Below are 129203 nucleotides of genomic sequence, written 5' to 3'. Positions count from 1 at the left end.
GAACAGACTACTACCCGCTATAGCAGAAGGAATTCTACCTGAAAGTCAGTGTGGTTTCAGAGCCAACAGGAGTACCACAGACATGGTGTTTGTTCTCAGACAACTGCAAGAGAAGTGAAGGGAACAGAATAAAGGTCTCTATGCACCCTTTGTTGATCTCACCAAGGCTTTCGATACTGTGAGCAGAAAAGGTCTGTGGTAGATTTTGGAACGTTTAGGTTGTCCTCCCAGGTTCCTCAAAATGATCATCTCACTCCATGAGGATCAACATGGCCAAGTCAGATATGGCAGTGCACTTTCTGTGCCCTTTCTAATAACTAATGGTGTGAAACAAGGCTGTGTTCTAGCACCAACCCTATTCACAGTCTTTTCAGCATGATGCTCCAAAGTGTTCTTCTGAAGCACCTGAAGATTCTCAATTCTCAATTAAAAGCCATTATCTCAAATTCATAAGTGTGTGGAGAACCTGTCTGTCTGCCTGCAGTTCTGGTCCCCGAAACCAAGGGAAGCTTTGGAGAATGTGTAACAGGAAAGAATAAAAAATTACCACGTATTAGCAGTGGGAGTTAAGAGGAGAGGATGACAGGGTTAAGCTAACTAGTCTAGAAGAGGAAAAGTCTGAGAGTAAATTATATCAGTCTATAAATAGCTTTAAGGCAATAATAATATAAATGAAGGCAGGGAATTATTCACAATCTCGAAAGGTGATAGAATGGGAAATCAAATCTGGAACTTAAAGCAGAAAAATCTGTAATGGGACTTCCTAAACTACAGGAACATTCAAGCTTTGGAAGAGTTCTCAAGGGGAGAAGGCAGGCTATGATTCTGTAATAGGTTATCTAACACACCAACAGAAATTATTTACAACTGGAAATACTTCTAAACAGCCATTTTTAGTCCTGATATCTGTTTTTTTTGAGCATTTTCCTAATTTAAACACTGGCAGTATCTCGCCTTGGGACCTATCTGTACTGCTGGAGCAATGACTGCTGACCTCACTGTACTGACAGCTAGATTGTTTACACTGAAACCAGCTTCAAAAGACCTGTCATAGAGTGAAACTTCACTTCTAATGAAGCAGTTTCAAAATCCAAAGTTGGTGCAATGCAGTGGCATGTCTAGATGCTAAGTTAAACTTTATTATGAAAGAAGTAGCTTTGCTTTCACAGTTATTAGATGAGCTTCTCAGAGAGGTATTCTGCAACACTTGCAGTTCAAGCTGAAATAAAGTGCTGTAATTACTGCCATAGACAATTTATTGAAATAAAATATTTTCAGCTATGCTATTGAGCTTTTGAGAATGTGATAATAAATCTGGTACCTCAGTGTGATTAAATGAAAATATACCAAATAACCACAGGGAAATTACATGAGAAAATTACCTTCAGAAAAACATTTATTAGTGGTTTGTGATCTACATTTTCATTCTTAGGAATTGTATTTCTAATAGAGTTAAATTTGCAAAGATACCAATAGACTTTTAGTAATACTGACCCAAAATAACTGCAGTATGATTGCCATCTCAAAGCTTAGGTGTATTAATTGTATAGAAACATATTCCTTCCTCTTAAGAAATAATTTCAAGTGTAATTTTTTGTGTGTATGTGCTGTATTTATTGTTTCAATTTGTTGGCAGTAGAATTGTATTCACATTTAATGTCTTAATACTGGTCTATGTTTGGTATAATACAGCAAGAAATCACAGGCACGTGTTAGCTACATTTCTCCTCTGTTTAGGGGATCAGATTCCTTCCTGCTGAAAATAGGCACACATCTGCTTGGAAGTCCATGGTCTAGATCTCTTTACAGCTTCTTATATAAAATAAGGATCTGGTGTTTCCTTTCTCTTGTGTGTCTCCCACCACAGCAGCCTTACCAGCCTTGCTGGGGGTGCACCTGGTTTACAGTGCCTATGACAGAGGGTCTGGGTCCATAGGGAAGAGAGAAAGCAGGCAGGGGCTGGGCTTCTTTCCCAATTAAGGAGGAGATAAACCAGAAGCAACCCCACTGAAATCAGTGTACTACACTGAAATGGTGATAGAAATATAACAAGAAACTGTGATAGAAATAAAATGAGACAGTGTCTTTTCAGTTTTATGGGACCTATGAAATCCCAGCTGTACTGGCCACTGTTTGGGAGCTGGTTCTCCAGCTCTGATGTAGATAACTAGCTTGAGCTAAGAGAATCTCTCTTGCTCAGGGGATCTAATGACTGCAGCAAAGATTTAACTTGCCTGGTAGCTTAAAGATAAGGAAGGCTGAAGGCCACTTTGTCCCTGTTGTTGAGTGATTTCAGCTTTCTCCATGTTCTGCTTCATTATATTCCTTAAAAGATGCACTTGACCTTCCCAATGGCTTACTGGACTACTCAGCGTCAGTAATAGTTTGTCGGTGTTGCAAGCAACATTCAAAGCTGTAAGAAACTAACACAGAACTTTCTAGAATACTTATTACTGAATTTTTTGGTATGTTGGAACTCCAAGTGTAATGGAGGATCTGAGTATGGTGATTAATGAACCTCAGAGGTCAGAGTGGTGGGAGAGTTCATAAACTATTACAGTCTTGTAACTCACAGTATAAAATTCAATTGTTTGTGTCCATAAATGTCTCCAACACGTTGTGTGTCAGTGCAACGTCCTGGAACTTCAATCACCAATGTAAGAGAAAATTTATGGAGCGAACCTGTAAATAACTGTGTAAGTTCTCAAGCAGTGTTGCTGAGTTAATATGTTGTTAATATATAACTCTGTGTTATGAAGCAGTTAAGAACCTCACTTGCTGGCTACACTTAACATCAGGGGACACTTTGCTGTCACTGTATTGGAACAACAGTGGTAATTTTCATTTTTCTCTGCCCTTGTTATTCCTCTAAACACAAACCCAGATGGATTACACGACGGGCATGACTTTATTTTCTGCACTTTGTTATCTGAATGTGCTTTCAAATAAAGCAAGAGACTGGATCAATGCTGTTACCTGTAGTTTTGTCTCTGGGTTTTGATCACAAAGTTGTATGCTTTCACGTCAAGGCTGCTTTTGGTGCCATTTAAGTGCAAGTCATAACCTACATATGTCTGCAGTAAAATGCTTTGCCATGACTGAGGGTAGGGTTAGATTAGATACTAGGAAAAAATTCTTCACTAGGGTGAGACACTGGAACAGGTTTCCCAGAGAAGCTGTGGATGGCCTGGAAGTGTTCAAGACCAGGCTGGATGGGGCTTTGAGCAACCCGGTCTACTAAAAGTTGTCCCTGCCCATATTAGAGGGTTTGGAACTAGATGATCTTTAAAATCCTTTCCAACCCAAACTTTTCTATGATTCTACGACTTGTGTAGCTGCAAAAAAAATGTGTGAGGACCAATTCAGTGTAATGAGAAGCACCCAAGCCTCCACTTAAGGAGTTATTTGTAACCACTCTGATGAAAATTGTTGTCCAAATAAAGAACAAAATACTTTCTCTGCCTCTTTTCCCTTCTCCCCACCTGACTACAAAGACAACCGACAGCTCTGGCCAAGGGATCCTGCAAATCAAGGTTTGGTATTTCCCATGGTTTGGGCATCCTGGCTCAGTGGAGTGCTACCAGGACAGGTTTTAACATGCCCTTCCCTGAGAATGCATGAAAGTGAGATGGTCTCCTACTTACTAGTAGCTTTACCATGTTCTCCTTTGAGATGTCTGCAGAGAGTTGAAATCTGAGGAGAAGGGTTCATTTACCTGTCTCTGTTCATCAGACAACAGGTGCACAATGGAAAACCTTGCCAGGCAGTGCTGGCAGCAGGTACAGAGATATGGGTGGGTGGAGGCTCCTTGTCCCAGACTCATCGTGTCCCCTTCAGCAGTAACCTGTCCATAAATCTGGCCAGCCAAGGTTCAGAAACCACAGGAGATCATGTCAGTGCAAAACTGAATGCTGGGTGGAAATGACTGGATATGGCAGTGTTTCAATCCCATTTTAGTCTGTCCACACAGTGAGCTCAGCTAGAGTAAAAAAACATGGTTGCAGGAACTGTAAGCACAGGGACTGAGCTGGAAAATAGTGCCAGGCTGCTGTCAGAAGTCCTGGCACACCATGTCTGTGTTGTTCGTGCATAGCTCCAGCACCCTATCTCAGGGGAAATGGTGGAAGAGGAAGAGATCTGGTGAAGGGCAGCAAAACCCTGTTGAAAAAAACATGTTTTTCTGTACAATTAACATGCATTCTGTACAGTGGCAGGTTAAATGGACTCACCTTGTAAGAGGAGGAATCTGATGGGATATAGTATGGGCCATAAATAGCATGGAAAGGATGAAAGGAACAGATTTACAATTTCTTTATGGAACAGGAGTTGGAAGGCTCCAAGTGAAACGTCTCAGTGTAAAACATCAGGCATGAGGCACGGCAAAGGACATGCTTTGCTCTGGCAGCACATCATTAAGTGGTGGGGGAGCACTCATCTTAGAGTAGAATTTGTGCCACTGTCTGACTGCTCGGAGATGCTTCGTGATCACACAAAGGCAAAGGACAAAGTGACTTTTCTTTAGGAACCACAGGAGCCCTTCCCAGCAGGGTCTGGTCCCACAGAGGTGACATAAAGCATGTTACCTGAGAAAGCATTCAAGGAGTCCTGAACAGATTTGCTTTAATGGCCTCAGAGAGGGATGCTCCTCCCTACATCCTGTGGGTCCAGCAAAACAGAGCACTGAGCTTTGATTTCATTGATGCAGCTTTAGATCCAGGGACAGGTATTTCGAGCCATGGAAGAAGGTGTTCTGTCTTTCTTTGAAGGTCGTGCTTACAAATGGCTTAAAAATAGTTCTCTGAATCAGGTGTTGTTTCTATTAGCTTTCTTCAAAGCCAGAATAAAAAAGTTGATTTTTTTTTTGCCTTTCTTTCATAGCTGTTACTCTGATATCCTGAAAAAGAAACTGGCTTTTTAAAGCAAATTATGAGCAAATATTTATTTTTAGATCAGTAGGAAAACTAGGAGATCAGAGGGAGCACCATAACAGATGCACTCTCCATGGAGATTTGGAGATTAGTGAGGAGCTTTCTGCTTATGGTAAGCTTTTTCTGGAGCTGAAACTGAAAATAAAAGAAGAATTTAATCAGGATTTAAAAAAAGAAGAGATTCTGGTGCATCTAACACCTATATGCGGATGTTAAAACAACAAGAGTTTACAGTTACCAATGAAACAGGGGGTTGAATCCCAATATGAAATACTGGTTTCACTGTTGTATTAAACTAAGGCTTGTTCTTTATCTGATTTTGATTTTCAGGAATAAAATACTGTGAACCATGAGTACTTCTATGACGTGGGTCTGGAGAAACCCTAAATCTCACAGAGCCGGTGGTTTGGGTCACCCCATTTTGGCTGTAGCTGCAGTCGCCAAAGGTGCAGGGCTGTGGTATGTGGGAATCTGACTGGGCCAGAAATAGACTCATAAAATTGTTGTGTAACAAGAAAAGGAGTTTGTGTGAACCTATCTTTACATTTACTACCATTTTTCCATGGGTTCAGAATGTAGAAAGTATGGCGGTGTGGTGAAGGCAAGTTATCTTTTAGGTACCTGATGTTTAAAACAGATGGATATTCACCTTGTGGAAGGCAGTTCCCTTTTAGGATATTTCAGGATGGTCAACAAAAATTAAGTTTTGCATTAGATTTTTTTTTCCTCAATTCCTTCTCTTTATTTTTAATTGTCAAATAGAACAACAATGAAATCAGAAAGGGGAATGACTCAATTGGATAAAGCTTGAGTGGGTCACTCACTGATCTCGTTCCTCTGAAGAATTATCTTTTATATTTCGACTTTTCTAATTTTGATTTTGCGATGATGGGTAGGGACAACTTTTGATTCCAGCTCTACTGGCTAAAAATAACTTTTCAGAATTTTTTTTTCTTAAAATATGACTGTCAGTAGGAAAGCTGTGATGGACTTAAAGGCTGCATACTTCCAGTGGGAGTCAAATGTCAGACTTCAGTAAAATTCTGCGCTTTGCCTAAATACCTCACCTAAATGCCAAGTATAATAATGATGTTTTCCCCATTTTTTATTATGACTTATGAAAGCTTTACTCAGGATCCAGGATGAGGAGTAGTGTAGGGTGCACACAGAGCAAGTGGATGACGAAGGTTCAAGTGCCCCTTCCCTCTCATTGGGAAAAAGTATTTTAATCAGGGTCTACTTTATTTCAAAGAATCTTGGTCACATGCCTGTACAATTAATTTCTCTATTTTTCTCTGATCCAATTGCTATTTAACTGTTTAGCCAAAGTGAGCTGCCATTTTGAAGAGACTGAGAAGTAGAAATTGAGACTCATATCCATATCTTTCCAATAAATATTCTTATTTTCTCCTCATCAGACTAAAGATGACCTTCATGCAACAAGGGGTCTTGCCTGAGGAATTAAACTGTAACCTTGAAAACTCTACCACAAAACCAAACTTAAAGCTTTTTCATATGGATGTGAGGCTCAATTTCTACTTCTCTGAATGTTATCTTTGCTGAATTTACTCTCAGTGACCAGTATGTTAAACTACGAAATCAGTCTTTGTTGGATTTATTTCCTAGGACAGTTCTTCATTACCATGGTGAAAGAGAAGTCATTTAGCAAGGGATTAATTCATTTAAATAGAGATGAATCTTGCAATACTTAGAATTTCTCCTGGAATAATTGTGTGGGTTTTGAAATCCCTTAGTGGAGTGCCTGGAAAGTTGCTTAGGGTTTTGTATGATTCAATAACCACAGGATGTAGTTTTATGCCTTTCTCAAGAACCCACAAGAACTATGACTATATGAAGAAGAAAATCAGCAGAAAAAAATAAAGAATAAAAAAGAAGAAAAAAAGAAGAAAATGATACTCTAGCTGAAAGCAGTTTGCTGCTCTGTTCATGTGTACAGTAAGGTAGATCTGGTGATAATGAAAAAAAGAAATATTTTAAAGTAGTATTGATGATTATTGAAAGGAAGTGGAATAAATGCTAAAGACATCATGAATGACTCAGAGATAAAACAGCCAGCTTAAATAAGAGAGTTTGAAGCTGAAGCTTTGAAGTTTTCTGTTCCTTTTCCATTCTCATCCAATGCATAACCTTCTAGAGGTGTGAAATGCGCGCTGAGTTTTAGTCATGTGGAGTTTTGTGTAGAAATTATTAGACATTAGTGCTCTAGTGAATCATAGTTGTCTTTGAGCAGATAGCAAGTCACGTCACATTTGAAAAGAGAGTGAGAAAATGATGATGTCAGCTTCCTTGGAGTGTTGAATTGGACTTGAGGCTTAAAAGAGTGAAATGCAGTTGCTTATCCTCTGGTCATGTAAAGGTCTCCCTCTTCATGGCCTGGACTGAGGTACCCCACCTGCACCTTTTCTACTGATGTACCACTGCTGTGGCTTTGCATGAACAGAGAAACCTCAGAGTACAGGACATGTGATTATGAGCTTAACATTGGATGTACTTTGACTGAACTCTGCTGAGCAGAAGTAGAGGTATACCAAGCTGGCTTTACATCTGTTTTGCTCTTCCCTTGTGCATAGCTGGAAGAGTGGGGCAGTTTCATGGCATCGCAAACTCTTCCAAGGTCAAAATTACTCTCAAAGACAGGCAAGCAAAATTATCTGCAGCACAGTAATATTCTGGCTGTACTCCAACACCTCCATTTTTTCTTGTTGGCTGCCATTGTCTCCATCTCATCAGAGAACTACCTTTATTCCAAAGGCTCTCTCAGTTTCAGTGTCAATTTGACTTGCTTATGTTGCTAGATTGGGCCTTAGTCCATTGGCTGTGCTGTTAGGCAACTATGCAGCTTCCTATAACTCATTTCTCTTCCATCTGTATAAGGAGATTGGGTTGAGACGAACAACCCTCCAGGGATGCTGCTGGGATTGATACCAGAAAGGGCTGTATGGCACCAAGACATTCTATAGCAGAGTAAAAGTCATGTTGAGTATCATAAACTTCTCACACTTTTGGTGCCAGAGCCTGTGGCTTCCAGAGATTTGCTTCAGGATTTGGAGGAACAGAAGCAAGAAATCAGCCTTGCAGTGCTATTTACAAAAAAACTGTATCTCACCAAAGAATGACAGCAAGAGAAAGGTTTTCACCTGAATGGCTGAGTAGGAAGAGACATCATCAAGCAACAGGTTTGTTTCCACATAGGTAGGCATGTAGGGACCTATATTAAGCACTGTCACAGCCCATCTGGGAATATACCCTCAGTCTGCCACATTTATTGCTGTTAACATCAGTGACAGGGACATATTCAGGGATGCATTAAGCTCTGTTATTTGAAACATGGATACACCATTCTGTGGAAATACAATGGGCATGTAACTGGAGTTAAACCTTTTGAAGAAAAAGGGTTTAATGGACAGCTGAGGAATCACTCAGGTTTGGTGTGGGGAGTGCTTTCATTGAGATAAGAAGTCATAAATTCTTATAATCAAAACACTGCCTTTTCAGAAGGTTTTGCTTTGTTCTTCTCCATCTACACTTTCATTTTGCCTGTCTCTGGAAAATTCTCGCAGTCCTCATTTTTCGCAATATTTCATTCATTTTCTTATTCCCCGATCAGACACTAGCCAGGATAATGTTTTTATTACATTATAGTCTCATTTTTGAAATGTTGCTGTCAGCCTGGTTTTTCTAAATAGCTTATGTGCTTTACTTAAATATTGCAGGCCTGTTTGTGTCAGTAAGTAAATGCTGAAAGATATACCAATGGGAAAAAAATAATTCAGACAAATAAAAAGTGACAGTAGATATCTTATGAAGAGCTGTTTATTCCGGTTTCAATCTTGAAGGCTTCCAAAAAGAAAAAATAAATAGAAAGGGCAATTCATCTTTAAAGAGATCAGTTTATTATATTTGTTTACCTCCATGTAAAGTTCTTTTGCTTATTAAAGGATGACAACAGGATGAAAAGGAAGTTGTGGGGCAGCTAGGGAAGGACAAGGTTTTCTTCTCTTTCCGCATACCAAACAAGCCTGGTACTTCTATGAGATCAAGATCAGCAAAAGTTAGGAATAATGTGACACCTCTGACAGATCTATGTTAGTAAGAGGCTGCCTTGGCAAAGCAGTGTTTCTGGAAGAGAAAAATCTAGAGTCTCAAGCCTATGAAAAGGCTAAAGAATGGAAAGTTATTGTCCAGAGAAAAGTCCCTTTGTTAATCACAAATGGGTTTCTTTCCTTCTCTGCTGCTAACAGGGACCATGTGCATGCCGGTAGCAAAAGAAGCCTAAATAAACTTTGAGGAATACCGCAGTGAAGACTGTGTTCATTCAAACATTGACATTAAAGGTAATGCCAACTAAATGGGATCAAAAGATGAGTTGAAATACCTACCTTTAGTACGCATATGGCTACTAATGTTAGCCCCTCTAGGATGTTGCCCTACTTTTTCTAGAAATTTGGGGTAAAATCCAAATGAAGTGACACCAGTTCCCAGTGGATGTACCCAAGGTCACCCTAAACATGCCATTTCTGCTTTGGAAGGTTTTGCTGCAATACTCACAAAGCCAGCAGATGTCTCCAATGCTCTTGGGGCTGTGTATGAGCTCCTTCCAGAGTTGGATCCACTTTGATGGAGGAGACTGTGGGCACATGTCCTAGGCACAGCCAACCTTCATCAGCCACTCTGACCTGCCTCCTTTTCTGGTGTGGGGAGACACCAAGACTCACCAGCAGGTTAAACAGTGGCAGCTCATTACTTTAATACAGGATGGCAACAAGCAGTTTTTTCCAGGAGCAACTGTGTGTGAGCATTTTTCCTCCATCCTGGAACAAAGTCACTGTAATTACTGTTTTCTATTACTGAGTCTTGTGGATGTTTCAGAGGAGACTGCATTTGCAGTATACAAATAGAGAACATAAATAATAAATATAATAAATAATAAAAGCTAGGATAATCTGTTTTAAGTACTTCTCTTGATTAAGAGTTGAAACAAATCACGAAGGGAAGGGGTGGATTCCGTATTCCTTGATGTCTTTAGTTTAAACCTCTGTGCCTTTAAGGAAAATAGTTTAGTTTTAGGTGGTCCTGCAAGGGGGCAAGGAGTTGGGCTTGATGATCCTTATGGGTTTTTCCAATTCAATATTCTATGAACGTTCAGTTTAATGGCTACATATCTGGAAATTTGGGTCTATTATACAGGAGTAAAGTGGTGGAGCGCAATGGTAGTGACTCAGGCCAAAGTCCTGACTGTGATCCTCACCCTAACCTCATGAGCTTCTGCAAATGGGATGTTGAAGGACAGATGGAGACAGCTGACTGTCTCTTGGAAGGCAACTGACTGCAGTTTACACAAAGTGAGATGAATTTGGCACATGAGTTTTACCAAAAAACAGTTTCTCATTATGAGCTCAGTCTTTCTAAGCCACTCTTTCTTATTTTATTTTGATCAATTAGAGGTGCCAGAAGAATAGAAGGTCAAATCAAACAGTCCATTTGGTTCATCGAATTTCTCTTGCATGGCCTTTGGCAAAGAAAAACCCTGTGTTTTTTTTTCTAGAAATGGTATGAGCAAGTGAGAATATGGCTCTACTCTGTGGTGGTGATGTGATCTGGGAAGGTGACAGAGCACTGCCTGGGTATAGACATACTGCTTCTGCCCAAAAGTGTGTTGACAGGATATTGCACCTGAGGGAACAAGATTCCTTATGATATAAAGTCCCCTGTGCTTTATATTCAGCTTCTAAAATTCCAGAGGTAACCTTCAAGTGCCTTGTATGTGGGAATTTTTATATGGGGAAAACCTGGTTTTGCTATAGGGCATCAAGAAGGGAAACAATGGCTTTTAGATGCCTTTTGCTAGAAGAAATGAGAAAGCCTAAAGGTTTTGGAAACTGGGTGTTACAATTAGGAGCAGAAGAGGTTTGCTGCCTGTAACTCAGCATCTTGGAAAAAATTTTTAAAAACCCTAGAAATTAGTTAGTCAGGAAAAGCCTCTCAGAAACAGCAACAATAGAACTAGTGATACAAATAGAGAAATGTAATTAGCTGGAAAATACAAATGCATACAGATCAGGCCAGCTGAATGGAATATAACCTAGCATGCAGCAAGAATGAGATAAAGACGTTCCTGAGGCCACACACATTATTTTAGAGAGAAAGGGAGGCAGAGAATTTACCACAAAGCTTAAGATAAGACAAGGGAATAGCATTTTTCAAAGAATGAGTATGATGCTGCTTTTGCCTGTAGCAAATGCAACAAACTGAACGGAAAATAACCAAGGGTAAGATCTTGGATCCCCATTTTTCCTGATGTGTAATACCTGGTTCCTGAAACAAAAATGTTGATGGATAGACATTGTTCAAAATATTGGGGTTTTTTTCCCAGTTGTTTTCTGCCACTGAGCTTAATAAATCACTACTGTTCATCACCACTTCTTCTGTGCACAGTTCTTGGAATTAACCTGTTGATGTGACCATCCAACAGCCAATGTATCCATACAGCCTTCAGCTCCAGTTTTAGTCATATAGCAGTGGCAAATGTGCAGTTTGTCTAGAATGTCAGACTGCTGTAAATACTTATTTTTCAGTAATTCCCATTCTCACAAAGGATCTAAGCTTTCTGTCTAAAGCTGAATCCTGCAAAGCAACAACTGATCACAGAGGCCAAGCCTCCTTAACCTAAGACCTTACATTTAGCTTGAAGAAAACCTTGGGTGTGTAAGACATGGAGAGCAGGAACTATTTGTGGACTTCTTGAATCTATATTGAGTATCAGTCAAAAGGACTTCTAGCAGGCAGTTTGAATATCAACGCTTTACCTAATAATAATTGAGAAGTATAGTAAATGAGATAATCCTATGCTATAGCTGTATGATGTTGTAGCTGACACAGCTGTTGGACTGCCTTGCATGACAGGATGGGCAGGCAATTTCAGAGAAAGAGATTTGTCAGGTCTGAGATAAAAGTAGATAGAAACTGGAATATGGCAATACTGGCTTGGATGGAATGATAATTTAGGACTGAAAAAAAAACCCCAGCTCTTTGGTTTTGGTGGATTTTGGAAAGACAACTTGTAAAATCTTCTGAAATCAGTCCAATTTCTGGTGCCAGGTACTCATTGCATTGTCAGAGGAAGGTGAATGGTTTTCATCTGTAACTTCAAATTCCAGAAAATAGGTACTTTTTAACCTACGTATTTAGAATTAGAAAGGAAGACAGCCTCTGACTGAATTATGCTTTTAGTAAGAACCTGGCAAGGCCAACTAAAAAAGAAAAAGGAAAGAAAATAAAAGAACTAATTCTTTCAAGTCGCTGAACATCACTTTGTTTCCTTTTCCTTTGTGTTGATAGTATTCCCTTAAGAAATTCCCAGAGGGCATGTGACTTGAAGACACACAGTCTGCCTTTTTGTTACAAGCTAATATGTGGGATACACCCAGACTGACCCAGCAATGGGATAAAAGGAAATTTTCCATTCCATTACCCTTTATCCTGGCTCTCTAAAAGGTAGTACTGTTGACAATGTGCCAAGGGTAGCACATAATGAGCCTTATGGATCACAGTCATTGTTCCTTGGGGGTAAAGGCACAGTACAAAGGTTATTGTATATATTAACTACTTCAGTGATTCAGGTCTTAATTAGGCAGGAAAAGATCTTGAATGGTCGCTTGGATGTGTTTCTTTTCATATACATATTAAAGAGTTTACTGGTCCTTCACACACTGAAGATGCAGCCCAGGTGATAGAATCAGTTCTTCCCTCAGGAAAGAACTGAGGATGGAGCATCAATCTCAAAAGGAGCAAAGAGGAAAGCAGAGGAACACAGGAGCAGAACTTTACCATGGCCATCTCCAAAGGCGACTGTTGAAAATGAGTAAATAGCTGCATGTAGCCTGTACATTAACCCACACTGATACTTTAGTAGATTGTCTCTTCTGTTGATTGTGACATGAAGTAGATGACTTCTCTGGAATAGGCTTTGGAGCTCCATTTTCCTTACCTGCATGCCAACGGATTATCTGCAAGTCCTGAAAGGCACTGTATGTTCAGCATAATTTGGAATTAAATTCTATATTTAATATATTTCTTTGAATATATCATAGTTTATTGAGAGCAATATTGATATGAATGTTGATATGAATGTTGATATCAATGACCTTGATGCAATTAAAACTGGAACCTCAGAAATGTGATAGACTTTTCATGGCTTTTTCTAAATGAAGAGCTGGCCCCATATATTGAATCCCGTTTTTTTCATTATTTTTCATTTTTTCTAAAATAGAAAGCAACACTTACAAAAGCCTTTGTGCTTTTTTTTTTTTCCTTTAATAGCTATTAAAATTTTTCCATGGGAAATAAAAATAGAAAAAGCTTTGCCTAATAATGTAAAAATTATTTCTTGTTCCACACAAAGACTTATTGACATAGATATATATTTTATATATTTATGCAATGCCACATATAGGCATTGTGAATAATCACAGAAGACATGGAAGGAAAATAGCAGATTCTGGCATACAGTGCCCAATTTTTTGAGCAGGAAAGCTTCATCCGTACTAGAATTAAATAGTGTCAGGGCCCATTCTCTGCTGCAGAAGTCAACTGGCACAATCTGAACAGCTCTACAGACTTAAAAAGGGTATTAAAGCACAAAATCTACATAAACTGTGGAATAATTTAGTTTGGAAGAGGAAGATGACCTCTGCAGATCAGGTAATCCAAACCCACTCTCAAAGAGGGCTATCTTCAAGATCACTTGGGTTTCAGAGGGCAGTTCCATGCCCAGCTGAGTTTGAGTATCTCCAAAGATGGCAATTCCACAAGTCTTCTGAGCAACCTGTTTGTATATTTGACTACCCTTACAGTGAAATCATTTTTACCTTGTATCTCATAAAAATTTCCTTTGTAGTCTTTTGTGCCCCTTGTCACTTGTCCTCTCATTTTGCTCATCTGGAAAAAAATCTGGCTTTATCTGTATTCCCTAACCCAAATTATACTGTGGAAGTCTCCTATGAGATCTGCCATATGGCTTTCTTTTTAATAGCCTGAATAAACCCTGCTTCCTCAGCCTATCTGACTATGTTATGTACTTCTCCAGCCCCGACCATCTCAGTGACCTTTAACTGGAATCCCCCCAGTTTGGCAATGTCCTTATTGTACTGGGAGGGGAGGTATGTAATTGGACACTACAAGACAAAATTTGGACCAAATGCATCACATTTTTATTCCTTACTGTGTGTAGAAGCCTGAGCCCATCTTATTAAACCCACAGTTATATGTGCAGCCATGTAACTCTCAGGATACAAGTGGTTCAGGCAATGGACTACTACAGAGAAAAAAATGTGAAAATATTTAAATATTTTTCAGTCAGAGTTTGGGTCACTGCTGAATGTCAGCAAGTTTGATCCCTGGTTATGAAAGGTATGCAGAGTTTTTTCATGTGAACAGAAAACTTTTGAAATTTAGCTTGGGGATGATCTGTATGAAAACCAATAAGTAAATAAATAAAACAATAGGGACAAAAATAATAAAAATAATAAAAATGTAAACCCTATAGGTAAATAGGGAAAATTTGCTTTGGTTTATCACTTGTGCAGCTCTATATATCTGGGCACAAGGAAAATATTGCATTAGTGAATAAAAAAAGCAACAATCTAGAAAGAATATTAGTCTTTGCAGATAAAATAATATGGAATAAAAGGAAAATTGGCACCTAGATAAACAATAGAAACAAAGGAACGAAGGTGATAAGATAGATTCCTTCTTGATGTGGAGCCATTTTCAAGGTAGAATCATGGGTAAGGATACTCTCAGGGGACAAATGGTGTTTCTGCCCTAAATTCTTCTTTTTGTAAACACTTAGCATAAAATATTGTTGACTGATTTACCAGTCACCTTCACACTTCACTACTTGAGAACGTTTTGTTTGTGCTTAACAAAGGCAAAGAGCTCTCTGCAGTTTGGGCTGCCTGTTTTAAATGTAAATATGAAGACATATGTTTACTTTTAGTTTCGACCTTTCTTGGTGACTCCTGCAACTGATGAATCTGAAATGACAAGAGCCTTTCTTCCCAGCTGATATTTCTGCTGAAATTTTGGCTAATTGTAAAACATGAAGGAAAACAGAGGAGCTGGCTGTAAAATTGCTGTACTCAATAACCTCAGTATGGGCCATTGACGTCAAAACAGGATGATCAATTCCTGAAACAAAGATTTAAAGACCCACTAGAGAAGAATCGCAATTTTTAAGAGAGACGAAAGCTATTTCTTACTAACTCAGGACTGTTCTATATATACCAGTAGGAGAGTGCACATCTTGATTAGAAATTCATATCTATACATAATGTACAACAGAAAAATGCGGATTTTAGGATCCTTTGGAGATCCCAGAGAATTTAGTCATCACAGAAAGCTGTGCTGAGCAATCTCGTTGAACCAGTTTTTCATTTGCAACCCTTATTACTGAAGACAGAGTGATTTCGTGTGCTGACAACAAATACTCTACATCAATTTTTCCCTACATTTACTAATACTGACACTGGTAAATGCAGAATTCAGAGCTCTGTACGAGGAGAGGATCCCATTTTTGAAGAGTGTGCATTTCAATAAGTGTCTCAGCTGGAAGGGGAGTCTGGGCTGTGTTTCCCTGCTTAGCCCCTTGGCCTCGTGTCGAACGGAAATAGCAGATGCAGGATTGTAACCACTGCAAAATCCTTCCTCGCTTACCATGATGCAAAGTGACGAACTTATAAAACTTCAAATGGTTCAAATATGACCCTCTTTGGGTACTTTTCCCCACTGCGAAATAGACAAGATGGGAACCAGTTCACTTGACTTAGGGACCAACTCAGGGAATTCACCACACCGAATTTTGCATAGGGAAATCATCTCCATGTTCACAATCTTGCCTGGGTGTTTACATGTATGGAGCTACATAAGAGATTAACTTCAAATCAGTCATGGCACAGCTTCCTGAGAAGATAATTCATCCCACCTTTTGAGAACTGTTCCCCACAGACACAAGTTTTCAGCTACAGTTGCTCTTGAGATCCTAGTAAAAGTTCTCACCTTTATTCACAAATGTTCAAAGAAAATTGATGGGCTCTTTGCCAAACAGTGAGCTGTTTGAGGTGAAAGCAAAGGCAAGAACATGAAACAGGCAAAATAGGAAGTACCAAAGCTTAAATAGTATAAAAATGGCCTAAATATTTTAGAGCTGCTGTAATTATCTTATAGGTATTAATATGGAAAGGAGGTCAGGAAACTGATTTTCAGCATTACAGATGTTATAAACTGTGGTCTAGACAATATGTTTTGACCACTGCTTAGTGCTGCTATTACAGAGATAAGACTCTGTAGGTGTTCCAAAATGGGCTTAATGGACTATCTGTGTCTGCAAAAAGATGTCTTTTGCATGAGGCTGATGCTGAGTGTTTCAAAGATGAAGCAAACAAGAACAGAGAGGAAGGGAAAGTGAAACAAAAAAGAGAAAATGGGTTAACCTTCCTCTGAAAGGCCAAAAATACCAGTGTACCCAAGGCTTCTAAAATGAACAGGTACTTCTGAAAAATACATTTCTGTCTCAGGAGCCACAGGAGTGGCATGAGAACTTTCCACACCAGTGAAAGAAAAGAAAGGAATAGAAATTTGAGGGTTTTCTTTATTAAAGTGATCTCACTGAAAGGCTGAAGTTCTGACATGGGTTGTTAATGCCACAGCATTAAATATGCTTATAGGAGGAGACATAACGAGAGCATGCAGAGCAATGACTGATTTAAGGGTAGCAAAAGAGAAATCTACAGCACAAGGCCAACAAGAAATCAAGTAGTGGAAAATTTTACACCCTGGAATAGGATTTTTTTTTCAGATGATTTATGGTATGCGGAATTCCTGCTCTCAGCAGTACTATGTGGACCATAGTGACCTTCAAAGAGGGAGTGAGTGGATAGTGCAAGGATAACAAGAATGGCAAAAGAAATTTTAATAAATAAGAACATTGCATTTTTTAGGGGTTTTAAATCTTGTCTTCCAGACATTTAGTTCATACCTGGTGGGCATTCACTCCTTCTTAATGGTGTTAAGAAGTCCCTCCCATATAAAAAAGTGGTGGCATGTGGTGTTTTTGGCAAGACTTCTCAAGGAATTTCACCTCACTCATGGAAATCCAGAGTTTGGATTCGTCTCATCTCTGGTGGAGCAAAAATTGAAGCACAAACCTTGTCTTTGGTTTCTCTGGGTAGTCGGTGGAGAGCTAAGGATGGGATAATCTGCCACACATCAATGTGACAGTGATACAATCCCCTGGCACAGCTCTGCCCCCTTCAGAACATCAGGCACATGCATCAAAAAATGGATAGCCTGAATTTGAAATTAATGCCAGGTTAATCATTCAGAGAGATGGTCCTGTTGTGTGTTTTATCCACACACACTGGCAACTGCTTTCAGTCCAGGGAAGTGGGAATGGATGGGCACAGAGCAAGGAAATGTGTTGTCATGGCTCTTTGCAAATGCAGCAAACCACTTTATTTCACGACTGTCCCCCAAAGACAGAAAACACATGCACACTTATTTTCTTTATTTGACAAATCTTTAATTAGAAAATCAGTCTTTTCTTTATTATAAAATTTCACAGGCTGATAAATCTCAGTAGATTATATAGAGAATATTTTTTCATGAACCTAATATAAAAGTTAAAATAAATAACAGCATTCATCAGATTATTTCTCCCCCCTCCCACTATGTTACTTATTACAAAAAACCCTATAGTCATCAATTTTTGTTAAAAAATCATAAATGTATATTGCAGCCTTTTATGACTTGAAGGGATGATATTAATATTTGATGATTTATTAATAATTTTCTGTGACTCTGACTGGCAGGAGTGGAAAATGAAGCAGGCTTGGATCTAAATCCATACATGGAATTTTAATGTCCTAAACTCAGCAAAACAACAACTTGCAGGAGAGCACATAGAAAATTTGATGATTATAACACTGTCCTTTTAAAAAGAAAAATCCATTAGCATGAAAAGATTAAATTGATTACACAGTAAAGCTTGCAGTTTTACATACAGATTTTGCACTGGAGTGCTGCTAACATTGTGCTGGTGTGCTGTGCTGCCTATGAAGTGTGGGCATGCCTATGGATCAGGATGCTCCAGCTGAACACTCCATTCACATGGGACTGACACAAAGAGACTTTGACTAAAGTTGAAACACTCTAACCTGGATAGTTTTATAGAACTGCATTAAATGACCTGATCACTACTTAACTCAACCATGCACAGACATGCGAGGGTACTTAAAAAAGCCCAAAGTTTGTTTACAAAGCAGCTGCTCCCTGGAAAGAAGTGTACAAGCAGTGAAATGATATCTCATTTGAAACATGAATATACAGTATCTACATCGCCTTATGTTCCTCATTTAATTATGAACAGTTTATCACTCATATCTAATTAATAGAACAGAGCCTAAAGTCTGGGATTTTGTATTTATTTTGCATAGTCCATTTAATACCCGGTATTTTCTCTCTTGCATGATTAGTGTCTAGGAGAAACAGTTAAATAAATACACAGTCATTTACACAATGTCACAGTTTATTTAAAGCATTTTGAAGCTGAAATGATGAAAAGAGGACTGGGTAAATTACTTGGCAAACTGCACTTAATTTATTATTACACTGAACAAGTATATTGCACTGTCTAATATAGTCACTGTTAAATTACCAACTTTTAGATGCTGTCTAGATAATTTTCCTTGATTTCACTCCACTCCCCACCAAGTTAATAAACATACAGCTTTAAGTTTGGATTGTAATGGAAGCCCTACTGAAAATAGTTAGTTGTTGTCACTCCAAGGTTGGATCAGCAATGAAATAGCAATAATGCACCTCTTCTTGCTAGACCCTTCATTGCTGATTCCCCTGTAGGTATCCAGACCTCTTCTGAGGTACATTTGTCAAAACATCCTCAGATTGTTCTCTCAGCTTGTTCTGAAGCCCCCTGGTGCTCATAAAAATACTATTCTTGTTTCTAGGCTTCAGGCAGGTGTGAGGATGTGCCCTACCTGACCTTTGTAGTTTTCCTGTTATTCCCTGGGAATAAGTTTGCTAGATATTTGGCTGTACCCATTGTTCTCTCTGTTGGCTCTCATCCTCAGAGGAGATGTACTCTAAAAGAGATCCCTTCAGAATCACACTCACCTCACTGTACCTCTGCAATGTCATCTATGCATGAACTAGAGCATCTGATAGTCCATCTATGCATCAGCTAGAGCTCCCAAACTTCCTTACTCATCAGCAGAAAGAAGTAGGTACTTTTAGGGCACGATCCATTTCTCCTATTTTCTTCCACCTTTATTATGACACAGTAGGTTGCGTCCAGGAAATGCCTGCTTCTGTCTTTTGGCCACACATGGACTCTAGAAATGTCCTTATTTTGGTCAGGAAAATCTCAGGCTCTCGCGTTGGAGGCTTGTTTCATACTTATATCCTTGTGCTGAAAGTTTCAAAAGCAATCATCACTTACTTGTCTGCATTGATGCAGGTCAGACAAAGTTTAACTGCAGAAGCCAATGAGGTTGTTTAGCTCAAACATACTAAAAAGCCTGATTTAAATACTTTTCAGGAAACTGCTACCTTGAAATTGCACAGAGGCTCCTAACCACATGATTTGCTGGAGGATGGATTTCTCTTAGCTAAGAAAACAGTTGGATAGGACATTCTGTCAAGAAAATAGAATGAAATTATATCCTTTTCTTGTCAGTTAATCATCATTAAAAGAATCAACATTATGGTGTGCAGGTGGTTTGGCTGAACACATGGATACATTTCGAGCTCTTCCACATGTTTCAAAATGTTGAATATTTCATAACGAGAAGTACTGTGTACTTAAAAGGTGTAAAGACAAATCTTACATATTGAATCTTTTGTTTTTAATGAGACTGAAGTTTGGACTTAACTGAGCTGGTGCTCAATTTCAAACATGAAATTGAGTTTTGAGTTCAGAAGGTAACTTCATGTAATAAATGCAAACAGTCTCCCTTCCTATTTTATGTCCTGAAATTTAAAAACAACAAGGAAAGGTCAAAATAAAACAGCTCAAAAAGCATGGCATTATCTCCCCTTTGTCCTGAAAATACCATTATTAACTGAATGCCTCTTAGGAAAAATTTGGACTCAAAATATAAGATTGATGAAAGTGATATGACCCTGGGGATGGTTTTAACATTTGTCCTTGCATTACTGTTCAGTCTATCTACCTCTATATAAAAGGGTGAAGTCACTTATATTTCAGTCAAGTCATACCAATGATTTTGAAAATAGCCCACTCTTGTCCCTCTGCAGAGGTGATGCAAAAACCTGCTGCAGTCAAAGTGAGCATTTCCAATAGTTCCAGGAGACTGTGGAGGAATCCTCAGTGCAAGCAAGTGAAATGCAGAACGAGCAAAGTGGGAGCCTCTATCCAAAAGGACTCAAGTCTTAAAAGCTATCACGTAACTAATCCTCTCACAAGCTTTTGCAGGACTCAAAACGTTTGATGTTCATACAGTCATGGCATGAAACTGTGCAAAGAGCCTCACAAACAGCTGTTAGGCCAACACTAGACAAACTGCCCCTACAAGAGCAAAATCTAAAGGATTTTACTAAAATGTTGGACAATTTAATACTCAGTGGTAATTAATAACAGGAAATGCTGGAGCACAAAAACAGAAATTGAGGATTTTTCTGTTTGAATGGTGCAAGAGACATCACCCATTGCAATGCATGTGCTGAGAAAACAGAACTCTTTGCTGATTCATACAATATATTTTCATCCTCACAGAGCATGAACTAAACTCTGGGTCATGAGCTAGTAAAACTTATCATTTGATTACAAACAGCTCTTTAAATATATATATATATACACCTATAAAATAAATGAATCATTTATTTACATTTGGCAATAAAACATGAGGTTGCTCATCCATTATTTATCCCTGCAGCGGAAAACAAGAATAGGGATGCAAAATTTCACTGAAACTTTTCTTGCTTGTGCTGTACAACATTTTGTTCTGAAGTAAAATCCCTGGTGTCCCTCCTCCCTTAAATTTTGATCCAGAGAAATCAGCAAAACTTCTGCACAGATGGGAAAACACATGGCATTCCTTGCCCAGGCCTTAAAGCGGAGAAGAAATAGCATCTTGCTCCTTTATTTTTGCTATATTTTGTTGCCGTTGTTGTTGTTGAGCATAGTATAATTCCACCTGCCACAAGAGAAAACCTAAGGCAATTATGAAAGTAAGAAGGAGATGTGAGGGCTGAATCTCTGCTTGCTTTTTGGCACAATAAATCTATTGCAAATCTGTTAAATTTTACCGGCGCTGGAGCAATATCACATAGGTAGGATAGTGTGGGAAATTTCATAGGCAACTATTACCAGCATGCTTTCATTATTTCTTCTACCTAAATCTGTGTGTCTTTCTCCACCTCCCCTCCCCAGACCTGTAGCTGCCTTGGTGCAGTCTTTGGGTTCTTTTGTTTCAAGAGATCCTTGACAGCAGAGCCTGTGAGCTCTGCAGCACAACTAATGGTTCAGCACAAACTGCTTTCTTGTTCTTGGAAAATGCTACTTTATTAAAACTGGCTTTTCTTACAAATGGCATGAAAAGTTGGATTTTACTATTGATTTTGACTATTTAGTAATTATTATTATTAATTCTGTTCCTAAATCCTGAAATAGATGGATTTATAAATTATTCGTTTTGGTGTGTTTGAAATGGGATGAAGCATTTTAATATTTTTTGCCTCAAAATACTATGTTTTGGTTTGTTGAACTTACTCAAATTCTTTCAGTTCTTGTCCTTGGGATATTAAACTCTATTTCCCTGTCATGGCACATTGCCTCCTCTTAGGCCTTATTGTTTCAGTATCCTGACTGGCTCAAAGGTGAGCTACATCTCCCTCAATGTCAACAGAATTCCCCTGGGATTCAATGCTTCCATGACCCCCTTCTTAAGGGAAACTTATAGACCCCCCCCCCCCCTTGGACCCACATGAGATGTGCTATTTGGCTGTAGAGCCAGACCAATGCATGGTGGAGAAATAGACCTTTGTACAAAAGCTCTTCAAAATACTGAAAATTATCAGCAAATGGAGTTTAACTTTGAGCTGATGTTGAGGAGTCAGTTCACTGTGTGTTATTTGGGGAATCTTACCAGCTCTGCTTGTGATTAACAGCCTCAAGGGGAGCAGAAACTCCACTGTTGCCTTGAGAACTTGATAACAGCTCAACCAAGGAGTCTTCCCACCTGTGACCACTGTATTGTTTGGCATTTGTTTCAAATTTACACAGAGAAAACTTGATAGGATATGTTGTTGAGTGCAGTGTGATCATAGAAAGGCTTGGCTTGGGAGGCCCATGATGGTAAACCTACCATACATGAAAAACCTAACTCTCAGCACTTCTTTAAGCAAAGAATTGTCCTTGACCACTTGCAAATACACACACAAGGTGTTTACACACCTCTCTCAGGACAACAGGTATCCACACTGCTAGCAGATAAATAATTGTATCCTTCTATCCAGAAAGGGTACCAAAGCAAACCTGCTTTGTCCAGGAGAACCTTGTTTCAGAGTTAAGCAGAGTATTCACTTACTTACAGCCATGCAAAAGCTTTCACATGAAGCTAACACCATGGGCAATGTGCAAAAGCAGAGAGATGTGCACACTGAGGAGCACATGAATATCTTTCAAAGAGACATAATCCATGACAGGATGAAATAATTCAGTGTACTTAGCGCAACTCCTTACAACTCCTTCAAGAAGCTGCTCATGCAGATTAACACTAACAATTTCCTCTTATTCTCTTGCTATCTACTGTATCTCCCTTCACCTCCTCAATACACTTGTCACTGTATTATCTTGCATTTCACGCTTTATCACTGCTCTGGTTACATCAAGGAATTATGTTTCTAGGAATGTCAGTCTGTCAGCTACTAAGATGACATAAAAAGAAATTTCTGATATGCCCTTATCTAAAGCCTCAAATCTAATTCCTCACACACTCTAGAAATTTTGAATTCTTTTGTTCCTATTTTATTGTAGAGAAATTAATGGTACCTGGACATAATAATCCAAGAGCAATACATCACATCACAAATTTTCTCTCTGCCATTTCTGACAGCCTTGAGGATGCGTTTATTGTGGTGTAAAGTTTCCCAGATCCCTGTGGTCTGCACAGTTCACTCATTTTTCAAAGATTTTCATTTATAAGACTAATTATAAATGAGATGCCTGTAAAAATATATTCTTGATAGTGGCCTTTGGTGTAGAAATAGTTTGTCTCTTCTGCCTGCTTTATCTAATTAAAAAGTAAGATCCTATTTTGCTTTGCTCTACTTAAACTTTATCAAGATTTAGGTCGCAGGGAAAAGTTATTCTATTTCCTGGCTTACTCAGCTAAAATGTGTTCAGTGACTTGACAATTTTTGTTCTGCTCTTATTTACATGGTTTTCAGTTTCTGATAACAAGCATTCAGGTACAGTTGTTCCCAAAGTTCAAAACAGAAGCATAAACCATATTAGAGCACAGTTTTACACCAAATCCCAAATGCTGCAGTGAGTGAAATAAAATCCCCAGGTCCAGATGGTCTCCACTTTTATAATGACCTAAATGACAGTATGGATACTATTCGTTTCTCAGATAAGCAACTCTGTCATTTTAAATTGTAATCCAAAGATTATGGCTCAAGATGAGTGCTCTTAAATAATCAGTGAGATCTCTGAAACAATTCTCTATGACCTGAGACATGTCAGGACAGTTCAGACCACCTGCAGAACAGAGGGGAGAAGGGCAACCTGCTACCTCAATATTAAAAAAACTTTGTAGAGGTTCTCTGCTTCCTTCTCAACTATGTATGTCCCTTGCCTCTCCTCTACCTACATGCAACTTCCACAGAACTGTCTGGCACATTTCCCAAAGTATTTTCAATTTTAGCACTTAAACTGTGATTAAATAGGAATCAATTTTTGCTTGGATTTATCTTCCAGAACGCGGGCATTGTTTCTGAGGAGCTGATCATGCAAGTGGGTCAGCTCTATATAATGTGTCTCTGGATCTAAAGAACAGCACTGAGCTTTTCCTTTGTGTTGTCGAAGGTAGAGGGTTGAGATATCAAAAGGATTCTGGCAGGATTTAAAAATGCTTCTTTAAGTTGACTCTACCTGCATCAATAGTGGAACCTATACCTTACATTATTAAAAATGAATGACTTTTTAAAAGATTAATGCATTTTTAACTGGCTTTGCTTCCCATTTCTTTCTGCAATACACTTTTCAAAAGCAGTGAAAATTATTTGGTCTATTTCAAGGTTCTATTTCTAGTTTTATTTCTAGGCAAGTTCCCATTTTTTGAGTTCTCCCATTAACACTAGGATAACCAGGATATTCAACCACATCTAAGGATTTTTAAGTGCTTGATTAGATATCCTTTACTGGGTACAAAACTGATGAAAGTACAAGCTCTGACAAATGGGCTTCTTGAAGTTCTCAGTCTGGGGAGCTCCACTAACAAGGCAATCTCAAAGCTGCTGTACAGCCAGGCTTTTCAAAGCCTTTACAATGATAAAAGTACATTTCTGCTAGATTTTTAAAAAATCCTAAGCACTGAGCCTCAATGGGAGCCAAGCATCATCTTTAGGAATCTCTTAAAAATTCTACCTTGTTTCCTGACTTTTCTGAACATTGGCCACATTGGATCATTAGTTTTTATGGAGGTTGCTTATACTTTTGGCAATGTTTCAAGGGGGTTTCTGTTACACTGAAACCTCTATTTTGGTTCAACCACATCTATTTTTGCAAGCCGGCACATGAATCACATTTTTCAGGAACCAGCTGTCAAGGGACTTCTTGTTAGATTTTGAGCAGGAGGTCCCTTACAGTTCCGCAATCTTAAAAGAACTGTTCCTCTGGGAATTCCTCAGAAGAATTAAAAATAGAAACTTGGCTGATTGAGAACATGAGTGCAAATTTATGCTAAAGAGATGAGCTATTTATAACAGGTTGGCCAAAATGATATGGCAAAACTATTTAGAGACCTTCCTATATAATGTCCCAACGAAGTTTTAAGGAAAGAAGGACCATCAGTGTTTGAGTGTCAGGGGCTAAATAAAATGCCTGAAAAATGAGAGAATAATAACATACAGAAGTACACAAAATTCATATGCTACCAAGCTGTCAGTTGTTACCAATTACATTCTCTTTAAACTAAAGCTTTTCCATTATAGGGATGCCAGAAAAAAATGAGATCACCTTTATTTGTATTCCATCCATGTACAAATTGATATGGGGAGGAGTTTTAATGTTACAGTGAAGAAATGGATACCTTTTAATTTAGAAAGGTGTCTGTCATCTCAGTGGCTCAATATGGATGGGAAATACGTGCTAGTGTAACCACATTTTTATTATCATAGTTATAATCTTAATAATAATCTTAAAAATTTACACCAAAAGCTGAAACATTGTTGATAGCAGGAAAAAAGGATTTCAATGAATGACTAATTATTTTGCCTGGTGGATGTAGCACAGTACTTTCCAGATGCAACTCTTGTCTGAACTGCCTGTAAATATCAAACCTTGAATTTAGTTTCATTTGGAGCTCTTAGAGGTCAAGCCCTGCTCTCCATTGACTTAAAAGCCAAGGACAGTGGTGTGACTGAGCACAACGATCCCTGATTACAGCACATACCATCAGATCTTCTGTAAATGTTGCTTTAATTACCCCCAACCATATTTCAGAACTGCCATTAGGAAGAAATTCTTTACTGTGAGGCACTGGATGTTGCCTGGAGGAGTTGTGGATGCCCCATCCCTGGAAGTGTTCAAGGCAAAATTGAATGGCGCTCTGAGCAACCTGGTCTAGTGGAAGGTGTCCCTGCCCATGGCAGGGGTTTGGAACTGGATGATTCTTAAGTCTCTTCCAACCCAAACGATTCTATGACTCTATGATATACCTTGTGAGACAAGGAAAAAGAAGGCTGAGAAAGCAAAATGGAATATGCAGCTCAGATATGGTGCCAGAGAGTTGAAACAACATAAACATCTCCATCCGTCACAAGCCTGTGACATTATCCAGAGGGCATGGGGTCTATGTGGAAAGGGCGACGACTAATTTGGGGTGTTGGAACCTCTGTGCAGGAAGGACAGATAAGAAGCCTGTAGAACACACCAAGAAAGTGGAGATGTAAAAATAACCAAGATTACAACCAAGATTACAGCCAAAATGGAGCATAGATCTGAAAAATGCCTGTGGGAGATTTCTTGATTTGAATCAGGGGGAAAGAGGAGACTGTCTGTGAGCCAGAGAAGCTGCTTCCTCCTGTGTCTTTCACATGCCTCATAGGTGAAAGAGGAGGATGCTGAAGAAATAGCTGAGTTCTTTATTGATTTCTCCTGCCAACAGAAATGACTGCAATCTCCAAAATATGGATAATTGCCAGGAAGGGAAAGGAAAAAAAATTAAAGCCCTAAAAATAGATCAATTCCTTTCAATTTTTCTTTCTTTCTTTTTTTTTTTTTTTTGGCTCGAGTTAGACATTATAAATGTAGAATGGGAGTGAGTTTTCCCTTGCCTTCTGCTGTAGTGGATTTACTAATACTCTGGACTCCTTCAGGGATGCTCTCCTTTAAGATACGCTCTGAGAAAATGATTAGGACTGTGAACTTCCAGCCATTTGTTGAGAGATATTTGCAAGTACCTTTGAAAGAAAATGCTGCATGACTCTGAAATTATTCTGAAAATGCTGGAGCCTAGAGAGGCTTTCTAAAATACAGTTCTGTATTGCCACAGATGCACAGTTTATTGACTAGTCCTGAAAAGTAGATGCTTATTGGTATTTTTCAGGGACATTTTTCAAAACTGTTTCTGCTTAGCTGACATCATTACCTTCAAACAAAATGTTTATTCCTTAAGTAACATGAGTTTGAACTGACATAAGAAAGCATTGGCTTCCCAAAATCTCATTATGCTCTGGCCAAAAACTAGAGAAATCAGGTAAAATTTGCGCTGGTCCACACACAAACACTCAAGGGATTATATTTTGTCAGCTACTTAGTAGAGACTCTGCTCTGCACAAAACAATAGAACAGAGATGGAGAAATATGAGCCATATTTACCTTATCTGAAGATAGAATAAATACCAGTCTGAAGTATATGATCAGTCACAAGTCATAAGCTTCAAATTTATGGTCATAGTGACTCAATCATTATATTTGACACTATTTCCTCAGCAAAAAACCACGTTAGATAGAAATTTTCAAGTCTATCTGAAAATCTGGTAAAACAGGCTCCAGCACCACATGAGCACATCAACAAATTCTGATTTGTTCTGAATTATTGCCTTAATTTTATCATCTGTACCCAGAAGCATTTAATGTTCTAACAAGAAGCCAAGAAGAAGCAATGGCATGGTTATGATATGCTGCTTCTTTGCATTTCCAAATTTCATTTTTAACTTTGTAGCTTTTTTTCCTAAACCAAGAACAAAGCAAATCCCATTTGCAACTGGTCTTTATTCCTGCCTTAGAAGGAATTAAATACCCAGCTACTTACAGTTCAATAAACTCCTCAAATCCCGTGTGAACAAAATGAACAAAGCTCATAAACACACCCTTCTCTCTTACAGACGCCAGTGGGATGTGAGCCTGTGTTTGAAAGATATGGGTAAAAGTGGGAATGTTTGTGATTGCAAAACTATGCCTGGTTATAGATACCAGTGTTAGTTGTAGAGGATCTGAGTAAAGGGACTAGTTTGGTTTTGAAAGTGGCACAGCTGTGCTGGTGTATGTTACTCACAGGACAGCCTTGTTTCAATGCAGGAGTGATGAGCTCCAGCACAGAGCTGTGCTGACACAGCTCTGCATCTGTGCCTGCAAACTGCCTTGTCTTCTCATCATCACAGCACTACTCGGTGTAGAAAGACTCTCTGCAAGGCTATAGGTTTGCACAGGTTTTTAATCCAGTAAATCTACACACAGTAGGATGAGTCTAAGTAAACTCTGTTTACATTAATCAGTGGTGACTCTTCTACTTTATGCCTGATTTCGATATTTCTGGCTTTTTCAAACTTATGCCACAGGCCAAGTGTTTGCAGCTGGAATGATAAGCAGCAAACCCACGGCCACACAGCAAAGAGGGTGTTTTGGGACCTTGGTGACAAGTTTTGAACTGTTAAGAGTTATTCCTGGGAAGCATCATTGCTAGAAAGCCCCTGAGAACATCTGCAGGAGCCTTCACCTTCACAGAGTAGCAGGGAAAAGCTGTTGTCAGCTGTGATGTAGCATTGATTGCAAGAAACAATGACTGCATGATGAGACTGAGCTCCCCTACTCGCTCCTTCAACTCAAGGGGACTGAAGACTTTCCAGACCACATCAGTGATTAAGCTGTTAAAATGCCAGGGATTTGGAAATGGAGGAGCAATGATGAGAAGAATATGTTGCCTTGGCTTCTTCCTTCCAGCCCTTCAGGACTCCATATCTGGGATTTCTCTCAAATCATCATAGATGCTCAAGAAAGAGCATCTGTAGGATGAAAGCTAAGGTCTTGTGCCCTGGATCTTGAACTCAGTATTTTTATGTTCCTCTGGAATCAGCTGAATGTCTTCAGTTGAAGAGTAGGAGAGATTGAAATGGTTCTGAATGAAAATGCCCAATATCAGCACAATATCACACAGCGGATAAATTCCAGAACAGAGATGACCTCCCTGTCTATCATAGCTCAAGAAGCATTATGGGATTCCAATTTAATGTGATAAAATGTCATCACAAGCATGAAATTTAAAACCATCACTCGATGATTATAATTAGCCCATGGCAAACTGCTCTGAATACTAAAGCAACTATAAAAGGTGAAAATTGTCTTAATTAGCAAAGATGCAGAAAATGTGTGAGACTGAATCACGGCTGGGAAGGCTCCAATTAACCTGGCCCAGATTGAGATAATTAGGAGGGCAGCTCCAATTGTGTAAAGGATGAAAAAACTTCTAGTGTGGTATGAGGTCTTGTATTTTTCCATCCCTGGGTCCATTCTTCAGTGCTACCTTCAGGCACATCATCTGTTAACATAAAATTGTTTCCTGAACAGTCTGCTGAAAACCAGACCTATATCCAGCAAGCCCTGAGGATACTCTGCAACCTTTTTGAATATTAACTCTTTCAGTAAGTACAACCTGTGTAGCAAGATTTCTGCCTGGATACTACACAGACTTGTCCAAGCTCTTGTTCAATACTATTGTAAGGAAGTCTAGACCAAAAGGATTGGTAAAATTACTACCCCAGCCTAATAAAAAGCAAGAAACCATTTCTATCCGTGTAGTGGATTCTTTCGGACACATCATCGCACAGTGGGTCTCTGATCATTGCATTGTAGCTGAAAAACTCCTTAGCTTTGACCAATCTTACACCTAACAAATTCTGTGGCTGCTTCTCGTTGAAGAGTAAACGGTCTTTAAACTGTCAATGGTGGTTAAACTGTCAGTGGTCAAGGGAAGATTGTGTCACCTCCTTCAGACTCAGAGCACAGGGAATACTGTTCTGACCTGTCCTGCCCTACCAATCACGGTACAAACCCGGGGGCTGCAATGGGTGTGGGAGCCACAGCTTCATTTAGTTTTAGCAGTAGTAGCAAAGTTACTACTGATAACGAGGGCAACAGGGATTTCTGCACAAGCCAATCACTCAGGCACTTACTCAGCTTCTCAGAAATGTTTTGTTTGCATCCCATACTCTAAAACTCACATGTGTCTGTATGAGCTGCAGTCATATCACTACGTTACATGCTAGAAAAGGCATTAAGTAATCGTATTCCTTTAAAGGAGAAATACAGAAGTCATCAGCACAACAGCAGCATTCCCAAGTGAAATGTAAATTGCAGCTAGAAATTCAAAAGTGGCTGTGAATGAAATAGCAGAGTAAAATATGCTCAAACTTTTCCAATCTCTGATGCTTCTACAGACACCCACAATCAGCTAAAATACAGGTCAGTTCTTGTCAGATGATGAGTTCTTACAGCAGCAGCACCAGTAATATTTCTGAAACACTCCATTTGCTGTAAGAAATTGTGCCAAACCTTTGAGCTGAGGGACAAATACAGGCTGTTGTATGATATCATGAGCTTCAGTGCTGACAACCACCGTATAATTTCTCTGTGTGCTGCTATGAATGTTCCACCTGCTTTCCACACTATACATAACGGTAATGAACATGGACATGTTTTTGGCAGAACTAAAACTAAAATGTAAATCTGCATCTAAAAAGTTACTTAATTGAAACTCTTACTAACTGGTGACAGTTTAACTTTAGTAGGTACAAAATTGTGTATTTATGGGTTTTTTTCTATTTAAATCCATGCTACTTTTTATTTCTCACATTAAATTGATTTGTATTTACTATTAGTTTTTAAAAAACAACATGTAAAATTTACTGGATCTATATTATTATTATTATTATTTGAAAAGAACTGGCTAAAATTCTGGGATAAGAACTGCAGTTTTCAGTGTGAATTGAGCAAAGACCAGAAATAAACTCCTACAAAAGTCTAGAATACAGATTGGAACAACCGTGTTTATCACTGGAGGGCAGCACAAGTACCAATATAAGCTAAAATAGAAAAACCCCAGTATCTTCAACTAAGTGACTTTATCTGCCAGAACAGTAATTGCTGCTGCTTTATAGTGACCAGCTACAAACAAGAGATGCTGCAGCCAGCAGGTCAGACCTATCTCTGAAAGACACATTTGTCATTTATTTTCCTTTACTGTTAAAAATTCCCAGACCAAACCTGAGTTGGGAAGGAGAAAAACTTCCCATGGCCAGAGAGCTCTTGGAAGTGAAATTTGTTTCCAAAACTCATATTGAACTTTTCTCTAATTTTAATAGCAAGTATATTTGCAGAAGCCCTTAGCCATCATGTTATGGCTACTACCAAACTTGCACACGCTCCCAAGACTTTGGGATAACTTGCTCATAGCCAGATATAGATTACCATTTTCTAGGAGCTCATCAGGTTTAGGGCCTTACTGGTTGAAATAATTTCAGTTGCAACATACACAGAAAACTTTGTCAAACTTTTCTCTGTCCTTGGCAAGGAAGAGGAGAATTTAATTTCAGTTCTAGGCTACCTTTTTTCCCTCACAGCAATCTATGAAGTTTCAAATCTGCATCCCCCCTCATGAAAGTGAAACTAGCACAGAATCAACACAAGTAGAAATGGCAGCACCCAGCTCAGGCCAGGAGAAATAGAATCATAGAATCATAGAATGGTTTGGGTGGGAGGGACCCGAAAGATCATCTAGTTCCAACCCCCTCTGCCATGGGCAGGGTCACCTTCTACTAGACCACGTTGCTCCAAGCCCCATCCAGCCTGGCCTTAAACACTTCCAGGGATGAGGCATCCACAGCTTCTCTGGGCAACCTTGAAGCTGTTGGCACCAACTTTGGCACCAGTGCCTTACCACCCTCACAGGGAAGATTTTCTTCCTAATATCTAATTCAAAACTTTTGTCTTTCAAAGCCACTATATAGTGTTGATTTCTGGTTTCATGCAAAGCCAGAGCCTCTGAGACATCAGTGGCTCTCTGCTTCATTCACCTTGGCTGGTGTGAACTGTGTCTCCCAAGTAAGGCTATATAAGTAGCTATGATATAATCAAGGAAAATTCTTTTTCCCTTTCAAATAAATCTGCCAGAAGAAGAATGGAGAAGATTGTTTACTTTATACCAAGTTAGTTAAATGAAACAAAAAGAGAAAATGGAAGAGAAAGAAAGAAAGTCTGTCTTATGGCAATGTTAGTAAAGTAGTTTGTTAAACAGTTTCGATACAAAAGTCTTAAGCCAGACATAAAAATCTGTCCCCAGCAGGTAAGAAATTGTGCTTCATGGGCAGCTATATGATTCAGGCTGACTTATATCAGCTGAGATGTTTGTCTGTACATGTGGGAACTACTCTGGTAAGCTATAATTAGCTTGATTTCCATAAGAGCTGGATTCTCAACAGATTGGCAGGAGGGAATTTGACATGGTACCAGCACAGATATATTGCTACAGCTGAGTGTCTATTGTGTAGGCTGCAGCATCTGGTAGTCCTGAATTTCTAGGCAGAAACTTGGAAGATTGCTGTCGTATGAGTAGTGATTTGCAACATCCACCATGCAATTTTGATGACAAACCATATTTCAACTGAAGTAATTTCATGACTTCTTGCGATTCAGCTGAACATCCTCAGTATTATTTTACTAGAATGTGTCTTTTGCCCTTGTTATTACCCATGTTTGGCAATGGAGATATTTAGGAGCTCAAAGACACAATAGAGATATCCCTTTACCATGGGAGATGAAAACCTGTCTCTTTCACCAAGGGGAGTTTTTCATCAAAACCAGTAGAGGTAGTTTTCCAGCAGTGTCCTTTTCTTCAATGTCTTTTGGGGCCACTAGCTGGAAAACTCACCTGGGGAAATGGTAATTGATGGAAATGGAAAATAAGTGTACCTGTGGAAAATAACCTGACAAAGATGGACGGGCCTACATCCTGGATCAGGTGTTCTTTCCAGTATGACTGGCAAGGTTATATTCTGATCCTGCACCACACAGAATTGTAGAATGGTTCAGGTTGGAAGGGACCACTGGAGGACATCTAGTAAACCTCCATCAATCAGGATCCTTTAGAGCATGTTACTCAGGATCATGTCCAGACAGTTTTTGAATATCTCAAGAGAAGAAGATTCCAAAACCTCTCTGGGAAATCTGCTCCAGTGCTCAGTCACCCTCACAATAAATAAGTTCTTCCTCACATTCAGGTAGAACTTCCTGGTCTCTGTTTTCTGCCTGTTCTCACTTGAAAGGCAACCAAGTACACAGGAAAAGACAGAGTCTTAGTCCAGTACATTCTGTCTAGACAGGGTCCCACAGACCAGGACTTCAGGATAGAAGAGAGACTTCAAGGCAAACCCCAAAGTTTCCCATTTGCACTGGATAGACAAAATGTAAAATGCATGATTTAATATGTCCTTCTGAGCTCACTATTTACTCAAGGATCTGAGAGATGCTCATGCTGGTACCTGCACTGTCAAGGACAAGAGAAGTGGTTGCACAGAGGCAGGGGCAGATCTCCCAGCCATGGAGCAGCGCTGGGTTCAGCGTGGGCATGTGTCCTTGGCCTTCCCAGAGATGGTCAAGAAAACCTGGGAAAACTATGCCTCATGCCTTTGCACTGGAAGATCTTGAAATACCAACTCTGTCACTGTGGGAAGAGGAGCTGAGACCTGCCAGAGTTGTGAGGAGAGGGGAGAAGCCTGAAGGAGAAAGCAAGAGAAAACCTGGTGAGAAAGGATCTGTTGGCATCAGTGTTTGGCAAAGAATGGGACTGGATTATGTTCTAGGGAGACCATTATGTAGCCAGCTCTGTCTGGAAAACTGAAACATTTGCTTGCATGTAGCATAGCTTCAGGGCACCTGTAAATTGTCTATCTGCAGATAGTCTGTGAGGGGCCATATGCCAGCTCATGTTTGCCAATTCCCTGACTCTGACCCACTCTTCCCAAGTCCTGAAATGCCCTTCTCCTCCTGTGAGGAGGGAGGTGCCTGTTCCTGCTGCTGCCCAAGGTCTTAGTTTCACATTTTTTCTTTAAGGAACCTGTTCATTTCCTCTTAAACTAAGTGTAAGGGAACAGGAATCTGAAAAAAATGGTCCTGTAATATGGATTAATACTGAATATCTTTCTATTGAAGAAAGGGAAAATTCTAATATTTATGAGTAACATATTTTATTGAAGATTTCAGTCTTTAAAAGACATAAGTATTTGGTATAGAATTTCAAGCTCAGTAAAAGGCTGTATACAAATATGGTCATGGTAGAATCTTGAAAAATATTAACAGTTTCCAGCAACGAGGGAGCTTTACAAGGGAGGAAAATCAATATTGACTTATGGTGTTTATTTGTAGCATAGTAAAGTTGCCTACACCTGAGAAATCCCAGTAATTAAACATCTAATCTAAATTCATATAAAAAAAGGTTAAGCAAATTCTGCAACTTAAAGGGAGGTAGAAAAGCTGACCATTACTGGCTAAAAAAAAAAAAAAAAAAGTAATAAGCATTACATTAAAATAAAGTGCAAAAGGAAATAAATAACAGTTGGGAAAAAATGACCTGTATCTTCCCTACAGAATTTGCTGGATTCAGTCCTTTTCGTAGTGACTTTTAGCTGCCTACAGCTGCATTGTTTGTACTCCTCCAGTCATTCAGCTGCCCTCCCGGAGTCCTGATGACCCATCTTAACCCCCCAACAAAAAAAGTGAACAGTCAAACTGATTACTGCCCATCACCCCAAAATTACTTCTCAACATTTTCCCTGCAGTTACAACAAATGGAGATGCCTCGGAGGGATTAGTCTGACCCCATTTTATACAAGTGCTCTCAAGTGTATGAACTGGTTATCCCAGACTATTCACCAGCTCTGGTCGCTGCTGCCAGATGTGTGCAAGGGCCCTCATCCTAAAGTAAATCCTAAAGTAACTGTCTGAGCTCCATGAATTGTTCCAGATGTTTCTCTCCTTTGACTATAGCCTAGGAGAGGAGACCTCTAATATCTGATTTTTACATGTCCCTTTCCATCTGACCACGTGCTTCCCGAAAGTATTGGCTACAGGCATCCCAGGAGAAGACTTCTTTCATGAAAAGACACTGTTTGTCATGAGCCTCTTAAATGTTTATAGTGCCTGTGTATCTATTGAATTTATGTTCTCAGGCAAAGTTTTTTAAAAAGCATGGTTCTTGGAAAAAAGCAGAGATCAGTTCCACTGAGAACATTTATAAGGACATTGAGGAAATTTCTGGCTTAAGAGCTTCTATTTCCTTTTCAGATTAGAATATCGGTTTATCCCAGTCCTCAGACTGGCAAAGACTTATGGGCAAATCTTTATGTGCATCCTGATGGCTCCACTGAAGCCAATGGGATTATTCACAATGTTCATGGCTTGGCAGCTGCATCTGGTTTTGCAGGAGTGGGGACTTGATTTCTTTTCCTGGTGTACGTAAGCGTTCCTTAGCAGATGCAGCCCCAGGACACGTACAATTTGATTTCCACTTCTGCCCCATTTATGCCACAGTTCACATTTAATTTAATTAAAAAGCAACAGATGATGCCACAGCAAATTTTACACTGGGCACAAAGCCAGCTTTTGTGGTTTTTTTATTATATTTTTTTAATTGGCAAAGCCGAATTCAACTTCATCAATCAATTTTCCTCTCTTATCCATAAAAGAAGCATATCCAGCACTTCTCCAGAGTGTCACTTGTAAGAAATAATGAATTACATTAAATGAAAAGTTTCATTTTTTTCTTTTAGAAATGAGCTTTAACATCATAAAATACTGTATTCTCATTCTGAGTCAAATATCTTGCTATTTATTCCCAGGAAAAGTGCTCAGCAAGGCTTTGTTCTTGCCTGAGTGTTGTATGACTGTAACAAATCACTAAAATGTCCCTGAGATGTCTTACATCAGGGAAATTGAAACCCTGAAAAATATATGTGCTTGGCGCCGTTTTTCTATATATTGTGAAATTGTTACTATAATTGTAGGATTTAGTACGTTATGGGAAAAAGACCTTTTCTTTTAAAGCCTCTTTTTCTTCAAAGCTCCTATTTAACTTGAAGCACAGAGATAAGTGCATTCTTATTTAGTTCAGTATTTAAACACATGCTTAAATTTAACGATATCCCAGTCCGTGATACTGAAGAATTTGATTAAACTAAATCATTTACTTGAGTGCTTTGCCAGATGAAGATCTTCAGAAGTAAAATACCACCATGAATATGGGCTGCATTGCTGTCTAAAGTTATAACTTTGCGAGTGAATCAGGCAATGTCAGGATTGCTTTGCAGTCCCAAAGGAGGCTGATGTGGTCTGTCAATGTCCATACTATAAAACATTCCTGTGGTCTGAAAAATGAGCAACTGCAAACAAGTTGTCTGGTGGGAATGGTCCCTGGGCTGTGCCAGCACCCAGCCTGTGCCCAGGAATTGCTGGGGAGAGAGCTGGTTTTCTGGAGCAAAGCTGTGCTTGCTCTAGGTAATAATTTTAAAGATTAAATTCCAGTGTCATTTAATTAAATACCTGTGTCGTTACAAAACCTGGAATCACTTGGTCTTAAGAACATGTACCCTAAGTTCTGTGCTTCAACTAACTTTATCATGCCCAGGACTTAGATCATGTTTCAGTAGCAGAGTAGTTTACACTTGTGGCTCTCTGAGGTAGTGAGTAGAGGACAAATTCTTGTTCAGGGTAAGATACTGTCACTGCTTAGGCTTTCATAGCTAGATAAGCCTTCTCTGAAGTTCTCACACAGGCACAGTAACTGCAGTTAGGCTGATATGTTGGTCACTCTTTGCTTTCCCACCTCATGGTAAAATCAGAGCTGAATTTTACAAGAACCTCTTTCTACAGAGGCAAAATCACACATTCCACAAATCGTACATATTTAGTATTTGGGTCTGCTTTTTGGGAAGAAGGGTTTATGTTTGGACAGGAACATACTAACACCACTGCTATGCCAGATGCTGCAAAATCTCGACATGGAGTTGAAACCAATGGGATTTCCTCCAAGAGAATGTCTGCTTCTGGCAGACAGGATGTTTTTGTAGGTCAGGGATTATCTTCACTGTGGAATGTGTGAAAAACTTCAGTCCTCATTGATGAAAGGAAATAAGATCAGAGAAGTATCATGCCAGAATTGCAAGATGTTTCGGACTAATATTTCTCTATTCACGGAGACTTTTACTCTATTCAATTGACATCTCTATTCAAATTCTTATGTAAAAATTTATATCCGTGACTAAATCTAAAATATTTCATGTCCTATCCTCAAATGGCTTATTGAAAGAAAAGTGATGCTTTTTGTCCTTTACAGAGGAACTCAGTGAAATACCCAACATACAGATGGGAAACTGAGAAGCAGTTTTAGACTAGAGGCTGCCCCGCTGCCTTAGCTTGGGATATATTGGATATATCCCTTCTTCAGCAAAAGCTGCGCTAATCTATTTATGATTTTACTATGTAAGCAGGGTAGACTTTGATGTGTGCTCAGGAGAACTATACAGCTGATATTGTCCACACACTGGTGCCAGTAATGAGGAAAAGACCATTATCAATCCACATTAGGAATACTTCCTGGAGTATTCAGCAGCCTGATGCAGAGGGCTTGAAGTTAAGCAGGACACTGTTGAGGTACCAATCATTTTTCTCTAGTTAAGGCCATATCAGCATTTTCACCGGAACACTTGTTTCCAAGAGTATGTATAATTCAGGTTGGCAAATGTGCTCTGGACAGAAAATTGGCACAAAATGTTCCAAGCAGGGGCAATAATTTATTTTTGAGAGCATGAAGAAATGTCCATTTATTTTTGTTGCCGAGAGAGAAAAGCAGGGAAAAACTAGGCATTTCTATGATAAAAGTGTGCTGAAAAAAAAGAAATGCCTACAGTAAAAGAATCATAAGAAATAGAAGTTTATGAGATAAAAAATGGAAATTTAGGCTTAATTATTTTCTAAGTTTTCTTACAGACAGTTTTCTGTCTGAAGAAAGTATTTAGCTATTTGGGCACTGTTATAAATTAGTTAGTTCTGTACCACAGGCTGCACTTTAAAAGCATCCAGGCATCTTCCATTTATTTCAACAGAGTTATGCTCTCATAATTTTCAAATATAAATAGGGAAATTTTGAAGAGGTTGAGAGCACACAGAGAAGAATAAAGCACAAAATAAGTGAAGCTGCAAAGGGAAGATAGCCTTGGGGAGTGGGAAAGAAAAACTGGTTTTTTAAATGAGGAAGCAGGAAAAAATGAGAATAGTGTTGTGGACACCTTGATATGTCAGCGAGGAAACAAAGAGAACTAGGAAAGATGAAGTTCAGAACTGCTTCACATTTACTTGTTTTCAGCAGGGTTTTGATTGCCTGTCTGGGCTAGAAAGCCAAATCCCTGTGTTTGGCCTGAAAGCCAATAACCCACCTCAACCTCATGGTTAAGCAATGATGTTTTGTACCACTGTGGGTAGGATGAGCATCCCAATTTTGCATGGGAGACTTTGCTTTTAAGCTATTAAGGAAGTTGAAACAAATGGAGAAATGCTTGAGAAAAAAAAAAAAAGTTTGAGTTTGGGAAAAACCTTGAGGATTAAAAGCAAAAGTTTCCAGAAAACTTTCTTCTACCTGACTTCCATGTCAGAACAAGTTGCACCTCTCCAGTGTTGGGCAAGTGAGGTGAGGTATGAGGCTCTGTAGTGAGAAGTGGGCATCTTTCAAAGAAAACCTCTAAAAAAGTCCCTGAAGTCTTCTTGGTCAGAGATCTATCAGCTTGTGAACTGCTGTGATCACAAATTCCAGGGGAAATTATGAATGCTGGCACTCAGTGAGTTTGGTACCAAGAGTTCATGGTGTTGCTGCTCATGAGAAGGTGGGGAGAGAACAAGAGGAGCATGCAGTACCTGTGCTTGCAGTGTGGTGTTCATCTTTCAGCTCTCATTCACACACAGTTTTGTCAGGCAAGGAAGCAGCTCTGAATCTCCTCCCCAAGGGGATGTGAAATCAAAGATGGAATTCCTTCCTTGCTGTACATGGAAAATAGGACACGAAGAGGCCCATGCTGAGGTGGGACAACCTGCACTCACTTGGTCTGTGGCACTGCTTATGTAAGACTACAGTGAAATGAATCATTTCAAGTGATAGATGAGCTGCTTTCTGTATTCAGTTTCCTTCCCTGTTCAAATGCCTTCTTGCTTGTGTAAGAAGTTCTGGAAGAAAAATCAAAGTTTTTTCTGTCTGTGATTTGATTACACTACCCTCCCAACAAGGTTTCACTTGGTTTCCACTTCACATTAATCATCTGAGATATCCTGAGCATCATTTTTTATTTAAAGCCTTGTTGGAGTATATGCTGCCTCTGTGAAGAATCCCTTTTCCCCAACACAACATCTCTTGCTCGCTGACTGACTAACTTTACTTCCTTACAGTGTTTCCTAGAACATCAAACGAGAGCTTGAGGTACTCAAAAACCTAGTGTTGCAATGAAAAATAACTTATTAAAGTTTATAATTACTGAAAAATTAATCAGAGACTTAGCATGGTGCTTGCATAAAGACAATAAGCCAAGCTTTTGTCACAATGAAATATGGAATAACTCCATTGAAATAAATCTTAATTATGCTAGAGTCACTACTCAGTGTGACTTAATTAAGAGTAGAGCAGTGAAAGCCTTTGGGGAAAAAAGAACACTGATTACACAACTACTTAACTGCATATTTCTTCTTTCCCCCCGGTTCTTTTCTTCCCCATTGGAGAAAATTTCAGAACTAGACTTTTTCAAGGAACTTCAATAGATATTAGCATTCTGAAGAGAAATTGTTTGAACTAAAAGGTTGAGAACAATAATCCTGATTTTTAACTCTTTAAATTATGCATGTAAGGTGCCATGAATCCATACCTATCTTGGCCATAAAAAGTATGATGCTTTGTTAGGCAATAACAAAGTTATAGAATGTAGAATCATAGAATGGATTGGGTGTGAAGGGACCTTAAAGATCATCTTGTTCCAACACCCCTGCCACAGTCAGGGCCACCTTCCACTAGGCCAGGTCCCTCAGGGCCCCATCCAACCTGGTCTTGAACACTTCCAGGGATGGGGCGGCCACAGCTTCCCTGAGCAACCTGTGCCAGGGCCTCACCACCCTCACAGCAAAGAATTTCTCCCAAAAATCTAATCCAAACCTATATCAAGTACCGCACTATAGAGCTGAAGACTTAACTCTAATAAAAAAACAGTGAATAGATCAAGGTCAAAGTAGCCCACGGAGGAAAGTGTCAAGAAATATACCTTCATTGCAGCCTCCTGAATGCAGCATGCAACAATGGCTATAGAGCATAGACAGATATATTGTTCAACAAGCACATCAACAATGTAAGAGGTTCATTTGTCATGATTTCACTTCTTACTGGACAGAAAGCATGCAAAGTCAGATATATCATGGCAATAAATCTACTGACTTCAACAGAGTTATCTCAACAATGAATTCAAACCAATATACTTCAAGGGAATGAAACCAAACAAAGCAGGAGATGCACAGAGGGTTCTTGGTAGATTATCTAGACCATATATAAAATCAGACATTAAAGGAATATGTGCCATATTGCAGGGGAGTTATGATAACTGGGAAAAAATATGCAGCATTTATCAGAGTGTCAAATTCCTTTGCATGAGCTATGCCCTTTCTTCAGAGGTGTAGGTCCAGTTGAGCTGGAAAAGTTCTATAGGAAAAGGTATAATTTTTTTTAAACGGACTGAAAGAAAAATAAGCAAAAAAAGGGAGAAGGAATTAAATAATGTGGACTATCTATCCCAAAATTATTCCAGTGTGAACTGGGTTATAGAAGAAAATAATCTATTTTTAGGTTGAAGTGAAAGCTTTCCTTGTTCCACAGAGACCAATGTATCTGCAGAAGTAACAGCTGCACTGGTCTTTTTTTTTTGATGGATGTGGAAAATGGTTGGCAAAAAATAACAAATGACAACCATGGAAGATCTGGTTTGTTTTCTGCTCCACTCTTGCATTGGTATGGAAATAAAAGGCTTCTAGTCCCAGTGTGTGATCTATATATCAGTTGTCTGTTATACAAGTGCTCCTGCATGTGTGTGATGTTGAGGGGAGCTGATTTGACACTTCATCAAACTCTAGTTCATTCATGTAAGCACACCTTCAATATTGACATCTTAATTTCTTGGCTCACCATTCTCTGCTAGGAGAATTCCAGGGACAATTTTTAAACAATCTGTTCTGCATAAAAGCCTCATAAGCAAAACATAAAATTTAAGCTGAGTTACTCCTGGGATTTATCCCTAAAATAGAAGCTTGGGAGGCAAGTTTCGATGGTTTTTATCTTTGCTCTTTCACTTGATATTTGGTCATTTTAAGTGGGGTTAATCTCACCATCTCTGGATGAGTCTGCATAGCCCATGTCTGTGTTTGAACTAATTGTGCTGAGCTTCCTTGATCACCAATGGACAGAAGTCTGCATTTGAAAAAGTGTGATTTTTTACTCCCAATGCACAACCTAAAAAAGGGATCAGAAGGGTCTGTCCCTCTCTCATGGCCATAAAGGAAGTTCAGATATAAATATCTACATTGTCAGTGTCTGGAGTTAGATGAGATGAATCCTGGCTGTGATGGCTTTGGAAAGTGCCATTTTCCTCAATACAGTGCATGACAGACATCCCCGGAATGCATCTGGGCAGTACAAAAGAAGACCAGGAATTTCCCAGGTAACAGCTCCAGAAGTGATAACCAAGAGTCAAAGTGCTACAACAATCCAGGTTTTGCATGGACAGTGGAGGAAATGGGAAGCTTGACATTCATAATGGGCTGTTCTAAAAAGGATGGATATTGCACAATGTCTTCAAGGTGGAAATCAGGGTCAGTAAATACTTCCCAATTAGAGACACATCGGAGCCATAACCCAACATTAAAACATCCCCTGCTCCTAAATCTTACTAAACTACTTAGATCTCAGTTTTGCAGCTGGCCCTTGAATATTTTGGGTCAAACCGGTAACCTTGATCTGTCTACCCCTGAAGTTTAGGTCTGTATTCAAACTTTGGAAGCTTTGCCTTTCTAGAAAGTTTATCTTTCTTTAATACCTGTTGCACTCAAAAGTTTCCTCAAACAATCAAGAGCTTTGACCACTCCTAAAACACAGAGGTCATTTTTGGCAAATGATAATGGCAAAGTACAGAAAGTATAGAGAGGAGGTGAAATTGCATTCCTTGGAAACAGAAGCAGCTCATGAACATTAGAACTGGCATTCAAATGGCTTTTCTTTGTGCTGCAGGTGAATTTTTTCTGGCTCTCCCTAATCATAAAACAGTAGGAAGAGGTGAAACATATCACATAGCAAAGAATTAATGTCTTGCAGAGAGCTTTTTAGTAAAACATATGTCCACACCCTCATCAGCAAACTCTGCAGGCTTGAGACTGAGTTGTCAGCCACATATAGACATGTATATACATTTTGGAAGGCAAACAGCTTCCAGATAATCTTTTAAAGGTACCCACAAGTAATACAAAGTAGACATAAACACTCCATATAGTGATATCTTTACATAGTGTCCTCATGGATACTATAGATTCAGGAAGACATTACTCATGGAGGTGATGCTATACCATATTCCAGAGAGTAAAAAGCAAGCCCTTTTAAAATACTGAAAGGAGAGATTGACATGGCAAAGTCCAGTGCAGCACTGGGCCGAGAGCAAACTGAAATGGCTGGATCCGTTTTCATCCCTTCCCTTGGGCTACTAAGCTGAATAGTTTACAAAGCAGAGAAAGTCATTCATAGTCCTTTACAGTACAATTTCTAGTGTCACAGATAACTGCGGATTTACTGCACTCTCCTGTGAAATTTCAACAGCCATAACAAAGGCTTATGTTGCAGATGATGAACACTCAAATATTTAGGAATAATAATAAAAAAGACATTTCACCAGAAAGGGGACCAATCTGTCTTTTTAGAACTAGGTGTTGATCCAGCCCCATGCAAACCTTTACAAGGGTTTTTTTTTTGTGTGTGTGTGTGGCAATTATTTGACTGACATTTTGCTTAAAGAAGGGGAAAATCCCACTTCCTGCAGCATATTGCAGGGACCAGCAAACACATTCCTTCATCCATTGTACCAAATATATAGTGATAATACTGTGCAGGTGCTCCAGAGCTGACTCAGCTGTTACCTGATCATGTTATGCCTGTGATATGCAATCCATCATTACATTTAAAGCTCCTGCTTGATTAATACTCAGTATTTCACGTCAACACTGGTAAATTAGAATTCAAAAGTGTTACACTGCAGGAACTGCAAACACTTCTGCAGGGGTGATAGTCTGTGTTAATTTTGTGAGATCTGCTAGTTCAAGGGGAAATTCACAATTCAGAAATACTAAAATGTGTGTATGGTATTAACTACCAGCTGTGACCTCTGGATAACAATGATATTTTTTATGTAAAGGAACTGAATGTTAAATTTCCAAATGCCTATGGTTGTTTCTTCTCCTATATAAACAGTACCTCTATCCCTCAGCTTTGCCAACCCTATTTGCAATAATGCTCTAACTGTGGTGTGACAGATATATATGGTATACTGGAATTGGGAAGTACTTTGGCTTAGATTGTTTTAAACATTTACTTCCCAAGTGCATAGGTTTCATCTTAACGAACTTGCTCAAGAAAATTAGAAAAAGAATGCCATGGCATTTTTAATCTCTCTTGGTCTTGTAACCTTTTCTCATTTTAAATGTTGTTTCTTCTTCTCTTCCATGGACAATTTTATCAAAAAAATCTGCCTTTTCCCTACTTTTTACTTAATGGTAACTATTTTTTTTCACCCTTGCTTCAGGTCTACATAAGACAAATTAAGCAATTTGCATTAGAGCTACAGTTTAAGATTCAGGAACACTTAATGACCAACAGCCTCTTCCCTGGTGGAGAATGAGGATTCAAAGAAAACATTTGAGATTATTTTACTTTCATTATTTTTGTTAAAAAAAGTTTGCACCTTGAGGTGTCATGAATACCCCTTCTTGATCTTCCTTTGCCTTGTCAGACCTGGCCAGCACAAGCAGCTGAGATCTTTGCTCTATTTTCCCTGCATCTCTGTGCAACACTTTTTTAAAAAGAGAATATACTATTATTTTTTCTAAACCTTTCAGACTGCTGTAACATGATCAGGATTCTCCTGAATCTCTATGCATTCGATCTCTTCTCGTTCCTTCCTTTTTGCCCGTTTCTTTTTCTTGTGGTGCTTTTTTGAAGGTGGGAAAAAGGTTAGAAAGACAGGCAAAATAACAAAACAGTGCAGAAGTGTGCAACTGCCAGCAAGCAGCAAGCATTTGAACAGTGTGAAGGTCAAGTTTGAAGGCACAAAGAGAAGGGGGACCAACCCAATAAGAAAAGAAGAAACGTTCTGCAAAATGGCTGTCCCATGCTCTTGGAGGGAGTTCTTTATACACTGAGTTCGGGTGTGCTCAGTAGCGAGTACAAATGTATAAAGCAGGGGTGCACAGTGATCTATGGCAAAATTCAAAGTGTAAATAAGGCACAGTATAGAAATGCAATCCATATCTACATTCCATAAGGTCATCAAGCCAAGGACACCCAGCTCTATTGAGGTGACACTGAGAATTAACCAGAAATTTCCCAGAGGATGGATAACCAGGAAAAAGGTCAGTATTAACACCAGGAGGATGCCAAAACCAGAAATCAGGACAGGCATAGTTACTGATAAACCGTAGTGGTCCATAAAAACAAAAGTAGGATTGAACACAATGAACTTGATGCTCTGTATAAGAGAGAGTGGCCTCAGCTTCTCCAGCAATTCCACTGCTTCCCTCTGTGTGTTTTCACTAGTCCTGGCCACAAGGTACAAACGAGAAGCAATTATGTTGTTCTCATCTCCAGCTTTGGAGAAAATTATGTCATTTTTGAAGTGCTGGAATTCTGGCTTTTTTAAAAAGGAGCTCTGGAGGATGCTGATAAAGTCACTTTTGTTGGTTGCACTGATGTTATCCACCCGAAGGTACTGGTAATACTGTTCAATCCAGGACACTGTGTTGAACCCCTGGCTTAGTGTTTTTAGGTCTTCTTGCACAGTACCATTCCAGTACTCCAGAGGTTCATAAATGTAGAAGCCTATCACTGGGCTGTAGTTGCTGAAATACTTTTGCTGTATGAGGGCATAGGAGACACTTGGAGACTCACTGGCAAGAAGGTTGATGATGTTGGCTCCATCACTGATCTGTAAGCACCCCATAAAGGAGAAAGAGGCATAGATGAGATACAGTATCACCACAAATGGCTTGACATAGATGTTGGTAATCCACTCGTTGTAGTGCTCTCGGAGGAAATGCTGGATAAAGTGGTGTTGGTATGGGTTGGTCTCGTGGTGGGAAGTGTGCTGATGGCCATCGTTCATCATGGTCTGGAACCACACAGGTTTCCGGTCCAGGTACTCTGCTGAAGGGATTTTACAACAGAAGATGCTGTGGTAACGGTTCTGCTCCAGCTGGCCAGCAAAGACCAGGCAGGAGCCAAAGAAGGAGAAGATATAGAAGTAGTTCAACAGGATGGAGACGCACATGTTCTGGCAAAAGACTTTTACAGCTTCGATGTTGGTGAAAGGGCTTGCACCCATGCCAAAGGCTATGAAATACAAGGAGCTTGTCATTGTGTAGGAGACCATGACATCTGAGTAGGCATCTGCTACCCGGTCCTTGAATGGCAGATTCTCTCTGGTTCGACGCCATCCTGAAAGAAGTTCAAACACTCCTTTGGTTCCATGACCTGAAATGAGAAAACAAAGTGTATACATGTGCATATATGTAAGGGGGGAGGTCCAGTCATCCTGCAGGTTTTTCGTCCCCCAGCAGTAAAAAAAAATTGTCAGCTAAGTTTTGTTCTTTTTTTTTGTCTCCAGCTAAACACATGGAAAATTGTGAATTTTCTGTCTAAAGCTGGATACCAGAATTCATATGCAGGTGCTTCGATTAACATGCCTGATATTCTGAGACTCTTCATGCTCAGAAAAGAAAGTATGAAAAAATGTTTAAAAAACATTCTTTGATTTTAATGGACATTGAATTAGTTCCCAAAGGGACTGTAAATATAGGAGAACATGAAGTTTGGTTCAAGCCTTGGGTTCATTCTTGAAATTCCTTGTGGATCCCACTACATCTTTCAAGGCTCAAGGGATTCAATTTGAAACACTTAAAAATACAAGTAACAACATTTTCTTCCAAAGAGTATAAATTAAAGTCATTGTTTGAGAAATGAGTGGGAACATCTTGGTTCTTCATGCTGGATGGAGGAGAAATTATACTGTAAGTACAAATAACCAGAATAATTTGGATCATGATTCTCTCTCTACTGAGTGAGATTGGAACTCCTCAGTGATAGTACACAAGTTTTCACACTATATGAAAGTTGACATGCTGGTGGTAATGGCTAAGTCGTTGGTCCACGTTAATTGTCTGGAAAACATAGGGGTTTATTTTCTATGATTATAACTCCTCTGTCTCTTTCTCTCTCAGCTATCCAGAGCTCCTCCTGATGACAAGGAATTCCCTTAGCTCACGTGAGAGGACAGTCAGAAAAGTCAGACCTGCTCAGTGCTCCATGACACATTCTTACTTCATATTCCATCCTGAGAAATATTTTTGGGTATGATTTTTTAATAAATTAATCCTTAATACAGACTTACTTTCATTTTACTTATCACAGTCACAGTCTATGAAGTCTACAACTATTAAATTTTGTGATAGAATGGTAACAAAGATCAGAATCTGATCTTACTAGTTTAACTAGTTTAGTTTAGGTTTAACCAGTAAAGTTATTCATTATGTATACACATTCCTACAATGTACATGTTGACAAAAATATATACACACATACACATTATTTTTTTTTCCCCCATTAGAGAATTTCAATTTGGGGGAAAATAAAAAAACTAACATTCAAAAAAAGGAGCCAAAATGGCTTGGCTTTCAAACAAAAATGTTGGTCAACAAATAAAAACACCAATTTGGGCTTTGATGAGAAAGTGGAAAGTTCTCTGCACTTTTGATCAAGCCCTGACAAAGTTCTGGCCAATGTAAGGAAACACACTACTGAGCAGGAGAAGAAGTAGAAGCAAATTGCCTCTGTTTGTGGGCCTTCACTTTCTATAGTAGAAAAATTGCATGAATCAAAGCATGCACAAAGGTAATTTTCTTGTATCAAAAGCAGAAATATGACAACAGTATACTTGCAAATAATCAAGTATGTACAACTAAAGGACTGTTGAGTTTGTCTTTAGATTTAAATTGTTTGGGATTCATACAGCTGCTTATGTTGCCCAAAGCAGACTCCTGACAGCCATTCTAGACATGGAAAATTACAGCATAAACTGTCAGGTTCTGTGAATGTTACCTGCTTTACTGCAAATCGGTGTCCCCAGTGAAAGATAAACCTACAGTACTACAGAAGTCTTGCAGTTAGCAAAAGGCCTGCGTGGAAATGTTGCTCTCTAATGAATCAGCGTCTCAGTTCAGGAGGGACCTTGAATTCCCTGGTAAGTTTAGGGTGAGTTGCTCAAATTCTCAAGGCACAGCTGTCATTGGCACAGCTGTCATTGCACACTGTCATTTTCAGACCACCAAGCAGAAAGAATTGGCTCCTTCAGCTGTGTAAAGCTGCAGAATCCAGTGACTTGGGTACATTCTTATACTTTTCTTAAAGCAAGTGCCTAAGTACCCTGCAGTGTGTGGACCAGACTGGCTGGTCATCACTTCCAGTGCCTGGCATGGCTAAATTTAATGGTATAGGAATCATTGAATCATTTAAGTTGGAAGTGACCTTTGAGATCATGGAGTCCAACTGTTGACCCGGCTCTGCCACGTTCACCACTAAACCATGTCCCTCAGTGCCACATCTTCACATCTTTTAATACCTCCAGGGATGGTAATTCTCCCACTTCCCTGGGCAGCCTCTTCCAGTGCTTGAAAACAAAATGTTCCCTATTATCCATTGCAAACCTCCCCTGGCACAGCTTGAGGCCACTTCCTCTTGTCCTCTTGCTTCTTACCTGGGAGAAGAGACCAACCCCCACCTGGCTACAATCTCCTCTCAGGGAGTTGTAGAGAAGCTCCCTCAGTGATTCCTCAACAGACTTATGCTCCAGACCCTTCACCAGCTACGTTGCCCTTCTCTGGACATGCTCCAGCACCAGGTTGGGTGAAGCAATGCTCTAACAGCTCTATCGACAATTAACAGTAATACTGGCTTTTCTCTGCTTATTCAAAAATCTCACTTATGTGCCCTCCTGCAAGTTTATGTTCACAGTTGTATCTTTGTCATGTTATTATTGTTATTAATTCAAAAATTTTAGCATATCACACTCTCAGTGAAGAATTCCTGAGTGCATTTAATCTTAGAGTAGGTATGTAATGACTAATAGAAAGGAGCTTTATATTGTCAAACATATGTATAAAGGAATACCCAAGATACACTAATGACTAAGCACAAACTTATGAAAATATTGAAAATTAAAATACTGTAATTAAACTCTAGACTTTTTTGCAAATAGAACAAGTAGTAACCTAAGGAAAAAAAAATACTAATTTTGTAACTTCTTTGAGGATGAAAATTGGCACTGATTTTCTTAGGATAGTTAATACACAAACGCAAAATTTCAACTTATCCCCCTTTTACAAATAACTTCAGTTCTATCACACAAATACAGATACTGGAGAATACAGTGCAGTAATATCCTTGCTGCCACAAGAAGATCTTTACCTGACTGGTTTTTCCCCATCATTACTTAGATACCAAATTTTCCAGTCAGCCTCTGTTGCTCTCCCCACATAAACAAGTCTATCCTCCTTCCCCAACAAGGATACAAATCCATTTTTTTTCTGAACATTATCTGACAGTTCTGGTGATTCGAACACCACACTCACTCTGTAAAATTCTGTTCCTTCAGCTGCATTGTTATGTCACTGACAACACTGACAGTGGAGTTAAGTTCACTGAGCAGTTCTAGGAAGGTTCAGAGGGTCTTTGGCTCTGGGTCAAAATGGCCAAGTTTCTCAGGTACTGACATGACACAAATGAAGTACAGCAATTTTTTATTTGCCAGACAGGCAATGGCCTATGACTACTTAAGAGAAGAGGAAAGGAGAAATTTTTATCCCATTACTTGTGAGGTTAAGAGAGCAAGTAAGGGAGGCTGCAGAGAAGATGGAAATAAATAATGTGTTTTCTGCCTCAAATCCAAACCCAAAAGATTAATTGTGAGCAGATATTAAAAATAAGTTTGAAGAGGATAGGGGTAGAAAAAAGAAGAATGAAATAACAGATTAAAGACCACTGGATTGAGTTAAACTTATTCAAGCTGGAAGAGCCTGGAGAAATGAATCAATTAAAAATTAAGCCAAAGCAATCTCAGAACTATTAGAAGTCATCTTAGAGAATGAAAGTAGATGGGATGGTCCAAGAAGAATGGAGAGAAGCAGCAAAGTATGTATCTTCAAAAAGGAGAACTGAAGTGCTGTTTTGAAAAGGGGCATGGTATTTTCATTGGATCGTAGAAAGATTTGGGTTGAAAGGCACCTTTAAAGATCATCTAGTTCCAGAACCCTGCTGTGAGTGGGGACATTTAAAAAAAAATGGAAAAATTAGGGTGAATACCCTGAGGAATAAAACCAGCAAACAATGGCCTTTTATTTAAAAATGAAAAGCGTAAAGAAAAACTGAATCAGCTGGACTTTTTCCCGTATAGACTGGAACGTCAGTAGTAACTCAACAACATTCAACATGAAATAAGTTATTAAGAAGAGGACAGAAATCAATTCTTTCTCATTTCTACTTGGAGAAGGACATGGTTTCATTTGCACAACCCCCTCCATTTAACTTAGACACGAGAAAAAACAAATCTTTCTTTCTTTAAGGTTCATTAAACACTGGAACACACTATACAAGAAGGTCAAAAAGTTTTCTTCGTTACAAGTCTAAAGGTTAGATTAATAAATGTTAATGTGAGTGCTAGGTACATCCTACATCCTGTCAATGCTGCAAGGCAGATCCTATTCAGATTCCTGAGGTCTCTTACTTTCGAGCCATCCTACCTAAATTTGACTTAAGATGCTTAGGATTGTTTAAGCATGAAAACCAGTCTGTCTTCTTCTGTCTGTTTTCTTAACCAAAGCATGCCTGTTCAGCATTTAGCTATTGCTTCTGCCACAACCAGTCAGCTTCTTGGCACCGGAATTTGATCTGCATTTGTCACTCCACATAATATCCACTGAGACTGCAGTCTGAAGCCATGAGGCACTGCTAGAAGGAGAGGCTGGATACTGCCAGCTTTTGTAAACTTTCTAGGAAGGAAGATCAGAATGACTCTGCACTTTTTTTGGATAAACACATAAAGAAGATTATTTGCTGCTATAGGTGATAGCAGTCGATGTGATGATAACCTTGTTGTCTATGTTATATTTCAAACAAGTCTTAGAAGTGCGTGCCATAGCACAGCTTTACTCAGCATTTCTGCACTAAGAAACCCAAATATTGTAGTCAGTTTTCATTAACAGCCACACACATATACAAAGGATGCAGAGACAGCTTACTTTTAAATCATAGTGGTGGGCAATAAGTATAATTTTACATTAAAATTCTTTGCTGTGAGTCTACTGGAAAGAAACTTTATTTTATTTGTGTAAATGACTTTTTTTTTTCCACATGAATAAGCAAACAGGGCACATGAAGATTTTTTTCCTTCTTTAGTAGTAGAGAGGCCAATTCACATCCTGGAAAAACTCATCTTGTTTTATCTAATCAATACCCTGTGATAGTAGGGGCCAGGTACAGTAGTAGGATATTGAAGCACAGAACTCTAGAATCCTAGAATTAGTAGGGACTGTAAAGACCATTTAGTTCCAACTCCCTGTCATGGGCAGGGACACCTTCCACTAGACCATGTTCCTAGCTCTTTTCTGGACTAGCTCCAGCAGGACAATGTGGATCTCATGCTGGGGACCCCATTGTAGATAATTTAGGCTCACATCATCAATTTATTACAGAGGAGGAGCTTTGTATCCCAACACAGTGCAATGTAGGATGCATTTGTTCTTCCACTAAATCACTAATATTGGTGTCATTAATATTAGTATCCTCACTTATATTTAAAAAATGAAGCACAGAGATTAAACAAATTAATCACAGTCACCAAGGACTGTCCATATCTCAGAGAGGGAAGAAGAAATAGAAAAAAATTATTAAACTACTTCTTTGAGAAGAATCAGTAAATCCTTGGGGTCTTTGATGCAGAAGGCAAAGAGAATCTGAAGCTTGGTAATACTTCAAGTAGCAATAAGATACACAAGGAAATGTGTTCCGAATCTAGATCCTTCCATAAAGGTAAATCTCAGCACACTGCATCCAGATAAGAACTGGACCTTAACTCTAAGAAAAAAATTCCCAGCTTGATTAAGGGTAAGGAAAAGATAGAGTATATTTTTTAAAACTAATCTGAAATGTAGGTAGTAAAAGAATGATTTTAATTTTACGTGTCTAAATACTTGTAAAATGATTGTAATTGAATTGTTCACATAGTAGGATTGTTGATCATTTCTTCTTTATTTACTTTTCCTTTAGTTGTTGTGCTGTTTTAGTGCTAACTAGAGTAATTAAGGGGTCCTGATGAGGGACTAAATCACTCTCACAGTATTTAGTGGTTTACTCTTTCTCCAGAATATCAGTGCAAGAGGTGAAGTCAGACCTCATCCTATCAGTAAAATGCCTGTGAAGGTTCAGATTTTGGGGACAGAAGATCTAACTGTGGAATCAATGGACTTCTGACTAACATTGTCCAAAGAGAGGAGTTTCCTTGGGCTGTAGGAATTATCAGTGATATTACAGTATTTACACCTTCTGAATGTCATGGAACTTACAGCAACAAATATATAATGTGCACTCAAGATCTGATGCTGAATTTCCTGCAGAAATTTTGTTTTGACTAAACTTATAATTCTATATTTCATTTGATAAATGGTATTTTGTGATAGTAAAAAGCATCTAGACAGAAATTAAATCCTTTCTAGGTCCATTCTCCTTGTGATGCCACAACATGCACAATTTCTTCTCTAATCAGATTTATGCAGACATGCTGACAGAGGGGGTTACACCCTGCTGTGCCTTTCCTTCTCAAAAAGTATTCAGGGTAGAATTGTTCTTTTAAGAAACAGATCATTATCATAATAAATTGGCTAATTCACAGAGCTGGGTTTTATAGCAAGAATGTTTGAGCAAGTGCAATGAAACCTCGGCCAGTTCAACCATGAGTCTTTAGTGGCAAGGACCTCAGGGAAACCTCTAGTGCTGCACAAGAGATTTCTTTATTCCTGGATTTTAGCATTTCAGACAAATACAGCAAATAAACTTAAATCTATCACAAATATCATAAATGAAATCAGTTATGCTTAATAGATATTTTAATTTCCTTAAAAATGTTTCTGCCAGACTATGGCCACTTCACAGGCCTGAACACGTTGGTGACTTCCAGCTCCCAAGGTCGGGCCTATTCCCATTACAATGTAAACCCCTTTTAAAAAGCAACAGTGCACCAGAGGGCTCTTCTGCCAACCATACAGACTATGACTGATGCCTTCATGTGTACTCCAAGTAATTGCACTTATTTCTGCTCTCATGAGCACTTCTGAAAGACTTTTAAATAATTCTGGGAATAGCTGATGAGACCAAAGCATGAAAGAGTTAGTCTCCTAGTGGGCATTTCAGTGGAGCCTGGCAGAGAGCAACCCCATGAATGTTTGAGGCTGAAGAGCACTGAGGAGAGAGGCAAACATTTGATTCTGTCTGGTTTGGCCATATTTCAGAAATCTCAGTATCAGCCCAACACTGCTCCCATAAAATTCTGCCAACTTCTCAACCACAGCCATAGCTGTAGATGCCTGTAGAAGAAGAAAATGGTGCAATGATGTGGCAGTTGTAGCTGAGTTCCTCCCTTGCCTTCCAATTTCCTAAGAAACACCAGTCTGTACATTAGATTAACATGAATCTGTTGGAAATACAGATTAAAAGTGAAGGTTCACATACTCTTTTGATCTCCTTTCTGGTATGTTCCCTCTTCAGTCAATTAGTTCCACAGTCCTTGACAGCCCCCTTACCGTACTCTTTCCCATCCCCCTCAAAATAAATGTTGTTCCAGATAACACGCAGAAGCCCAAACAACTATGAAAGCTGGACTAAACCACATCACATCCTCTAGGCACATCCTCAATCTTTCATCAGTTTGTGTTTCTCATTTTGCAGACTCTCAAGCCAAACACTGTTATCCCTGTTTACACAGAGACCAGCATGATGGGACCTTGATCTTGATTTGAATTAAGAATAATTAGTGCTAACAAGAATTTGGCATCTCTGATTTTGAATCTTATCCAATTTTTTATCTTTCATATTGAAAAGACCTTTCCAGAGCTTCACCATAAGCATCCCTGGGTAGAAGCCCAGGGCTGAGCACTGGAGATGAGCCAAAGAACTGCTAGTCCAGACACAAACATATTTCTGACTGAACTGTGGTGACATCACTTTGTATTCAAGGTTCACTTGCTGTAGTTCATTTTAAGGTCAAATTTTACAATTTTTCATGCTTAGAAGCTCCCCTTCTTCTTGTTAGAAGGAACAGAAATATTTAATAACACACCACCCCCATCCCCCCATGCATTGAAATAGAGCTGAACACAGAGAATATTTCAATGGATGTGATCAGTCATTGGGCTGCACACCTCATTATGGGAGATTTAGGTTTGAGCTAACGTATACTGCTTGCAAATTGTACATAAAGTTGGAATCCTGCTTAGTTTTCTGCTGTGCTTAGCAATGAATTAAAATGCACTTTTTGCTGTTTCTCATTTAAGCCTTTTAATGAACATTGTAAACAAGAACTGCACATATGGAATCTGCTGTTCATTGATGGGAGTTTAAGTGACATAGAAGACAAGATAACGAATTTAGATCAAATCATTGATGAATTTATTATATATTCATTTATGCTAAAAGCATAGGAGGGATTTGTGACACTGATCAGAACACTTTATCACCTGGATTTAATAGTTTGGCAACATCCAAAAGAATAAGGTACTAGTTTTCTTTCAAGAAAGAAAAATGCTTTGATCAAGTGTAGATTCTGGCATCCAGCAAAAATAATCTATACTTGAATCATTACAGAAATAATACATTTGGTAATTTGCTGATTTCTGGCAGAGAGGGAGCAATTGTGAATTCTTCAAAGAAAAGCAAAAGTGGTTAAATAGTTGAAGAAGTAAATAGAAGTGGTAAAAGAATACACGTCCAAAAAATGACCAGTGCACTTGTAAGTTTGAGCTAATAAAGAAAGTGAAGGAGTGCTTGAAGGAATGGGACCTATTTCTGAAGTTATACATGAGGCAAATGTATAATGTTAGCAGTGGTGGAACCAAATTTTGAAAGGGGAAAACCTTTACCTTCCATTGACAAGATACATTCGTCTGCACAATCTGAAGTTTCTGAACTGCAGGATTCCAGAGTATAAGAAGCAATAAGCAGAAAAAAAATCACTCTTAACTTTCCCCAGTGATATTAGTCATCAGAATAATGAGTCCCCTTCCTTGAACAGACAAAAACACCTGGGCAAAGCTTTGTGGGGATTTATCTTTCTTTGAAAGGGATATAGTCTCTCTGATCATGAGTATTTTCCATACAGCTCCAAAGTCTAATGGGACACCATCTTTTCACTTGGACTGAAGGTTGGGTGCTGTGGTTTGTAATATGCTAAGGAGAGAGTGAGTGCTGCATCTTGGCTAAAGTAGTAGTTCATTTTCACTTGTACACCCAAGGCCAAGTTCTACCTGAGTAAAGCAGGGCTGGCTTCTACCTTCATAATTAACAGGTCAAATCCTGTAAAATTCCTACACTAATAATTTCTGTTTGGAAATTACTCCAGCTGGTGACAATGTGGTGCAGAGCACAACACTTATGTTCTTCCCTCAGCCACTGAGGTTTCCATCTAGACTTCTTATCTTGATGTAAAAACACACCTTTTCTGCAGTGAAGAGACAGCTTCAGACCAAAGGCAATGAACCCGTCTGCTGAAAGGGTGATATTTTTAACAGTGCTGTTAGTCCAGGATTTGCTGACATTTGTTTACTTCAGAAAAGAGATGGGAAGGCAGAGCGAGAAGCGACATTACCCTTTCGTTTCTGTTTGCTGGGAGTGAAGGAAATATGGGGACTGACTCAGCAGTTTCAAAAGTAGGTGTTAAATCTCCCTTTCCCTTCCCAGAAAGCCCAGGTTCTGCATTGCACTGGAACTTGGAGGAAGGCTGCTCCGCTGCCCTTGCCAAGCCTGGGATGGTGTTCAGAGCACTGCAGCACCACGGATCTGGCCTCAGGTTGTCCCACCAGTGGGACTACTCATGCTGGGAAGCATCCTCCTATTTGTCTGCTTCAGAGTCACAGGCAGCTGCCAAGCAGCTGATGCAGAGATGTGGCTGCTGCCCTACTCTGTGATACACAGGCTGTGCTGCTCACACAGTAATGCTTCAGGGAAGCAGCAGCCTCTCCTCTATTCCCAGTGTGGGCTTATAAATTTAGCCTAGGGATCACAGATTGCCAATGTGGGATGGGTAGGTTACATATATACCATTTATCAAACAGCAGTGCCAGGGAATGCTGTAGATGCAGGAATTCATCCAGGTGAGCTGCCAGATGGTTATAAAGATCCTCAGAATGCCTCTGCGTGGGCAAAAGCCTTTCCTTGGACCTAAAAGTTTCCTCTCATTAGACAAGGAGTGAAAAGCAAAATGAACCAAAGAGAGAAGAAATGACTTATCCAATGACCGGAATAAAATCCTACTCCTTCCTTTTCATTATGCAGCTCTATTGAAAAATGAAAGCTGCAACATACTGATGCTCTGCCTGCTGCTCCAGGGCTCTCAGCTACCCTTGTGTCAAATTAGTTCAAAACCCTATAACGCTAATATGGACCATTCAGGAAGTTAAAAGAACTTGCACATATTCGGGGAAAAAAACTCCATGGAAAGGGTCAGTAAAGTCAGAACACATTTGGATGCAGCAGCCAGCCAGCCAAGAAGCAGCTGGACCCTGATGGGAATGTTTTGGGAAAGTATGACTTGATGCTTGATCTGTTGAAATCCTCATTTTTAAAGCATTTGCCATTGGTTGCTATCAGAAATAAGATGCTGAGCTAGATAAACCCTTTGGCCTGAATCAGTCTGAATGCTTTTACATCCCTGTGTATTCATGGGGCTGACTGCATTAAAATCCAAAGGCACAGGAAGAATGAATTAAAGCCGTGCAGCTCTTCTGGCCCTTAATTCTGGCATTTAAGTTTTTGACTTTACTAATTTTAACATTGTAGCAATACCATTTAGAAATCTGTCTTTAAATTGCTACAGACACTTATCTCTTTCACTGCCTGGTCTCAGGTCCCATTTACCCTCACCACTTGTGCAAAGAACTGATTAAAAATTGATTATTCTGACATGGGTTGATACAGCAGTGCATGCATCAATTCCCTCATGCACTGCATACATGAATGACTATCATGACTTCTGTGAGATTGTTATGGATATTACACCTATTTTATGGCAGTGAAATTGAGGCAAAAAGAAATCTAGTTTTAAACTACCAGAAGGATCGCCAGAAGTGAACATATGGCATTGACCAGCCTTGTTCTCATGTAGCACAGGATTTTTATTATAATTTGTATGCTTAAAGCCTGATATCAATCAATATATACATGTGTCATACTTTGGGGATTTGTATCTTGGGCGTTAGACCAAGACACAGAGGAAGTAAACCATACAAATTCATAGACACCTGTTAAAACATGTTGCTTCTGCAATTTTTAAGATAGCCTATGACTTCTGCTTTTTCTGCAAGCCCTAGACTCCTTCCCTTGTTGTCTTTCAGCCTTTCCAAGAGGCAGGGCTGCCACCACCGAAGGACTCCTTCCCTGCATGGCTCTGATTCACTCCCCGAATCACTGGTCAGAGAACCCCATGAAGAGCTAGAATTAGACCAACAAGCTCTTTCTCAGTTTTGTGGGGCATGGCTTCACCTTCAAGCTGCTTCTCATAAACCCTGGTGAAATGGTTGTAAATAAAGTACACAAGGAGCTTTCTTTTCATGGCAAAACTCCCACAGACATCTGATATGCCCGGTGCTGGTATTAAAAACATGAGTGGGCTGGCTTGTGCAGGACTTAAAAAAAGCCTTTCCCAGTTAGCAGCATTTAGCAGCTCATTAATGTATCTGAAACCTGACCTTTAGCATCTCCCCGTCCCTGGGGGGAGATCATTAAGGTTTCTTTTAATTATTATTCTGTCGAAACTCAGCCTGAAAGTTTAAGGCTAAACTATGGTCTTAGAACAATATATAAGACACATTTCTGTTTTGGGGAGTGTTCTTTTTGCTTGGAATACCAGGAACAGTGAGTCAGCTGGCTGCTCATCCTTTTCCCATTATTATTTTGAATATCCCCAATTTCAAATGGTAATAATTTTGATCATGAAATTAGTTTGAATATGTTTAACACCTCAAGGAGTCTGGAGAGGGAGTGCTCTTTTGTTGTGCATAGCTCCCTATGGAGGTCATTGGAGATTCCTAATCTGCATCCATTCTAATGAATTAATTATTTCTAGGGTTAATTTTCTGTCACAGAAGCCAGTTGGTGCAGTCTAAGCACGTAAACTATGGTATGTTACTCCTTTAGCCTCTAGAACAGAATGGCCATTCACAAACCTTAATTTGCACCAGGGAATTATTTGGGAAAGTGCCATGAACAGGGCAGAACCATGTCAGGGAGCATGCAAAAAATTTAATACTCTTTAGACAGTCATAGGCCTGGCCTGTTCTGTTTTCTAGTAAAGGCTTTAGCCAAAGGGTGATGCTGTTCCAACGCTGCAAGCGCACAAGAATCCCATTGATGTGGAATTTCTGAGTTCTGTTGAGGTACCTAACTGTCATATATATATCTATACACTTGGGGGATGTGTGTCTTAATCCCTTTGTGGACATTATAAAAAGCACAATATGCTAATTCAGTTTATCATGTTTTTATAGAGATGACTTCACTGCTTGAAACTGTAGTGGTGTGAGGGCGAGGGGCTGCTTTGCTTCATAGGGTGACTGACAAAACAGTGTATCACTAATGTCAACTTTAGGCCCAAACCCTCAGCTGTTTTAAGCCCGTCACTTCCACTTCACTTTACTGTGTGCATTCATTAATTTCTATGATCATTAAAACCAGCATATACAATAAGACATGGGGAGATGATCTCTTCCTCTCTTTTCATCTGTCATGCTGCTTCACTGGTCCTTCCCCCCTAAAAGGTATGACAAATAGATTACCCTTTATAAGAAGCCCAACGCTGTGAAAGAAAAAGGAGGAATGTGGAAACTGCTTGATCAAACTACTTTAAACTCTTTGGTTTTTAGTGGTTTTTATACATTTTAAAATGCTGTGTTGTCAGTCATTGCAATGGGCGTAAGGCAGAGATAACCCAAACCCAGACTGCTGATCCCATTTAATAGCTTGGTACGTGTAACTGAAAGATGTAAAAAGTCTGGAGAGAAGCAGCCTCTTAAGTCTGCTACTAAGAGTGTTTTGCTTGCTAAGCTCAGAAGAAAGAAAATTATAATCTACACCAGAAGCAAGGTGCTGACAGTTCCCAATGAATCACTGATCTCACAGCCTGCTTAGTTTTATTACTTTTATGTCAGCAAAGCTTTGTGAGAAGCACTTCACGATGTACTCTCAGTACATTGAATTTACTTAGAAAGTCAAATAGCAATAAATATAAGCCAAACCATATGTGTAAATCACTGCAATTTAAATGTAGGACAGAATGCAAAGTTATGTTTTGTTTTAGAAAGAGATTTTAAGATTACTTGCCTCCTACAGGAACCTATATATCAGTTTATTTTAGTTGATTGCTTCTGAGAATGTTGCCCATTCATCCAAACAATGGCATCGCAAATTGCTCTTTCCTTTCAGTTTTAAAGAACTAAAAGTGATTTTAGATATTGTCATGAGTTATCATTATAAGACTGAGCCAGAAATTTGTACCATTTCAGCCTATATCTCTCAAGCTGATAAATTATTGTTATAATGGTGTTTTCAATCATAAGGCTCCAACTGCACAGTACAAGCTTAAAGGATTGCTAAAAAGAAACCAGAGCACTAGGGCAAAATATAAAAATGTGACAGTAAGGAGTATTAAAATTCATTTTCTTACAACAATAATATCTGCAGTCTGTAAGATATTCCCTGTGTGGAAAGTGGAAGGTGTCCCTGCCCATGACAGGGAGATTGGAATTAGATGATCTTTAAGGTCTGTTCCAATCTAAACCATTCTATGATTCTAGGATTCCAAAGGGTATTTTTCAAGAGAAGCAGGAAGTTACAAAAAAAAAAAAATTACCCCCCTAAAAAATTGCTACACAATTTGTATTTTGTAACCTCTTTTTAGATATAATGTTATTCTTTCATATGAAATATTAAAATTAAATATCTTTTCATTTTACAGGGGAAGATAAAATATTCACATGCATGGAACTCCATACATGGAGTTCTGCTGCTCTAGCACAAGATCACTGCAGTTCTCTGCTGTTTTCTCAGGTGGGAATGTTGCTGAGCACCTCAGCCTTCTCCTCACCTGTTATGACCAGTTAGCCAGCCTTTTTTATCGGAGGTGGTGGTGAATGCCTTCTTTGACCTTCCTTTTCTGGTTGACATACCTTTTGGTGCCCTTCATGTTATTCGTGTCACTTGCCAAATTCAGCTCCAGGTGTCCCTTGGCCTTCCTCATCCCATCCTTACACAAACAGATTGTGTCCCTATAATCTTTCCAGGATACTTGTCCGTGCTTCTACTGCCTGTGCGTTTTCTTCTTGCCCTTCAGTTTGACCAGCAGGTTCCTAGTCAGCCATGCTGGTCTCTTGTCTTCCTTGTCCAATTCCTTCCTCCTGAGGATTTCTTGCTCTTGAGCTTTATGGAATATTTCCTTAAAGATCTGCCATCTGTGTTCCCCTCTTTTGTCCCTGTGGCTAGTTTCCCAGGGGATCCTATTGACTAGCTCCTTGAAGAACTGGAATTTTTTTTCCTAATGTTCAGGGTCTTAACCTCATTCTTTGCCTGACCCATATCCCTCAGGACTCCAAACTCCACCGACGCATGATCCCTCCAGTTCAGGCTGCCTCCAATCTTGACATCCCCGGTTAGTTCACTTATGTTGGTGACCATCAGATTCAATATTGTGTCCCCTCTGACAGGGCTCTTTATTACCTGGTTCAAGAAGTTATCCTCCATACATTCCAGGAGTCTCCTGGATTGCCTACAGCTTGCTGTGCTACTTTCCCAGCAGATGCTGGGGTCGTTGAAGTCCCTCAACAGGAAAAGCACATGCAAGCACAATGTCTCCTATAGCTGGAGTAAGAAGTCTTCATTAACAGGCTCCCCTTGATCGGGCAGCCTGTGGTAGACACGAATAAAAGGTTCCCTTTATTGCCTTGGTCTCTCATACCCTCAGGCTTTCAACATATTCTTATACACAAGTCTTCACACTCAATTCACACGTTGATGTAGAGGGAACTCCCTCTATCTCTTCTTCCTCCCCTGTCTCTTCTGAACAGCCTGTAGCCATCAATAACCTCACTCCAGTCATGGGATTCACCTCACCAAGTCTCAGGAATGGCCACTAGATCACAGCTTTCTAGTAGCACGATGGCTTCCACCTTCTCCTGTTTGTTACTCGTGCTGCATGTATTCATTAGAAGCACTTCAGATGGGCTGTCAGCTGTCTTGCCTTCCTAGAGGTATACCTCTTAATTCCTTTGAGATATTTCCCTGGTGTTTCCCTTCTGGCTTCTGTTACCTCTGGGGACCCTGGCTCATCTCTGTAAGACTTCAAGTGCGCTCCAGTGTACTCAGCTCATCTCAGAGTACCAATCTGACGGTCCTGGATAGCACCCCATCCTTCTAACCTTGGCCTGTCATCCCACAGCTTGTCACATGCAGGACAAATATTATCCCCCTTCCTCTTCAATTCTAGGACAATCTAGCTTGTCTTTTGCAGATCTACAGGTGTCTGTCCCCTTCCATTGACATAGAGGAAGCTCAAAGAGATAGAGCTTCAGAGCTCAATTATAGCAGATGGGTTAAATCCAGGTGTGTGTAAATAAAGACCACAATTATCTCTGAGGAACTGGCTTATTTGGTGAGGTAGGGATTTGTACTGAATCCAAGGAGGTGGCTGGCAATGCTGAGTTTCCACATCATGAAGTGATCAAGCAGATGGTCACATTTTGGCTGTTATGTGTTGGGGTTGTCTCCATGGGGTATTTGAGACCTTATAAAAATATGTGCCGATACAGACTGAAAGTCATTGTGGAATTATTACTGTTAGGAGGTCTGCCTTCTCCATGCCAACAACAGCTAGAAGAGATGCCCTTGCACAGTAAAGAGAGCAATATCTGATTAGCAGGGAATAAAACCGTGGCATCAGCAGATCATGCAAATGTTATGGTTGCAAACTGCCAAGAAGCCTGTTGTCAATTAATTTTCTCACAAACCATTCTGCGGAAAATTCTTCTTTGTCACTAGCAGAACAATGATGGCAGATTTTATTACTTCTGGAACAGCAGACTGGGAAGTGGTGTGTCCAAGCAGACTTGCCAGCAGCCCAGATGAAGGCAGGGTGTGCTCATATATCTTCTCTTTGTCTGCTTTCTGGTCTTTCAGGTATGAACTAAGTGGAACAGAAAACAAAATGTTCATTCTCTTATTGGCTTTTTTTTCTCCTTTTTTCTCCTTTTTTCTTTTAGCATAGGTGATTGACAGACCTTTCTCAATTTCTTTTTGCAGATTGGTTTATTCAGGAGTAACTGTCTTCTTCTCAAGGTCTACTCTTTGGTTGAAGGGTGCTTGACGTCCCCTGGTATTTGGTGACTCCCACTGCTGTGATTCTTGCAGCTTGTCAGTAAATCCAATCCAAGCCTTGTTGTGAATGATCTCACTTTTTCTGTGACCCCTGTTTTTGTCTCTGAGAGCAAAAACTTTAATACTAGTCAGGTTAGCCCTGAGCTTGCCTTATAGAGAAGGTAAATTTCTGATGGAAATCACAAGTTTTTGTTCAAAGGAAGTAGCAATTTTAAGCCCTTGGGTTACAAGGATGAAGAGTCTAATTTAAAAAATACAAGTGTAGAAGTTACTTAAAGCAAGGATCCTGTTTGGCCTATTCTTTCAGGTTTCTTAGCCAGGGAACTTGTTCACACATTCACCCCACAAACACCATCCCTTGAAGAAGGACTTTGGAGACATACACTAACCTGCATAGGCACAATTTACTTGAATATTGACTCAAAGAAGCAGCTAATCACGATGAGAGGTATGCAAACCTTTTATTGTGGTTCTATTCAGCAATTGCCATCACTTGGCTCTTGAAATATCCCGTCATGTCTCAATAATCCTTTCCATCCACCTCTTATTTTTTACTAAAGAGGAATTACTTAAGTCTTGTTGATAAGTATTCAGCATCCAAGAGTGTCTTAGTCTTATTTTGGAGTAGATTTGGAACAAGGAGGAATCTTGGTGTGATTTTCTCGTATCTTTATTCTTTCAGGACTGAATTGTTGCTGTTATGTCTCACTTTAGAATCATAGGATCATTAAGGTTGGGAAGGACCTCTCAGATCATCAACTCCAACCATTAACCAGGCACTGCTAAGTCTATCACTAAACCACGTCTCTAAACACTATATATGTTAGTGCCTTTTGAACACTTCCAGGGATGGTGACTCCACCACTTTCCTTGGCAGTCTGTCCCAATGCCTGAACACCCTTTCAGTGGAGAATTTTTTCCTAATATCTCCTAATATTTCCTAATATTTCCGCAGTGCAACCTGAGGGCGTTTTATCTTGTCCTATCACTTGTTATCTGGGAGAAGAGACCAACTTCCCCTGGCTACAACCTCCTTTCAGGGAGTTGTAGAGAGTGATAAGGTCCCCCTTGAGCTTCCTTTTCTCCAGGCTAAACAATCTCCTTCCCTCAAACACTCCTCATCAGACTTGTGCTCCAGACCCTTCCCCAGCTCTGCTGCCCTTCTCTGGACACACTCCAGCACCTCAATGTCTTTCCTGTCATGAGAGGCCCAAAACTGAACAAGATGAGGCCTCACCAGTGCCCAGTACAGGGTGACAATCACTGCCTTCGTCCTGATGGCCACACTATTGCTGACACAAGTTGCTGTCTTGCACCATAAAGTCTAGGTTTGCTTTGTTGTAAATTTACAGAGTACGAATGCAGCCAACTAAATTTTCTCCTTTTTGTAAAAACACATAATTCTTTCCTCCCTCGTTCTTAGGAGTTGGCTTTAGAAGTGTCTTTTAAATGCCTAAGCCAAGCGAGATGAGACAAAGCGAGAGAACAGAGATTGACTGTCTTGTTTGGGGATTATGTCACTCATCTGGGACTGAATCCAGTGACATCTCAATTCAATCTCAATTCAACAAATATTGCCAGAGCAGACTAACAGTGCCTAGATAGGCACTGCCTCACCCCCAGTGCTTGTGCTGCATGGTGATGCAGAGACTGTGCTGGACTGTGAACCAAGTGGGCGCCAATTCTCTCTGATAGACAGAGGAATTAACCCTGGAACTGGATCTAAGCAAGTATGAGTTCTCTTTCCATTGATCTACTGACAGGAGGGGGATATTTTTCATCATTTGTTAATGCAGGGGGTTTTTTTAATTTTCTTTACTTTATTTCCCCCAGGGCCTAAAAAAAAGTGATTCAGGGTAAATAGAACATTTTATGTTAGAGTATTTTTTTTTAACTTGTCTTTTTCTAGGAAGAAAGGGATGGAGAGTTAGATGTAAGTTTTTCAGACTTGAGACTCTCCAACTCGAACCTGAATTTTACAAATTCATGAAGAAATTTTCCTACAGAAAATCCTTAGGTGCTTAAATGTAATTTGGTAGGCTTTAAAGACTTTGGAAAGAATTTTAAAGAAATATTTAGAGAACTGTAAGAAGAACCTAAAAATTTCTCTGTAAAATAACAGTCTCAGTATGCCACAGTCCAAGGGGGGATGAGCCCGTGACGCAGCATGGACGGGTCCGGAGACAAGGTAGAGGTGCAACTGGGATACTTCATTGAGGGGTATAGGGGTTTTATGAATTTGAGGTGGGGAAAGGGCTAGAATATGGGGTGGAGCATGAGACAGACAAACAGGGGAACAAATCGGGGTAGGGACATAGGCAAAGGGGGAGGAACATGGGAGGAACCGGGGAAGGAAAGGGCGAATGGTAACTGTCTCCTGTCTGCAGCTTCTGCAGCCTAGCAGAGAGGGGAGCAGGGAAGCAGGGAGCAGGCTAACTTGTGGGAAGCCCGGGCATGCCCAGACTGTGCACTGTGTAGTGTGGATACAATGCAATACACATATCCAAAACCACATAACAGTAAAGTCCATATAATAACTGAAAGGCCCATATAATAAAGTCCTGTCAATTGCTGTATGTTTTTCTCCACACCTGGAACCTCTCCCATCCCGAATCTTGTTCCTTCACATCAGTAAACACTCTCACATGAATTCTAGATGCTTTCACACGGTCCTACTCTAACATCTTACGCATTCAGCTTGTCTTTTTTCAGTCCATAATTAACTAAGAGAGGAAACAACCAGCATGATGGATCCTCAGTTCCCACTCCCAGATGTTTTCTCTGCAAGGCTGAGCATGGTATGCCCTCATATTTGTTGTTTATTCTTCAAAGGCATCAAGCCAAAGATAGGCACTTGAGCTTCCTCTTTAGACAAAGAAATGATTAATTGGATCTTAAAATAGGTGGGGTGGATTGGTCTCTGGGCACACCCACCTCAAATCGCTGACTCTTGAGGGAATCTGCAAGCCTAATTTTCAGGCTGATAACTCCAGGTGAGATGACATTTTAAGTACTCTTAACATTAAAAAGTCAATTAAAAATACATGTAGACGTCTAAACTGACTGACAGACATCTAAGAATTTCTCCTTCTACCTCAAAGACAACTTTGAAAATCCTACTATGCATGCATGTGTAAACATATTAACATTTAACGGTTTTACCTTAGAAACTTTTGAAATTTTATTACACTCAACTTCACAAATGTCACCCTAACAATTTTCTTGAGAACTTTTTTAAACTAAAACAGCTGAGAAAGTACTTACAGTCTATACTCAGAGAAAGATGAGTGCACCAAACTTATTTAGTATCGAAGCATCTTTTTATTTGCTGAAATGTTTGCTGGAAACTAACCTATAATTTAGTGCAGGTTTCATTCAATAAAATGTGATTAGAAGCCAGTACTGAAAAGTTCACCATGATAATTCTGGAGTGGGAAAAAAAAAGTGAACATTGTAGACATTTATCTTATAACACCTTTAACAGAAGAGCACTCAGTGAGGCTTGGGCTTTCATAAATTCTAGCCAATAATTTTAATATTGAATCCTAAGGACTTCAGTTCTTCATAAGTAATTTTACTGAATTCTTTTTTTTCTAAAAGGGCTTTTGAATTTTTTTGTTGATTCTGTAAATCAAGATCCTGATCCATATCTCCTTTACATCAGTGTAATTTAATGATCGTGGCATTCTGAGTACCAGAGTAGGTGTTGGGGAATTTGGGCTGATATCATCAATGTAGAATGTGATTAACTGAGAAATACTGACCATGAGAGACAAAGGTGTAGAACTGTGATTCAGGAAGGGGGAATCCCTCAAGAACATGAGTATTTTCTCATAGTGTCAATATTTCTGTCACAAATTCTGGTACATACATCTCATTTCATTTTTCTCAAGGTATGGTAATTACTGCAGAGTGTCAATTATCATTATGACACACATTAAACAGAGGCATTTGACACATGCCAGACATAAAAAGCACATGAAGAGGGACTAGTGATCTGGCATCCATTATTTATGGCAAAATGAAAATATAAGAATCCTAAAATAAATCACTTTTTATATCTTTACATTCAACTTTATGCTTCTAGGATATCAAATTGGTTGAATGTGACCTGTTCTTGACAAATTCATATTAACTCTTTTTTATCACTTTATTATCCTGCTAGTGTTTGCAAACTGATTGTTCAACCTTCTTTCCTATCTTTGTTTCTAACAGGTTGCCTGGTCTATAAGTTTATGGATCCTTCTGGTTATGCTGCTGTTTAAAGATAAGAACTTATCTCCACAAGTTCTAAGGGAATGATTGCTAAAGTTTGCAAGGTTATTTCAGATAGTCTTTTGTACCTTTGGAAAATAATTTTCATTAGGGTCTGCTGGGTTGGAGACATTTATCTTATCTGACAACAGATGGTTACCCAAAATCACCAGGGACTCCATTCAGATCCCCAAACATAAGTGTCCAGGACTTGAGTATTCAAGGTGCACAGACATGACTGACAGGATTAATACTCTTAGAAAATTGTACTGAGTCCTGAAAGTGGAATGTATTTATGGAAATATGGAACACATTTGATTAACCGAAAAGCTGGATTGACTATGTTTGTTTAGTAGTGACGAAACCCATTAGTGGAAATGTAGACGTCCACTGACATTTTGGATAATCTGGTACATGTTTCTTCATGTCCTTTTCATTTGACAGCTGGAGGCCAGACAGAACATATCTCAGTGCTTGTTAAACTGCACAGGATATACCTGCAGTTAAGCAGCTGAACCCCAGCTTTAACCTCTGCTGATACAATGGGAACCACGAAAGTCTTATCTTGAGCCAGGTTGTTTAAGCAACTGAATCAATGTCTATTGCACAAGACATACAAGCATCTACTGCTCCTAAGTAAAAATAATTGTTTCTTTTTTTTTTTTTCATTTTCAAATATCATATTTACTGTAATGCTATTCTTCCACAGAGAAAGCTTTTATTTTGCAATAATCCTACTGTACAACTAATAAATTATGGTGGTAATAATATGGGAAAGCCTGGTGGTAACAATCCAGGTCATGTCTGTTGTTCCACACAAACCCAGGCTAGATTTTAATCACTCTTGTCCTTGCAAGTCTGTATTTTCAAACTGATCTAGGAATTCAGTTGGTGTTATGGTTGGTGACATTCTTATTCCACCTATTCCCACCAAGACTGGGTGTGACTTGTCAGGACATACCCATTGTTAGACTTGACCACTCACTACTCATTTATCAATGAAAAAATCAAACTCCAGATTTATCCTCTTCTTGACTTACAAAATAAACTATAAATGTAGCTCTTTGTTATGATTGATCTGTGTCTTATATAAAATGATCTGAAATAAACCATGTAGTCATTTTCTGTTCTTTTGGTCTGCTTTGGTTTCAGTTTTTTGGCAGTGATCACTTTAATGTCTGTTTCCCATTGATTCTATTTCCAATATTCATATATACTCAGATTATCCAGCAAATATTCCCTGTTATCAGCACCAGCTGTCAGTCATTCTCACTGTATTATCACCTTCTTTTATAGCTTACAAATATCTCTTTATATTTTATTGAAAATGGAGACAAGATAACTCAAAGCTAAATCCGATAAGAGCTGATGTATTTTTTTGCCATTGTCTCCACTGAAATGTGCTACAGGTTATTGAAACCCAGATTTTTAAAGTTATGCTATACACTCATTTTCAGTGGGTACTTCTATATCATTACATTAAACACTGCCCTGGAACAGACACCACAAAACTATTTGCCATGCTTCTGATTGTCAGAGAGGTCCCTGAGACAGGTTTGATCTGGGCCAAGTAACATTCTCACAAATAGTTCCCAGGCACAGTTTAGGCTATATGATGGGCCAGCAACTGTTCCCAATAGGAAATTTTGACATGGTCCCTCTCTTTTGAAGGCTGGGAGAATTGAAACATATGGATGTTGTCCGATAATGCCAGCTGGCCTCCAGAATAAGGAATAAACAGTGGCACAGTCTTGCTAACTGGTACAGCCGTTGCTTCCAGAGATGAAAGATCCATAAAACCTTAAGAGAATGGGAATGCAAGCTACAATTTTTTTTTTTCTTCCTTGCTGCATATAGATTCTGCTTAGAATTAAATAGACTCCATTTTCTTCCTTGGAATTTCATGCACTTACAAAACACCTGGAGTGGGATTCATTTGAACACATGTAACTCTGAGCTGGCTGTTTAGACACTTTTTAGTTGACAAAAGAGGAATGCATTTAGGGGAACAATGCATTTCAGTGTAGGAGGGCTTCTAAATCAGGACAGATGAATTATGACTCCATAGTGCACATTTCATCCCATTGACTACAAAGAGAACCTACAATGATGTGCTGAGGGAACCAGCTCAGACAGCTATACTGTGGATAGTTCACCCTTTTTATTTCTTCTGGCTTCTGTGAGTTTTAGAATTTCAATTTTGCCTTCTAGTTTGATTTTTTACAAAGCTTTTACTGTTTAGCAAGAGTTAGTTGTCATCATAATGCTGAAACCAAGGGAGTTACAAAGCAAGCTCAGGATCAGTCTGCTGTCTTTCAGGTTTTCTGTGATAATAAATGTTTTAATCTGTGTAATTCCTTTTTAGTCTTCACTTTAAAAAAAAATCCCTTCATCCAGATACTTTATTTCTTTCATCTTTGTCTATTTTACATTTTGCATAGCAATTATGATCAATATACATCTTAACTGTTCTCCTTCAGGAATTTCCCTCTAACTTTTCACTGTCTTAATGACTTTATGTTTCAGAGCCTGCTTAATAATTCTAAGGCCTTTCCAAATTATTCTTTTCTGTAGATGAAGACCAAAGAGCTATAACATACTCATAAACTTCTCCTTGGAGTAGTAAATTCAATCATGTATTAATAAACACTCACTCTCAATTCACTCTTTGCCTTTAAACTCTGGAATATTTCTCCCCTATTAGTCAACAGAGACTCCCAAGCTGCCTCAATTCAATTGCTTGTTCAGACTGTCAGAATAAATAATTAACACAGTTCAGTAATTCTGTGCTTTTCTCCCTGTAACAGATTGATAGAGGTGACATATAAATAAAAAAGCCTCTGATTCTTCCTAAATCTTCTGAGGTGCATAGGAACTTAACCCTCACCTATCAATGGGATAAGGTATCCAAATACATTTGAGTTTCTGCCAAATGTGAATTTAAAAAAAAAGTGGTGTATGCTTATAATAAAAACAACATCTATCTTAACTAAAATGTCTGGAAGTTAAGTTTTTCAATCAGTGTTCAGCAAGCATTTTCTGCGAGGTCAGAGTCTTGTACACATCAGGAAGAACAAAAAAAGTAAACATAAATGGAAAAGTTTAATTCAGAAAACTTGGGCTTTGCTTGATCTTTGGCTGTGGAAAGACGAGATCGAAGAATGTTATTTTTCTCCTTTCTATCTTTCAAAAGATGAGGTGCAGATGTGAAGGAACATAATTTTTTCACATTTTCTGCAAGCACGCACTTTGATCTAAACCTGTAGTTCATCTTGGAGACAAATTTACAGCATCTTAGAGTGGTTGTGTGCTTTAAGATGAGTTCAGATCACAAAAGGTCGCATATTTACTAGAAGGGTTGTCATTTGAGAGAAGGAAAGGTGACAAAGGCTGTCCTTCCAATAACAAGGTACAACCCCTGTTTGTTGTGCCACATGAGACAGGCAAAGCTTTGCAGTCTCCCTTGTGCTTTTCTTTTTTCCCACTCTATTGGATCAGATTGCCAATTTTTTTTTTTTTTTGAAAAGAGGAGATGGAGAAAACACAGAGCATTTCTCTTTCAGATGTAATGCCAGCAAAACATATTGCAAGTTTTAATAGTAATGGGTTTGGAAAATACACTTCTCGAATTTAAACATCTTTAAATACATTTCACTGTTTGTTTCTCAGGCAAAACAGACCTAATTGTACCAGGCAAGAAGGTGTAAATTGGAAACTAAAGTAGGGTACCACTCATAGTAATTCATTTATCTTTCTGATGAGGTTACATTCTTCCAAAGTGAAGTGTCCTAAATTCAGAAAGAACTCAAATTACCATGAAATTTCATTGTTAACAATGGACCATTAACTTTGAAAAGCCACTTGGCAGTAAATATATTTTACTAAAATATTGTCCAAAGGCACCTGTCAGCATTAGAAATGCATTAGCAGAGGTTCTTTATAGCTTGAAGACTATAATATATGTTGTTTGAAGAGATTCAAATGCGGGGGAAGGAAGATGTTCTCTCCTGTGACACTAAACTAAACAAAAATCTCATTGCAAAAATAGCCAAGAGTATTGAGCTGCAGTGTTGTGGTAGTGGCAGCAGCAATGCTCTCAGTTCAAAAATGTGAGGGCGTAGGGAACATGAAGAGCCTGAAGTGCGAAGAAATATCAGCCCACTTTCTTTTCTTATGCAACATATCTAAACACACGTAGGTGAACACAGTAGATATGTTTCCACAAAATTAGCCGCACACCCACAGCAAATCTCATTCAGAATAACACTGCACAGTATTTCAAGAAGCTGTGCTTAAAAATAACAGCTCAGACTATCAGAGTCAGTGAGAAAAGGCAAGTTATTTTCTATCGGAAAATTCATATTTTGGTTATGTTTTTCAAGGGATGCCTTAATTCTTTTACTGTTTCCAGTTTCAGGTAGCTGAAACTTTTAACCAATCCCAGGTTGACTAACATTTCAGATGTCAGCAGTCAAAACTGTTTGTTTGGGGTTTTTTTCAAAAAAAAAAAGTGTTTGCTGAAAAGTAGAATCGATGTTTTTCCTTTGTTTTTGTCAAACAAGCATTGCCTCAGGGGGAAAAGCATGTGCTCTCATGTAGAAATTCTTAAGCTGAGAATGCTTTCAACAAATTGTTTTCAGATCAGTGAGGCTTTAGAAAGGAAAAATTGAGGAACATAAATGCAAATCCTCCAAACTCTTTGTATAAATGCCATAATGAAGCACAACTTTATGTCACACTTCCTCAGCTACTGCCTTGTGGTCTCAGGGCATCTAGAAGTGTCTGAAAATGGAGTTTCCTCTACTGTAGAAATGGATCAGCCCATAGAAAAGATAAAGTTATGGACACCAACGGTGGTTGGGAGTCATCTTCCCTACTTTCAGCCAAGGGGAAATGATCTATATCAAAATGATCACCTCTGGTCCCTCTCTGGGCACTGGAGAGAGAAAGGAGACCCTCCATGTAACTAAGAGAGGTACATCTTTTTGCTGAGAAATATTAAGAAGTATTTGATAATAATTATGGCTTCTTTATTTCAAAATAATATGCAACAACTTAATCATGTTAGATAACACGCAGGATATAAAGAGATTTTTTCTATTAAGTTCCCCATTTTCTTCCCTATAATGACTGATCTTCTTAAAGAGTTTAGTCTCTCAAAAAAGTCTTCATGAAGACTGCTGTGTAGGTGAGATCTGAAATTTTAAAGTATCATAAATCTTCAGAGTCTAAGAAAAAGTAAATAGACATAGTGTGTGTTTCAAGAGAGAGCTTTGTAACTGCTTAGATATGAAACAAAAGTGGCTAATCTCAATAGTTAACACCTTTGAGTGGAAAAGATGTTCCAACAGGGTTTTGAAATTCCACATATATTGTTTGCCATGTAGCACAGTTTGGGTTGAAAGGGATCTTTAAAGGTTGTCTAATCCACTCCACCTACCATGAGCAGGGACATCATCAACTAGATCAAGTTCTTCAAAGCCTGGTCCAATCTGGCCTTGAAAGTTTGCAGGAATGGAGCATCTACCACCTCCCTATGCAAACTGTGGTAGTGTTTTACCACCCTCATTGTAAAAAGCTTCTTCCTTATACCTAATCTAAATGTGCCCTCCTTACATTAAAAACCATCGCCCCTTGTCCAATCATAACAGCCCCTGCTAAAAATGTCCATCCCTATCTCTTTTATAGGCCCTGATTTTCCTCAGAATCATTCATGGTGCAGTCCAGACCTAGTGACTAAATTTTCAAAATATAATGTTGAAGTAACTGCAGCTGTCTGGAAGAAAATAAGGGATCTAAATTATATTTTTTAGCAGAAATATAAAGTGAAAATGGTTTTAAACACAAGCCAAGTCTGCAGAAAAAAACAGTAAGCTTGTTCTAAAATATCACTTATGAGTTTAAGTTTCCCATTCTGAGGGTCTGTGAAGTATGACATTATTTAAATATACTGCATGTCATAAAATGTGAACATTGCTCTAGACTCTAGGTTGTGATTCAAGAAAGCATCCCATTAGGAAATACTTAAGCATGTATTTAAGTGATTGTATTTTAATGCATGTTTAAAGCTAAGCATGAACAGAGATGGAGTTATGTCTGTGCTTAAATACTTTGCCGAATTGTCATCTCAATTATACTGTCTTAAACCCAAGTACATCTGCTACAATTTCTTAAATTGCTTTGGATTCACTTCTGTATAAATGACCTCCATTGGTTCAGCTTCATTTTATTCAAAGTAGTTCTCTAGTCATCTAAGAAGTTGCACCAAGGATGAGGCTATCCTGATGGAAATTAGGGAAGGGGTGATTTTCTTCTGTCACAGCCCTTAGGCAATATAAATACACTGTCATTTCAGTAATTCTCTACAGAACTATTTAAACATTCCTATGGCGGAAACCAGAGATGAAACATTCATGAAAAACAACATAGAGGAGACCAAAAAGATTTTTTTCAAGCACATTTAAAATGACTGGGGTTTGTTTTGTTTTAAAAACCCCTGAGAAAAAAAATTTCGGTATATAGGTTGGCTACCAGAAAAAAAGTCTTTTTTTGTTTTTAAGTATATTGGATTTAGCTTCCTTATGAAATGTTTGTTATGTTCTCTGTTCTTCTTTTGAGGCCGTGGGGATTTTTCAACCTCGTTAAAATGTGCCATCTGCTAGAGACATCCGTTATAAAATTACAACAGCATAAATTTATGTGCCTGTTTCATTCTTAGGAGAAACACCAACACCTTGAAGGTAAAAGAAAGTAGCAGGATTTTAGAGACCAATTTTCATAAATTTGCTTACCTCAATTAACACAATAAAGGCAAATAAAGCAAGTTCTCACTAGCACTAAATAGAGAGAAAATAATTTCCCCTGTGAGGTCATCTAAGATTATACGATTACTCCTATCCCAATTTCCAGTTCACAAAAATTAAATTTTTGCTTGGTTCCTCAAAGTATGGAATAAATAAGAATTAAAAAAAAAAGAAAAATAGGTATAAATATTCCCAACTGCATAAAACATTGTACCTTTGCTAACACTTTTATTTAATTATATGGCAGTCAAAATCTTGTGCTATTTTGCACTAAGGAAAACCTTTTGCAGAGCCTGGCTCTTGCAAGACCACAGATGTGTTGAGGTACTTTTTATTCCATTGCATTTATACATTCTTCCATGAAAGATAAATAGCATCAGATCCCCCACAGGGTGTTAGGGAACATAACCCTACAGAGTTAACTGGAAGTATTCCTATTCATGTCAGTCAAATAGCTAATCCATAGACTTTTTTCCTTTTGGCAAAAGTTGTCAACAAAGAAATAGATTAAAGTGATAAATCATGCAATATTCCCTGGTTGTGGTGAACAATGCTGAATGCAATTATCACAGAATTCTACAGCGAAGCTGAGATTTTGCTCTCATATTTTAGCCTCCCAGGCTCCAGCTTCACTGCTCAGAGTTGTACACAATTCATTAATTCAAAAATAGAGGAATAAAGTTTTAGAGAGATCGAAGAATAAGAGAACACCTTCAGTTTGCCAGAGTAGTGGGGGCTCCGTGTCTTTGCAAAGGAGATCATCTGTTTTGAACCTGTTTTCTCCTATCCTGAGCTGACTGTTTCTCAAAAATACCACTAAAAATAAAATCAACAGAATTATTTTCATGGCCAGACGAAGTCATAATGAAAATTGTTATGAAAAGAGCAATATAATAACTCATATGAGTAGTGATGGAGTAAAATGTGATGTTTAATGCTGAAAAATTCTGGATCTAGCAGGTGATTTTTGTCCTACATGTTTTCAAAGAAAGGCTCATCAAGCTTAGGTCCGCAATAGCCTGGAAATGGGAAGGGTAAAATGACTCTTCAGCTTCTACATGGAATCTGGCATTCAGTTTGCATGCTGCTTCCTGGCTTTATCCCACTCAATTTTAAGCAATTAAGGAGTATCTACACCAGTAGTTTTTGTGCTGGTCTTTCTTATAATCACTGGGAAGAGTGGTTACTGGTATCAGAAACACCTGCTGGGAACCCTTCTTTCCCTTTGGCTATAGAGAGCCTTGAGCAAGCAGGAATCTCAGAGTGCCTCAAGTTAGGAGAGAGCAGGAAGAGCCTCAGGATACATCAGAGAAAGGTCTTGAATAGATGATATGATGAATTTCCAGGAAACTAAACATGAGTTGAAGAAAGGGTTTGGATTCAGAGGCTGTTCCTGATGACTTTCTGTCTTCAAAACCCAGTGAGGAAGGAAATTTTCATATCATGGTCTGAGGAAAATAAAAAAATGAGGCAAAGGGAATGCAGTATCAAATATCAGAGGAGTATGTGCATCAGGGAAGGAAAAAAATCTGGTCATACCAACTTCACCCTCACAATCTTTTTCCCTGTGCTACAAGGGGATACTTAAGAGTTGCTTTTGTGTTTGAGTAAGGAGTGTGTAATCATTAGAGGAGTGAGGTGCAGTGCTATGGAAGTAGGAGTGAATCAGAAATGAACTCACAACAGAAAGAAGAAATGTGTTTCTCAGCAATGACTAGGATGTCCTGAAGGGTCAGCCATGCTCTCTGCAGCCCAAGGGCTGCAAGGGGAATAATTGCACCAACAGGTGCTGGAAGTGGGGAAACATCCACACAGTGATGACAACGGTGGCTTTTTGTTATTTTTTCAACATATGGCTGCTGATTGTCAGTGTTACAGGCTATGACAAACTCACTGGAAGTGTACCTGCTGCCAAGGGCTTCTCCCTGCTCCCATACTCTCCTCATGAATGTGTTTATTCCTCACAATCACATTCATTCCCAGTTACCATCTCCCTATTGCCTGTTGTCTGACCCAATGCAGTGGCCTTGGGGTATAACACGATTGCAGCCTACATTTTCAGATATTTTCAGTCAGTTTGGGGTACCATCTTGAAAAAATCTCCATCTGTGCTTTTGACAAAGGCCATGAATCTGGGGCTCACAATAAATTCAGTGGAGTTAAAGTAAGTAACAGCACAAGGAGGATAAGAGCTTCCCATCTTTCATTCTTTTTCTTCTTCATTCACTTGGTTCCAGAAATTCAAAAATTTCTATTGTCAGTACTGGAAAGGAGGTCACAGCAGAAAGTCACAATGGTGCTTTTGTTATTCTCTTCTACAAGAATTTGTTATTCTTTAAAGTTTTGCTTGAAAACTGCCAGCGCCAGCTGCTTTTCCTCATGGAGGGAGGATCTCTCAGTACACCCTCATGCAATGTGGTATTAAAAACCTTCATAAAAACCCCAGCCTTCAGCAAACCTGAAGTAATACTCTCCTATCTCTTGGGAGTGGAGTAGGCATCATTACTGTGTCAGGAGACCTTCAAGCCTCATCTGCCAACACTGTGAAATTCACTTGGTTTAATCAGCCCAGAGAGAATGTTCCTATTTTGCCAGAGCTCAGATTCAGCTGCAAAAAAAATTGCAGAGCTCTCACAAATGAAATGATACATTTAAATTCTATCCTCAGAAATACAAACATATAAATATATAGTTACTTCTAGTTTAAGATAATTTTCCCATCTCATTGAATAAAGTAACTAAATGCCAGCCTGATTAGGGAATTTAAAATTTTGATATCTAGTTGCAGTAAGTACACTAAGTTTGTGGCAATTAAAGACAAATCACATTATTTTGATCTCAAGCAGAGTTTAATCTCAGGGATGCCTGGATTATTATTCCCAGAGGTGACTTTTACAGTGATTTCTAAGACAAGAGAGGAAGACATTTGGAAAAAAAAGAAAGAGAGGGGAGGGGAGGGGACAGGAGGGGAAGGAAGGGGAGAGGAGGAGAGGAGGGGAGAGGAGAGGATTTGAGGGATTAATTTCCATTCCTTTTTGTTCTCATATATCTGTTTCCAGAAAGTTAAGTTTCTTAAGTCACCAGCTAATGCCTTATGAAATTCTAAAACAGACAGTTTTTCTACTACCTGTTTTTGCTGTGTAATTTTCCAGCATTGAGGTTAGAAAACTGAGCCCAGCAATACTTGGTAGCAATGCCATCCTGATGCATATGGACACTCTGCTGATACGTGTGATTGGGTCTGTGAGCCTGTGCTGTGTGAATCAATGGGCTCCATTGGAGCGTCACCCAGGGCTGGAAATAATGCTCAGGGAAAAGTATTTGGGTAAAACAGCAGAGCTGAATTTGTGGTAAGCTTCATCAAACCGAGACTGATTGATGTTGACTCCACCACATAATTGTGTGCTACTTTGAGCTGGAAATTCTAGTCTAATAGAACTGGAAATTTTTATATCATTCCTCAAGAGCACCAGAATTTAAAATAGGAAAGAGAGTATGGAAAAATTGCTGTAGAATTTTGTGTCGCTCTGTTGTGTTATGTATGCTGTGTTATGATAATAGTAGGTAGGATGATAGCAAAATCCTTTTTGTCACAATCTAGCCCTGCTTCATTGTCTGTCTGGCAACTAGGAAATTCAGAACAAAATATCAAAAGTACCCTCTGGCAATAATTTGGACTAAGCTCAGGGAGGCATTTAGAAAACAGAGAAAGTTGGTGGTTTCCCTTTAGACTTTTATCATCTTGCTTTCTTTTACTGTTATCAGTTGGCATTAGTCCTCCCTTGTACAATGCAAAGGAAACTAAGACTGCCAGGACATTTTTCAATGAAGCCAAGTGCTATTTAAAGCCTGTATTTGGAAGTCTTTTTATCTCTTACAAATATTTACATGGCATGCCATGAGAGGTTTGTCTCATGAGCACAAAAGCTACACAGATCTCACACTATTCTCACAGAAACTGCAGATGAGCAATGAGCTGGTACCCACCAGGTTATTCAGCCCACGCAGTGCCAGGGTTTAAACTGAGAGAAGATGCTCAGGTAGAAATATTGAGGGAGTATCTCTCTATCCAAGCAAGGGAGTGAGGTCAGATGTTTATGATATGGATGTTAGCACAAGCCCTTGGTGGTGGAGGTGCCACTCCTCTGCCCTCTCAGGTACTCCTGGGTGAGATGTCTAAGCTGGGGACAGCCTTCACCTTTGCAGCAAAGGAGTAGCAGCTGCTATGTATCCTCTCGAGACCATATGGGATGACTGCCCTTCGTAGCTGTCTCCTTCTCCCCACTGACTGTAAGAGCAAATCTGCATGAGTAGCAGCTATGGCATATCCTTAGCAGTTTTTCATGAGGATGGTTGTTTCATGGTACTCCTGTCCTCTGGTGTTGTCCAAAGCACCTTAATTCAGCACAGTCATTAAGTATGTGCTGAATTAAGCACATTCTTTTTCAGGAATTTTTTTTTCTTTTGTCATATTTAACATCAGTATTAAATATTTTCATAAAGAGAGATGTTTCATTGAACTATGGCTATCTTGATGTAAATCCCAACTGAAGTTCATAGGGCTTCCATTGGTATTAAACAATACCATTTGTAAGATCATTCAGGCAGATGTTCTTTAAATAACATTCATGTTCAATGTCAGCAAGCTAGAAATGTCGATGTCTTCCAACCTATGGTTTCACAACTCCTCCTCTACAAAAGATCAAACAAATCCATTCCTCCCCTTTCCCCCTAGCTTTGAATATTGGAGTAAAAATATGTCCTTTGCCTGCTCTAAATGCAATGCAGTTTTAAATTTAGGATCACATGGACATTTATCTCCTGCACAGGTGAGATTCATCTCGCTAATTTTAAACATCTGAAAGTTGTGGATCTGGTCCAGACTGGTTGTCAGAGTTCATTTACAGTCAGTGGAGAGACACAGATGCCTCACTATACCACTAAGTAGGTAAAATATCTAGGACTGATCACTTTCTAGGGTACCTTTCTTGTCACCAGCAATTACCAAAAGAGTTAAGACAATTAATTAGTCTATAACCCTAACTTTTGGATAGCTAAGATACACAAAATGAACTTTTATGAAGGCATTTACCTCTCTCCACTGCATCCAAAATTAGCCACTGTCTTTCAGCCCTGGATAATAAGAAGCTCAAATGGTTCTTTGAGCTTCGATCTCATGTTAGTTGTTATAATTAGTCTTTGACACAAAGGTAAACAATCTAAATAAAACTCCAAATGTATTTAAAAAATAGTGGATTAAAATCAAGCACAACCGCATTGATTAGATCAAAAGCCGATGTGGTTTTATTTATCTTATTCCCAGTGATGGCTGTAAAACAGGAAACATAGACTTAACCAATTTTGTTTTATAGAAAAAACTTTTCCCTTAGCAGTCTTGGTGACTCAGCACTCAAATTACCATATTTCGATATATGACCCAGTGTAATTAGGACAATATATTTTTTTAGCTGGTTGTTACTTTTATGCTGTAGCTGAGTCTCCAGAACTAGTAATTTATCTCCAGTGATGAGTCTGCCCTCTTTTCAGTATTAAATGGCTCGTACATTCTAGCTGTTAGTTGAAGCAGCAGAGATTGGAAGACTATGGACTGTTCTTTGGAGAGCTCTTTCCTGCCAAATATCCTCATTTCTACAGGGGCAGACATTTACATTTTAAAACCTAGGTTTTTTCACCAGTTTTTCTATTTAATGGCACTTTTTCTGTGCTTGCATAAAGCATGTGAGAGTATTTCAGAAGACCCCAAGGAGGAAATTAATCTCTCCTAACTTTAGCGGTGCAGAGCTTTGTCCTTAGCTCCCTCTCTTGTCAAATACAGAGATAGAAGAACATCAACAGGGATTCAAAACTATTTCCACCTCTCACCATGGGGTGGGAAGAAGCATTCCCTGAAGGTGCTGCTCTGCTTGTCCACCTCAGGCTCAGTGTGGACAAGTAACTGGCTTAGACGGGGTGCCTTGGTTTTCAGCAGCTAATGTTAAATAAGATGTATTCTTGTACAAATCTTCTTTACATGGCAAATCAGACCCTCTGCTGCACAGGGTTTGGGAAGGCTTCAGGGAAAGTCGTGTAAGTCTCTTTTTTCTTGAGGCAGTGCCTCCTGACAGACACATGGGATGCAGAAACAAGAAGCACAGGGTGACAGGAGGATAGGTAGGTTGAAAAAGGCATCCTGACACAAGAGGACAGAGGAGGGAAAAACAAAAGTGGGAAGAAACACCACAGAGCACAAAGGTGGGATGTAAAAAGAACTGCAAAAGCAGCAGCAAACCTGCCAGTTTCTGCCATGATATGACTTCCCCAGCACTGCATGGTAGTATTGAAAGTCCTATCCTGCCTCAGAGCAGTGGGGGAGAGGAGCAGACAGGGAAGAAGGTAAGACATAGGAAGCCACAAGCTACAATATCCTCCTCACTGCCTGCACTCGAGGCCATGGGACAACGGTGTGGGACATCAAGCAGGTTGCTGGTCTACATCTCCAGTACCATGACGGGACCTTGGGAGTGGAGGAGGAAAGGTCTTGCCCTCCTCAGCTCACAAGCTTTCTCGATCTGTACCTTGATTTACAAGTTCTCAATTCAACAAGAGAAAAACATCCAATGACTTGATCTGCAGAGTCAGCCCAGCCAACTTCATTAGCTTATTAAAAATGGGTTGATGAAAAACCTCTCCCCAGTGCTCATCCCAGCATCTATGTGGATGCAAAATATCATGCAAATTAGGTAATTAACTGGGTTTTGCTTCATTAATAGATAAATCAGAGCAATAAGAGTCTTCCTAAATACTAACTATGCACTTTTCCAAAAATAGGACATCTAATGCAATTATTTATATTAGATCTTTTGTATGCGATCACAGAGCATAAAAAGAAATTAAAGTTCCATGTTTATAGTTATTAAAGAATCCCCCTAGCCTCTTTATTTCATTTGGCTTAAAATAGACAGCAACGTTGCTATTGTAATTCATTAATTATCAGACTCACAACTTAAATCATGTCAAAAATTCCTACTTTCAGCTTGTTCCCATTTATACTGTAGTTAAGGGTATGTTAGAAGGACAGAAATCTAAAGTTGAAATTATAATAAAATCCTTAGATGAGTAAAGCAGACAGATATGATATACTAATCTGTATTTTTTAATATTTTATTTAAAACAAATAAGGATGGGTGAACTAAAATTTTTTAGCATAGGGCCCTCCATGGAGCTGATATGCCAGTAGAAGAAAGAATCACTAATAATTTTTAAGGCATCTGACTTTGGTTTCCTACCAGATCTGCCACTATAGTATATGATCACTTCAAAAGTTTCCAAATATACAACTCTAATGGCTGTACACTTCATTATATAAAACTGTTTGTGGAGGGTAGCAGCATTTCAGTTATGCTGTAATTTGGAAGCTGTTTCTGTATCACTGTATTTTGGAGTAAAATGCTTTTGTTACCTTCTCTATGCCACAAAGTGGGCTTATTAAGCAAGAAATAAATAATTTAAAAAATCAATAACTCCATCATGTAGGTGAACTGTTAATTATGTGAAAAGCAGGCATGAAAATTATGTCAAAGTTAACTGCAATGTAGTTATGTTATTGCTTCATCATAATTACAGTGTAATTGTAATAGCTGTTCCTGAGAATATGTCACTTGTGGGTTTTCTTCTGTCAGAGTAGGAATTTATTTCAGCGGAAAGATATTAAAAAGACTTTAGCTAGTGCAAAGGAGAAGGCATTAAAGTCATCAGAATAGATAAAAGGTTCAGGATGTGTGGTTGTCTCTTTTAGAGTAGTGTGTTTTTATTTTATGGTTTTTTCTTTGTTTTACTTTTTTTCTTTGGTCCTGAGCTTCATCTTGAATATCTTCACCTGTTCAAGGATACCTTTTCAACTAAATTATTTCTCCCCATATTAGATAGATGTTTCATTTTCTTACAAGAAGGTGTTACTGGCAGAAGAGCATAAAGGTGCTTATTATTGCTCATTTTTTGTCTAGTAGCAATTACCTACTCAGTAATTTTTCAAGTTTTAACCTTCTTATCTACTCAATAAAACGTGTAAAGGAGAAAATCTGGATTTAATCCATGTTTAAGTGGTAACTTTGGGACTTTTTCTTACTTAAATGCATTGCAATGCTGGAGGATGAAGCAGGATAAAGCCTTATCCACCATCTTGCAATGACGCTTCCATTTGCCTGTCCCAGATGGGCTGGCACCCACTAAGCCAAAAAATTAGAATCTCTTCATAAAATCACTACACGATGCAGGAACAGCTGTACAAAACTGCCTGTTGGCGTTTTCTGGGGAGGTAGAGCCTTCTCTGGTGTGAAAGCACCTTTTAGGTGAACTGTGTATTAAGGAAGAATGCAACCAGCCAATAGTACCTTGCTGACCATAGTTACATAGTACACTACTCCTTTGGTAACGTCATGCCTCTTAGGACTCTGCATGCCCTTTGCACCTACTTCTGAAATAAAAAAAAAAAAAGTTCTCTTACAAAAGCTCAGCCTTTGTATCTCACCTCTAACATATTTCATTCCTGCAAATGCTCATGTATCTGTGAAATGCCGTATGCCAATTTTCTGGTAAGAATTTTATATGATTTTTCTGCTCACATATGTGACAGTAAATATTCTTTCAGTGCAAGTCTCTTCAGGACATTGCTGATCTTATAACCTAGCCAAGGTTAATTATTCTTTGACTTCAGTTAGGTACTTGAATAGAAGGATGCTGATATCAGCTGGGGATTACTAAAACTATTTGCCATTGCTGTTGCTACTTCTCCAGTGAAGCTGGTGCCTGTAGCAATTCTGCTGGCACCATGGCTGATCTCTTGTTCATTTATCTTTTCATTGTACAAAAGAGATTTCCTCTTTTCTCCCTTATCATCCAATGTCTGAGGCATTTCCAGCAAGATTCTGACCTTCCCAATATCACAATGGCTCTCCTAAGCAGATATGGTTATTCTTTCTTGCTTGTAGCTCTTTGGGTGAACGTGTCTGGGTATAGACCAGCAGATGAGCCAGATGCTACCCTTCTTTATCCTCTTTCACCTTAAATGCTAACCTGCCCTTGAATGGAGGTCCCAGAGTGCACAGCATAGACATATATAGCATTAGAGCAGCTGTCTCTGTCCTGACAGAGTTTTGGTGGTGGCTCACAGCCAAACATGAAGGAAACAGCTCTGCCCCAGTGCTGCAACGCACCTCCACCTCTGCAGCAATACTCTCCTCAGCCAAGTAACCTGTGTCCTGATTACACCCAATTCAGTTACATCTACCACAAATAAATGCTTTGTAGTGAGAGGAAATATTTCAATCACAAGTATATCAAATTAGAAAGTAGTTTCAGCGGTTTCTTCTCTAATTTTATGCAGTGGTGGCAAGCCCTGGGCACCTTCCCAAGCAGACATCTGGCCTCCTCTGTGATTACTCCCACCCATGTTCTATAACAGTTGGGTGGTGTGGTCCAAAATGAGACCATGCAAGGAAGCCATAAGGGAGATGTTAAATTTCTAAAGCCAGGTCTCCTCTGCAACATTGATCAAATCTTTCTGTTTTCCTTCCTCTCATTCTCTGGAGTGAGTTTGTTTTGAAGGGTCCTCAGAGCCTGGAATGGATATCACACAATAGGGCTGTGCTATGAGAATAGCAATAATAAAAGCAGAAGTCAATAGCACATCTGTTGCAAGATATCCCAGACAAATTAATTTCTGAGGCAATTCCATTGACTTTGATGGACTTACTCTGTGAATTCAACCATAACAAGGAGAAGCCAAGGAGAAAAGAATGTGATTTCTGCCATTTCCACACTGATTTATTGCAAAGAGTTTTGGGAAAGGGTAAGATTGATGAAAGGAAAAGTAGAGAAGCCCCTTCTCTGACACACTACATACATATTTTGTCTGACTACAAGGCCAACAGTATTTTTTTTTCTAATGCAAAGATACAGATACATTTTAATAAAGTATTTGGAAGTATCTGGTACAAGGAACTCTTCTGTTTCACGATGCTCCACTTTCTCTGCTCTTACCAGGACTAAACCATCAAGTCCTTCCTGACACATGCATTGTGGGGCTCCTCAGAGCTCAGTCCAGCCAATGGAGGTCCTTACTGTAGTCCTTGTTTGATCAGATAAGATGGGAGTCTGAGAGGCAGGTAAGGTAAAACCTTAAGAGCTGAACTCTGCCTAGAGGAGCATGAACAGACCCCACTTGGGCAATCAGGAACACAGCTACTGCAGCCCATGGCAGGTTTTCACCCATCAAAATCCCAAAAGCAAAGTGCAGATTAACAGTATAGGCAGGATCCTTTTACCAAGACATTATCTGAAGAGCAATGAAACAATTCCTAAAGGTGTAGGAAAAGGTGCCAGGGTGCTGAGAGCCAAGTACCTTCTAGTGAGTAAGGTCCTTAAGTACTCACCACCACAGTTCTACTCCCACCCCTCACAAGAAACTGTGTTTTCCCAGATCCTGGGAGCTGGTGTGGGGAGACACTACAAACCAGCACCTGGGTGAGCAGCAGCCCATATCACAGAGTTACTCATTGAGGTGGGCTGCAAGAAAATTCCCCTTGCAGCCTTACTGGCTGCTTGGATCCTCTGCTACTCCATACAGATAAGCTGAGGCCTTAGTTGTCACTTGGAAGATTATTGTGTTTGACTATGAAAAGACCAGCATTAGCAAATATGAAGAGGCAACAAGGAGACTGTGGATTATGGTTTGACAATGTCACCTCATTTGGGGATTATCAGTGCAGGCAGCATGCGTCTGGCACAGAGGGATTTATAAGGATGCTGCCTCTAGGAAGAGGTAGTGGGGAAACACTGTTTTCCTGGATTCTTTAGGGACCAAAGATGAGATTTGAAAAGCGGTTTGAGGAGACTCATGGTCACATGTCATATGCTTGATGCAAATAGGAATTAAATGCTATAACTGAAAACAGAGAAAAAAGAAAGACCACAGTTTTATTCTGAAGAGCTGAGGGTGTGTAAGGTTATTGGAAGAAAAGATGAAGGAAGAACATTAGAAGAACTACATCGACCAGGGGAAGCCTGGAGTACAAAAGGCAAAAATAGAGTGGGGAAAAAAAGTATGAATAGATGAATCTGCGGAAGCAGGGAAATAATATGGCCATATCTGTAGGAGATGGTCAGCAGCAAGTAAAACTGTCATAACAGGGATAAAAAGGAAAAAAAGCAATATAACTGCTTTATTTCCATTTCTCTGAAAAATTACTCCTTTCTGCTAGTAATTCTAAACATAAATTGCACCACGCAGCAGTTTCTGATTTCCAGAAAACACTAGGTTCCCAAATGGTTTGGATATTGACCTAATCTGTTATAGTAGAAAACCAGTACCCAGCAGTGATCTGAAGAATTCAAGCTACATAAAGAAAGCCATAAAAGTATTAAAGGGATATCTGCAATGAGAGAAGACTTTAAGTAGCCTATTCCTGCCCTGTGTTACAATCTGAGTCACTGCCTATGGGCTTTAATCTGCTGTGAAATCCAGATTGTGATGATCACAGAACTACCAAGTTTGTTAAAAGGCGAGTGCTGAAATTCAGTTCAAGAAGAGCTTGAATTTGAGCTCTTACTGAACCTTCTTCCTCCACTGATTTTCATAAATACAGTATACTCAGTCTTCTCATATACTGTACCAGTGTGAAGGGAATGTTGTTACCAGCTTCACTGAATTACTACTGCCAGTTTGCATTGCAAAGACATGAAAAAGAGTGTCAAAGGACTGAAGATGTGAAGAACTAATGATGCTCGTCTTAAGAGGTAGAGTGCAGCAATTGCTAACCACTGAAACCAGCTTTAATGTCTAGGCAAAAGGGAAAATCAGTATTAAAGAGGAATACCATTAAGAAGGTAGCAGATAAGGGAAGTGGGTGAAATTAATCCCTGTGCTGAACGGCAACACATGGTTTAATAGATATATGAGCATTTCACCAGCTCTCTGTTGGGACTCCACAAGGTAGAAACACTGTAAGGGTTTATGAAAGAACAGTGTTGTTAAGACCAATGTGTAGCAGGAAGTGATATGAAAACAGAAATTAACAGAAGGGATGAAGCATGTCTTGGTTAGATAAAATCCTCATGATGCAACACCTCACGTAGTCCTACTGTTGTATGAGCTTGAGCAAAACATGATCAAAAGCCAGTGAGCCATATGAACAATGAGCTTTCCAGTATTTTTTACACATGGATTTATATGAGCAAAAACCATGAAGGCCTGGAACAGTTTGTTGTGTTAGTCACAGCTGCTCTGGAGAGCCTAAAATCTAGAAACCTTCTAGAACAAATGAGGCAAAACATCAAAACATTTCTGTAGATCAGTCAGTGGACCTCGGGTTCCTATCAAAGTTTTCTAAGAAGAAAGATTTGGGAATTTACTTTGGATTTTTGATATGTTGGCTGCAATGTTACAGTCTTAAAAAATGCCATTAAATAGCAGAGTGGCTTTTGTTATCAGAGTCTTGCAAAATAAGAGATATGTAACAGAGATATGAACATAAGAATATTCTGCAGGAATTTGTAGGAGTCTGGTGAATAAAGACAAATATCTGAAGTTCCCTAAGGGCAGGCATAAAATAGGAATAGTGTGATAAAATTGAGAAGATGAAAATTTAGGTTGAGAAGTTGAAAATTTAAGGTTGAGCATAAGCAAAACTGATTCATTACACAGACAGAACACAAAATTTCTGTTCTTCCAGAGTAGAAACTTCATAGATTTTAAGACTAGTGTAAACTATTCTGATCACATGCCAAAACATTGCAACCTTTCCTTTCCACATCAAAATTGCAATTTTGAGGTTTGGCCTGTATGCTACAAAATGCAGTCTTAGTTTTAAATATGTTATTCGTAGAGTGTCCATCATCCAATCCATGAAAAATTGGTTCAGTGGTGAATTGCTTTCCATGTAAAAGAATTGCATCTTTATTCTGGTATCAAGTGCTTTACCTGCAGCTTCCAGATACTGTTATGTCCTCTCCACCTGCCCTGTGCAGCTGCCTGCTGTTGGGTACACCAGGAACATCGCATTCCTCCCAGTGAATGACTCCAGTTTTGTAGTCTATTAGGAAGAGCTTAACTGTACCATAGAGTCAGTGGATACATGATAGGCATCTACATTTTACCAGATGAGTCCACCCAAAATGCCAGCCAGCATCTCCCTAAAGTCATTCTCCTGACTGATGTCACCTGTGCATTCTTTCCCTAACAGACATTTGCCATTTCATCCTCCCAAGTAAACAACAGCGCCACACTGGGAATTCATATTCACCGCATTATCTACTGTGATCTCATTGTTTCTCATTTTTGGGGAATGCAATTGCTCATCTTGCAAATGTGAATACATTCTTTGTTTCTAGATGCATAATCCAGCACTTAACTGTGATGGAGCACATGTCGACAAAATGAGCTGCTTAACGATGTGCTTGGGCTGCGTTTTCATTATTTTTTTCTGCCAAACCTTCCATTATCCAAGAAGTTTACTACTATTGATTTCTTTTTCATTCTAGAACATGGAGAAAGATGTTGAATAGCATAGAAGAAAAATTTTTTTGTCTGATTATTTATGTCTTCACAGAAGGAAGAGCATACATTTATGATTTAATATTTCATTATGATATTTAATATAAGCTACAGTGATTTAGTGTAGTACAAACACATGCATGCACCAAAATGTAATAATAATGGCCAGTCTTCGCAAGCGAAGATTTGGGAAAGGTCATAAACCCTTCGAGCCTGCGCAGTGGATTTTTTAGGTGAGACACAGCGTGCGCTGAACTGAGCCCACCCTTTAATCCTGAGGTTCATCTGCCGGGGCCGAGCAAAGCTTGGACAGTGGCAGTGAGGTCCCCAGGACGTAGCTGGATTGCCATACAAGGCTGACGAGCTCCAGCTGCCCGGGGGGCCGGGAATTGAACCCGGGTCGCAGCGGTGCGAGTCCTGCACTCTAACCACTAGACCACCAGAGGCCCCCGCACCAAAATGTAGTGCAGGAGTAAATCAAAGTACCATTATTTAAATAGACTATATCAGCATGGTTTCTTTTCTCCTCTAAGCTTGGAGATTAATTTTTAAAAATCAGGTTTATCTAATAAGACATATTTTCCATTATATCATGCACAAAATTATTGTATCATTTAAAGAATCACTTTATGCCATAAAATTTACTGATTTTTTTTCCAGATAAATGTCTGATCTAGGGTGTTAAAACATCTGTTGCCATCATATTTAACGTTAAGGTTATAGAAGATAAAATTGTTGAAACTTTTGTACTTAAATTGTTTATCTAAGAAAATGTATTCTTTTCTCTCCTTCATATTTACAATTTAAAAAGTAAAAGGAATGCCTAGATGTTTTCCTTTATTCATTTTCTCACACCTCGATTTTTTTTCTTCCCCTTTTTCTCTGTTTCCTCTTTTTTTTTTGTTCCCAGAGGAAAAGTAAAGTGAGGTTTTAGAATGGAAAGTAAAGAATTTAAAAATTAAGAAAACTAGAAAGTTATCAGAGGAAGTAAAAAGTTTCTTATGTTTGGACTACTGACATGATTTTTGACCACTCCTTTTCAAAGGAATTTATGAGAAATAGCTAATTTTGCTGGCGATTGGCGAAATTGGAATTGAAAACTTTAAGGTAATGGAATTCATCCAGAGGAGGGCAACAAGGCTGGTGGAAGGGTTGGAAGGAATATCCTAGGACGAGAGGCTGAGCGCTCTGGGTTTGTCTGGTTTGGAGCAGAAGAGGCTGAGGGGGGACCTCATTGCTTTCTACAGCCTTTTCTGTCTGGGATCCAGTGATAGGATGGATTGGATAGTTGGATTCAGTGACCTAAAATTCCTTTTTAACTTCACCCATTACTCAATATACCACATTCAGTAGAGAGATATTAGTCTAAAATTTATCATCCTGAAACATGTCAGCTTTGTTTTGTTATGTAAAGTTAAACCAATCTTCTCTATGAGAAAACAAAAGTAATTCTTAACAACTTCATTGGTGTACTCCATTTTCCTATCCAAGTTATTAGTGGATCAGTGACACAGTTTACACACTGTTATGGGAAAAGTTGTGAAAGAACCTGATCTGCAGGTTAAAAAAAGACTTTATTTTTCAACAATATCTGTGATACTTTTACTTTTCCTTACTAATGTCAGGTCAAGCAATACTCTCTAAGAATTAAAAACCCTTCAATGTGCTCTAGTAAAAGACATTAAATGGGACCTTTGTGTCACTGATTAATGAAACTAAAAGTATGCTCATCTTTTCAAAGAAACATTGAATAAACTCTAAGGAGAATTTATCAATAATTAAAATATAAAGTTTCCTAAGGAATGCATTGTTTGATGTGTGTTTGGCATTGCAGTGGCAGATCCTAGGGAAGTGGTATGCAAACGTGACAGGGTCGGGTAAAAGAAGTCACAAAAGTCAAGCAAAGGTCTCCTGGAGTACTGACAATACTCTTGAAATTTAAAAGCTGACAAGCATCTTTTCCAGCTTCTGAACAAAGCTCCCAAGTGGATGAGGTTTAACGATTTTGTTGCTGCAATGCTGAACCACAAATATAGTTTTTTACTTTTTTCTTTTACATTAAATGGATTGATGTTTTTCCTTGTTTTGCCTCAATTTTCAACATTTGTTTATGCATTTGGGCTTGTTTGACTGTCCTTGACCACCAATTACTTTCATACCTCATGACCAATTTCAAAATCATCATAAATTTCTACACTTTTTTTTTTTTTTTGGTAGTCTGTAAAGGGATTCCATTAGTTTCCCCTCAGGAAAAGAATCAGTATATTAGAGGTCAGAATCCACGTAAGAGAGATCTTTTGAGACTTGCTTCATTAACTGCATTGCCTGACTTCCAATAACCTAAGAAAGAGGTAGAACATCTGTATCTATGATCAGTAAAGGCTTTCCTACCTCAATATCCTTCCGAGGTTATTCATTTAAAAGCAGGCTAACTGCATGTTAAAGTTATTACTGTTTCTCAGCGCTGATGGGAGAGAAGTTGAAAGCCCACCTAAGGGACTACAAAAGGCACTGAGCTGCTTGGAGAGGGACTTTGACAAGGGCATGTAGTGACAGGACAAGAGAGAATGGTTTTAAACTGAAAGAGGGTAGAGTTAGATTAGATGTTAGGAAGAAATTCTTTGCTGTGAGTGTGGTGAGGCCCTGGCATAGGTTACCCAGAGAAGCTGTGGCTGCCCCATCCCTGAAAATATTCAAGGCCAGGTTAGATGGGTCTTGGAGCAACCTGGGATAGTGGAAGGTGTCTCTGCCCACAGCATGGGGATTGGAAGAAGATGATATATAAGATCCTTTCCAACCCAAACCGTGATTCTATGATTCTACTTTTTCAGTAAAAGATTGGGTGCGTCCAGCAGCTCTCACTCCTAGTAATGGTGCCTTGAAGTTGACTGGGAGTGAGATGGGAGGGATATCTGCACTAGGTTTTTTATTTTTCCCCTGATATATTCAGTTTTTTTACAGCTTCAGCATGGCACTTTCTGGTAATAGTTTCAGTAGTGTAGTTAACATCTCACCTGTGGAATCATCATCTCTTTCAGCTGCTCCCATGAGAAGACTGAGCATTAGAACAGTTTGGGTTTTGCTCTTTGCACAATTTTCTTTTGCAGTGGTATCTACTCTAAGCACAAACAGGCTTTTTGTTCCAAGGTCTCCCAGTCTAGTTTTAGAAGGTTCAAATTGCATTAACAGAAACCTTAGTACTAAACTCTTCTAAGTACTGTAGAAGGGTAGAAGGCTTCATTGCTGTGCACTCAGTATGCAGAACATTTCCCTGCCTTCAGCTTCTTGCAGCTGTGTCCTCCCTGGAGGATAATAATTTCTCAACAGTAACAGTAAAAGTATCAACTAGAAACCTAAAGAAACACAGAATTTTTCACCCTCTAGGGTCTCACCTGGTGCAGTAATCTGCCATTAGGTGCCCTTTCTAAAACAATGCAAGTGCTCCCTCTAGTAGGTTATATCCACAGTTCTGAATTTCTGCAAAGTTTGCAAAATGACATAGTTATGAATAGCCATTCATGGCAGTGCTAGCAAAATAGTTTTCTTTATAAGCAGGATATCAACAACAATGGAGTTCATAACACCAGGGAAAGCTACAGTATTTAACATTTCTGAGACAAATTTACATTTGAATATGGGTTGGGATGTGTGGGTTGGGCAGGTGTACCAGGCTGCAAAGGAATGCTTTTCTTCCTTGGGCTTTAGGAATACAGAGTATGACCAAAATATTCCCTAATGCTGAAATACCAGAGATGACTGCAGGAAAATGCAAAACAATGTGATGAGGCACAGCTACATATTCTCAGGGAATACAGAATGATTTTAGAGACTGCTGAGCTACATAATGTGGCCATTGCATTCACCAGTGAAATACAGCTACATCTAGGTAAAAACTTCACAGAGCAGCACCTGCACACTGCTTGGAGCCAGACAGTGTTCACCAACACTGCATCTAACCTGCATAGCAGGGGAAATTGGAGAAAGATAGAAATGTAATTATCCTCCTTGACAACCAAGACAGTGAGGACAGTATGCTCAGTCTTGTAGAACAAAAACTAAAGAACATCTTTAATGATCAGCAGCTGCAAAGGCCTGAGGTTTTCATCCCATTCAGCTGGTGGTGCCACTTGCAGCCCTGTGCCTGCATCCACTGCTTCTGCAGCTCTCACTGCCACTCTGAGCACCCAAAATAGCATCTCCTTCCTCATCTCACCATCAGAAAAGTGGGGATGAAACATGACCTGTTTCTCCACATCTAGCTGGACTAACACATGGAAATTCACAGCTGTCATACCTATGTCTGAAGGCCAGAAACACAAGCATATGATGATGGCGTGAAAGATGTTCCCTGAATAACATGGGCTGCTGCTATTATTTGGAGCAGTGAGCCCTGAACCAGTGTGGGTCCAGCATGCTGTGTGTTACTGCAGGCAGTTATCCCACTAGAGAGGAGAAGTCACTTCATGGGAAGGAAATGGAGTAAAAAATGATCAGAAATGGAAGGATAAAACTGAATTATTAAAACTTCAACTAGCTAGTGGCTACACAAAGGACATATAAATACAGTATCAAGTAAGGTCTCTTTAGTTGGCTTGGTATTTGCAATAGACTCTTTAAGCCTTTAATTCTATGCGAACTTTTTAACATTGCAGATGAATACAGCAGAAAAATATTGATTGAGAACATTTGGCAAATGGTCTGTTGAGTTCTGTATCCTTTTCCTAACTCTTCAGGGGGAAATTATCAGACTAAAAGAAGGCAGCTATGGGAAAAATTCTTCACAAGTGAAATTTTTTGTACCCATTTTTGAACCGTGTCTTTGGGCATGGTCATTAATTTTTATGCTTCTTCCTTATGACTATGTTTTAGTGTTGCAATATTATTCAAAATAATGAAGATGTTTCACATAACTGTGTAAAAATCCAGCCATTTCTGCATCAGGCTGAATTTTGAAACAGAACCATAACTCATGACTGTGAGTTCGAAGAATGATTTGCACACACGATGTGTTCCAGGAGAAAAAAAAAAAGAGCATTTTCTGCCTTTCATTTTTGCTCAAAAACCAGAGGCACAACTTTGGATTTCCCTGCAGAGGAACCTGGTGAGCAGACAGCATGCTTGATAGAGCATGGGATCATTCACTCTATGCTTCCTTGCACAGCAGAGCCCATCTTTCCTGCAACGGAAAGAAGCAGCAATGCAAGACTGAATTTCTCCACAACACACCAAAGAACACAGGACACATCCTCAGCCTATACCAGATCTGCTCTTTCCTGCATATACATTGTGCTCCAACAGAGACCAGGAGCCACCATCAATCTTCCCATATGAATGAAGCTCACAGGTAAGTACTAACTACAGTAAAATACCTGAGAGAAAAAGATCTGGCAGCAAAATAATATGCAAACTGAAATAAAAACAACCCTACATACAAAATAGCATAAAAGTGTTTGCATCTATATAGATACTGTGAAAAATTGCACTCCACAGTCGGGCCAGACAGACTCTGAAGTTATAGGTGCAGCAGCGAAAATGTTAGGAAATACCTTCATAAATATATGGCTGTTTAAGCAGTGGAACAAGCTGTCGGGGCAGGTTATGGAATTGCTAGCAATGGTACTATTCAAGGCTGGATTTGTCAGTGCCCTATTAGGGATGATATACGTGGAGCTAAACCATTTCTGCCATGATGCAGCTCCTTTCCAGCCCAAATTAGACAAATGTAAACGTAATGTGCATTGATACGCACTAACCACAAGGAATGAAACTCCTGCTAAATGAGATCAACACGCAGAAAAGGTGCATCCAAAAAAGAACCTTAAATTACCTAGTCGTTGGAATGAGTATTGCCACGAAAAGGTGGAAAAATGAAAGCAAGAGGTGTTCAGACAAATGTGTGAAGCATCTGAAAAGAAAATATCCTTTTCTATCAGAACAGAATTGGTATATTGATTGGGTACTAAACATACATTTTAAGTGCAAAAGGAAATCATTCCTTTTAGCCTTTGATCTTTTTGCTTAAAACATGCTCTCTTCTCTTATCGAACCACTTTTTCCAAAGGATTTTAGAAATGTTTGTAGAAAATTAGAAGCAGCTCAAATGACAGCTACCAGTCTGTTGGCTGTAGACGGAGAGCTGAGGAAGCTGTTTTAATAATAACAATAAAAGACAACTGTACTTGGAGACTTCTCTTGGGACAAATGGGTTAATTGAGTTCCGGCTAGAGTCAGAAGGAGAAAGAGTTTAGCTGACTGTTCTCAAGCAACAAACCCAGGCAATGTCTCTTGTATTTTTTCTGTCATTGTGGAGGATTTGGGAGTGATGGTCTGTGCTTGGACAATGGCCCAAGGGTGGATACTTCAACCTGTGCTGAGCCTCAGAGTCACTGAGCAAGAGACCTGCAGATCCACCTCCTGGGGTGCAGCAACCGCCCTAAGGAATGATGACATTTAGATTGATGAGAGACCTTCTGGTAAGTCTCTGCAGGAAAAGGAGGGCTAGAATGCAATCTCTGAGGGATTCAAGGCAGTTTATGCATACCTGCTGTATATGGATACATATTTTAGAGCTTATGTATATAACAGAATCACAGACTCAATTAGGTTGGAAGAGACGTCTGAGATCATTGCATCCAACCTGTGACCAAACAGCACCTTCTCATCTAGACCATAGCACTGGGTGCCAGGTCTAACCTTTCCTCAAACACCTCCAGGGACAGTGACTCCATCACCTCCCTGAGCACCCTGTTCCAATGTTTAATCACCCCTTCTGTGAAGAAATTCTTCCTAATGTCCAACCTAAATGAGATCAACACTCAGAAAAGGTGCATCCAATAAAGAACCCTAAATATAATCCAGTCGTAGGAATGAGCCTGCTTTAACAGCTGAATAACCTCAAGTCTAAGCAGTAATCCCTAGCTTTTTTGGAGGTGGATGGAACCTTCCAGAGATTAATACAGCTCATCCAAAATATCTACTAAGCGATGGTCCAAATAACTTGAGTTTCTGATTTCTCCCTCTTGTCTCCAAAGGCAGTTAATATTGTGTCACTTCAGTTAAGGGAGGAACATTTGGGACACCTAAAATCAGGTGCTATGAACCCTGCTGTTTGGACTGAGGCTGGCTAGGCTGCTTTGTATATCCCTTTCTGCTGAGTGTGAGAAGGCCCAAAGGACTCAGTCAGAGATAACCTCATCTTGACTGTGTTTGAGGAGAGAAGGACACTCCCAGCCCTGTTGCCTCTCCCCACCCATCAATGTTCCAGGATACAGCTGCAGAGCCAGGCTGCGTGATACAAGGGTAGCAGATTATCCCAGAAAGGCTTCAGTCTTCTACTCAAGTTCCAGGAAAGACTGTTCTTGGGAGGTTAACCTTTACAATAGAATTGAAAAATTCCAGCCTTCTGTGACTGGGAATAGACTTGTCAGGGAATACACCAGGTTATGGGGAAATCAACTTTACAAATATGGAGAATTTCTAAACCCATCCATATGAATTATTTATGTTATCTGCCCATCCAAACTGGTAATCTTAAACATTTTTATCTCTTTCTATTTTTTTTCCCCCTGCTGACACGTGGTTTTTTTCTGTTATTCCCATTTCCCACTGCAAAAGTAGAGAGCATTTTATAATTAAGAACAAGGTATTTCCAAGCCCTTAATGATCTGCTGAGTGAGTGGGAACATGAACTGCTATAACATCTAAAATGACAGATTCACTGCATTTCTAAGGCATGGAGTGGTGGGGGTCCCTTTGCTCTAAAGGGTCATTCTCTTGCTCCTTGTACAGATAGGAAGTGATGATATAATGTGAGATTCACATGGGATTTGCTTTACTGCTGCATCAAAAGGACAAAACCAAAGTCAGAGTAATTCTTGAAATATTTCTAAGTCACAGTTGTAATCAGGAAGTCCATTGCTTGAAGCAAAGATTAAAATACTGTGATACTTCACTTAGAGGTAAATAGAGATAACATGCACTTTGGCCTTCACATCTGTCTTCTGAGGTTTGAAAGAAAAAATTCCTCATCTGCACTGGGACTTTGTTTCTGCAATTTTCCACAACTCTACCACTAATGGTAATACTGTGCCATCTCAAATTTACTGAAATTACTGATTTCCAGTCATTATTTTAACAACTACCATCTGAAAGAGGTTAGATGGTTTCTATCTGAAATGCTAATAACTGCCTGGAGTCTTGTCTGCTTTTACCTTGATTCCTCCTTCCATTTGAATAACTCAGGGGAAGGAATAATGGGAATTTTAATAAAAAATTCTGCACTGTAAGTACAATCTCTGCCATCCATCTCGAACTCTTACATCAGGTATGGGATTACTGCTGGATACATGTAGCCTATTGCTTCCTAAAGTTTTTGTATCTGTTTACTACACCACTACTAGAAGTGTTATTACTGATAATAGTGGTAGCAATACTGCAATATGTTGGGGGTCTTCCATTGAGATTAATCTTCTCTAAAGACTCAGCAACAAAGAGCTGTTTCCATGAAGATCATATGGTCTTCATGGTCTGGTCTTACAAATGACAGGAAATATTTCTCACATCCACTGTGAATCCAGTCTCCTAAGAAACACATGCATTCTATAGTACAAAAGGCATAATTACCCTATAATTATATTGTAGGTGCTTTTTTATCATAAGATTTCCACTAATCTGTATAATGAGGTACTTCATGGACTGGCCAAAAATAATTACAATATAAAATTAAATAATTGATACACCTGCATTTAAAAATATACAGTTGGATCCTCAGCTGAGTTAAATCATTATCTCCCTGATGATATCAGTCTGGTTCCTGTGCATTAAAAAGCAAATCATGAGAGCAATAATATCTCAATTATGTAGTTAACCTTCTGGTTATATTAATTAGTGATGATTAGGCATGGGAAACCATAATTATGTCACGTACATAACACCCCTTTGAAACTGCGTTGTGAATCCAAACACAAAAGGCAGATGTGAACATCTAACCAGGGCTAGTACAAACCTGAAACTCAATTATTTCACCCTCTGTCTCCTATCTGAAACACAGCCAATGGTGGCAGCTTTGCTGGTGTCAAACTTACACCAGAAACTGCAGGTTTTATGTGTCCTAGAAGATAAATGCAAGGTAGAATTGCCCCATATTCTAATTTCACGTGGTAGCTATTAAAACCTTACTAAAAAAAAGAGAACAAGACAAATAAAACAGCTAGGTCCAGTTAAGTTCCTAAAGGAGGAAGCCCTGAAACTAAAGAAGCAGTTTTTCATTAACTCAAAATCTTATCCATTTGTCTGGGCTAAAAATCAGTGTTTCTTGCTCCTGTTTGCAGGAGATCCTGACACCAGACCAATAATTGCACAGGATTTTTCTGAAGAGTTGCTCCTCACTGACTCCAAAAATGCAGTCATAGACATTGCACTGAGGAAACTGGTTTTCCTGAGGCAGCTGTCTGAGGAAACTGTGGTATTGGGAAGAGGGAGCCAGAGCAAGCAGGATTTTCCACCACTGACCTCATGCCTAACTTAAGAAGTTCTACACCTTCAAAGATACAGAAGAGAAAAGCCAGTCTGAGCTAACACTCTTCCCCCAGTATATCAGAGATATGATTTATCCCAGTAGACCATTCCCTCACAGCAGGGCTACAGTAAATAATTATGGTGTAGGTCACTCAGTCTAAATTTAGAAAAACATTAAATATTTTTATATAGGCTTCTCTCGCCTACTGAAACCCACAGAAACTCTGCACTGCCAGAGGAATTGTGGACCTAAACATCCAGGGTTATTCCTGCCATTCAGCAGGCAGCATCCTGCCACCTCTGCAGGGAAAAGGACAAGCACAGAACACCATAGAATTTCCATTAAATTAATCCTTTGAAAAGCGAATGTTAGAAGAAACTGTATATATTTGACCAAACAGATATACTTTAAATGGACAGTTTGCAAATAAAGTATTCCAAAGTCAGAAGCTGCCAGAATTAAAGCTGCCTGTGTACTCTGCATTGTACTTGCAGGGACTTTATCATTGTTATTGCCTGGTTTTATTTTTTTAATTTAAGTGACTTGACTTCAAAAGTTTGACTTGCAAATCTGGCATTCGAAGTTCAGGGAAACCCCACCTTGCACACTTTTTCATCTGTATTCACTCAATTATTATTTGATGTGTTCTTTGCTTTCTGCTGTGCCAGTAGCAAGGGAGACTGGTACACTATGGACCAGAGTTCTTTATTGACTCACAGAATTAACAGACTTGAGGTCTTCAGCGGATCTGCTCTGACATGTCAGCTCAGTTCGTAACAGACTAGGTTCAACAGAAAATGCCGCCTTTGAGGCCCAGGTGTGTGAGGCCCTGGTTAGATTCTGGGCACAGCAAGGTCTCATTAAATGGCAGTGCCGTTTAAGGACTAAAGGCACATGGTTCTTTGCAGGGTCTAACCCAGTAGGACTTTGGTAAGACATTCTTCCTGTCTTTTACTTCACTAAACTATAAAACTGTTGCCTAATATTTAAAACATTTAAAAGCAGCAGTTCTCGGGCATTGCAAGCTGTTCTCTAATGATATTTCCAATTCAATCTGAGATTCCAGAATGAAATTTCTGTAGAAGGGTTACGTAAACGTTTTGCCTTTCAACCTGAAGTTCATTCAATATAATATTATAGAAGCAGTCCTTGTAAATATCTCACTTCAAGAGAGGTTGTTTTTTTTCCTTTTCTTTTGCTCTTGGCAGTGGCTGTGACAAGTATGACAGCGCAAAACACAACACAAAGTTATAAATGTTGCTTTTCTTCAGACAAGAAACAAAGTCATGGATTACCTAGGTGGATAGGTGGGAAACTGAGGCACTCTGCTTTCAGAAACTCCCACTCCTGTCTCATCCTGGGGCTATAAACTGAGAGCAATGTTACTGCCATTTCAGTTGGTGCTCCTGCCCCGTGTGGATGCTGATCCTTTCGAGGTCAGCCCTGAAAACGAATTCACCTGCAGACACTGGAGCTCCTTGAGAGTGACAAGTTTAGGACCTGTCAAGCAAAGAGTATGAGCCACTCATATCTCCAACCATCTAAAAAGAGACAGCAGCAGAAGAATGCACAATTTAGGGAAGGTGCTTTTCATCACATCAGTGGTTTTTTTGCCTTTACTTCAAGTTGCTGCACAAGTGCATTTTGGTCCCTCCTTTGATATGCACCTCCCAGCACCCAAGGAAAAGGTTGCCAAAATCTGATAACAAGCATGACCCCCTCTTCCTCACTGTCATCCTTTTGTCTCTGTTTCCTAAGCTCACACCTTTCACACAAGTCAGGATTCATCCCTGTCACAACCTGGAACACTCTCTGCTGGCATTCTTCCCTTGTTCCCTCTCAGCACTTTCTTTCCATCAACTCCTCTTACACCCCAGAACATCTGAAGAGCTGGCACAGCGCAGCCCATGTCAGGGGCCATTGTCACAATTTAACACTGCAGATGATTGAATTAAAGGCTTTGGCACAGCACTGTTTATCAATATTAATGAAGCTGAACCAAACATGCGATTCCTTGTGGGCCTTTGCCTCACTCTTCTCTTTCCCTTCTGGAATCTTGACCATCCACTCCATCTCTTTACCACCTCAAGCAGCTGCTCCAGAGGTACTGGGAGCAGAACTTAAGAGGCCACAGCTCAGTCCTTTTCATTAGTGACACAGATGCATTACTAGGGGAGAGATGAAGTAGGAGGCAGGGAGTTGGGGGATGCTTACACTCACAGAGCTTTTCATGAGGGGGAGATCAAGAAAGTGTGGTCTTTGGGGAGGTTGAAGTTTTTAAGAAAAATGTAAGACCCTTCTCCAAACCTTCACTCTAGCTTGTGGCTTTGTATATTACATAACAACACCACAACAGTACTTGGGCTTGGGGACTAGAAGGATAAATGGAATTTAAGAAATTAACTGTAAAGATGCAGAGCTCTGGCCACAGGTAAGATTTTCTGCCAGCATGGAGGTGTTTGTGTCTGGGCTGCCACTGCTGATATTTTGCACAGAGTCATCACTGGGATTCAGATTCTGGCAAAACTCTGACAAACTTGGATGTGACAGCACTGAGCAACTCTGCCTCTACAGCTGTGCTGGGCACCTTTCCTTCTGCCTTCCCAATGCAGCTTCCTGGCAAACTCATTAACCACATGGATGCACTGAAAATGCTTGGAACCAAAACGAGAACAGAAGGAATGAAATCAACTCTGCTGCCTAAGAAGCTGGGATTTACTTTTGTTCTTCATCTACACCTTCCCCTGTCTGGGTGCAATAAAAAGGAAATCTCTGCAGCTGATCTGGGACTTCACAAAGAGAGGGATTACCCCCTGCAAATCCTGACAGGCCCCCGTGTTCACAGCCTGGCAAACACTACAACAGTAATCTCCTCTCTGAGATAAAGTCCATCAATCTTATTCTTACACCAACCCATTCCCCTCTGCCCCTCAGACAGAGCTCGAAGAAAAACCCTGCTCAGGAAAGATGTTAAAATCTTCCCTTCCTTGGCACCCTCCTATTTAACTTACTCTTTCAGCTGGCCTCAAAGTCGGATCAACACATATCCATTTTGTCTGCTGATCTGACTAGTTTTCAATAACAATTTCTCCTTCATTCTGTAACAGAGATCAATAAAACTGCCCCTCTCTCACATTGGATGAGATTCCAGCAACGTCATTTGCTCTTTATCGTTGCTACTTCTTTGTTTTCTTTCCTTTTTTCTTTTTTTTCTTTCCTTCTTCCCCCCTCCCTCCTTTTTTTTTTTTTTTTTTTTTTTTGGCAAGGCACAGATCAATTTAACAAGATGAAAATGACTTAGAATTTCACTCAAGGTAAAATCTGCACTTTATAACCCAGGATGTAATTTACAATCCTGTCATTAAACTCTGTTAATCCCATTATTATGAAGATAAATAATTACCCATAGCGAAGAAAGGGATTCCCAACAGAGTAGAATTATATTTTCCATCAGTAATGAAAAATATCCCTGCCGCAGTGACACTGGAAATACAGATAGTGAGTACTCCCAGGAGGCCCAGGAAAGGTTTGCTACGCAGGCAGTCCTTCATGGAGCTCGAGAGGGTAGCAGTCAGGAGAATCAGCATCAGGCTCACCAAAATCTTGCCCCTGGCCAAGAGACTGGTCTGGTGGAAGTCCTTCCAGAGGCTAAAGGATGCTAGAGAGTAGAGCTGCAGATCTTGGTGATCCAGTTGCATCTTGTGCATCAGTTTACAGAATTCACTCTCCCACTTCTCCCCAATGAGGTCCTGGGTGACAGAGCCATACGTTTGGAGGTAGTAAGTGATTTGGATGGCTCTGGCTGATTTGACTCTCTGGTCCTTGCTGTTTGGCACTTCCATGACCCCTCCAAGCTGGTGGCCAATAAAACTGCTCCTTCCATCCTGGGAGAGAAAGCAAAAGAGATGAGCATGTGGTTATTCTGATACGATGTGACACAGCGATAGCGTTTGGCTCTGCCTTCCTCTCACAGACACCACCAGAGCTCCACTAAAAGGCCACTGCACTGAGCAGGAGCCGTGCCATTCACTTCAGTGGGCTTTGGGATCTATCCCTGCTCCTTCACACAGCTCTGTCTTACTCATTACAGACTCATTTGCACTTCTCTGCTGCAGTTACAGATGTTCCCAGATGTTCAGGGAATGAAATGTGGAATACAAGCACCTTGCCCCATTCCACATTTAACTCTGATGGACAAATCTCCAATTACTATGAAAAGTTTGAAATTAAGATCAATTTTTGGAAAATCTGTGATTTCTTGACACTTTGGAAATGGTTCTAAAAAGTTGGAAATGTACAGAAGACGAAGCCTGTTTCCTCAGTATACAGATGTAAATGTAGTCAGATCTGCAAAGTTTAATAGTTATTCTGGTTTCAGAAAAATATAATTAAAATCAGACTTTTTTGAATTGTGTATTTGAAATTTCATGGATTTATACCAGTGGCACAGAGAAAAGAATCTACCTTATATCTGGATTTAACCAAGATATTTTTTTTTTTTTTAATATTTTGAGAATATAAACCTTATTCTGGTCTTACTTCTTTCAGTATATGCTAGGACACAAAAAACTCCATGACAATCAGTAAAGGACACATCAGGTGCATTCAAGATCAGCTTCTGTCTATTTACAAGACCAGACCTTTTTTTCTTTTATTGAAGGAAAGATTTAGTAAGAAAGGTCCTGTAAGGAAAGTCCTTGGTCTTAAGCCACTGGTAATTCTAGTTCTCTAGGATAACTGTATGTGCCCCTTCCAAGACAAGAGAAGCTTGTGTGGATTTAGAAGATCAAATCCAGTTGCAAACTGAGGAAGAAGACTCAGTGGATAAAATTGTCCCAGCACAAGTAATATCTTTGATCAAAAGAGTCTAAACCCAGGGATTACATGTCTGTTGCACACCAAATAACATTTTGCTTTTTCCCCCACATAAACTGGATTATGAGTTTTCGGATTTATTTCCTCTTGTATTTAATAAAAACATAAAATTATCAAGACAGTTGATGTCTACAGCATCTTGCAGCAGTGAGTTCACATCAGATAATACTCTTTGCCTAAACACACTGTGGGAATGAGCTGACCACTTGAATTTGGGAGATGCTCTGCCCTACACACACACATGGAAGCAGTCATCTGCAAAAGGCCAGAACAATTTGAGGGAGATATTTTAACATCTATTACATCCAACATTAACCATTTCTAGAAGCACCTGTACTGCACACAGGTCATTTTCTGAAATTGCCAGACCCATTCGTAGTAATGATTCCCATCCTAAGGAAAAATCAATGAAGCAGGACTTTACGAAACATAGGTGTCTTCCAGCATGTCTGCTCATAGAGAAAATAAATATCAGAAACAGGGAGACAGTGCTGAAAATGTTTTGTGTACTCACCTTGTCTTCAATCAGGTATGTAAAGGAGGTAATCCTCTCACCGAGAAATTTCTGCCTATGCCTGCTTTCATGGCAGGAGCTCACACTGTTTCTGGCATTTGCCTGCCACAGCCCAGGGAACGTGACAAAATGCTTTTCAGAAGTTCATTTTTCCCCTATTCCCTGTTGTTATTTCCCACCGAAATAACGGCTTCTGGCAAGGTATCCTGGCACGAGCTGACACGAAAGGTGAATTGCAGTCTAATGCCAGCTTCTCAAATCACCTGAAGCCTCATTGCAAATGTCACACAAGCAGAGACAGCTGGCACAGAGGGGCAGCTGGTGCTGTTTGGACTCCAAAAGATCCTCATCCCCACAATTTCATGCTAGAATCCTGTTTTGATTGTTTCTACTTTTTCTAAGGAGAGTTCACACTTAATATGCACACAAAAAATACATCTCCGAGCCCGTAATTAATGTTTGAGCAATGCAGTCCAGGCTCACATTGGATGCAACTTTGCAGTTAAAAATCCCATTTGGCACTGTCTTTGAAATTTTAGGGAGAAATGTCATATTTCCTCAGCACGTGTATGTGCAGTGCTGACATTCAGAGGTTTGCAGCCACTGCAGGAGACTTTAGCAGCACAGCTCCAAGCCCAGCCCATGCACTGTAATTCAGGTTTCATTGCTCCACTGTGCAGCACACACACCAAGGTTATGGTAAAACTTTGTGATGACCATCTGCCTTCCCCCGCGAAAAGTGCACCGAGCAATGGCAACATTTCAAAAGAGGCAGCAGAGCAGCCACAAATAAATTATGTTCTGCCATATCTCCCACGAAACAGCAGATAACAGCTATTTTTTACACTGATGTACAACAGGGCACCCAGCTCATATGTCAGCAAAACAGAGAGTAAGCTTTCGGATGGAATTGAGGAAATCACAGATGCTGGATTTCTTTGAGGTCGTTTTGTCCGTTCATTTGCTTCCAGAGGCAGATTGTTTCCTATCAAAGCAAGGGGTTTGCCTTTGCTGCTTTTATAACATGCAAGCATGAATCTGGTGCCACAACACATGTAAAAATGGGGCCCTTCTCTAATACAGATCTTAGAGAAACACAGAATCACAGAATGGTTTGGATTAGAAGGGACTTTAGAGATCATTGAGTTCTAACCCCCCATGATGGGCAGGAACACCTTGCAATAGACTGACTTGTGTCCAACCTGGCCTTGAACACTTTCAGGGACAGAGCACTCACAGCTTCTGGGTAACCTGTTCCAGTGCCTCACCACCCTGAAATATTACTAATATTTAATCTAGACTCACTTTCTTTCAGTTTGAAACCATTCCCCCATCTGTTGCCTTTGCCAAACACTCTAAAGAGAGAAAAAGTTCCTGTTGTGCTGAGTAGGGTTGTTCCAGCAGTGGTTACAGTCTCAGCAAGGAACACAGAAAAAATATGGGGAAAATATAGTCTTTCATCCCATTTTACAGGTGGCAACTGATGTAGGAAAATGGAATCCAGTGCTGCCAACAGGACTCCAAGAGGCCTCCAAGCCAGGGAATTAGCTCTTTCTTGGTATCTCATGGAAACTTCAGGGAGTTATTCACTATGCCAAGGTCTTTGTTGTCCTCCAGGACCACCGTAGTGAAAGAAGGAGACATGAACAGCTAAGCTCCTGGACTAAGCCTAAGGTCTGGGAAAAACAAGGCCACAGTGGTTTGTGTAAATGATGCCTGAAGAACCAGGCAGGTTTTGAACCAGATTCCACCTAGTTCCTCATGAAAAAACACACTTTCTGCTGATAATTAGCACGTCCTTCCTGGTATATGCCTACATGATGCTATTTTTAATTTCATAACAGTAGTTTCATGTTTCAGACTACCCCTTACACTTTTTACCTACATCTCTTGCTACTCTCTGATCCTATACGCAGAAAAACTCAAAAAAATAGAATAATAATAATAGTTATTGGTTATATACCACCTTACACCCATGTATGTCCAGAGGATCTACAACATAAGATGCTAACTGTCTTTAGCAAGGTCACTTGCGTGGTTGGAACCTGAATTTCAGATTTCCAGTCTGTGTCTATGTGTCTTTCTCGTCTAATGAAAACTTCACAGTGTCTGTTCTCCCAGATTCTGATGGCAGCTAATTCTCTCCAGATCCAAGCGTCTTTAAAGATGGCATGAAATATAGATCACTTGCTGGGTCATGTGATATTTGATCTAAAACAGAGGCCAAGCTAAAATCTTTGCTACGATGTATGCTATTAAATTGGTTTCTGTGTCCTCCCCTTTCTTTCTCTAGATGTCCCAAAGCTGTTTGATATGTTTAGACTCTGAAAGGGAGGAGAATGAGAACTAAGATGACAGTCATGAACAGATTCACCTTCCTTTTCCCCCAGCTTGATGGATTTCATCACGTCTGTTTATGCAGACCTGACCTTGCACGTGGTTGAAAATCAAAACTCCTTGTCTGTTCAGTAGTAAAAATTACTAACAGTGAATGGAAGGATACAGAATAAACCCCTTCCACGCTTCAGGCTAGAAACTCTTCTGTAAGAGATGCTTGGACCCTTAATTTCCTAAGAAGATGTGTAAGTGGCATGATGATTGTTTGGCTTGCTCCATAGCTGAGTGCAGGACCTCCCAGGTTAAACAAAACCAGCTGCTCTTCTGAGCTAAGTATCTTTTGCTGGTGCTCATGTAGGCACAGATTCTCTCAGGATGCAGCCCCAGAGCAATATGAGCAATACTCCCTTTCTACTAAATTACCTGGGACCTTTTTCATTTCCTTAATAATTTCAGTGCAGCTGCTGCAGTCCCAACTCCCACCCTGTGGGTTCTGTGTGGTCACTGCCCTGGGCAGGATGCCTTATCATCTACTGGGATATTTTCTTTGTCCAAGATCACATTAAGTCAGAAAGAAAGGAGGACTGTAGTCACTGAAACAAATGGTGGGGAGGGCCAGCTGTGAGGACTGGCACAGAGGGACATGGTTTAGTGGTGGACCCAGCAGCACTGGGTCAATGACTGGACGCGATGATCTTAGAGGTCTTTTCCAATGTAAATGGTCCTATAATTCATCTCTACTTTGAATGGCATCAGCCTCCACTGACTACCCTCTCACAGGAAAAAGGGAGGGTTTGAGGTCTTTTTGAGAGGGCTCCTGCCTTCGCAGGGCCCCACTCAGTGGAGGTTAGGGCTGGTGAGAGTTTTAAAACTCATTTCAGATCTCTGGTGAGGAAAGGAGCCCTTGTTCCCTACTGCCAGATCACTTTTATTCAAGTACATCTGCAGGACATTTGCCAGCAAATTTATCTCTATTTTTATTTTTCTTTAACTGGTACCTCTCATCAACTGGAGTGATAGATCATTATCAAGCTACATTATAGAAATGTTAGGAGAAAACATGCAATCCTGGTTACACTCTATTTTATCTTAAAAGCTTAAAATGCTCAACAGAGGGCAACCAGGAATGTCTGCTGAAATACATTGTGTGATAAACATCCTAATGAGATCAATGCAGTTGTTTCTCCCTCTGATAAGGACATTCCTCCTCTACTGTAGGTCACAGAAATTATTATGCTAAACCCCACAGAGGTTAGCATGAAGCCAGTTATTTTTCAGCCGGTTGCCAGTTTTCGAGGTAAAAAAAAAAACTAAAATCCCCTTTCATTTAAAGTTTAACATATAGGGCTATTCCTGCATCCTTCAGCCTCACTGTAAAACTGATTTCTCTGTCCCTGGTACAGTTGTCCACAGAGACCTTGTACCAGTCGATCCCTATTGCACAGCCACCAATTACCAAGGATTCTTGAAGCATTCCTTTCCAACAGTTGCACGTAATGCTGATTCATTCATTCAACATTTTCCATACATTTTTATGTAGCAGTTTTCCTTCTCTCAGAGTTGTGTAGGTGCTCTTGCACACTCACAAGGATGTTTGCTGTGCTTGTCCCTGTGCAGCTATTCTGTGTGGATGAAGGATGGAGGAAGCATTCAGGGGAAGTTAACAGTGAGGGTAGTGCATTTGATGTAAAACTGCACCTTGGTTGGTTGGAAACAGGGACACAGCAAAGGCCATGGAGTCTGTTCACACAACAAAAGTGAAACATATGAAAATGGCCATGACAAGTTTTCCAGGAAATAATCCTTTAACTCTCTGCTGGAATAAATAACAACTCATTATTTCCAGCTACCCAGCAATGATGAGGCTCAGCTCACCAACTCATCAAGCAAATTTGTTTTATGGTCACTGGAAAGAGTCAGGCACATCCAGAGGTACAGGTCAGACTTGTTCTCTGCAGTTGCCTATCTCTCTCCATTTAAAGCAAAGGTATGAGATTACTTAAGACTTGATCCCAGCCTTTATCATGCTAAAAACTTAGGAGATATTAACCATGTTCAGTGACAAATGCAAACACAAAACTACCTGAACTATCTTGTCATTCCTGGCTCATGTTGGCCCCTTCACAGACACATCCTGCAGCGTAACAAACACACAGACCTTCATCCTCCTCCCAGGGAAATCCTTGACCACTTGTGTTATTTTCAAATGAATAAGTATCCAAAACAGCCAAAAGGCAACCAGAACCATCTGGCACCTCTTTATGATGACTCTGGGCCTGTGCTCCTTTCCATTACAGCTTTGGATTTTTAGTTTTTATCTGGTAATTTAAAAGAGACAAGAACAAACTAAAAGTGTTTCGAGAGACTTATATACTGTAGAAGTAATAATAAAGAATAAGAGCAATGTTCCTAACACAGATTTACTCCTTCTAAGTAAATCAAATTAAGGAAGGATTCATAAGGGTGCAATAGAAAAGTGTGACTGCTATTAGAGAGCTCTTCTGTGTTGAGGAGCTTGTGTTAGTGGACAGGCTGTTCTGAGTTCCTTCAGTATCACCCCAGCAGGTTTTCGGAGAATCATAGTGTGATTGGGGTTGGAAGGGACCTTTAAAGGTCACCTGGTCCAATCCCATGCAATGAGGAGGAACATCTTTAACTAGAACAGGTTGCTCAGCCTCATCCAACCTGGACATGAATGTTTCCAGGGATGGGGAATTTATCACCTCTTTGGACAAGCTGTTCCTGTGTTTCACCACCCTCAGTTGAACATCTCTGTCAAGAAAAAGGAAGGACAGAAGGAAAGTAGAAAAGACTCTACCTTCACCTTCTGGTTCCCCTGCACATTCCTTCAGAATGAAAGACCTCTCCTTCCTAGACCAGCTCCAGTCCATTTCCCTCCTAGACTGTATTTTGCATTTACATCCTTTTCAGTCCTTCATCATTCTTTGTCCTGTCTTCAAGCTCTTCTTTGCTCAAATGACCCCTTCTCTCATAAGGTCAGTTTCTCATTTGGTCCATCTCAGATCCCATCCCAGTTCTTCTGGGAAAGGAGAATTAGATTTATTGTCCAGCACAGCTTTGTCCCCAGCTGTCCTAAACAGCACCCAAGGACACAATGGTGTCCTTGAAACTGATGAGTAATAGCCACATTGGCTGGGATCACACATCTCCCTAAGTGGGGAAGGGTGTTGCTGGAAGATGGGGGAGTTACAGACAGTGTAAGCACTGGGAGATAATTTCATGGCACAGCTCACCTATCTGCGTTTTTCTTCCCTCCCCCAGGAGTAGGACACAGGCACAGCAGGGACATAGCTTTTCACCTTCACAGGCAGGTGAACTGGTGGCTGGTCCCCAGCCCCATGAGATGGATGCAGGGCACAGCTTGCTTTGGATGCCCAACTGGGGGACCAGTGGGATGGTTCACTCAGGATGAAAGTGGGTGGCTCAACACACCTTGTAGGTGACACATGTTCACCTTCCAGCATGCACTGGGTCTCTGCTCCCTCCTCACTGTTCATTGTCCTTTGAGCTTGTGTTCTGCCCTGCCCAGGATTGCAAATCCTTGAGGCAGCACCTTGGGATCATCCTCTGCTTTTCATAGCCTGTCCCTGCCAGTGGATCTTGCCTGGTATCACAGAGCAAAAGGTAAAGGTTCATCTGGCTCCTAAATCCTTTGGATGAAGCGTGATGGTAAAAGCAATCACCACAAAGGTGATAGATTAAACATCTCCTTTTGCAAGGAGAGGATACATGACTTTAAGAGGGGAAATCCATGGTGCAGCTGTGGCTTTCCACCTCTGCAAACTAAGACAAGCCTCTGACAGTTGCTAAGCCATGAAGAATACCCAGGTCCAATTTAAAAAAAAATTGTCCTTGTCTTCATGGTCTTGTCCACAGCTACTGTTCATCCCAAAGAATTTTCTTTGTGCCAAGGAGAAATGTAGGAATGAATCATTGAAATGTAGGAATGACAGAAGTGCCTCAAGGGAGTTGCACAAAACACCAATATTTGGATATATACAGTTTAACACTCGCAGTGATGTATGCAGGAATATGTTTGAAGAACACATTTACCATCTCTCGTATTTGCCAATCCCTAGGAATCTATATCACGAATACTTTTAATCAATGAATACTCCATATTAATTCTGACTTAATTCACAGCTCAAACTCCACGTTAAAAATGTTCAAAGGAAATGAAGAAAATTAGGAAGAGCATAAAAAGACAAGAAATGCTTTTTTCAGTGCAGACCAGTGGTCCATCTAGTCCAATGTTCAGTCTCTGTCCAGTTTTAAACCATGATGCACCAAGATGGTGTCTTCCATGACACACCTGGAAGATGCCTTTGGGAGTCTCAGACTATTGTTGGTTTTCCAGCTCTTCAACAAACAAAAAAGTGAAATGAGCTGCTTGGAAGGAGAAAGAATGGAACTTCATTTTTAATAAAGAAATCCTAGTCCCAAATGCAGTGATTTGAATGAAACTGGCAACAAAAAGTAAGCAAAATTAATAAATTAAAGCTATCTTGTACCCTGGTGAAATCAAGAGAGTTTTGTTATCTCAAGAGGGCTATGTCTTTCTCCAAATGGAGTAGACAGGACAATATTCCACCAGAATGCTTTCTGTCTCTTGGGAATGCTTAACCTTAAGCTTCCTTGAAGTCCATGGAGTTACAGGTTAAACAAGATCCTAATTATTAAAGTATAATAAAGAAGACAGTACAAAACACTAAAAATCAAGAAAATCCCCTTTCTTGTCTTCTTTACATATCAACAAAAGCAAAAGACATAAAACTACCTAAAAAACTTCATCATGTCCTACATATGCAAAAGTTGAAGAGTTTTGGGGGAAATGAATAGGATCCAATGATTGTCTCTAACAGGAGATCCTAAAAGGAGGACACAGGTTTTCATTGACAGGTTTGTGGGCCCTCTTGCTTTGTGAGCATCCCACTGTGTGCCTCTTCTAATTGTTTTCCCTACACTGCTTGAAGTTCAGTACACACAAGAAATAGGACGAAAACCTGCCAGGAAGCAAAAGGGATTGGATTTGCCTGGTTTTATTACTCCATTTAAAGGAAATGCTAAAAAACAAACAGTAGAGAATAAAAAGTGAGGAGTAAAGCAGATCCACAGGATCATTTAAGCCCTTACAATCTGAAGTTTCAATAACGACACAGAAAAGGGTGCTTTTTTCTTTTCAAATTACGTTTTATGTTGGCAAACATCTCTTTAATTTTCTCCGTCTCTGCTCATCCTGGTTTCTCTGGGGACCAGCAACCAAAGTACTGAAACGCTGCAAAAATGTTTTATCAAAGGCAAGAAGAAAAGAAGTAACTGAGAATCAGACAGAGCCAAGCGTGATGTGGCAAGATTTTGGGGCTAGTGTGGTTTTGAGGTTAATATACAGCGAAGCAGCATTAACTAAGTTCAGCTTTTGAATGCAAGATGCTACTGTACTCTTATACAAGTCCTATCAGGAATTTCTACTCTCACAATGCTCAATAAGATATAAGAAGGCACTACACAAAGGAGATACAGTTGAGGACACAACACTTCTGGCTGAAAATTCCTCTCTTCTAAGAGATAATTAATCAGTTTCCCCTTTTTTTTTTGAGTCTCAAATTTGGCATTGTGAGGCGATTTCTCTACCGTGAAGCATCCCTCCCTTCTCTCCAGCACACGCTGGTTTTTAATGAGTTTGGCCATTTGTTAGCTGGAGAGAGCCAAAAAAATGTCTAGTTTCAGATGCTTTCCCTTTTTTTTTTTTTTAATATTGAACTAGAATCTGGGAAGGGGAAGTGGGAACGAGACATTGAAGTAGGCCTGTGTTTATGCACTAAAATCTAACTGAAGCTGGGGATCTGCTGACTCCCACCCAAGATACTTTTGAATTCAGTACGTTCAAAGAGATTTTTCACCTCCTCATATGAACATCAGCAGGTAGCTTTTAAATTTATAAAAATCTATCTCAAGGTCACCTTGTAACCTGTGCCTTTCACTGTAAAATCTTATGCTCTTAGCAGCCCACACACAGAGTTGAAGGTGTTGTCATGTGCGATCCTGTAACAGGTCTTTTTAATTCTTGTTTCAGTTTAAAAAGTAAAGCTCATGGCATCATCTATAAGTGTTCAAAAACATGTAGATGTGGTAAATGGGGACATGGTTTAGTGGTGGACTTGGTAGTGCTGGGTTAATGGTTGGACTCTATGATCTTGATGATCTTTCTAACCTAAATGATTTTTTGATTCTATGATCTCCACTTTGGGTTTCTCATTGCCTTCCATCACTGGAGAGCTCTCCCACTGAAAGTTTGCTGACGCTATGAGGGTTAGATTTCAGTCTGTATTTTTTCAGTCATACTCTGTGGGACAGGGTGCTTGTGTTGTCTCAGACAGCACAGGGCACATTTGCAATGGCAAACAAGTGATAAACAACGGTGTGAGACAACAAGAAAATTTTGCGTTGTCCCAGAACTTTCATCCAAAGATTGCAGGGGCTGTTAACAACTGCTACTGATCAAGCTCTGCATGCCTGGAAAAATATCTCAATGCAGCCCCTGTGCTGTGGAGGACTGGGAGGACCCACACAAAGTACAGCAGATGCCGAGGTCTTGGTTCAGACAGTAATCACTGGTCACCAGTGAGGTTCTGGCACAGCCCAGGACCCTGCTGTGTAAGGTGCTGTGCAAACACACAGCTGGAGAAGCTGCCCGTTTTCAAAAAATCTTCCCATCTGATGCTGGATTTTCTTCAGTCACTGTATTTCGTAGAGTGAACTGGTGATGCTGACAAAGGAGAGGTCCCTTCCCTCTCCATCCTGAGACTGCATCTCCTCCCTGCCAAGCTTGGGAGCAGAAGTTCACGTGGCGTGTGGTGAAATGGATTGGAGAAAAAATCCAAGTTTATGCAAACTCAACAGGAGGGGAAGAAAGAAAAAATAAGAAAAGAAGACAGATTTAATCCCCTCATCCCCTCTTTGCTGCCAGCTGGCAAAGCGTTTCTTCAATTTCTGTGCTCAGACCCCACAGTCTGGTGGTAATGTCAGCAATGCTACACCTGAATGGCTCCATCCTCAAGGTGGCTGTATTTCACAGCTGAGTATTTGTCCTTACTTCAACTACACAATTAACTTCAAGCAGAGTTTCTGATTTGGATGTGCCTCTTCGACCAGAACAAGTCATAATTTAGGCTCTGGGGTCCTGAGGCTGCCTAACCAAACCTTCAGGATGGAAATACCAGGACTACTGGGTTGCCAGCTCCAGCAGAAGAGAAAAACAGGGCACCTCTGGAAGGTAATTTTGATCTTACATGGACTGAATCTCATTCATTCAAGGATTCTTTCTTAGGGATTTTAGTCCTCCTAAAGCCCCCAGTGTCCCAAACCTTAGTTGAATTAACTTCCTAAAATGCTTAAAGTTAGGTTATATGTGTACCTAGATGTTAACATACTGCTGCTGTTAAGAATGAGCTCAAGATATCAAGGAAGATGAGTGTTTAATTACTCTGTAAAAGGATTTCTAGAGAAATGCAGAATATTGACTGGAAATAATAATAGTATCAACAACCATTTGAGATGTTTCCCTGCAGGACAACAAAACTTTTCTCCCCAAATAGACATTTTACAATTATTTTAATGTAACAGATTTTACAATTATTTTAATGTGATAGATGTTAAAAAAAAAAAAAAAAGTTTTTCCAAAATCCCCTACAGTGCAAAGTGATTTTTCAGTCTATATCGGTACAGTCTATTTGGAAAGGTTTTAGTTCTGGCAGAACAGGAAGGACTGGACTTTTGATTTTTAAACAAAAATGCTGCAGATGGTGGGACCTTGTGGTATTTAGCCAGCTTTGGACTTCAAACAAATATTTAGGGAAAAATTCTGATAGAGTAAGCCAAAGAGTAATCAGATATAAAGCACTTCCAGATGATGGAATCTTAGCATTTGTCTTCTGAGCACTATGCAAAATCTCTGTCTCCCTGCTGCAATAAACTGTCAATATCTGGCAATCTATTTTGCAGGAGGATGGCATTTAATTCCAGTTCCTTCAGTGGGAGCTAATTCCTTATTCAGATTAATGTATTTTAGTTCTTTTGCAACTGTCTAATAATAATTTTCAAAAAGAGTTTTTCAAAACCCTGTCAGAGACTTGGAGTGAGACAAAGTTGCAGTGGACTTGAGAATAAGCCTAGATTTTACCCACGGAATTATACTGGGAAGTTTTTTCTCATGTCAGTGCAAGTGCAGATTATTCCTTAGGTCTTTTGGAAATGCTTCACCTGATGTAACTCTTTTCTATAAAGGTCTCTGGTCCATGAAATCTCTGAAGGGTGAATTCATCCCCTCCTAACGTAGATGTTTAGAAAAACTGAAATGCATTGCTTCTGGAGGTTCATTCTTCTCTCCTCTGATTGCACATTGGGCCCAGTTTAGGGTAGCTGCTGAATACAAAAAGGCTCAGATTGGAGGAAATGGATCCCATCTTTGGCATGAGTGATCCTGTAATGACTCTCTGCATGAACACCCACAAATTGCAACATCATGGACCCTCAGTGTTAGGGTCACAGGCTGGCTCTGAAGACAAGACCAGGTCCCATCCACTGCAGCAAAGGTCCTGATATTGTGGACATTTGTCAAGAAAAGGAGACAAAGTGGTCTGACTCCACAATTCATTTCACAAATATCATCAGCCTATTCCTGGACCCTTGGTCTGCAATCATGGTCAAGTTGGACAAAAAATAGTAGAAATGGTCCAGCTGAATATTTTCTAACTATCCTGTTCAACTGAGTTTTAAAAATATTTGCTATGATAATCTTTCCCTGGCACAATCGGGATATATAATTAAAAAACGACAAAATTCAACATGGATGAAATTGAGCCAATTTGTGACATTAGGAGTATTAGGATATTTGAATTTGAGGTGCTGGGGAACAATCATATGATTCACAACATGGCAAAAGAACTTAAAGGGATCATCCAAATCAAATCATCTGTCAAAAATCTAGTCAGCACAAGCTTCCAGAAAAAGACTAATTTGTTTCTAGGAAGATAACAAAAGGACCAAAACAAAGCAACAACCAAGGCTTCCCTGGTAATTTAACACATCATCTAAAGCCTCCAAAGCAGTATTCAAACTCAACATAGGGAGATGTGTTTGTCCTGCAGAGCTTGATCTGCAAGAAGGTGAAGGATAAAGGAGAACATCGAGTACTGAAATGTCCATCCTTGCTAAGCAGTGTCAGAGTTAGAAGTAAATACAAGTGGCCTTTCTCTGGAGGCTGCAAAATCCCAACTTCAACATCAACTTTGTCTTTGACCTTGATCATATCATTTAAGTGCTTCACCTTCACTTTTTGATTTGCAAAACTCAGATAACAGGAATCTATTCCAAAGGAGGACCCTACATTGCCCTTTGGGCACCAGAATACAAACAAAACTCTTCAGAAAATAACATTATTTTCTGTTTGGCTTTCTAACTGCTCTGGTTCTGTCTGTGTAAATTCTCTGACTCGGCTGCTGCTGACATGTCCTCCTTGTTTAATATTATCTGTGAACTTCACTCCTGTGCAATTCAATTCCATTTCCCGATAATTAATAGAGATGTTAGATGAGACCAGACCTAACACAAATTCTCCAGATACCCTGCAAGATACTGTCCATAAACTTGTTACATTATCATTTATCATGGTTCTTCGTTTACAGTCTTTCAGCCAGTTTCCAACCCACATGACTGATTTCCCATTCAAGCCAATCTGAATTAATTTTTCTGTTATGGTTTACTCATAATCCTGCACAGGCCAGGAGTGGGTTAGACTGACCTTATAAACCTTTTATGTCTTTGACCTCTTGATGTTACATGGAAGAGGTGTGGGATTGCTCATAAAATTCCAACAAGCTCTCTAAATTTCCCCAGCAGTAGCACAGCCCTCCTTTATGATGGGAAAATCAATGTAAGGGAGAAGTCACGGCAGAACATGAATTCTTGAATACATGCTCCTGCACCAAAATCACCGTCCCACACCCCAAACTGCTCCTTCACCAATCAGTATCTGAAATGTCATCCTTTCTATCCACTGTATCCTTATTGAACAGGCTCTAGGAAAACCCAACTCAAGTGGTTTAAGGGTGGACCTACATTTCTTTGAGCTTCATCCTGGGCTATTCTCTGTCCTGGTTACCTTTTTTAGCTGCTTTAAACAAAATGAAAACATGTCTCATTCTGCCTTATTTTTCCTTGTTATTTTTGCTACTTCAAAAAGTAATTGGCTTTTCCACAAGAACAGTATCAGAATCGTTCCTAAAGGAGCTTAGTTCAGATCTGTTAAGTAGTGACAAATGACCTGTTTTAACTTGGCTTTTGAGGTGAATATTGTGATGAAAAGACCATGGACCATATGCAATTACAGCATTTGGCATTTATATAAGACGAATTTCCCTTCAAGGATGTCCTCTTTTTCCCACCTCCAAAATCTGATACTTAAGGCAAGAAAATGGTAAAAGTAAGAATACAACCTTTATTCTTTTAGGAGAAAACAAAAAAAAAGCCACAAAAAAACTCCCAAGACCAAACCAAACCCAAAGCACTCTTTTCTCTAAAATTAACTTCTCAAAACCAAAACATAAAATACTTTATGAGAGCAGTGGAGCTCTTAAGCTTATCAAGCTTGAGAAATTTTTTTAATGTATATACCTAAAACCTAATACCTGTGCTAATCTTGAAGCCTGAGGAAAGAAAAGAGCGGACAGGAATTTGTAAATCTTCAGAAATGTTCACATTTCTCTGCTGGTGTCCCAAATTTCTGCGCAATTTACTATGATAAATCTGTTGTACATCAATTGAGTGACCAGTGTTTTCTACATGCACATGGGAAATCAGTTATGGGTAGGAAAATTAAGGTTAGTTAACAAAGAAACACTACTAGAGCATTTATTACCATGCGTTCCAGCCACCCTTGAGGAGAAATGGATTTTTCATCTGGATGCAAAAGTCTATGTGTTGAAATCTCTTTTGGGGGATGTTTTGTGCTTATCTGTGATTAAAACCTCCCTTCTTTGGTAAGAGTCATGAACATGAACAAATTGAAGTGTAAATTTTACGGACAAAAATTCATATGAATATTTTCAGGTTTCATCCACTCTGCACTGAATTTTTTAATGTATTTGGTTAATGAATCAAAATCTACTCTAAGAAATTATCCTGGAAAATGGTTAGGAAAAAGGTGATTTATATTTAAGTCACAAATCCCATCAAAGAGATGGAGTTGCATGATGAAGTACTGCTAACAACATCTTCTCAATGAACTGCAAAATTTTTTACAAACTAAACCTGCTTGGAAAACTGGAAGCCAGGACCACTTCTCCCATCAATGCAGTGTCTTGCTCTCCAGTGAAAAACAGCATTAACAAGAGCCAGAGCATCCTTTTGGGGGCACATTCATGTCTAGGGGGTCTGGGCTGTGTCCTCAGCCATGCAGGGTTCCTGCCAGACAGAGCCTATGGCTGTGATTTTCCTTCCCCAAAGTTTGAACATGGGAAAACATTTCCTTTTAAAATGATTTTGGTTTTTTATCTCCTTCATTTTCTAACCCAAAGTATAATATGAGAGAAAAAGAGAAAAAAAAAAGGAAACATTTTGTTGACGGCCTGTCAAAATGAAACTAAAGGAAACTGCCCTTCTCTTGTCATCCTCCAAAATGAAATCAGGGGCAAGGTAGACAGTGTTTCACAGATGCTTTTGGTTTCAAGAGCACTGTACCTTCTGATAGGAAAAGATTAATCTGAAATTTTATGGGCCAGCCCTACGCACAGCACAGATAATACATGATTTAGCACAGGCAATACAAGATTTAGCACAGAAGCAGCAAAATGCTCCATGGCCACTGCTGAATCGTAGCACCCTTTAGGAAGCTGTTTGACACATGTGCAAAAATGCACCATGTATGTGGTAATACTAACACCTCCCCACCAGACTGACAACACTTGGGTAATGCTGGTGGAAACAATTACACAAGGTGTAATAAAAGCAAGACCCTGTCTTACACAAGGGCAACTTTTCTGTCTTGTTTCAGTACCAAACTTGGGCATAAATTTTAGGTGCCCCCTGAACCAGTTCTTTGGGTGGTGTTCATGTTCCTTATATATTGTGAGAGGATACACGTCAGATGTTTGGGCGTCCCTGTGTAGGTCTTCAATGGCAGCTCCCAGGTCTCCTACCAACTGAACAAAGAAATAATTATGGTAGATTGGACCATATTAGGAGCCCCTATTTAATCCCACTTGCATGTCCTTTGTAGGTGGGCTGCATTCAGCAGAGAGTCTCTGTGACTTGCTTTGCATTCAAAGGTGTGGGGCAGCTAGGCAGAACTGCCCTTTACCTTTTCTGGTGCCCTCAGAGCAGACAACTAAGCTTTAGGGCTTGTGCAACCGGTATTTCTAAAGAAGAATTATTCTGTGAGACACCAAAGCATTTGCTGTTATACATATTCAGGAAGCATCACATACCTGTGCTGCCAACTAACTTTTCCGTCTTAGTTATAGATTGTTATCAGACAAAACCTCCTGCAATATTACCCAGCCAGTGACATGCCAGTCTGTCAACCCAGGATCACCCAGCAGCTCCCTGGCTGTGGTACCAGTTTGCTGGCAAGGGTGGAATGAAGGAGGGCATATGTGGTGGCAAAATATAAAACCAGTGAGAAAAGCTGATCTGGCCAACTCACAGCTGTGAGACTGTCTAGTGTGTCACAGAGCCACTGTTGGGCGTGCAGAACTGGCATTGTGCAGGAATTGCTCACCAATGTGTGAGTGGTGTTAAGGAAGAAAAAAAAGCTTCAGCAAAATTTCTGTTCAATACCAGAGCTGCCCACTAAGAAATTATTACCAGTTTGCCCTTGAGCTGCTTCTACAGTAATTCTTTAAAGTTGGAAATCTTCCCACTGCCATCAGGTCACCCTTGCTAGTGTCATCAAAGGTCTTCAGCACTCCACCCAAGGCTCCTGCTCCCAAATGGCCTGACCAGTGTAAAAGTGAGGCTAATTCCCACCTGGTGAATCCAGGGCTAGGGTAACGACATGTGCCACTGCATGTGATCGTCTCTGCAATGCTCAGGAGCTCTGTCACTGCTCTCTCCCTTTGTAGGATGCCTCATAGCCTCACTTCCAAGAACTTCCTTTACTGTCTATTCTCCACATGAGCATCTTGCACCTTGGTAGGTAGGAAAACAGAGAAAAGGACTAACGTAGTGAGAAAGAGAGGTTTAAAAGACTTTATAGTTTGCCCTTTTAGCCTCCTGTTGTGTTCCCCTCTCCTTTCCATCACACACAGCACCTGCTTTCCTCCATCACTGAAGACTTTTCTTCATCCATTTTTAAAGCTGTTTCACAGCTCAAGTCCCAGCCATGTCTCACTGTTTGCACTAGGAGGGTGCAGTGGATGTGGGACCTGCATAAATTAAAAGCTTTCAGTAGAAATGTGAGATCGTGATTTTCCTAACTCAATTCACTTGGAAAACCAGTCAGCAGTTTTTTCACTGTGACGTCTGTAATAAGCACTATGCAGAGTGCAAAGAGGTCTCTTATCCCTTAATGTTTGAAGAGGTTTAATACAGGTTTTGCTATTAGATTACTGTTTTTGAAATGTCTAGCACAGCCTTACCTACATCATTGTTTACCAACTGACAAAGGTATGCATAGACACATACACGTAAAGGATGTTAAATAATTTAAGAATTTTTTGGCCATATTTATTAATCTAATTTTGTCCTTACAAAGTTCCTCCCACTTCTACCATAGAGCATGTACTTAAACAGTTAAAGCTGGTTTAAGGATCTCCTCTCCGAACCTCTCCGAACCTCTCCTCAAAAGCATCTTTCTCTGGGAATATGACACATGTTCTTTACTTTAATTGTAAATCTAAAGAGAGAATTTCAGAGCCCTCCAACAACTCACATAGCCAGTACAGTAAGGGGCTCCAAAGATATTTTGTAAAGGCGTAGGGTACTATGTCAGTGTTAACATTGCCAAGTGTTAACCAAATATTTAATAAAGGAAATAAGTATTTTGTTTATGTCCACAGAGGACTATCTGTTGTAGGAAGATGGAAAAGTGCTACTGGGCTTTCTTTCTTCGGCAAGCAGTTGATATCTATCCAAGATCCATGGGGATGAGCCATTGCTACTAACTGAAGGGCTTTTCGATTGCATCTTCCTGTTCTCTCTACCTAAACAACCTTCCAATTGCTTCTCTGTTATTATTCATATCAAGGCCTGGCACTGAACAAAAGGCCACATCCCCCAGCAAGTGCTGACAAAACTAAAAAGTGGAATAGCTGGGAGGGTGGTGATGGCATGAAGCAGATAACCAAGGTCACCCAAAAGGTCAGTGGAGAATATTTTCCTTGCAGTCTTTGCTGTCTCCACCAGCTCATCCAGGTGAGGAGGGTGAGAAGCCCTTCCTAGTCCTGCCAGCCAGTATGGAAACAGAGTTGGAAGAACAAAAGGGTCTTTTTTTCCCAAGTAAGTTTCCCAACCTGTGAGACAGAAGACGCTACCAGCCTTCAAACATTTTCCGCTTGCTTTCATGCTACTGAGCAGCTGCTCCGAGCTCAGCCTGCCCAATCCTGTCTTGATCTGAGAGGCTGAGATGAAAACTATCTGCAGCCTCCAGCCTTCCTCTTCTGATCTTCTCCCTGCATGTTTTATTATTTTGCTTTGACTTAGCAGCTTTTGCCGGCCACGGAGCACTTCACAAGATTCTGACCCACAGGTTTGGATTGGGGCGGGGGGTATCACAAATGAGTACAGAGCCACATTGTCTCCGAGGAAGCATCTGCTCCTTGGAGTTAATCTTATATTTGAACTGATTTTACTGAAGGAATAATCAGTTTGTGGACATTATTGGTGCATAGATGCCTATTCTGATGTAGGTGGGCTCTGGTTTTATATCCTCTCTGTCTCATGGAGGTGGCCCATGCCTCAGGGACTTCTAAGGAGGGATTAATCTTAGAGCAGTGGGAAAGACTCCACGAATGCAGATGGAGCAAGACTCGTTTAAAAGTACAGCTGTTTGTGTGAGAAAAACTGAGAATCTGGCCATGACCAAATTTACACTTAGAGGTTTCAAGATGTTCAGTGAATGCAAGTAACTTTTCTGCTTATGCAAGAACAGATTCAATATCCAGCTGATGTGTTTATCACAAATGTGGTAATAGAGATCTCTGGTTTATTGGGTGCTGTTTAGCATAGTGTTCATAAATGACTGATACTTAATTAATTGAAGGCAGTATTACAGAAACCAATCTGTTGAAAAAGATTCCTTTAAACCAGCAGTTATCATATTCATTCTGATCTCAGAGAGGCAAGTTCTCAGTTACTATCTTTTCTCAGACAAACTAGCAAATAAACGTGAAAAGAAATGGTAAAGGTGAAATACCAGAAAAAAATATTTTCGTGGTTTTTTCCCCTCTGGCTAAGGACTGTGTTCAGAAACAATTTTTATTATTTTTTTAATTTTTTTTCTTTTCTTTTTCCGGAATAGGACAGCAAATTTTCTGGGGTTATTAACAAATTAGGGTCAAAAAACAATCTCTTCCCTCATATTTGACTCTACACAAGAAGTAATCCCCATGTAATCAATAATTCTGTCTATACCAATGAATAAACTGTGTCTCAGACCACACTTTGGCCCCCACACTGGGGCCAAGGGCACAATGTGTCCACTTCTAAGAACACTGCACACTGTTATGCCGAGGACAGAGTAGATATACCAGCTAGAAGTGAACCTTTTCCCATGCTGTCCCTCAAGTCACATCCAGGCACTGTCCTGGAGGTCTCAACTGACAAAAATAATGCCAAGTTTTGACAAAACTTGAGATTTAACAGTTTGATGACCGATGGTCAGTGTAGATTTGCTCAATCTATGCAGTTAGGGCACAATCCAGACCCCAAGCACAGGAGCACCATTTCTATGTCCTGGAGTGAGGAAAGCATGAGGAATCTTTCTCCAGGACATATCTCAAAAGTCTTCATCAAGACTTCATACATCCAGCTTTGTTTTCCTGCTCCACCACGGTCTATCTGCATGACCTTGGGCAAGTCACTCTCTGACTGGGCTGCAGACTGCAGCGTAGCAATAACCGTGAACAGGCTAGATACTGTCCCCAAAGCAACGGGAGCTGGTGTTTTCCTATAATCTAGTTCACCTGAGCTAGTCTACAATGACCCCTGTGTTGCCAGAGTGGATTTTAAACCCATCTCAGGAGTTGGAAACCATGCTGCAGTCTGCGCTCTGAATGTGAGTGCCTTGTCTCTGCTCCTTCTCTGGCAAGTGGAAAGATCAAGGCTTCCTGACTCTCAGAAGGGCAGTGAAGATAGAAGTATTCAGGGCTACAACCTCTTTGAACATACAGCGAGTAATGGTTAAACAAACATCACCCTCCACATACAGATTTCCTCAGCAAAAGTCGAGCAGTTTCATCAGATTTTGCAGTCCAATAAGTGCTGTTTCAAAACTAGAGCAGTTTGCTTAAACTTGCTCAGACAGCTTCCACAAAGTTCCCATGGGAGACCTGTCAAGAGCTCACTCTCAGTCAACTTTCAGCCAGCCTCACCTCAGAGAACTGAATGAATTTGGCCTCCATCAGGAGATGGGAAGAAGGACAAAGTGAGAGCTGCTCACAAGGTTTGGGGGAAATGAAAAACTACAAAGTGTTTTACCAGCTCCCACATGGAGCAGGAATGAGGTTGGAGCAGCTCAACATTGTCACTGTGGTTCTCAAACCAGTACAGTTTGACACTTGACTCACGTCAGCTGGGACACTTGGGGCACCTTCATGCTTTGTAAATCCCCATATTGTTCTTAGAAGATTTTTTTTCAGTCTGAGGCCATTATTAAAAGAAAAAGACAGCAAAATCTACCAGTATTAATCAAGCAACATGACCTTTGGGAAAATGAGGCAACCTAGAAGATCTGGTGGGTCTTAGTGATGCAAAAAAGTTTAGCTGAGAAGAATCCCGAGGGCACGGACTGGTGAATGTGATGAGCTCTGGTCCACACTGAATAAGAGCAGGCAGATTTGGCCCTCTCATTTGCAGTCCCATGAGGTTTAGCCACAACTACTCCTTCATGTCACAGCTCAAGAGCGAAGAAATAAAAACCCTCACAGATACAGCCACAGGGGTTGTTTCCCCCTACTGAACACCCAGAAACTGATCTACCCTAGTGGGTGCAGCATCTGAGATATTTCTGGTTAAGCACAACTGGACACCTCAGAACAAGCAACACAGGCCTGGATTTCCACAGCTTTTGCTCAGAGGTGCAAAGAGAGGGAGGTCAGTAAATAGCCCGTGAGCCTCGATTAACCCAAGACTTTGTTCATGGCTTGAAGGAGAGCACACACCTTCCTAACCCTTGATAGATGGGACAACAGAGATGACAGGGATGACCTAGAGAATTAATCTATACAAAATAGTAATTTATTCCCAGCAACTGGAACCAAAGAGACCAGAGGAGGTGAGTCTCTGTGGACACACCATCGCTGAAGACCAGCGCAGGTTCAGGGCTGGCTATAGTTCCACAAAAAAGTCCTTACCATACCTGAACACAAAAAATTGTGGCAAAGTGTATTTCTTTTTCTCAGTAAAAGCAGGAACTCTCCTTTTCCACAGAAATGGGTTGTAATTGCTGGCTTTTCTCTGAAACACAGTCACAGATTTTGGTGGCTTTATGTTCTTTCACTGGAAAATGGGTAGAAAGCTGCCTGTTCTGTCCAACTTTAAACTGAGATACATAGGAGCATTTATTCCTTCATCCAGAAGATGATATACAACAACTATTTGGGAGTTTGAAGGTGCTGGGCTGGTATTTTGCAGTGCTTAGAGTCAGACATCTATGCTTTGGGAAAATCTTTCTCTCTGTGTGAATTATCTACCAAGCACTTTTATTCCAATAGGTCACTAATCTAGATCACATATCTTGTCCTTTGCCTTTATCTTTAAAAAAGGAGGAGCTGTAGGCACTATTCTAGTAAAAAAACACATTGCAGGTGACCCCATCCAAGTTTTGCCAAACTCAGTTAGTGTTTCTCTACACAAGAAAATTAATCTGGATTGAGAGAGTGGGATGACAATTTCTGTACAAAAGTGCATTATAATTATATTAGTCTAGATTATCAATGTTCTCCACTGAACTACCTTAATCTTAACTTTAAAGACAAACAAAATGGAATAGAAGCACTTTAATTCTGCAATAGTGGGATTGTCTTTGCAGCCAAGTAGAAGATAGAATTTGTTCAGGGATATTTAATCCAGAATAATTTGTTTTTCTGAGTACTCCTTGCACTCAGTACTTTCCAGCAGCAGCAAGGACACCTTTTCATTTCCACACACTCAGCTCAAGCAGCCACAACTCTGCACAAAGCAATTACTGTAACATCTACAACCACAGGACCAAATCCCAGCTGTCCCACCCATCCCTTTTACTGAAGCAAGGAGACCAGTAAAAACAATCTATGTCTCTGTTTCAGATTTTGGGACAGAAACTGACTTTATCTTTTTTTTTTTTTTTTTTTTTTTTTTTTTTTTTTTTTTTTTCTTGTAAATGAACAGGAAGAAACAAATTATGATTTCAGGATCTTGGTGCTGGTACTTGCAAGAGCACTACCTCCCTCATCCTTGAGGAACTCTTTGAAAAAAGAGGGACAGGTAACCCCAAAGATCTCTGGTGTACAAGGAGGACCGTATCCTCCTCCCTATGACCTGAGCCATGACTAAATAGCATACTAGGGAGTTTGTTACACTCTGGTAAATAAATCCTGCCTCTGGTGAAATGCCCAAGGGAGCATGCAGATACACTGTCATCCACAGAAAGTTCTTCCCTGAGCCACCTGCAAACTTTGTACCTTATTTACTCACAGCAGGTTAGTCCTGGTGAGCTGAGTTGCTCCGGATGGGAGGGAAAGCAGATGGGAGCTTTTATGCCAGGGAAATAGTCCTGACATAATTTGTGCCACAGTGTTTATTCTTTTATTTGGAACCACTGAAACTACTTTCACCTTTTACCTTGTTTCAACTTTGCTGGAAGTCTCCAGCTGTTGGTATCCATCCCAAAACTCCAACCCATCCTTCAGTGACAGAGTTAATAATTTTCACACCGAGAGGAAAAAAAAAATCCCACCTCCCCTTCTTTGCATGCAGGTAAAGAAGGCAGGACACCTGAATTCGCTTCTGGCCCAAACCTCCTGCTGCTCCTACAGCACTGGAATGAGCAGGCAGATACAGGAGCTCACTATGTCTTTGAGGAAAGCTTTTTCTGGGCACACTAAAGACAAATCATCCCACCACAGCAGTGAGGCTGGAAAAGGTAATAGTGCAACCCAGCTCTGAACCACCCACCGACCTCCTCTCCCTTTTCCTCTGTATATTGAACCTTCAGGGCACTGCAAGGTCTCCCGGTGCTCAGGCTCTCCGCTCCCTGCTTCTCCTGCTTCAGTAGCATCCAGTCCCCCACCCTCCCTCCTCTCCCAGAACAATAGCAAGGCACCGGATTCAGCTGCTTCCCAAGGATAGCCCAGATCACACACATTTCCATAGAGAGAGATAGATATGATTATATTCCTCTTTGCTGTTTAGGACAAGAAATGAAGTGCTGCCTCTTTAATTGGCAAAAGCATGCAGTAAGAGCATACCTTCAATTTAGTGTTGGGATAGCTCACTTGCACCCTGGCTGTTGTCTTATTGGAGAGGGCAGCCTGCCTCAGATCCTCTAGCACTGAAATAATATCATCCAGCACGCATTTCTTATCCTGATTTCTCAACACACACAGATGGGAAAAAGTATAATTATAGCCTTTGTAGTTCACCTTCATTTCCAGCACGGCTCGGTGGATCTGCAGGATCACATCAGCCTGATGCAAAATATTGCCTCCGGGTTTGGAGAGGAGAATCACCCTGCCATACCTCCCCGGGGTGTGCAAGTCCGAATACAGTTGGCTTTTGGATTGATCGAGGGAGAAAAGGCTGCTGGCTAAGCTCCTCTCGATCTTGGCCAGGCTGTGGCTGGGGGCTACCAGGCTCTCCAGGTCAGTGTCAGGCTGGAAGCGGTTGAGCAGGCTGAAGCCGAAGATGATGGTCAGGACTGCGGGCACAGTGAGGAAAAACACCGGATGCCTGCTCACGAATAAGCCCAGCTTGTAGAAAAACGACTGGAGCCCTCTGTGTATCACCTGCCGCAGCATCCTCCACCAGATCCAGCCTGCAGATGCTCCTGGCCGTCTTAGAAAGCACATGTGACATGTGTAGCTCCTTACCCCTTCCTGCCAGTTTCCCTTTCTCTCTCCCTCTCTCTCTACTACTCCTTTAAAAGACTGCAGCAAGTTGCAGCAAGACAGCCAAATATTGATCAATGGGGTGTGTGTGTGCGTGCGGGTGTGTGTGTGTGTGCCGGGGGTGGAAGGGACCGAGCAGGGGAGGGAGGAGGACGGGGGGGGTCCTTGCCTTTTTTCCCTCTTTCTCTTCCCCCCCCCCCCCCCGCTCTCTCTCCTCCCTCCCCCCGAGCCAGCTATCATCGCCGCCCCCCTTCCCCTCCCTCCCCTCCCTCCCGGTGCCCCCCTTTCTCCGGCGAGGCTCGGGCGTTGCACCGGGAGCTCCGCAGTGCCCGCTCCGCTCCGCGCCCCGCGCAGCCCTGCGCCCGGCCCAGCTGCTCCGGGGCGGTGCGGGCAGTGCCCTCGCACTGCTCGCTTTCTCCCCTCCACGCACACACACATACACGTACGGAATTTGCCGGGGCAGGAGGATGATGCTGCATTTTGACGTCCCCCGACCCCACCGCGCCCCTCCCTCGCCCCCTCCTCCCCATCCCCGCCGGCTGCCGGAGAAGGGAGAGCTCCGGCTCGGAGACTTGGCGAACCGCTTTCCCGCAGCAGCAGAAGCAGCAGCTGCCGCCGCGCTCCTCTCTCGTTCCCCGGTCCCGCGGCTGCTGCGTCCCCTCGCTGCACTCCCCTCTTCATCCCCCGGTCCCGCGGCTGCTGCATCCCCTCGCCGCGCTCCGCTCTCGTCCCCATGTCCCACCGCATCCCCCCGTCGCGCTCGGCTCTGCCCCAGCCGCGCTGTGGCTCTCGGGGCGGGGGGACACCCGACACACACCGCTCCAGCACAGATTTCCCCTCTCCCCTTTTCCCCCATTTGCTGCCCGTGGTCGCCCAGGCGGAGCTGCCCCGTGCTCCTACGAGGAGGAGGGTGACCCAGGGAAAGGCTGGGGACAAGAGGAGGAAGGGGAGGGGAGCTGCTCCCTTCTGCTGCCCCACGCCCTGGCACATCTCCTCCGGCCAGCTGCTCTCTCAGTAGTGACCCAGGAGAGGTAGGACACGGCTCCTGACACCCTCCAGCTGAAAAAGAGGTTTTCCGAGCAAAGATACCAGCAGACCATTACATAAGAGGAGAAAAATTCTGCAGCTCTCCGGACCAAAGGCGAGCAGCAGAGAAATGCGTTTGCAGCAGGCGAGCTGCCCACCAACTCTCCAGGCAGCAAGCTCTGCTCCTCCGGGAGCCTCAGCCAGGACTGCTCAGGACAACACATCCAGCCCAGCAGACCTGACAGCCCCTTGCAGGAAAGGAAGGAGGAAAGGCAGGCTAGCTTTGCATGAGCTTCATATTTGTAATTCTAAGTGCAATTAAAAAACAACCCCCAAAATAATGCAGATCTCTGCTTGGCGCCTCTCCCTTCACCAAGTTTCTGCTATATTTCAGCTAGTTTTGTCAAGCAGAAATTATTTATTTTGGGATGAGACCAAGGACATTGTGCAAAGTCTGAGAGAACAAGGCTTTTCCCTTGTAAAGCCACACAGAAACAGAAGGGTGAGTGGACACTGGGAGGTTTGATAATGTCAGTTAGCAGCCTCTGTCCAATTCAGGACTAGACAAACAGCAGGCTGTGCTCAACTTGAGGTATTTATCAGTGTTTTGAAGAAAAACAGCATATTCAACAATGCCTTTCATGCTGACACCCCTACACACATGTTTTTACTGCTACTAATGGTTGGACTTGATCTTAGAGGTCTTTTCCAACTTTAATCATCCTATGATTCTGTGTTGATGAACAGGACTTGCAAAGAAGGAGATCATCTTTGAGGGCTTTGAAGGGTATGGGTTAGGTTGCAGAGACAGTTATTCAGATTAAGGGCCTGAAGTCCTTCAGAAGTGTGGAAACATGAAATTCCTCCAAGGGACAGAGATGCTGGGAGCACTGGATTGGAAACCTACATGGCTGAAATCAGTGGCTAAAATTCAAAACTGCCTTGGTAAAACTGGTTTAATTTTTAGGCATTTGAATGAGTGCTGCAAGCACATCATGCCTTTCAAATTCAGGCTTTTTTTTATTTAGTAGTCTAGATACTGCTGATCTGCAAATGTGGGCTGGAGTTCTTACAGGCAACACAAAGGAGAGGTCTAAGGTGGGAAATTCTGCAGAAAAACCCTATTAGCCACCTATTTGCACATCTTAAGATATTACCTATGATGGAAATCTGCCTCAACAACTCCAGGAACTGCTAAGCTCCATTGGTACAAATTATAGCTCTTTGTCTATTTTATGATGCACTTATGCCAATGGTTGAGTGCTCCCAGTGAATAAAGTCTAAATGCAAAGGCTTTATTGAGCCTTTGTACTTACATAAGTGAGACCTTGGGTGGGAAGTCAGAGCCTGATTCTTAATTTCTACACGTGGAGGCTTGTAACAGCTTTTGACAGAGTATATCACCATGTCTAAGCTATGGGTGCTGGTGGCAGAGATACCTGAGCACTGTGGACTTCAGCAGAGACTGCGGAAAATCTGCCTGGAGCCTTTGGGTCCTTGACTCTTATTGCTTCTGTGGCTTATATGATGTTGGGATCTGGTCTGGCAGGGAGAAACCTGCAGTCAACTCCCTTTGTTGTATAGCCTTACCCAATGAGTCATCCACAGAGCTGATTGTGGCTCAGGAGCTTGGACAGATCAAGAATGACAGAACGGTTGGGGTTGTAAAGGACCTGAAAGACCATGGGCAAGGACCCCTTCCGCTAGACCAGGTTGCTCAAAGCACCATCCCATCTGGCCTTGAACACTTCCAGTGCCTCACCACCCTCACAGTAAAGAATTTCTTCCTAATATATAATCTAAATTTACCCCTTTTCTGCTTAAAACCTTTCCCCATTGACCTCTTAGGTCACAGGAAGCAATTGAGATGATTCACTTCAGCAAGTGACCACAGGAAGAGTTCAGGAACACAGTACAAGTAGGCTGGACCCCCTGGGAGGAGCAAGTCCCTCTAGTGTCTAAATAAGATATGGCAAAGGATGTTTTTTCTGCAGTTTCTACAGGTCTTGGACAACTCCTGTGCATCAGGATGTTGCAGTGGAACATTCCAACACCATTGCTGGGGCACAGACCATGCAAAGAGAGGGCAAAGAAAGAGATGCAATGAAAGGTGTGACTGAGTACATACTGTTTCCTTCCTGGGCAGAAGAATAGAGAACAGTGCCAAAGGGCACTGCCAGTTTGTCTTGCCTGTCCCTGAGACTACACAGTAATGTATAATCCAGCATTAGTGAGGGTAAAACTGGCTTAATTTTTAGATATTTGAATGGGTGCTGCAAGCACATCATGCCTTTCAAATTCAGGCTGTTTTTATGTAGTGGCCTAGATACTGCTGATCTGAAGGTGCCTGAAAGTTTTACCCTGCAGGAAACACGGATGATAAAGCGAGCAATGCATTACATTGGTCATCCCAAATGGCAAAATCCACAGAGGATCTAAAAAGTCGGCTTGAAGTACGTCTCAGAAACAAGCAGGGCATCAGCACCTTTTCTGAGAACAGTGCTGGGATGTGCTGATATTTATATCCTCCCTGGTGTCATCCAATGAATCCTCTTTAAAGGGGAATAACAGCCATGTCAGGGTTGTTAGCTGGGGAACTGAGTGTTGTTTCACAGAGTCTGGAGCCCAGAGAAATAGTGAACCACAAAGAGAGATTCAAAACACTCAGAAATATTTGAAACAAGATTCAGCTTGGAAAAAATGCAGCTGTATCTGAGGAAAATAATTGGAGTTGCTTATTCCCAGAAAAGAGACCATTTTGGAAACAAATGACTCGGCACAAAGAAAATAATGGGATTACAGCACAGGGCAAGGTATACATGGTTTTGGAAAAGGCATTACAGAGCAGAAAGTCAAAGCAAATCAAATTTACTTGCAGGGTATCCTAAAGAAAGAAGGAAAGGAACAGTCCCTCTAATACTCTGATGTGGCTCTACTAGTGTTCAGCTCAGAGGGTTACTGAGACAGTAAACTTGCCAGTAGTTTAAATAAGAATTATTAATAGGCTTGAGGGGTTGATGTAGGTGCACTGATTAGGTATTGAGAAAGGTAGATTGGGTGTCAAGGAGCCAGATTGCCATATGTTGATTCACTAGCAAGTAGAGGCACAAATGGTCCTATTGACATAGCGAATTTAGGTTGTTATGGTTTAATAGCTGGGTGGATATAGTAAAAATTTATGGTATAAAAAGACATTAAATAGTGAAATAAAAGCAGAGGAATGATTCATAATAGCCACAGAGGCTGTGTAAAACAGACTTCAGACTGACTAGCAGTTCATGTTCATACATTTACATGATTTTCTAGCTTGAACTGGGAAGGAAAAACTCTAATGTGATATAAAGTTTAGTTTTAGAAATGTGAATTTTAATGAAAAATCTCTTAGGAATTCTCCATTCAGTTCTGAGCTTCCTCAAACTGTGGGGCCAGCACTGCACAGGGTGGGCATGGGTGGGAACAGAGAGACAGAGAGTGTCTGTGTATCCTACTGGGAAATGAGAGCACTGGAGAAAGGATGTAAAAGCCGGTGTGACCCTTCGGGGAAAAAAAGCAAAAACTGCGGTTACTGTGGTTGAATTGGCAGGTTTGGTTTTGTGTTACGTGATGGTCTTGAAAATGACTGAGAAAACACTGAGGTACCTCGTGCCTTTTGGGGAGGAGGTCAGGCCCTGTAGGACCAGAAACCTGCACCTACTGACACTGGAGATTTAATACAGAAACACCTGAGACTGATGAAAAACATGGACAGTCATCCTGTCAGTAAAGCTGCAGAAGGTTGTAGTGGTAATAGCAAAAGGAATAGATGCTAAAGAGCCTTTGAAACTCTGGTATGGAAGGAAACAAGTATGGTGTTATGTACTGATATATTTTCAAATGGTCAGCTTTATTGCAAAAGTTTTAGTTCCCCAGTTGGGTTCTATTTCCTTAAGTAGATGCAGAGCAGTTGGTGAAGTTGCTAAAATATGCTCACACGAGTAAAGATTGCCAAGCCAGGGTTTATAAGAGGTTAATATTTGTTGGAAAAACTTGGTCAATTCTTTCAAATATGAAAAAGAGGTTTTGAAAAATATTAGGCATAAACCCAGTGCTTTATTCTACGTTCAGCAGACTGGCAGATTGTTTTGTCTCTCCTACAACACACAAGTTATTTTAGCTTTGAAAAGTAAAACTTGTCAATTCAAAAATGAAGCTTTTGGGAACATATTTAAAATACTTTTCCCCCCCTCTGATTAATGTTGCAAATCTTATTAAATTTCAGGTTTTTAACCAAAAATTAGAAAGTTTCTTGGAAATTTATTAAAAAGAAATAAACAGGTTTTCCCCCTGTTTAGGTTTTCTTTTGGTTTCAAAAATATCCTCACAATTTCTAAGCATCTACAGCTAATTCACATTGTTACCTGATAAAAGCATCCAGTATTAGCAAGGAGCTGCAGATCTGTAACAAGTAAGAGCATCATAAAA

The 129203-nt window shown here is 40.1% G+C and overlaps 1 protein-coding gene across 2 annotated transcripts; it reads right to left on the bottom strand.

Annotated features, from left to right (window-relative positions):
• Positions 1–33711: 33711 nt before the first annotated feature.
• On the bottom strand, positions 33712–123872 carry PTCHD4 (patched domain containing 4). Of its 2 annotated transcripts, none has more exons than XM_064650686.1 (3): positions 123078–123872; positions 99073–99553; positions 33712–45340 (listed from the first exon to the last, which is right to left on the bottom strand). In XM_064650686.1, the coding sequence occupies exons 1-3, from the start codon at positions 123675–123677 to the stop codon at positions 43707–43709; spliced, it is 2715 nt and encodes a 904-aa protein (XP_064506756.1). In that variant the 5' UTR covers positions 123678–123872; the 3' UTR covers positions 33712–43706. The 2 variants fall into 2 exon arrangements, with proteins under 2 accessions (XP_064506756.1, XP_064506757.1); XM_064650687.1 differs by having other exon boundaries at positions 123252–123872.
• Between the last annotated feature and the right edge of the window lie 5331 nt (positions 123873–129203).

The sequence above is a fragment of the Pseudopipra pipra genome, chromosome 3 (assembly GCF_036250125.1).
Source record: "Pseudopipra pipra isolate bDixPip1 chromosome 3, bDixPip1.hap1, whole genome shotgun sequence".
NCBI lineage: Eukaryota > Metazoa > Chordata > Aves > Passeriformes > Pipridae > Pseudopipra > Pseudopipra pipra.
Note: the sequence above shows the minus strand (reverse complement) of the source record. Positions and strands in the feature narration are given on the sequence as shown.

Bases quoted from the DNA above. Each gene is read 5' to 3' on its own strand.
- PTCHD4 (XM_064650686.1), bottom strand. From the start codon at position 123,677: ATGTGCTTTCTAAGACGGCCAGGAGCATCTGCAGGCTGGATCTGGTGG. The intron at 99,554-123,077 runs GTATGCTCTTAC...TTTCTCTCCCAG, and splicing joins ATCCCAACACTAAATTGAAG to GATGGAAGGAGCAGTTTTAT. The intron at 45,341-99,072 runs GTAATTATTTAT...TTCTCATTTCAG, and splicing joins AATCCCTTTCTTCGCTATGG to GTCATGGAACCAAAGGAGTG.